The sequence below is a fragment of the Oxyura jamaicensis genome, chromosome 15 (genome assembly GCF_011077185.1).
Source record: "Oxyura jamaicensis isolate SHBP4307 breed ruddy duck chromosome 15, BPBGC_Ojam_1.0, whole genome shotgun sequence".
Lineage (NCBI taxonomy): Eukaryota > Metazoa > Chordata > Aves > Anseriformes > Anatidae > Oxyura > Oxyura jamaicensis.
This window is the reverse complement of record NC_048907.1, coordinates 8,848,145-8,970,040: the sequence shown is the minus strand read 5'-3', so window position 1 is coordinate 8,970,040 and position 121,896 is coordinate 8,848,145. Positions and strand designations below refer to the sequence as shown.

The following is a 121,896-nucleotide window of genomic DNA, read 5'->3' as shown; positions in this document are numbered from 1 at the left end:
TTCTATTGCGTTTACGTTATAGTGTTGTTTTTATCTACAATTGGTTGACAGGAGCAGATTAGCTTGTAAAGTGCCAGTCATTTAAAAACAGCTTTTCCATCACAAAAGCCAGGATTATGTTTTCAGGAATGGAACCTGTTATGTGTGCATTAGTGATTGCCAGGTTAGAGAGGAAAATAATTCTAAGTCATGTATTCATAAGTAGATGAAATCGAGTATTTTCAGTATAATACAGTCATTACACACCTCCATTGTCCTCACTCCAACTCGTCTGTCTAATTGTTCAGATAGCTCAAAGCTGTGGGTTGTCCCTTGGTCTCTCAAGGAACTGTAAACAATGTATTTAAATCATTCAAGTGCCTGATGTTCTTAACAACTTAAAAGCATTTGTCCACTATAGGAGGGCTAATTTTTAATTTATTTTTTTAAACACATCTATCCAAAATGATGCCAGGCTTTTATATTCACAGCAGGGAGCATTGTGAGGTTTAAATATCCCTTTAATCACTAAGGATGTAATAAAAACAAGAAGAGTTCTTTGAGCTGCAGAGTGTTACCCAGGGAAAAATCTACTCTGGAGCTTACAAATGTGAGTTGAAGAGACAAACTGGGCAATAAAATCCACAACTATGGACCAAACCGGCTAAAAGTTGGTCTGTAGCTGCCCATCAGGAGCTGAGACTTGGAGGGGGGGGGGGGAGGGATGGCCATTCGGCACCTCTAGAGCCATAAGAGTCAGGTCATAAATGTTTCACAATCTGCTGGGTAGGGGGAGGGAACTGGGGGGTCTGTGATCCTGCCTGGAGTTTGTACCCTGACCCTTGGCAGCAACAAAGAATGAGTATGAGGAATTTGTTAATACAGTAAGAATGGAGAAAAATTCTAGATGAATTAGGGACTGCAGAAAAATGGCTAAGAGGAAGCTGTGTTTGATCATGTAAAGTAACGTACATTTATGACAGCCTCATCCTGCAGACTTGAGGAATTCGTGAAATCTGACAGGTGCTTTTTTTCTCTTATTGGTGAGGTAGAAGGATTCTTACCTGAATTATTGTGGACACCAGTATCATTCATCCCCAGCTACCAGGGGATGAACAAGTGGGGTGAGAAAAAAATACGGTTTGGATTTTATCCAAGGACTTTCAGCTTAAAATGGGTAGATATTTCCAGCTTTTTGTTACTGGCTTCAGACTTTCCTACAGATCACGTGTCCCATCATAATGCGCTGTATCAGCTTTCAAAAACAGTTTTGCAGGATGCACTGTGTGAATCTCTCTTGGCATTTGTTCTGTTTTTATGGGAGATCCTATAAATAGCTCCGCTCAGGCTCTGCAGGTTGGTTAGCCATCCCGCGGGCTCAGTTCCCCTCTGCCTGTGAGGTGTGGGCAGACTAGTGTGTAACCTCTGGCTATATAAGTAGTTATTGTTTAAGAATTGATAGATAATAATGTAAAAGGAAAAAAATGCAGTCATAAAATACCGTAGTAAAATGAAACATGATTTGTTGTAAAATGCTCTGAATCAAAATCTTCTACAGACAGTTCAATTGTTCTGTTCTCTAATGCTTTCTGGTGCTGTTCATTGCCTTTCTCAAAGTTCTCTACTCAGCTCTGTAGAGCTCACAAGTCTTTATTTTTAAATTCTAAAACCTTTAAATCTTCATTTTCACAAACTCTTTGAAGACAGTCCCTTTGACAGGGAATTGTACTCTGTTTACTGACTTCGTGTTGTGATTAGAACCTTGCTGTGATAAAAAGTGTATGGAAACTTGTGTAGGATTCTCAGCATAAATCTATCTGTTGGCAAACCAAAATGCCTTGCAAACTGCCTTGCATCATTAAGTCTGGCTTTTTATCTGTTAATTTCTTGCCTTGACGAACACTTGCACACCAACAGAAAGAATCCTTTGCAGAGACCGAAGCAGTATCACAGTGTATCTGCAATCTCAGAAGTCCAAAAAGTTTAGATACAAGCTTCTGGGTTTGGCCTGCCGCTTTTTCCTGTAAAGATCAGCTTTTCAGCAGACTGCTGAAGCAGTGTCAGCTGGCCTTCCACTCAGCACAATCCATTCTGCTCGGGATTTTTTCCTGATCTCAGTTCATGGTTAAATTGAACTGCCAGCAATTTTTAAGCTCTGCCTAACGCTTCGCTTTGCGTTTTGCCGTGTGTGCATGTGTATCCGTACAACAGTATTTCCGCATGGGTGTTAACCGGAGCTGTTTGCTGCCTCTTTTCTAAGGCTGATCCTTTATGCTTCCTTGCAGGGCCCCAGGTGTGCAGTGGCAGAGAGCCTTCCCCAGCGCGGGAGAGGACAGGCAGCACTATGCGGCACCGTGCTTTTGGCACTTTCCTCTGCCGTGTGGCAAAGCTGTTCTTGCTGCCTCTGAGCTGTAAAGTCCTTCCAAAAAGGTATCTTTTGTGGATTTGAGCGGGACAGAGTGCTGAGCCGCGTCTGGGAGACACAATGGGTTGACAGGAAAACAGTGCACCTAACATCGGGAGTCTGTGAAAACTTGAAAGAGCTCTAGACAGAAATATTTTGCATTTGACTCTGGACTGTAGCCTTTGAGGCCAAAATCAGCCTTCAGTGTTAAGTGGCTGTTAAGTATTTCCCTTCTTGTCTCAATGCTAACTAACTGCTGGGAGAAGTGGGTGCATATTCCAGGAGGGCTGGGGAGGGCGGATGTGATAAAGGGGAGACAGAAGAGCGTGTGCTTTTTAGTTCAGGAGCCACAGCTTTGTGGTCAGATACCTCAATACACAAACCTGCTAGAAGAAAAGCCTCTGTTAAACTTCTAATGTACTACTTTTCATTTGCATGGGCAACTTTCACATGGTCCCTTCCCCAAAAGGTCCCCGTCCCTGCTAAATGCAGCCCTCCTCAGGGTGGGCGCAGGCATGTGGCCGATCCCCGCGGCACACTGTGCCTCAGTCCAGAGACCCCGTTGTGAATTTAGCATCGAGCTGTTACCAACAGGCCCTCGCCATCCAACTGTTTTGTTTTACCAAATGTGATTTTGCTTGCTGAGGGTGCCAGGAAGATTTTGGGGGTGACACAATTTGGGACTCAGCACGGGGCTTTCAGCCCTACAAAGGGCTGCCTTCGGTGGGGCCTTTGCATGGGTTCCAGTGTAGGAATGGCTGGATGCAAATGCAAGTGCAACACGCCTTGAAGACAGCAGACAGCTTTTACTTAGGAAAAAGCCATCAACCCAGCTGCTTGAAAAAATAATTAAAAAAAAAAAAAAGAGTACCATTTCCCACCATAAGAAAATACTGCAGTATGGGAACTGCTGTAAGGAACCTGGAAGGCACTGTTCCTTATGCCTACCACAACAGGAAATTTTAATTAATACTTTACCAGAGGATCTTAAAATACTTGGCAGGCTTTTACTGTTCCTGTAGCCTCCCCTTAGAGAGACTGGCTTATAAACCTGCCTGATGTCAGGCTGCCCATGCTGCCAGAGCCAGACCTCTCTGTCCTGACGGTCCCTGCTCACTTCTCTTGGTCAACTCAGCATCTAGCTGAAGTTGTACTTGTATTTCCTTCTTTTCTGTATGGGATATTGATCACTAACAAAGACAGGGAGGAGCATGCTTCAAGGCTAACACAGCTGTAGGAGCAATAGTTTCATCATGTTTTTTACTCTGGAATAACATTTCTTTTCCCCACTGCCCTGGATGTGCGCAGGCAGGCCCCGTTTGCTCTGCAGCAGGCTGAGCCTGTAGTTAAGGGACAGGTTGGTGGGCTTTAAAGTTGACTGGAGAATCTGAGGCTGCTTCATGTTTTTATTTAAGTAGGAAAATATGTAACAAACTATTTTTTGATTTTGAGTCCTGTTACTGACACACTGTCTTCCCATATTTTCAGTCTTCATCCTATGCAGATGGCAGAGCATCCTTTGTAAAGAGCTACCAAGATGCTCCGAGACCATGGCCTACATGCACCTGGTAGGAACCTGCTAAATGAGTTCCATTTAAATGTCAGGCGATCTTCATGTTTTAGAGGGGAGTATCTCTTAAACTCAGTTTACACGTCTCTGTGTTACTTTATCTGGCTTTATAAACCCAGGCAGACACCACTGTTACACTTAAGCCCACCTTTGTTAAAGCTGTTGTGATAATGCTTTCTTACAACAATGTACACAGAGGGAAGCAGCGTTGCTGTCTGCCATACCAGGGTGCCAGTACAGATCAGCAAATGACCCGAGGCTAGCTCATTCAAAAGACTCTTATTACTAATCTGGTTTCTGTTGCATTTCTGCAGTCTTCTCCCTGAGAGTAACTTCCATGCCTTGCACTTGAGCTTGTTCTTAGGGCAGAATGGTGTCCTGGAAATGCTGCCTGGATGGAGGTGGTGCGTCCTGTGCAGCCACTTGCAGACTCAAATCCTGATAGCCAAAGCCTCCAGCTGACACACGTTATCTGCTCTTCTGTGGTCTGAGAGCCCTCATCACCAGCCAGAGATGGCGAAGTGATCACCCCATCTCGAAGAGCTCCCAGGTAGGCATGGGGGAGGGTGTGTGTGCTGGCCAGTTCCCTGCCGGGGCTGTTGAGTGTGAAGGGTTAAAGCTTCACGTGCAGGAGAAGTGCCAGAAAACATTTGCCTTACTACAAAACAAAGGGGAATGTTTCTTTCTAATCACCTCCTCAAAGAGATGCAGAGCAAAAAGCTCTTGACTTCTGCTTTTGTCATCACGTGTCCCCTCCCTCCTGTGCTGCCCTAGCTCATCCCCTTCAGCGTAGCAGGAGAGCCTACTGTTAGAGCTAGGCAAAGCAGGATTTTTACCTGCTGCTTGTAAATGAGTTTGGAGCAGAGCTGTGTATGTCACCGACTTACACATATCAGATCCACTCTCTCTCCCTTCCCTTTCCTCCCCCTATCCTCTGATTTGCCAGTGAATTGTTAGACACCAGCATGTTCACCTCTGATTTCCCAGGGAACTGCCCAGGGCGCTCTGTGGGCAGACAGGAGGGTAACCTGCTACATCCCCCTTTGCTAGTGATGAATTTCATGGGGATTGCTCCTATTAGCCGTGCTCCCCAGGAATAGCAACAAATTCACTTTTTTTTTTTTTTCACTTTTAAAATCTCTCCAGTGCAACTGGAATGGCTGGGAGAAAGCTAGTTGTTAACTAGTCACGGGTAATTAATGACTCCACCTTCCCCATCAATCAGCTGGGAAAAGCCAAAAGGATCTGAGTACTTGTAGCAAATGTGTGTTCTCTAGACATGCTGATTCGCAGTGTGCAAATGAAGTGGCAGCAGGAGACCATCTGATCCCCTTTCGTGGAAGAAGCAGTAAGTCATGATACACATCCCACGCTCTTGTCAGGTGAAGAGTCTGAAATTCCCAGTGCTGCTGCTGCTGTTGTGCAGATTCTAACTGTGTGGGATGTTGATCCATCTCACTGCTAGCTTGAATATGACCCAATTTTTGTTCCATTTTCCCTTTTCAGATTCTGATTATGGTCGTCTTTTCTGCTTTCTGCAGTTAAACTACTAGCATTACAAAAGCAGGACACGGGGAGCAGATCTGAGGCTGGTTTCCCTTTTGTAGCAGAGCAGAACAGCGTTTCTGCATCCTGTTCGTTTATGTCTGGTAGTGGCTCTGCAAGTACAAGCAGAGGAGATTTGACCTTGATACCATTTACAGCTGATCTTTTCCCTTCCAATATATTTTTCCACACATGTAATAAATAATCTCCAGCTGTGCTACAAGTTGATGTTACCCCACTACGTGATAAGCCTCCTCCTCAGTGTTACTGAGCTCCTAGTTCTGGATGCCCCCAAGTTAGCTGAAGGTTGTCTGCTGCATTATCCAGTAGTTTTAAAGGGTTGTCAGGAAGGCTGGATGTGGTCCTTCAAAGTTGCCAGGAGCCAGTGGACCATCTCCTACTATAAAATCCTCCTCAGGACTTACCAAACTCCCTAACCCCTGTCTTTCAAATGTTCTTCCTTGCTACAATAAACACTGGCCTTTCTTGCCCCTATCCCCCACAGTACCAGAATGCCTAAAATTCAAAGTAATAGTGAAAAAGAGACGGTGCCTCCTCTGATTAAATTCCTTTGTCCTCTTTGCATGTTGTTGCATTGCCTGCTCCAAAAGGCAGTAAAAGTAGAACTAAAGGCATGTTCTTCCATAGGAACTGACAGTAAATAAATTCAGAATGTTTTGCCTGTCAGAGTGAAAATTCATGTCCCAATAATGTCACTGACAAAATGAAAAGTGTTTGTTTTACTGGGAGGAAAACTAGACCATGAGTCAGCTGCAGCCTTCCAGCAATGCTCTTTGAAACGAAGAACTCCTAAATTTGTTGGGCAGGATCCACCTCTGGCGCATCGAGACTGATGTCCTGCTGTTGACCTCCTGTTTTTGGCCACCATCTCTGACCTGTAAATGTTAGTATAGCTGTTTCTGTACATGCATGCATAGAACTCCCTTCTTCACTGAGGTGTAGCCACTGGTTTGTGACCTGAAGCATGAGGCTTGATTGCTGTCTCTTAGCACTTGTAAGCACTTGTAAGTACAAAAGCTAATGGTCACACTTGCAGAATAAACTAATTAAGGGAAAACACTGAAGTCCTTCAGCTTGTGCACAGCCTTTCCTTCAGTAAGAGCAGGCCTAAATAAAACCAGCGCCTGGTCCATGCCTGAGACTTTTAGATCACTTGCACTAGTGCTGGAAGGTGCCAGCTGAAGAAGGAGTTTGCTGCCAGGAAAACGATGTGCTAGCATAGCTGGGTCATTAAAGCAACCACAGCTTTCAGTCACGAAGCTCAGCTGAAAAGGCATCATGTGCAGAGCAGCCTCAGCTATGAGCTTGAGAACGCCTGATGCAGCGGTGAGGACCATGGCAAAAAAAAATAAATAAACAAAAAACCAACACAGTACAAGAGGAAAATGAACTGTGCAGTTAAAGTCTGTGAATGGAGAGGTTGGTTAGGTAGGTAACGTTGTACCATCACCTGCATTTCTGCGAGTGGAAAAGACATATTTTGGTAAACATATATGTTACCTCAGTATCCCAGATTTGAGCCGGGATAAAACTCTCAAAACTCAAGTTTTCCATGGACTGTTAAATCACTCACGTGGGGAATAAACAGCTCAATACAGCCCTGATTCTGATACCAGAAATCAACAGTAAAGTGATTCTGTGTTTGGAGATGAAAATTATATCAAGTCCTTGGAATGGCCAGGAAAATATCAAATCCTTGGAATAGCCTTAAAATATTTAAGGTTTTATTTTGTAGGTAAGTCTTTAATTAATGTTTTTGGTTTTGTCTCTATTTGTTTAAAAGTGCGTTAGCAGTAAATCAAGGTGCATTTCCCCTGTAGGGTTTCCTGTATGTCAAAGCCATGTTAATTCTCTTTGATTTTCTTCCCTTAGCCCCAGCCATTGCTGCAGATCCTTCCTCTCTTTGTCCCTTTGGACATCAAAGGATTGCAAGGGGACAGCCCTGGCGAGAAGCTCCTCCCTGCTCATTAGCCTCCATAAAACAGGAACTCACCTTGGCTAGCTGTGCTTGGAGTCCCATCCTCATCTCAGTCACTCTTGACACTGGATCTCAGATGGAACGGCTTTTGCTTGCTGCAGGAAATCAGACCTGCTTTTGAACTGGACTATTTGGGCTCCCTTTTTAAGGACTCTGGTGGCTGAGCAACTTCCGAGACTCCACAGTACATGGAAAAATGCAAGTTTTATCAGGTAGGTAAAGGACTCCCTCCTATTCCCGATTGCGCGGAAAGATCCTAGAGATAAGCCAAGAATACACAATAATTTTAGAAAGAGAACAAGCCATCGTGAAGGGATACTAGCATCTATAGTATGTGTGTGGCCAGAGATCATTTCTAAATTTTGTTGTAGGAGAGATGAGCAATTGCAGTTCTGAGTGCTCTTTGTGAGCCGTGGAAGATCTTTTGCAAATGTAGCAGAGGTTCACTCACTGTTGTGCCCCAGACTCGCCAGCCTTGTGCAACGTGATCATTCACTGAAGGACAGAGGTGTTATTTGCATATCGTCTGAAAAGTAACACAATGGGTTCCGTTGGGTTTGAAGGCCATAGAAGGTTTGGAAATATTGTATATATTGCTAATAGTTCAGATGCAAACTGTCTGTTGTCTAACCCTCTTTATTCTGCCCTTTGAAAATATAAACTCCAAGCAGACATACCCCCCAACTCCTACCAGCGTTTTATGCCCAGACACAATGGTGGCTTTTTTGTTTGTTTGTTTTTCATTTCCGTAGGGTTTTATTTATGGTTTTCTTCATCAGTCCTTCTTACAGCAAGCTATTAACCTCTTTATTAACCTCTGTGTGGGGCATGCTCAGGTTGGGCACAATGGCAGATATGCATTGGGAAACTAAGGACCAGTGCAGGGGCACTGCATGTGTCAGTATACCTGAATTTAGTCCCGTGTTTTAGTCCCAGATTTAGTCCCGTGTTTTCCTCTGCGTTGGAAGGAAACGGCTATTCACCTAGTTTAGGTGTGCAGTTCACCTACCCGTTAGAGGTGGCTGGGTGTTCTCACCTTCTTTTCTCTACTGCTGTAATGTGTTGTTTCATGAGCAAAATACACCTACCATGTCTTCCCCCTTCGTCATTGTTTTGGGGTTTTTATAAGGCCATCGGTAGGGTGCTGATCCGATTCATACCGATTTCTGCCACACCAAGAGAACTTTGACTTAAGCAAAAGCGCGACCATGAAAATCACACATTTCAGTATTTTGTTATGGTAAGGATTCCATCTCTTTCAGAAGTCATCTTATTTTCTTATTGTGTTGTTTATGGTGTATGACTACACAGCAGAAATAGGACTGCATGCATTCTAGAGGAGAAGCCATTGCACTTGTGGAAGCACAGTCCTTTCGTTGGTGCCAAAAAGCTTTTTGGCTCCAAGAAGTGAGGCTTCTTCCAAGTGTTCCTTCTGGCATGTATAAGGTCAGAAAACATGGGGTTCATTGGTTATTGGCAAAATTAATTTATCAGATAGCTTTTTATACTGATGTGTGTTTGTGGACGCTAGGTAGCTGTTAGCATGAGACTTCGCTGAGAATAAAACAGAAACAAATGTCGTAGTGACCAGTTCTGATACAGATAAGAAACGCGCCGTTTGCCTTGGTGGAGTTTCCCACTATTGCAAACCCTCGCCTATATTTATGGGAAGTCTGCAACAGATTTTCTGACATCATATAATTGTCTCAGTAGTTGACAATTAATTGAGGGACTGCTTTTGGGGAGTGGATTAATCTCCAGCATCTTCTATCCAAAGATCTTTGTGTGTTTTTTTTTCCCCAAGCATTACTGAATTTACTCTCATTTCCCTTTCTCTCCTTTCCATCTCCAAGATAGGAAAAAGATACGTACGGACTAATCTAGACACAAACCAAAGTACAGACTGGTCTTGTTTGTGTAAGGGCTTTAAAATCAAGCATGGAATAGAATGAAGATCTCTTAATTTTCAGTGCTGGCCTTTATCATAGCAGCTCTACACCTTCATCGTGGCATATGTGTCAAAATGTGCCGTGTGTGGTAATAATATGGTAATAGTGATGAACAGCTTTAAAGTAGCTTGCAACTAAAATTCTTGGAAGACGCTTAAGTCTCTTTCAAATAATCCGTAAAACCTACGTTACGCAGAAGAGGAAACAGAAGTGCAGGCTTAACAAATGCAGTTCAGTGCTTGGACGCCTGCCACAACCCTCTCTGGTGTAGTTCCAACACACGGGCATCCTTGTGGGAAAGACGTGAGCGTGAGTCTTGACACTAGTTGGATGGGCACAAACTGGGGGTGAATTTGCAAGCCAGCCTTTGGCTCTGCAAAGCACATCTGAAATAGATCCTACACATGGATCCACCGTTGCAGAATCCCCTCGAAGCCGATTGCACACGACTTTGTTGTCAGCAGTGAGGGTCTATCAGAAGGCTCACTGGTTGCTGTGCTCCAGATCCACATGCGAACTGTAAATATCCTGTTTCTCAGCCTCTGGCTGGGCACACAAAAGCTGTGACAAGAAGGGCGTTAGCGACGTTTTAAAGTCTTTGCTGTAGTGTTGATTGTACGCGCAGCTCTTTCTCCCTGTCACTCATACAGGTGTGGAATGGAATCATTTTGGTAAAAACAGCTGATAACATCTGCCTTTGATTTTTAATTCAGTACGGAACTCCTTTTACTTTCATTCTGTTTGATTTCACTGTTGGAAGTCTCTCAGTAAGGACTCCTGAGATCTCCCTTGTTGTAGTCTCATTTAATGGCATTGAAATTTGCTTACAAAAACGTTAATTGTGAAATTCATTTGGGGGAAGGAGAGAGCATCTGTCGAGCTAATCAAAATCTGTTTGCATGTATTTGTGACTGGATGACTCCTGTGGGAAATCAGCCCAATTTTATTGTAACTCCTTTTGATACATGTGCTGCACTGAGCTACCGAATGCTCCGTCTCATGGCAGCTTTCATGTCTCTGCGAGAGGATATGAGGGAAGCTTTAGTAGGAAGATGTTAACAGGCTAATCTTAGTGAGCAAACTAGGTGTCACTTCTTAGCCAGTTCATTAATGTTGGATCAAAGCAGAAAAAAGGGTAAAGGGCTTGTGTTTTTTTTTTTAATTGTCTAAAGACCTTTAGAATTATGTTTAAACGTTCCTTAATTCCTAATACAGTGGGAAGAAGCCCTTAGGTTTGTGTTGGGTTGTTTTTGTGGAAACATGTCACTTTGTGAAAGAAGCTGTTTTCTCGGAAGGTAGTTGCCAAATTTTCATGTTTATTCTTTTAAAGGTATTACCCAGGAAAACTGTAACAAGGTGATAAAATCCCTTATTTCTGATATGCTCTGAATAAAATCCAATCTAGGTTCAGAGGCAGAAAAATCTCCCCTTTAAACAAATAGCCATGGGTGGTAACACAACAGCCAGCAGAGGTGGCTTGCCGTCATTAAACTGAGGACAGTGCTGCGGCTGTGAGCACCCTCCGAGCCGAGCAGACTTACCGATACGTCCTTCCTACACAGAGCAGTGTTAGCAAAGCCTTGCTGGCTTTGAAATCAGTCCACCAGCAGCTACACCAGGGCACACGAACTAAAGCTTTTTCTGCCCAAGCTTCTCAGTATGGCAGCAGCGATCTTGTGTGTGTTACAGTAGCTTTATGGTAAGAGCTCCTGTGGAAGGTTTTCAATCCAAGCAGCATTGCAGAAGAGCACTGGAGTTTCTCCGGGGTAGTTTTCCCTTCCCCAGGAGCGTGATTAGTCCTCTGCCTGTAAAAGAAAGTGCAGCTGTGTTGCCAACAGCTCTCCTGACACGCTGGGGTGCACTACTGAAGCTACCTTCTGCTGCCGTCACAGGCATCGCAGTGGTCTCCATCTCCAAGTCCAGTTCAGACCAGCCATCCTTTTTTTTGGAATATTCCCTGGCCCAGCTCTGTCTCCTCCCTTTCTTGTCTCCACTTACATCTTAGTCTCTTGTCTATCCCTTTCTAGTCCTCTGGAATGCCTTTTCACCTCTGCTACTGAATATCTGTTGTTTTCTCCCACTGCTGCAGTTAAAATATTTCCAATCCTTTTTTATTCTCTTGGTAAAGTGTTTTGTGTAACCCTGATCATACCAGAACAGGAATAAAAGCGGATTGTGGCTACCTAGCAGCCTGAGTTGTGCAATAAAGGAAATCAAGTTCAATTTGTCCAACACACAGATCTTTACAAAAGGACTTATCAGCTAAAACCAAACCCATTGAATGCCTTCTGAGTCTACGAAGTAACAAAAAACCTTGGAAGGAAGAGAATGGATTAGCTTTGAGGCTTATTGTGGCGCAGACTACCTAGCTCTTGGCAGCACCTGGGCCCTTCCTGGGTAAAATCATAACATTCACCTACCTGAGCTAAACCAGGGCTGTGCGCTGATTTGGGGCTGAGAAGTCCTGGGGCCAGGCAGGAGGAGTGAATGGCCAGAGCCCATCTGTTACAACAGCATGTGAAATTTGGTAGCTGTGAGTACAGGTACTGGGAGGGCTGACTTGGGTGCTGCTGCTCAGAGCCCTGCCACGGAGCAGGAGAGGCTGCTCCATGCCAGCTCCCCTCCTGCCCATCTGAAGTTATGTTTTCTCTCCCTCCTAGACGTGAAAGCGCCGTGTGATGCACTTCCTTCCCCCAGCCTGGAGCCCTACCCGCAGAGCTCCATTGTGGTCACCCTGGAGGACATGGGGCTCTGGATGAAGTTTCATCAGATAGGAACTGAGATGATCATCACCAAATCCGGCAGGTGAGGGGAGCAGGACAGCTGCCCGCACCACACCCTTCCAATCTGTTTGCAAACTCCAAGCACTCTTCTTGCATGGTGCCCTGTTAGCCAGTTATGCGCATCTCCCTGCCTCTGGCAGAAGAGTTGCGTTTTCAGGATGTCCTAGAGGTCCAAGCTGCAAAGTGCAAAAGGTCACAGTGGGGCTGTTGTGTTGTGAAATCTTCTCTGCTCTTATCTCAGTACTTAACACTGATGTTCTTCCTGTTGCTGGGAGGTTGCTCTGGAAAGTGCTCTGAACTTCCTCTGCCTCCGTTTTGGGCAGGAGCAGATGAGCAGTAAATACCTGGGTTTGATTCTGCAAGTGCAGATGAGAACGTGGCATAGAATGGTAATGATCTGTGCAGGCAGGCTACTCGAAAATTCAAATTTGAGTCATGTGTTGGGGAGCTTGCAGTGAAGGAATATGAAATTGTAATGCGTTATGTCAGCTGCTGTGAGCTAAAGCAATCCCTTTGGGTAGGGAGGTAGGTGTTGAAGCTTTTTTGCGAAGGCAGAAGATAAAAGTGGTGGTGAGGAATACTGGAACGGAAAGCTAGATCTGTTCTCAGATGAGCACAACCCACGCTAGAAAATCGTTTAATCTGTGCTCCAGGTCTGTGCTAGCTGCATGAAGCTAGGAACTACATGCGAAGTCCAGATGCTTTCTTTAAGTTGTCCACTGTTGCATTAGAGGAGTCAGAAGAACAAAAGCAATAACCATGTCAGGCCATCAGAGACTGCTGCCCTCTTAGTGCCTATTCCACCTAAACCCATAGGATTAGACAATCAATACATCAATAAGGTAGTAAAAATGTTCAGTAGCTGGCCTGTAGAAGTACTGCCACCAGAACCTTGCACAGCAGTGAGTAAACGTGACCTGCTGCTCGAGTAGATCATGAACCACTATTCGCATTATACAGAAATCCTTATGCTATATATTTAATTTCTCCTTCAGACGCATGTTTCCACAATGCAAGATCAAAGTCTCTGGCTTAATCCCATATGCCAAGTACCTCATGCTGGTAGATTTTGTGCCAGTGGACAACTTCAGGTACAAGGTAAGTACTTTAAATGATAGAAGTTATGCTTTCCTTCCATCTTTGTTTGAAACAGATTAATCTTTATGTTTCACTGTCCAGGCTGGTAAATAAATTGTCTTGGACAAAGTTCAGAAGTAATTGGTGGATTTTATGCCTCTCTGTAGTTATTTGTCACTTTTGCTTGGGGAGCAGCTGGAAAGGTAACTAATCTTCATTGTAAGCAGTGCTATTTTGATCATGATTAATGTCAGACTTCTCTGAAAACCACTGGGAGAAAGGGAGGAAAAATGAGGCCTAAACTTGGAGCTGTTTTGGTAACATGATCATGGCTCATGAGAGAAAATCTGCTACTTGTCAGGACTGCGTGCCTCAGAGGAATTCACTAAATCATACAGTGAAGCAAAGTTGCTGGGGCTCCTTATAACAAAAGTAGTTTTTTAAGCTCTAGATTTCCATCTTTCCCTTCACAGTGGAATAAAGATCAGTGGGAAGTTGCTGGAAAAGCAGAGCCCCAGCTCCCTTGTCGCACCTATGTCCACCCAGATTCCCCAGCTCCTGGCAGTCACTGGATGAAAGAACCTGTCTCCTTCCAAAAACTGAAGCTCACCAACAACACTCTGGATCAACATGGACACGTAGGTTGCAGCTGGCCTTTGTGCTGTGCTCTCTTGGAATTCATTGCAGATAGATGTTAAGGGAAATGAGATGGGCAAGAAATTGTATCGTGTGGAAACTAAAAGATATCCAAGGGCCCTCTCTTCCTTCCTCAGCCTGGCCCATATGCTCTCTTAACTACCCACTAAGGAGGGTTTTAGTCTGTGCTGTCTAGGTGAAGACACCAGTCCCAGGCAGGTATCCCTGTTTTGAAAGGGATGTCCTGGGAGTCTCCACAGAAGACTTTGCACAGTGTGTTAGCAGTGATTGCACATGGAAACCTTCTCCTTTTGTCTCTGTGCCAGATCATCCTCCACTCCATGCACCGTTACAAGCCTCGCTTCCACATTGTGCAGGCAGATGACCTCTTCAGTGTCCGCTGGAGCATCTTCCAAGTCTTCAGCTTCCCTGAGACTGTCTTCACTTCTGTTACTGCCTACCAGAATGAGCAGGTACAGTGTGCAAGTCCTTTGACACATTGCTAAATATTCTGTCCTTAGAAATCATGTAGAGTCAGATGCCTCCTTCAGAGCTAGTTACCCTGGGTGCCTGTGATGGGCAGGGGAAAGAAATCGGCATGTTATTGTTCTTGTAGAAAACATCTACTCAGGGATTAGATGAATCATGCACACTAATTGTATGAAGTGCCCTGACAGTGATTAACAGAATCCCAAATGCAGCAAGAAGTACAGGCAAAAGTCCAGATACAGGTACTGGCCCTCTGTATTTGTCTGGCCAGATGAATACCACTCAAATTCCCACTGATCCTGTGAAAGTCACTTCTCTCTATATCTCACTTCCTAATTAATAGAGGGAACTGCTGGGAGAGCTCAGATGCTGTGGCAGGGGCATCCCCCAAACACCCACCCCTGCCCTTCTTTCCCCCAAAACCTGTTGTGATAAATACTGAGGTGAAGATCTTGAAATAATAATGAGCCCAACCAGTTACCACAATACCGAATCTTGGTCCTTTATTTTAAGATCACAAAGCTGAAGATTGACAACAATCCATTTGCTAAAGGTTTCCGGGAGCATGGGAAGAACACTCGAAGGTAAGCTGTTTTTTCCATCTCAATTTATGTATGATCAGAGTTTACTTTTGAATTCTACCCAAGTTCACTGAGCAAAGTATACCAGATAGTTCTGCAGAGTATTTGGCTCTGGACATTGCATTTATCTGTATCTGGGAATAATGCTGTGTAGAAGACACCCAAAAGACTTAGGGAATGGGAAGAAATATAGGATTTCCTACAAAAATGTGTGAAATGTAACAGATTTGATACATACATTGTAGTTTGGATCTAGACTGGAATCTGACACGGAAATAGCAGTGATAAGGGTAAAGGAGTCCACAGTAGATTGTGCTGTCCCTGATCCTGTGAGATCAGTTTGCTTCTGACATTTGAAGGCTCTCACATCTTCCCTCCTTTGTGGAAAAGTTTCTCTTCCAGCAGGGAGTTTTGTCTGCAAGAGGGAAGTCGAATACCAATACAAGTGAGGTCTTCTCTCTGGAACGAGGGCAGCCAGTGGATGAGAGTTTAAATAAATAAGTCATCTTGAATGCAACCCGTAAGCTGGTAAAAGAGAGGGAAAAAATGGTTTGTTTGTTTGTTTTTCCCCAAGCAGAAAATAGTATGAAAAGATCTGAGATTTAGATTTATTTTATGCCTGAAAAAAAAAAATCCTGAAGGAAAAAGTCCCAACCTGACTCTTGTTATTTACCCTTCAAAACTGTCAGAGATGTTCTTTCTCCTCATAATAGGACCATTTCTGACTAAGCTTAGATTCATTTTCCATTTAGGAAAAAGGCTGCTTTTAAACGAAACACCCACCCTACTATACGCATACGTATCTGTATCCAACGCTGGAGTACTGTTACTAACTCAGTGCAAAAACCTGCTGAGGTTTCCACTTTGATTTTGCTTTTTGCACAAGCATGAAGGGAGCAGCAACCCCTTCACTTATTGATCCCCAGTATCCTGTGGGACAAGAGCTCATGCATAACTCTAATTCAACTGTGGCAAACATTCCCCTTGGATCTGTCAGGTTGCTTTGTGAGGAGAAATGTAACACGCAGAACATCAGAGAGGTTCATCCCATCTTTTTGTCTTCCCAGGCCTTTGTCCAGCATCCCTTGTGTATTTATCTAGGTAGAAAGCTAACTACAAACTATACCCATGCACTGTTTCTTTCCCAGGGAAGGACGAGCCAAATCCCAGAAGCCCAGTCCAGCCAAGGGCCAGAAGAGGAAGCTGCCTGAGGAAAAGGAGTCCGGTGCTGAGGAACGTGGTAATCTCGATAACAACAAACCCAGAGTCAGACCCAAACATTGCCTAGGCCACAGGAAGGAAACCAGGCAGTGACAGAGCTCTGCTGTGTCTGTTGTCTGGGGAGAGTGGCCTGGGCATGGCCCCTGAAGGGTGTTGCATACGGCTTTGCAAAGCTGGAAAGTGGTGTTAATTCCCTAGTGGAGGTTGGCCAGGAATAAGGAATGACCGAGGGGGCAGCTTGAATGAGTAGGGAGATGTGTGAGACAGGACCGGTGCATCCCTGTTTAAAGAAGGCTTTGCTGTAAGCAGGCAGGAGGGAAGCGGTGCAGCTCACTCTTCCAGCACTGCATTTTCTGACGTGATGCTTCCAGCATGCTGAGCGCACTGCTTGCCCCTGCCCATGGCTGGCAGCACTGGAGGGAAGCCCCAGCACAGAAGCTTGGCCAGACAGAGCAGGGGACTCGGATGGGGAGCCAGAGAACATGCACAGTGAGATGGGTTCAGCTGCTTAAAATTTCTGATGCTTGCTTACGCTTTTCAGTCATAATCCTTGAAGGGCACCCACTTTGCATCCACGACAGCAGCCAGGAAAGCAGCTCAGAGGGATGTCTTTTAGTAGAATGAGCCAACAAATTATGACTGGCAATCCTTTGTGGGGCCTTTCCCTCTCTTAATTTCTGCCTGATATCCCCCCCACACACATTCAGTTTGTGTCAGGATGAGGAAGGGGTTAGGAAGCCTTCTCTGTGTATGGTCCACAGGAGCCTGCTCACAAGTCACTTGTCATTAGTGACTGCTCATCAGCTCGCCATGCAGCAGCCTCCCAGCCATGCTTTGTGACCGCATGTGATCAAAGGCTCTGCTTTCAAAACATTTTCTTTTCAACAGTGATGCCAGCTTGCAGTGTTGCCCATGGCTTTCTTCTGCCCATCTGCCTTGGTTCTCGTCTGTGCAGTTGTGCCAGCACTGGTGCTTGTACAGCTGGGTTGTGATGCAGATGGGGGAACTGATACCATTTAAACATAATCTTTACTCTTTTTGTTAGGTTATTTTTAAGCTTGATCATTCTATATTCCAGTTCAGGGTGCTGCTTGCAGTGGCACAGCTAGGGAGACGGGACAGGGAAGGACTGAACACCACAGTGTAAGGACAGAAAAAAGCAGCAAAGGGTTAGTTCCTTAAGGCAGTATGACTGCAGAAGAGGTAACAGTGTGTTTCCTTCCACCATTCTGCAATTAATTCCGCTGCTATTAAACCGTTGAGAGCTCTGGCTTTCTCTTCCCCCTTCTCATTTTTCCCCATTTTTTCTTTCCCCACTGTGAGTCAGATTTTGAGAAAGATGAGAATGTGGATGTGAAGGAAGAGAGTAACCCCATCGCAGTTAGCAGCGGCTACCCCTTCTGGATCTCAGAGCAGAACGGCAGCCATGCCTTTACTGCAGCATCGCCGGTGCCGGCCGACCAGAGGGAGGGTCCGGCCAGAGAGCAGCAAGTGCCTACACCATCATACCAGACATACCGGTAAGTCCCATCTCTCAGTGCTCGTGTCCAAAGCCACCCTTAAATTGATGGGGGGAGTCCTCTTCTACAGGGTATTTCCTAAGAAAAACAGCCAGAGTGAGGGAGGAAGGATATCTTTCTTTTACATGCCATATTTGGGTGATAGGTACTCGATGGGCATGGAGATAGCCCTGTAATAACGCCTTTGTGTTGTTTCCAACCCACTGCTTCTGGGCATACTCATGTCTTAGTAGTGCTCTTTATTTCCCTGTCCTGAAATGCTTTCCCAGCCTACTTCGTGTACCACGGAACCTGCCTGTCCTTTGGTGGGAGTGCATTGGAGCAGTGGCAGGACTCCAGGGATGTTTCCCTCCTTACAATGGCAAATTCAGACACGAGTTACAGTAATCCAGGCTAGAAGTCAGCCAGAGCTAGTGCAGGCTGAGCTTACCTTCTCTGGCACTTAGTCCTTCTGTGTGAGTGACAGCAGGGCTTGGGCTAAAATCCACGTTAACAATAAGACAAAGCGGTAGGTGAGGCTGTGTCTGCGTGGGAGAGTTAACGTGCAGTCAGCAACACGTGAAGGTGGAGAGTGACTGCACTGGCACTCCTCTGCCCCCTTCTGATACGCAGTGTGTCCGAGTGCCCTGGAGAACAAGATGACTCGCTTTGCTTTCATGCAAGTATCTTCAAGTGGGAAATCATTGTGAAATAGCTGGCATATTGCACATTCCCACTCCAGGTCAAGGCTTCTGGATGCAGGGCACACTGAGGGAATAAGAAGCCTGTACAGAGCTAAATGATCCTTGTAGACATGCTTGTTTTGAATGGACAGCGGATGTTTGAAACGGCGAGGAGAAGAGGGCATGCTAAGGGCTTGCTCTGCCTTTCCCTGGGGAATCTCTGTGGGTTTTCAGTGGTTTTCCGCTGCGGTAGGTTTGACTTGCTCTTCTCTCTGCTCTCGGGGCTCAGGTTCCATGAAGCTGGGGACAGCCAGCAGCTTCCCGCCCGTGACGTCGCCGCCTTGAATGACTTCCGAGCAAGGTGCCACCCCTTGGATCTTGCCACGGTGCCTGAGCACGACTCCAAACAGCTCCCAGAGGGCTTCAGCAACCTGCCTCCGCTCCCCCCACCTCTGCCCCCTCCCCAGGACTATACAGGAGTGGTGAACATGGCTCTGGACTCGGTGGGGAAACCTGGAGCCCGAGCGCCCATGTACAGTCCGTACGGCACTGAGCAAAGCCTCGGCCAGTGGATGGTGCCCTCCCACAGCCAGTACAGGGCAATGAGCTACTCGGCCTTCTCCACAGATTACAACACACAGGGGGCTTCAGGACATGCCCACGGGACCATGGCAGAGTGGAGCCAGTACCCGCTGTTCCCCTATGCCTGCTGGTGAGCAGGGAAGAACCTTGCCCATGAAAAGACAAAAAGAAAATTGTAAATGAGGACAAATTTGCTCTGGGGTGTTAACCTTGAAGCCTTGTCTACACTAAGCAAAGAGGCATTGCTGCACACGGGCGCATGGGACACCTTCAATTCCTCGTCTCCTTGCACAACAGTCCTCGTGGTATTTCACAAGCAGCAGCAAAACTGCTGGCTGCCCCAGCTATGTCTGTGCACGTCTGGCTGAATCAGTGTGTTCTGCGTTGTTTTTTTCCAACAGGAGTAGCACACAAACTGTAAGAGCAGTAGTTAAAGAGCTGCCAAACCCTGTCCCAGTCTGCGTTTGCATCTTGCATGTGGCAGTTTCCAAAATCCCTTCCTCCCAGGAAATGCGTGCAAGGAGATAGGGGCTGAGGAGTTTCAGTAAGCCTGCCAGGTGGCCAAGAAGCTGTAGAGGATTTTTGCGAAGACGACGAAAAAACACAATCCCAGTGACCCCTTGAGCAGTTTCCTCACTTAGTATAGTCAAATTAAAGCTAGAGTCTTGCCTTTTTTTCCAGGAGCATGTGACGGTAAAATATGCAGTGAAACACGTGTTTGCAGGTCATGCAGGCAGGGAAGAGTTTGTCCCCTGCAAGAGAACCGGCAGTGTGTTGTGCCTGCGTGTCCCTCATGCCCACCCCTCTTCTGTCACACCTAGGTTCGAGGTTAGTGAAATACTTTTCCTTCTGCTGGTGGTGGAGGGAGGTTGTTCACAGAATTTGGAGCTGCTCCGGGGGCCTCCAAAGGCCTGTGGTTGGCAGGAACAGGGCCCTGAGCAGCGGTGCTGGCCGTGTCACTCTGACCTCTTCCTTTCGAGGGAGAGGAAGTCTTTCGCTGTGAACTTCTTCCTTCCTCCACCCCCTGCCACCTCTGGGGAATATAATTTATAGCTGTTGTTACTGTGCTGTGCTACGAGAAAGCTTTGTCAGAAGACACTCCTGGCCAGCCTGGCGCTGTTCATCGCCCACGTCCTTCAGCACAGTGACTGCGCCGGAGGCACGGAGCCGCGTGCCGCGCTGCTCTCTGCCCCGCTGGTGAGCTCAGCACCTCCCAGGCTGGTCAGTGCTGTCCTCTTGCTACTGCTCCGGTGCCTGTAAGGATCTGCTTCCATGTCTAGTCAGTCATCAGCGCTTTCACCTTCCTTACTTCTGGTCCCCTCTCCTGAATGAGCCGTTCTGTCCGTGAGCAGCCCGTGTGCTGCCCTGCACAGAGGATTTATTTTTGTCCTCGTGTTAGAAGCGGGAAGTGTCCCCGTTTGCCCAACGGGCAGTGAGCAGGGTCTTGTTTGAGACAGGCTCTATGCTTCTCAGAGAGGACAGGTGTGTTCCTTGTTGTGCAGGGAACGTTTTCTTGTAACACTTCAAATAAACTGCTTTGTGGTCCGTAGCCATCAGCAGGCAGAGGTGTGTCCTGCAGTCTGTTTGCCAGATGGCGTTGTGTGTGTGTGCGTAGCGAGATGTTGTCTCTGAGCAGACCAGGGCAGCTTTGTGACCAGTGGTGCATCAGGCCCGGTGTGTGCCTTCCCTGGGAAGGGCTGTGTGCTGCTCGGCCCAGGCACCAGGCCAGCGCTGTGCCTGTGCATAGTGTAGAGGTGTTAAACTGTGTTTATTGTTGTTAAAATGACTTGGAAAAGTAGCCCTACGTATTTGTGAAACTCAGCTCCAATGACTACTTCCTTATTTAAATAGTATATTGCTAACTGGCTTTGCACCACAATTAGATGTACAGAGCAGCCAAATACTTCCCCTCGGCTTCACAGGATGGGCGTGAGATGTGTAGCACACAAATAAAGGTCAGGCTTCGCCACAGTGCGTGTAACGATGTCGGCTCGCTTCCCCGACAGCACCCTCGCCAGCATTGATTTATGCCCGCTGTGAACCACACGCGTGCGAGTGATTCACTGCGAAGAATCACTTGGGGAAAAAATGTGGAGGAGCTTGTTTTTAACCCCTGAACACTGCTTTCCTGCTGCCCACGTGCGGGCTGTGTGAAGGCAGGGCAGGTGTAAGAGCCTGTCCTCTTCGGATGAGGAAAAGCCGCGTCTCTGTTAGTAGCTCGCTTTGCCACTGCTGGTTTCTGTGGCTTGGAGAGCAGCTGAGAAGCCTGCCCGAGGAGTTTGGTGCCTTGAGCACGGCGTGTGGGGACCCTGGGGACAGGGCCGTGGGGTTCCCTGGGGCAATCGCTGCAAGAAAGCATGAAGTGCTACAGCCGGGCTAGTTCCCTAGGTCTGCTCCTTTGTCCTAGAAGTCGGGCTGTACTTCCCTCTGCCACCGGGTGCTAAGGAGGATGGAACCGTGCTGTGCTGAGTATGATGAACTGAAGAGAACCAGGCAGCACAGGGAAACTCCTGTGCAAACACGAGCGTAGACACTTCAGAACAGCTCTGGGAGCGCTGCTGCCCAACAGGGCCTGTTGGTAGAGCTGCTTTGGCAGGCAGCCGCTGCGCCCAGGTGGAAGACCCAGCCGTGTGCATAGGAGGAGCCATTAATTACTCATCAGCCTTCTGCTGCAGCAGGACTCCTTGCCCTTCCGTGAATCATCCCGCTCGTTAGCGAGGTACCTTTACTTGCCTCCCGCCCGTCTCTGGTTAGAGACTGCAAAGCTGTTCTGTGAAGCCTTGGAAAATGTTGCCCGTAGGTGTGTGCGCTCTGGACTCTGCTGCCGCCTCCTCCCCTTGCAGTTTCCACTCTCTTGTTTTCTTCAGCTGTGGCATTTAAAATCTGTACGAGCTTGACTGAAATCCTGTTTTTGCACACATGTGAGATAATGTAATGCCTCCCTGACAGCTTCAATAAAAGGAAATGAGACATGCGGAAGGCAGGCCATTAAGAGCAATAAAATAAACTCTGAAATGTGGTTTTTGTGCATCTCTTTCCAGCACGCCAGTGGCTCCACTGTAGTCATGTTACCTGGGGCCAGTTCCTACATGGCACATGCTGTTGATCTCCGCGCTCATTGTTCTCTGCAGCTTATTCAGCGAGCCCCAGGTTATCTGCTTGCAGTGCTCGATATGACTCAGCCTTGTACTCACTCTGCAGCAAGTTGTTTATTTTCTCTGTGCTTTCTGCTCCTCTCCTGCAGTGGAGTTACATAAGGATGAGGACAAACAGACTCGAAGTGGGAGCTAGGTACATTTCCTATGGGAAACAAAGATCCTGATTTATTTTGGTTTCTCCTACTGAGGCTGCTTCAATGCAGGTGGGAATGGCAGAAGAACACCTTCTTGCCAGCACTGCTGCTCTCCTACCGCAGACAGTGGCAGGGCCTGGGGAAAGCACTCGTGGTGCTGCTGCCGTGAACCCCACGGGGTGCTCGCCTCTCCCCAGGCCCTCACAAGGCACTGCGGTTCCTCCCAGAGGCGCGGTCCCTTCTCGCCTGGCCCAGGATGTGGCCTCCACACACTGAGCCACCCTCTGGCCCTACAGAAGCACCCCGCTGAGGGCGGTGGGGGTGGCTGTCATGGGGGGAGCATCCTGCTGTGCCCTTCCTGCCTTAGCGCATATCCTGGGTCACCTCCGCAGGAGCCAAGCGAGCAGCAGCAACCCCCTCCCAGGAATAACAACCTTCTTCGAGTCAAATGGTTTTTTTATTGCAGGGCTTGAAAGCCACTTAAATCGCGAGCCCCACGTCGGGGTCCCATACGGAGCCTCTTAGCAGGGGGCACGCAGCATTTGGCTGAGGCCGACACACAGCAGCAGGCACCTGCTGCCACCCGCTGCGCGGGGCTGTGCCGGTGCTGAGCCCAACGCCTCCTGCATGCCTGGGTCTGGCTGGAGCTTCAGCAGTGCTGCCGGCCCCTCTGTGCCCGCTCCTCAGCCCCCGGGTGTGCAGGGCGCAGGGGTCTCCACTTACCTGCATCCCGCCCTCGCCCTGGGGAGTGAGGGAGCGGCACTGAATTTAAACACCCAAGAGGAGGCAGAGAGAGGTGGAGGACTGTGCAGGGAGACAGGAGGACGAGGGATTTTCCTTGAAGCGTGGGGAGGGGAGGATTTGCTGCACTTTTCCCCTCTGCTCTGGGTGGTGCGTGCCCCACAGCCCCCCTGCGGGCCGTCTGGGCTCAGCGGTGCGGTTTTGTTGTGGCGGTACGGGTGGGTGCCTGTTTCTGCCTGTCGCTCCAGGGCTCAGCTCTCGGTTCCCCCAGCTGCGAGGTGCAGGCGTGCTCCTGGCCAGGCTCCCAGCCGCTGCAGGTAAGCTGGTTTTGCTGCTGTGCTCTGTAGAGGTGTAATGAGGTGTAAATGTGGTTTCTGGAGGTTACGGCCAGCGAATCTGAGCAAAGAAACCCAGGCAGAGCCAACATCGTTGCTCGCAGGCTCCCAGGCCAGGGTAAAGCAAACCAGGGAAGTGTTTCTCCTCCGCAGCCGGCGTTCCCTGCGGCACGCAGCGTGTGCTGCCCCGAGCAAACGCTGAAGCACTGCTGAGATCTGGGCCCGAGCAGCAGCTTTAGACAAAATTTCAAACAAGTGTGAAGGAATCCTTTAATGCCGCGGTAACGAGAGGCCCTGCGGCCATGACAAACAGCCAGTGTTTGCCGCTGTGCTTGGTTTAGTGTTGTTCCTTTTTTGTTTTTCCAAGTCATGTGAGTTTGTTTTATGGCACAAAGTACTTTGCTGTAGGGCGCTGAATTGCCCCTGACACTTCTGTAATACTCCATTATTTTTCCTTTGAATGTGCAGGTGTACGACCAGCATTCCTGCCCGGACAGTGCCCTGCTCGGTGAGTGCAGTGGGTGGATTTAATTTCCATCCCCTACAGTTCTTTGGAGGCATGCCAAGATTTTCTTCTTCCTCTCTGATTTTTACTGAAGAGGGAAAGCTTTGAGCCTCTGTAAAGGAGAGTCGGAGAAGGTAGCTAGTGATACAGGCGGGCGCCGCCTCAGCCACCCAGCTAGGCGTAAAACAGGGCTCAGTTTTGTTCTCTTTCCCTCTTGTTGAAAAATGAGGCCGTACAGGTAAACCACAGCAGCTCTTTGCAGGAGAACCCCCTGCCCGCTGGCACTGCGGCTCCTCCGGCTCCGATCTGTGGGCCTCGCAAAGCCGCGGCACGGGAGCTGTTATATCCTCCCTGTGCTAAGGGGAGGGCTGCGTGGAAATGCGGATGCGGAGCAGAAGGGGGTGACCAGGCCTGATTGCTGTTATGCTGTGGGGTTCATCCCCGTGCTGGCTCTGGTCTCGCTGGGCAGCCAGCCTCTGCACGCCCACGGCCTGGTTTTAGCTCTAATTTACCACCTCGAAGGGGCTCTGTGGAGAGCGAGTTTGTCCAGAGCAGCTCAGACATCAGCCAGCACGAGGCACGGGGGTGTTTTGAAAATTGTGGGTGAGAACACCAGACCAGTACAGCCCATTTTCTAACCCATCTCCCTCTCCCCAGGAGACTCCTGATGCTGTGTGCTTTGTGCTGAAGGAAACTTCACACTGTTGCAGCGTGAGGTTGCATCTGCATTGCCAGGGATGCTTACAGAAAAGATTTGCTTTATGGTTGGAAAAAAAAAACCAAACAACAAAGCAGATGCAGGATAAATGACATTATGTTGCTAAAAGAAATGAGCCTGGAGCCCCAGTGCCCAGACTGTCTGGGAGCCCTGCAGACGCCCTTCTTTGCCCTCCTGAGGTTGGTGGGTAGATGTACTGCCCCGCAGAAAAGCGGCTGTCTCCTACCACATGTGGCCGGCTTGGCTGCTGCTTTGGGAATTCAATGGAGTAAACGGAGGGGAGCCTCTGGCCCAAAGGCTGCCAGTGTGGAGCCATGCCCCAGGTCTCTCATCCTGCGCTTCATCCTGCCCGTATGTCTGTTAATGGTCCTGCCCTGCCTCCATCCTCAGGGACTAATTGCCTCACACTTGAGCAAATGTGCTCGGTGTTTAAAAGGAGTCTATCGATCTGTGAGTATTCCTGAAAGCCTCACAGGGCCCCGTTTCCTTTGAAGTGTAAAAGCATCTGTCTGTCTCTCTGCTTTTCCAGCAGGCTCCTGCTCCATTTGCATCCCCAGCTACAGGGAGCATCCTGGGGACCTGCCCCCAGCCCCGTGCCGTGCTCGGGGCTCCCTGCCGCAGGAAGATGGGACTTGAACACGAAGGTGCAAAGCCCGGTCTAGATGGGGGCGCTGAGCTCAGGAGCTTTCTGAAGGCCAATTTCCAGTACCCCAAACTTTGGGAATGCCCTTGCTCGGGGCAGAAGCTGATCGTGCGTCCATCTGCAGTGACTAGAAAGAAGAGACAGCCCCAGCATTGTCCCGCCGTGGTGCTTAGCTTCTCATGCCAGCCAGCACCGGTCGGTAAGGAAATACGGTAAGGCCTGGGCTGCTTTGGGTAATCCACCATGCTGACACGCACCAGGCTGACCAGCACGGTTCTCTGACGTGTGTTGAGAAAAATCCTGTTGAAATGCAACTGCCTTCCCACCCTGTGTGGGAACTGGGCCTGTAATTCTCCCAGTTCCCGGCTGCTGGAGCTGGCCCTGAACAGCCTGCTTGTCCCCACCGGGACATTTTAATTCAGGCACCACCGTACAGGAGTGACCGTACTTCTGGAGCTGGTACCGAAAGCTGTGTTACTGTCCCCAGGGCCATGGAGGGAGGAGAGCACAGCTAAATCCGGGCCTGAATTCCAGGGGCTGTGAGTAGCCGTGGCCGCCCTGCACCTCCCAGATGGTGCCGTGGGTTTCCTATTTCAATGGGGCTTCGGCAGCACAGCGGTGGCACCTCACTGTTGGAGGCAGTAAATGGGCTCCCATCTGGTTTTAATGATCAGTAGCACTTTGGTGCTTGTTTATTCCCATGTTTTATGCTTCAGCAATAAAATACTGCTGCGGTTTGTTCAATCCATCTTGGTGCTGGATGGAGATGAGTTCACAGTCTCTGACAAAGAGGTCCCAGAGGTACGCAGGATGTTGCTTTTTTAGACAGCTGGGCAGGATCAGATGATAGAGCGACAATTAGTTTGAGATACAAATGTCAGCAGGCAGTGGAGAAGGTAGGGAGGGCAGCTCACCGTGTGCCTAAAGGAATCGTATCCTTGGATTAAAGGGGGAGACTCAGCAGGGAGCTGGTTATGGAGCTGGGGCTGTGCTCGCTCCCTCCCGTCCCCCCCAGGACAGCACCGAGCTCTGATCCGGGGCTGGGATGAACCTGAAAGCCAGGCAGTGGAGAGCCTCTGTTAGCAGCCACAGTGCTGCTGAGCCGCTCGTCCCTCAGAAGGAGCAAGCAGTAACACTTTGTGTGCTTGTGGCACTTCTTATCTGGGGATCTTGGGTCATTTTTGCAAATACCAGGTATTTCAACACAGCAAAATGGGACTCTGTCCTACGGGGTAGGTGGGGACAGTGAGGAGGAGAGAGATTACAGACAGTTAAACCACAGAGGGGAGAAGCAGGCTCTTTGCCTCCCTTCTGACTCTTATGGAGACCTGGAAACCTTTTGCTTTCCCATCTCCAATTTGTCTTCTGCCCTCATGGTAGAGGAGCTTGGTCTCTTCCACTTTATTTCCCCACGGGAAGGATGCTCCTTGGAGGATCTTTAGCTTTTGTCTTTCTAAAAACCAAACCAAACCAAACCAACCACCACCCTAACAAACAACAAAACCGTTTATTTTGAGCTGAGATCCTTTTTCCCATCTGTTTGCCGGGGCTTGGAGCCGGAGCAGGTAGCTAAAAGCATTTCAGCAAACTAATTAAATCCCCCTCTGAGTTGTTGGGGGTCCATCCCCTTGGTGCCACCGCTGGCGCACTTGTGCTAATTTTCTCTGGAAGGTCTAATGGAGACTGAGCAAAGAAGGGAAGCTTCTTGGGCTGCTTTCACGTGCCAGGAAGAAGCACGCTGGGCAGCCACCACTCCGGTCGCTCACCGCTTTGCCCAGGGTGGTGCTGGGGCCGCGGCCAGAGGCAGGGTTGGGCTTCTGCTTTAGGTTTCAGGCCGATGTGGATTTGGAGTACAGCGTCGGGATCTGAGAGTCCTGGCAATGCGTGAAGCAAAACCCATCCCTTACTCTCTGGGCCGTGCCCCCTGCGACGGGGCTCCTCCAGCACCCAGTGTGCTGCCTCCCGCCAGCTTCCCAAGCACGGGGCTGTCAGCGTGGAGGGAAGCGGCCTCTCTAGAGCGGTTTTACTCTAGTGAGGCCAGGAATGGCTGCTTTCTGCTCAGAGACCAGCCCGGCCTCCATCTTTCAATTGCAGCTGAAGCAGGGGGCTGCCCCCGCAATCCCTGTGCCCAGAGCGGGGCTGTGGCTGCGCTGGCAGCCCCCGGAGCTGGGATGAGGCCGTGCCGGGCTGTCCTGCAAAGCAGAAATCCTGATCCCCGAGGGGAAAAGGAGCTCCCCTGGGGTGCTCTTGCTCAGCCCTTGTGGGGCTCCAGGTCACGGCGCCAGGCCTCACAGGCAGGGTGCTCCGGGAAGGCTCGTCCTGGTGCTCCCGGCCTGAAGGGGGAGGCTGGGGGGGAAATTCCTGGGACTGGGAGGGCCTCTGAGCTGCGGGGCTCACTCCTAGTGTCCAGACCATAAAGTGCTTCACAGAGCCCTACCAATTGCCTGGCCTATTAGTTTTATGGAGGGGGGATATTGTGAGGATGCAGTTGATCTCGTTTCACCACGGTAATGAAAATGGAGGCGCAGTGGGGAAAGCCAGCCTCGCCGGCAGCCGGCGCCCTTTAGGCTCTTGGGATGGCTCCGTCACCTCCCTGCGGGCTGCCAGCCATCACGGGGCCTCCGTCCCCTGCTGCCACAACTGCGGCCGAGCCCCTGGCTGCCCTGCATGGGCGCGCTTTAGCCAGGAAAGTTGTCGCCCCTTGGCCTCGGCTGTGGGCTCCCCAAGGAGCCCCGGGCGCAGCGGGTGGCTGCGCAAGGCGGGGGCACAGTGCCACCCAGTGACTGCGGGGGGACGGCTGGGCCAGGACCCGGGGCAGCACGCACAGGGTTTCTGTGAAAGGTTTTGGGGCCTGGGTGTCTCAGGGCAAGAGAGAACACGGGGAAAGCCAAGCAGCCGGCCGCAGCGGTGCTTTGTAATCAGAGCACACGGTGGGCGAAGCTCCCGCGCTGTCGCGACGCGTCTGCGGCGGGCGTTGGACGTGACCGGTCTTGCTCAGATGCTGCCAGCGATGGAGCCGAGGGCAAGTCGGGGCTGAGGCAGCTCGCCTGCGGGAGGGACCCTGGCAGCAAGGCGAGTGGAGGAGGAGGAGGGCGTGCTGTGCTCCGCAGGGAAGGTGTCTGTGCATCGGAAAGCGCGGGCGAGCTCCCAGGGCAGCGTGGCTCCGGCAGGCTGTCAGAGCTGAACCCAGCACCGGCCTGGGAGCAGCTCCCCGGCTCTGCTGGGGTGCTCCAGGCAGCCCTGAGTGGGCAGGGATTTGTGCTGCCGTTAGTGAGAGGGATGGAGGAGCCGTGTGGCTTTGCAAACTGTCTTGTTCGATGGATCACCGGTGTCATCTGTCTGTTACAAATGTCTCTGAAGCTCTCCTTTCTCCAGCTAGCCTGGCTGGCCTCTCACCTCGCTGCTGGGCTGCGGTCCAGGAGCGCTCTGGGGGCCTCGCTGTCTGCCCAGCATGCAGCACCCACCCGAGGGGTGATGCCGTGGCTCTGGCATGCAGGCAGGACCTGGTCCCCAGCTCTGTCCGGGTGAAGGAGCTCAGCCCTGGGGCTGGCTCTGCCCCAGCAGCTCTGTGCCGTCCCAGCCCGCTCCGCACTCTCACCTTTGGTTTCCTTTCTGTCCAGGAGGAGCGAGCGAGGCTGTGCGGAGCTGGAGAGCTGCTGATGGCCTGGAGGAGCCCCAGACATCCACGCTGCAGGCACCTGCACCTCTCACACCCTGGGACTCCTCATGCAGCAGCCAGAGAGGGTGAGGAGGAGCAGCACCGTGGAAGCTGTGCTGTGGCTGTTCCCTCGCACACCGGAGACACGGGCTTGGCAATCTGCTGGCTGAGGAAGGAGCTGCATCCCTGCCTCCTGCCCTCTGGGCAAGTACCCTGCCTGCTGAAACAGCCCCTAAAAGGTGGCCCAGCACTGCTGCTGCCATCTGCCCCCTGGGGAGGGTCCCAGCTGCAGCGTAAAGTCTGTGCTGGGAGAGCCGGAGAGCGTGGCCAGTCCTGGCAAGTCCAGGCTACTGCAGGGACTGCCTCAGAGCTGCTCAGCCTCCTCCAAAAGCCCCCCCTCGGGTTGAGGTGGCCCTGGCTTCAGATGACAGCCACGTGTGGTGGCTTTCTGACCTACACCTAAGGTCACTGCAGGACCTTTCTTCCTTTCTGCCCAAACCCTGCCTACATTCCTTGCTGGGTCGAGCCCTGTGTCAGGTTCCCAGGCTAGCAAGCATCAACAGGCGGCTTTAATGCTGGGGGAAAGGGAAAGCAGCCAGGTACAGTGGGGTGCGGTGTCAGCAGCTCCCAAAGTGGCTCCCTGTGCTGTAAATCGCTGCCCCAGCAATGCCCTGACATGTTTCCAGCAGGGACTGTCTCTTGGAGGAGACACAGACTATGGCTCTATTTTGGGTGATGACTGCAGAGCCCACAGAGCATTTGGCAGCAGGGAGGGGCATTTAATCAGCCTGTCCTCCTCCAGGTGCATCGTCTCCTTCCTCCGCTGCCCTCCGTTTTCCAAAGCTGTTTCAGTGTCACGCTGCCTGAGGGCTGCAGGACTGAAACCAGGCCACTGCAGCGAGGGAGGCACGAGTCCCGCACGTTTGATGGATGAAGTCCTACATCCTCACTGCCCTGTCAAGGACTGTGAAAGCTTTCTGTTCCTAGGCTAACGTCTCTTTATTTTTATCTGTTTAAATTTAGGCCAGCGTCGATAACGCAAACGTCACGGTGGAGGTCTGTGGGCTACCACTGCCGAGCAGCACAAAGCCTTGCTCAAACCCCACACGCTGTCCCACCGCTCGGAGAGCTCCTTCCATCCCATCTGCTACCTCACCCAAATGATGCCTCGTGCCTATTCTGGTGCAGGTGGGTTACTCAGCCCCGTGCAGGCAGGAGCTGTTACCGAGTACTGGAAGTAACCCTTACGTTGCTACCGGGGACATCCTGTGGTCTGGGATGACTTCAACCAGAAGTTTCTGACGGTGCCAATACACTGCGTGCGTTGCTCAGCCCTGTGTTACCCTGTTCAGCAGAATCCCAGACCTGAGCCGATTTGAGCCTTTCAGCGGCCAGCCCCCCAGCCCGAGGTGTCCCATGTCCAAGGTGTTATTTCATGCAGGGAAATTCTCTTTTTAATTTTGGAGCTGCTGCTCTGAAGTGCTGAGTACTCACAGCTATTGCAGCTAGTCAGGGCGGAGGGAGGTGTTCCTTCTTTGAAGGATATGGCTCGTCTTTCCCTTACGAAGGCCTGGTGAGATGAATGACGTTGCCTTTGTGCCGTGCCTGCGTTAGGCCGGAGGCCCGGCAGGAAGCCAGCCCCGTGTGCCGTGCGCGTACCCGTCGGCGCTGCCAACGAGGAGCCAGCTCCCACTGTTCGTCAGCTGCCTCACCCGGGAAGAAGAAAGCTGTTCCTCTGCAAGGTCAGTCGCTTAATGATAACACTGGTCACAAGATGAGGGCAAAAAAGAGACAATCCAAGATTTCAGAAATAGATTCAGCAAATAAAGTCCCAGTGAGAGTCCCCTGAACTACCTCCGAATTCAGATCAAATCAGGACAGTGACATATAGTTAAAAAAAAAAAAAAAAAAAGCTCAAAAGCTCTGGGGTTGGAGTCGAGGCACACAAAGGCTTGTAAATGACCAGGGGTGCTTCACCGTAATGGGCAAGTCTGGTTGGTATGTTTTTAATGACAGGTTAGGGACGGTGACAGTGCACTCTAGGACCTGGCTGGGATTGCCACTTCTTGTCAGGAGCGTGCCGGGGGTCTCATGGCCAGCTTGGCTGCTGCAGGGCAGCGGGCAGAAGGAGGAAGAGGAGTGCCAAGAGTTTCCAACCAGCTCCTGATGTTCACTTGTGTCAGTCCCTTCTGTCTTTTCAAAGTAGCACCTCCAACTCACCGCTCCCCTGTCTCTGGTGCCAGGGCAGGTGGCAGAGGCAGCCAGGGGCAGGCAAAGCAGCCCCCAGCCAGCCCCCACTGCCCCCTCATCTGAGCAAGAGCCCTTCCTGCCCCAGGGCCTGGAGGGGATTCCTTAGAGAGCCAGCCTGGGAAACAGAGCACACGGGAGGGCTGTTGACAGTCACTGAGATCCACGCTTCCTCATGTGCTGTAGTGCTTAAGTTCTAGAGCAAATGCAAGATTGCAAGTGATGGATTTTTCAGTGCTGACTTTGAGCTGCCCTTGTTGGACCAGGCAGGACGAGCAAAGCAGGAGCTGGGTCCCTGCGGACAGCCTGGATTTAGCCCTGCTCCCGATTGTCTGGTGTGCCAGCGGCAGGCTAGACTAATAACTTGTGCTGGGAGGGCTCTGGTTACAAAATGCCCGGAATGAAGCGAGCAGGTGCTGGGAAGGTTATCTGAGGAGAGCCCTGCGTTAAGTCCCTGCCGCCTCTCACTCACCCCAGCCCGCCTCAGGAGCAGCGCGGCTGGCACCTTCTGCAGGTGAGGCTGCGTCCAGCGCGAGGGGCCACTGGCTTCCCGGGGAGCAGTCACCACGCCGCTGAGCAGCGGCAGGAGCTCAGCTGCTGGCTCCTGCAGGTGGTGCCCATCTGGGGACCCCACGAAGCAGAACTGGGCCTGAGTCACAGCGCAGGGGTCCCCAGCTGCTGCCGTGGAGGGTGGCCCAGCTGGAGCAGCGCGGTGCTGACTGGATTCAGGGTGGGCACGCAATGGTTCCGTTAACAAGTTACAATAATTGATGCAACTTCTGCTTGCAGGCAAGCTCGTAGGGCTCAGATTTCGGAGCAGGAGGCTCACTCTGGGACAGCTGTGATGGTTTATTTCCCTGCTGCCTGCCTGACCCTCGTGGGCTCGCAGTCCTACTGCACGAGGGCTCAGCTGTTTGCGCAGTGACTGTCACCGTTTGCAGCTCGCGGTATTAAGGTAACCTGAAATTGGAACTGCTTTACCTTAATACACTGAGCTGTGGCTTGTGGTCCAACAGCTGCTACAAGAGCAGCTGATACGCTCTCTAAAAAAGCACAGAGGACACAAGGGCAGAAACCACTACAGCTGCTCTAAGGTGAGCCATCCCTGTTGGCAGAGACCCGAAGAGCTTTCCTGCGTGCACAAGTTGCACTGGTTATTGTAAATGGTGTAAAAAAAAAGTTACAAGGAAACTTGTTTATCTGTTTTGACAGCATTTTAGTGTATTTAGGCATACGTGCTACTGGTGTAAGTTCAACCAGCTGTATGCCTGCTTGAAACTAAAAGAGTGTTTTCTATTGCACTGGTTTAGAAAGAAAACCTTGTATTTAAATGCAGGTGACAAACCAGCTCCTTCCACCTCGCTTGCACCTAGGCTCATGCTGCCTGCTGTTTGCCCTGACCTAGCCAGACTAGCTCAGATTTAAATAAGTGACGGTCTGCATGCAGGTAAGCCACAACTAAACCCAGTTTGAGTTGTTGCTCGTTTCATGTTACCTTTGATGTTCCGCTGAGTAACCCTGGCTGTTCCTGGAGCTGGAGGCAGCTGCAGAGTGGGTGCTCCTGGTACAAACCCTGAGCCCTGAGCGCAGGCAGTGAGCGCTGTGGACCCCACTCAGGGTCAGCCCGGTGGCAGGAAGGGAAGGCAGGTGGAGGTGGGGGCAAGCTGGTGCTGCTGGCACTTGGGGCAAGGGCTGCCAGGAAGCAAGCTGCCTTTTAAAATGCAGACAAATGACAGTCCCCTGCACCCTTGTTGCTGCAGCTCGCTCAGACTGCATAATGTGTCCCTTCTGATCATTAACATTACCACGGTAAAGCACCCCCCTCCCAGCTCCAGGGGTAAGAAGAGGTTATTTCTAAGCACACAACGAAACAAAGACATGCAGAGTCCTGTGGCCTCATACCCCTTTGTAGTGCAGCTTTATACCAACACCTGATGCATTTTGAGGCAAATACTAAGTTCTTCTGTTCAGAACATAGGTGTTATTCAACTTCCCAAGCCTTCTGGCTCTGAAAGCACTTCACCTCCCACTGCCCGATAGCAGCATGTGTGGACGCTTCAGGTTAGTGTCAGAGGAGCCTGGTTTTACTGGAACAAAAACCAGGGCAGGCTCTGTCTGGGCTGGTTGATGCGAGCAGCTCGCCCCTTCCTCAGAGGGTGGGCAGCAACTGCCTCCATGTGTGCTGCACATCTCTTACCGTGGCTGGGAACGGTGCTGCTTCTGCACACGCGGTCGTAATTCAGGCTGTAGGAAGCAGGCTGCTGGTAAAGCAGGGGCCTTGGTTTTGCTACATAAATAGTGAGGCAAGAGCTATTTACGATGTCCTGAGAAGCAGCTGCAGTAAGCAGCTAATGACTTCCAGTTCTGGCTAGAAAGGTATACAAAATCATTTGCATGCAGGAAACCGAAGAACTGCTTTACTTTCCTTGTTCTTGCGTGAGTATTTGAGATACTGATTTTTTTCCTGAAGAAAAGTAACTTGCCACATGGATTTGCTACGACACTGTACAGAGCTGGCTACAGCATTTATTAAAATATTACAGAAAGCTGTACTGCAGAGAACACACCCACTAGACTTCATTGCAATGAGGACATACCCACAGAGGCCAGGGAAACGACGCACGCTTTTAAGACTTCTCCCTTATAGCATTTACGTGTTTGAAGTCCTGCTTTTTAAATCCCATGTAAGCTCACTTCAAGTTTCAACACATTGTGAGTGATTTACCTGAATGATCCCAAACATTAAAAAGAAGTTATTGTCCTCTATTCTTGATCTGGATTGACTGTAAAAAGGCAAAAAGCTGACCTCCTGTTCTTGCTTTACAAAAGCAGGTATCTGTAACACCTTATGCTGACAGCTTCAGGAGGGGCTACAATGGCACCTGCGTCACTTGTCCCTACCTGCACCCGTCAGGCCTTGGTTACTAAAAAAATAACCTAAATTCAAAGCAAATGCCTAAATCATTCTTACAGGCACAGTCAAGATAATTGTCACAGTGCAAGAAGGTCGTAGTTCCTACACAAACTTTTAAAAGCCTCTACAAAAGAAGAGTTAAATGTAGTGACAGGAAGAGCGCTGCTGTCAGGTGCGAGGGGGAAGGAAACGGCGATAACGGGCGTTACTGGAGCCACATCTTTGTCAGTTGAGCCTCCAGAGCACAGCAGAACAGTTGGAGAACACGCACAAGGATGGAACATGACGGCATCATTCACTCAGCATCAGTATTTTCTCCTGCTTACCTCTTGCTTTGACTCGGGAAAACTTCAGCTGGCACAGATTTACCCACGGAACAAGCCATAGTACTGACAGAGTAAGGACTTAAATACTCTGCCAATATCACCAAGGGTTTAAGACTAAAGACAACAAGTGATACTGTAAGTTGAGGCAAGTTTTATTTAGACTGTACAAACAGGGCACTGGAAAAAAAAAAAAACAACACAATGGCTTGATGTTGGGACCAGTTCTATGAAATAAGTGGAGTAAGAAATTAAAAGGCACTAATCTTAAGAAAAGACACTCCATATATTCTAAGAATATAATTCATTTAATACTGTTAATTTTATAGCACAAAAAATAAAACAAGCTATGATCCCCAAAATAAACTTTAAAAGCTTACACTTTAATATTATTGCCTGAAGTTCATGGTCTTTAAATTACATATTGGGTTTTAAAGTTTACACAGTGAAGACTGTCTCGAATACAAGGCCACCTTTCCCACTGCAATAATTGTATCCTTGTCTCAAAAAACATTTTCATTTAACAGAACAGAAAATGACAGCTTTACAAGAATGCTTTCACTGGTCCCAAAAGGCAGTCTTTTAGGCAGGTCTCACTTTCAAATGCAGGTATTGAGAAAATATGCTTGAAAACTTGACTAGAAAACAAAAGGCAGCCCACTCGTTCCCAGGATGTTAATATAATATTAAAAAATTACTTTACAGGCACATGAAATGGCACAAAGAATGCTGTATTTCCCTTTACAAAAATAATGCTCAGGCTCTTCAGAGCCCCAACCCAGACAGGATATTCCCTTTTGTTTATTCTTTCCAATTTGTAAACAATCATGAATTAAATTAGCGCTTATCCAGTGATGGACACTGATTACAACAGTTTTCATTTAAACTTTCAGACTGGTCGGAGGCTCCAATGTCTATATACACACGTACACAACAGGAGGACGTCAAACAGTAAGCCTGTCATGATAGTTAACTAGTGTGGCACCTGGTGATTAAACCGGCTGCTAGTTCAAAAGCATGAACGATTTTAATGGTGCATAGATCGAAGCCGTCACTTGCAGACTCTCATGCTTCATAGTACGAATACCTGGCGCCCCCAGGGAACATCTACACGGATGGGTTAGCACTCCAGTTCAGGAGGCTTCATAAAGCAACAGACAGCACACATGTAAGCAAGCAACAAGCGACTGAGAAGTGAGAGAGTCCTTCAAAGAAAACCACAAACTGATCAAATGCAGTCTTTATATGAAAATAGTCATCTTATAGTAAAATGGCAAAGACATTTTGAAGTGAGTTTACAATCAGCTTAGGCTGGTCAGTATGCTACATTTAAACCGCATCGAACATCACCGATCCACACCGCTGCTACTGTGAGAAATGCTGTTCGGCTGGGGCCCAAAGCCAGGTTCACAGAAATGTACGAACTCGTCTTTGCATCAGATGGCACTGCACACACATTTTGCATAGTTTTGAAGGAAAATAGTTTGCTTTTCTGCAGTATCAGAACATAATTGAACCTAAAACAATGCTTGTGTTCGAAGTGTATACCTTATTCAATGAGGAGATGAGTCAAGACACTTATTTTAGTGACAAAATCCAGGTTAAAAGCTGTGTTCAAGATCTCAAATCTCACAGTATTTATTTATGGACTTTAACATGCAAAGGAAGAATTCTACAACCAGTTTTCTGAAGAGCTACCTGCAACTAGGTCAGGTCTGAAATAAGCTTTCTCTGCAGCAGACTGAGTTTAGTGCAGTTTCTGTATTCACACGATGACTTTCAGTAGTACAATCTATGTAGTAAACTTCAGGTGGAGTTGGGGCACAGAAAAATCACGACTTCCTTTAGTTAAGAGAGCTGCATGGCTTTTCTTTGCAAGACAACCTGTCAGCGCCTATTGTCAAGAATTATTCTTTCAGCACCAAACACTTCAGTCAATGCTATGCTACTTCACAGTTAATTTGGTAGTAAAATGCTCTACAAGAACTTCTAGACTGTCAGCCACTTGATTAATACTACAGAAAATAACTAACAGATGAACCGAGAGTTTCTTAAAAAGAAAACCCCCACAGCATTTTACATCTCTTGTTGTAAGTGCCATTGTTGCATTTCTTCAGTGCCTTCCATTTAAGGGTCTCGTGGCACTTTCACAGGAGTGAGAACAATGTTCTTTTACTAGGAAAAAGTGACACAAATCAACAAGAAAACATGCTGGAACTTAAGATGACAACTTCCATGTAATTTAACACTTGTAAGAAGTGGTACAGTTCTGCAGGTGTCTGAAGTTTCTCATTTTGCTACAACTGACAGCCTTCACAAGTTGAAAAATGAATGTATTGTAGCACTGCTGTTTTCCTGTCAGATATTCCTGGCTTTCTGCAGCAGGCATTTTTCTTTCTGCAGGCTGTCTGAAAAGGGAGGTTTCATAGCTACGGTCTTTGCAGACATGTTACTCTGTTAATTCGGCGCTATTTTTAAAAGAGCATTCCAGTTCACCTAGAAAACACATAGAAGAAGGTAGAAGATAGCACTGTACCTTAGCTTTCCTATCCTGTAAATGGGCTAAGGACCTACCCTGCATGGCATTAATTATACTTACACAGCTACAGCCACGTAGATCCCTACTTCAGGTACAACAGTACAGCTTATGTACAGAAAAGGGGAAAAAAAACTGTACTGATAAAAGACACTTTGTGGCCTCCTCCAGCCTGAGCACTCACTTATCTGACAGGGAACCCAGGCAGCTGACTCCAATTAACCATTTTCTAGAGGATGCTGGGAGTGGGAGGGATCTGGGGCATATATAAACCAGAGCCAACTCATTTGGAGGGGGTAAAAATTGTAGCATGCAGATCTGTGATACAAGGGAGTGAGGGGGAGAAGAAAAAAAAGGCCCAAAGTAAAGAAGAAAGCAGTTCTGGAAAAGAAGTACGGCAACGCAGAGACACCCTGGAAAAAAGGTACTGTGTTCAAGGAGTCTTAAGCAAGCTGGGGCTGGCTTAGCTAGGGAACTCTGGAGTGATAAGGGAACCTGGGGAGAAATGGGTATAAAAGGTTTATGCTTAAATAAGAGGATTCCATCAGTATTCACCAGGTTCTTCTGTCCTGGTCCTTTTAGTACTTCTCCATGCTGTGGTGATCTGACTTCTCTGTCTACCAAGTGACAGCTTGGTGACAAGCACTGCTGTGGTAGTACACCAAACTTCCAGCATAGCAGAAGAACTGCACGTAGACCAGGCCAAAGTGTTTCCCTTTAAAGCTCACTTACTATAGTTAGTGCTTGCAAAATCAACAGAAATGCGTTAAGTATGTCAAAAATGAGTTACGAGTATTAACCCCTCCTAAATTTCCTTATAAATAAATGCCTCAGCTTCAATGCAGCTCAATCAATGGTTATCTGTATTTAACACACACCGTTTCAAGAAGGTCAACAACAAGCTCAAGAGTTAACAGAAACGAGCAGTTTCTAATACAACTGCTTAGAATACATAGCTTCAATTATTGTCCTTTGAAGAGACCATCATCGTAAATGTACTACCTCAGGACAGGTTCACTTAAGACTAAGTCTTCTCCAGTCCTAAAATTGCATTTTTGTTGTTGCTTTTTGTTGGACAGTAACACATGAGTTGCATGTTTGATCTAAGGTTAGGGCTCTTCCTACTAAGCAGGCCAGAACAAGTCCGTGGAAGTCTTAAGAAAGGTTTTCCTCCCATACTTGTCTGCCGTACACCTTACGGTTCAGTCTTCTCCAGCTTATGGCCCAATACAGTTTTAAAAGTGAAACCAAATTCTGGTTGATGCAACTACGGCATGAAGGTCAGGCAGTGACTTCGGTTGTATGTATTCCAAATGTATATTAAAAGAACTGTCAAACTGCAGCAAGCTGGAAAATGGGCAATGCTAGCAACGTGCCGTTTAGTCATTCCACCTCAAACAATGCTAATGATAGCCAGGAAAATGAAGCAGCAGTGTAAGTCGGGTAGAGGGAATCATTCATTCTCATCTGGGTTTTGAGGGTCAAATATCTTGACATGCGTGAATGGGAAAAGCCCTTTTCGACCGTTGACTTCTCCTTCCCATTGACCGTTTATATTCATCCTTGTAACCTTCACAATATCTCCAACCTGCAGAATTAAAAAAAAAAAAGTTATCACACATGAGAATCTTACCTCAGATACAAATCAAATGAACAATAAATACAACCCTGTCATCTAAAAGGAAATTGACATAAACTTCAAAGGGAAAGAGAAGTTACTTTTACTCAACTAAAACGCAGACAGCCTTGCTAAACATGGTATCTGCATTTGCTTTGAAAATCTTAACTAATGGTAAACTCACGTATTGCAATAAGTTACTGAACCACGCCTTTTCCTGTAGGAAAGCTTACTTCATACAGCCATATATTTAGCTTAGACATAAACTGACATCACTAAAGCTACCGTAACTACTGAGATGCAACATCCATTCAAAACAGCACAGCCCTCACTGGGTTTAGCATTAGCATGCTTATTTCAAAGAAAACTTAGCTTTTCAAAGACTGATTCCTGTGGCAAAGAAACCACTACTTAAGTTCTACTTCTACACAAATTTCTTAGGCTGTGCTAGTCAGTTTTCTAAAACAACGATACACTTCTCAAATGCTTTTTAATAAGCATTAGATACAGATAGTAGCTTTATCTGTTGCTTTCACCTCCACTTCCTTTCAAAGGATTTGGAGCTGGAACAACAACACATCAGGCCTATCCTATCATAACTTCCTTTTATTTGGTAGTGAAAGAAGAGAAAAGCTATGATAACACACAAAAACCACATCAGCCCAAATTATAAGTTACACTTTATCACTGTTCAGTGCCTGCATTTAACCTGAATTAGGATAATATACAAAGCAAAATACCCAACATGACAAACAGCCTTTGAGACTGACAGAACAGTCATTTCTCCCTCAAACACTTCAGAAGAGCTGAACCCGTGGCCTGTTGCAGCAGCTCTTGAACTACACCTCCCTTCCTGTTTACTTAATTGCATCTATGTGGTAACCATAGTAAATATTAGAAAAGTGACATTAGCAGCTAATAACGAACTTCACAAAAGGTAAAACCCGCCTATGACTAATGGCCGGCAGTTCATAAGCTTCCTCCCCAAATGAGGTCCAAGCAATTTGTAGCTGGGTTTCAGATTACCAAACTACTTCTGCAAAATCCACAGGAAGCTAGCTTTGATCTTGAAGGAAAAAATGGATTTTATTCTTGACACAGTGTATATATAACAACTTGTCCACACTATCTAATTAGCGTTAACATTTACAACTGATGCAGATAGTTCAAGGGCCTTGGCAAAGGACCTTGGATTAAAACGTTTCAGATAAGATGTATATGTTTTCCAAAAAAGAAAAAAGCTGAGTTTACGAAATACCTTGCAGAAAACACATCACCAGATGATCCAAAGCATGTTTAAACCAGTTAGCAGTTTAGTTACCAGTTAGATGTTTTTGACAACCATTCTGAAGCATTCAAAAACCTTGAGCGAAGCTTAAGATACAACCACGAACTCTTTGGCAGTCACTCAGTGTTACATCTCTTAAAATAAGATGTCTCAAACATTGAAACTCTTTCCAGCTATTTAAGCTTGATGTGTATTAAATTGGACCTTTACTCAAAATGTGTTCTTTCCCACCCCAAATCCTCCCTCACCCCACTTTTCTCACTACTTGGAGCTTTCCCCCTCCCCTTTCCCATCTGGAAATTCAAGACTCACATGTGAGACAACTTTAATCCTGTGCTTTCAAGAGAGGAGAAAGTCCTCTGATCCCCATGCAGTTTTGGGATATAATTGAGACTCTCTTAAACTGTCAACTTGATGCATGCTGCTCATAAATTCAGACATGAAGCCAACATATCCTACTGAGTGGTTATACGCTGCCCAGGTCATTTAGTGCACACAGATAGCATTAATTTGACTGGCTTTCCTCTCTTGGTGGACTACTGCAGCATGCTTCATGTTTTTTTGATAAAAAGCACAATTTGTCCGACTTCTCGTTATATGGAAAGTCTAGATAAAGCTTTAAATAGTAACAGGATGATTTAAACAGGAACCTAACAAAAGCCTCTTTAGGAAAAGGCTGATAACATCTGCAAATAGTCAGTGTTGCACTGCTAGATTTAAAATAACCCTCGAAGACAGATTCAAGTTCCAGGTTTTAGACTCAAAATCATGAAGGCACATCTGGCACCTCAACAGTTAAAACCCACTAGCAAACTGCATTTGCACCACACCATACAAACAATCCATTTGGAAACGCTTTAATCTTATTCCTGGGGTGGGGAGGGGAATCAGTAGCACACGGGATCAAACACGTGGACTTTTTTTTGTCTGACAACTTAATTCTGGACACATGCTGTAGAGATCAATCCAAAATGAATTCAGAAGCTGTAGAAAAACATCCTTCAGTTTGACTCTGATTTCTACACCTTGAATAGGTTGGAAGTCTTCCATCAGTTGAGCAAAAAAATAACATAAAATGGCAATTTAAGCATCACCTTGCAAAAAAATGCCATGCAGACTAACGATGCAAAGTGTTCTTTAGACTGCTGGGCAGGTAAAGCTGCTACAAATCAGTAGCGGCCGCTAAAGAGCGGTAGGTGAGAAAAGCTTCTCAAAAAACATTCTCATATACCAAGGACTTGAATAGTCGAGTGATTTGCAATAAACTGTTTTTTTAAAGGAAAGCTGCTGAATATCCCCTCGTGTTATAGTATTTACATAAAATGCAGTTGCCTTGAGAAAATTAAATGAAACAGCATGCTGAAACAAGATTTTTTGGGAAGGAATCTTGATATCATGATAGAATCATTCCTGGATTTTATAAAGACTCTTTTTGAGAGCATCTCTAGAATCTGGTCAAGTAGTGTCTCTCTGTGCATCCCTCCCAAGTACTAACTGAAAGCAATATTGGGTAAATTCTCTTTAAAGCCTGTCAGCTGAGGTGTGGTCTCCCACTAAAATTATTTAACATGCTATTGTTTTCAGAGAATATTTTGGGCTAGTCAGAAGGATTGTCTTATGATTAGGCACAGGACAGTCAGGAGACCTGGTTCAATTCTCATTTCTGCCACAAACTTCCTGTATGATTCTGGACAGCTCATGGGCCCTTATCTATAAATTAGGATAATGCTTCCTTAGTCTCAGCATCTCTCAGACAAGTAACTCACTTGCAAAGCATGCCAGCATCACTAGATGGAAGTAGCACCTACTGAAATGAGTAATACTTCTGAAATGCAGCCATTTGGTTCCACCCAAACGATAAAATCAAAGCGTTTTTTAGATAGCATCCTTTCATTACATCCCTGTTACAGCACGAATTCAAAGCCCCAGGGAAATGCAAGTTGTGGAACATGCCAGTCAGAAAGGTTACTTCATTCACCCCAGACTCTTCTGTACCTGTCTCCCACTTGAAGGTGATTCATACGCTGCACAAGGTTCCTGCGTGCCATTTGAGTCACCCAGTCCATTAATTCAGCATGTTCTAGAGATATTCCAACAAAGAAGTTACCTGATATCCCACTGTCCTCCCAGATGTATAAAACTAAACAAAAGAGGCAGAATTCAGTTGCACTCCAAGGAGAACGAAGTGATACTTTGAAGGAGCTGGTGCTCTCAGTATTAGAAGATTCTAGAAACCAAATGGGTGATAGCACGCCTTTATTGCCCTGATCTTGATGCTGCATGTTGGAACAATAACAGTCTTTGCCTCGAGTCATTCTGACCTGAAGAAAGGCCTTTGACCATTCTTGAGATGTGAGAGCAGGTTGAAGAACAGTGTAGAAGTGTTGTAACCCCAGATACAATTAACCTAGCCTCACCTAGGAAGAGTGCCGCAGTTTGTACCTCAAGTAGAGCATGGATGATCCCCAGAGCTGGGGTTGGAGCACCACAACAAGGTGCAGTTTTCATTAAATCATGATAGCCTGTCCCCATCTGTTGAGCATGCTGTCATGACAGTCCAGAATCCAGAGAGCTCCCAAACGCTGTCACTCTTGAGCCACACTAGATCTCATTTTAGCACAGGAACTTGTCTAGATTATCCCCATCACGTTCAGTTTCATCTGAAAATAAACTCTGCAAACAATTCTGAGGGTGAACATATGTTAAATTGCAAGGCACTGACTGTTGTCCTGATGGGAACGATAAAGAATTCTGACTGGAAAAGGAAGCCCCAAAGGCTAAGAATGCACACAGCCTCCAATGTAATTGGCAGTTGTGTTTTCAAAGGTAGCGTACTGAAAAGTTTGTGTGTATCAGCAGATACACAAATCCTGCCACCAACATCACTTTCAATTCAATGGTTCTCAGAGCTAAAGCTCTGTGATCAACACTTCAAACCTAGAACCTATACTTGTGTAGTTAAAGCCAAACATTTAGCTTGTCAGTTAGATGCATTTTAATGTTTAAAACAGCAATAGTGTATTTCCTTGACTTAAGAAAAGCACAATGCTTGTTGCCTAGTGAAAATAGCAACCTAATTTCCTAATTAAGAAAGTTCTACTACTAGCACATCTTGCCCTACTTGTCTCAACTTTACTTTAAAGAGAAGAAAGTTAACAGTAACCTAATTGCAACAAGCTCAAGAGACACATTATGTCAGTTATGTAACTGTGGGGAACAGGTATTTATTTCACCAAAACATCTCAGTGTAGCATTAACTCTGATAGCAAATGGATACATCTGTGTGCTTGATATGTCATGCACAGATAAGCTACTGAACACTATAATGTTGGCACAGGTCTGGGGAAAAAAATATCACTATTATAAAAAAAACTATAAAAATATAATGCAGCTCTGTACATACAAAACCTTAAGATTCCCTAACACTGTCATGTCAGATTTGGGTGTGAACTTAGAACTACCACTGCCTTCAGAATGGTTTATGACTTAACTACAATGCTTGCAATATATTTAAGAACCATTATTTAAACACATGGTGTATTTAAAACATCCTTAAGTCATTCCACACCATTTGGTAAGGGAATTTGTAGTTCATAACCTGAGCCAACCTTCAAACAGCTCACCAGTTTTTAAGGGAATTACCTACCATTAGGATACCTACTGACCAGGCTGGGCACAAAGAACCCTGTTGTGTAGATATTAGCAATCAATCAGCTTCTTTGGATCCAAGCAAAAAGCCCAGATACCAATGGAAAAACTCCCTTTTAAGGTAAAACGCAGCAGGTCTTAGGCTGCTGGGCACTGCATAGGCTGGTTTCTGATGAGGCTTCACTAGCATGCTGTCGTTCGCAGGCTGGCTGTAGTACTCCAAGTTATTAATGCTGAGAAACTCTAAGGTAGACTTTGCCTTTCTGTACCTTGGCAACAGTGCCAACATTCCCTGCTCTTACAAAACGCATCGCTGTGTGGTGCTGGTTTGTGTAACCTTTGAACACGGGGCTGTCCTCCTCATTTTCCCACGGAAAATCAGGGGTGAAGAGGAGCAGTACATAGTCTCATAATGCAGAGTTCTAGTTCCCGTAAATGCAGGACACTGCATCCCTGTCCTTCGTATTTCTTCCTCTAGAGCACCAGAAAGGAAGGAAATTGCCTCTTGGCTGAAAGCACACAACTAGAGGAACAGATCTGGGCTGAAGCTTTTTTTGTGTGTGCAGTATTCTTGAAAACGCTACACACAGTAGTAATCAAATGTAGTAAAGTCGCAGTGGGAAACTGCAGACATCAGTCATCTTGCTAAAAAGCATTAAATGTGAACCACCCGTGTAATTAACTGAACTGACCACAGTAATATGTAAATCTTTGACATACAATGAACTTATCGTAGGCTTTAGTAACTGTACGCTGCTGCAGCAGAATGCAGAGAACTATGCACAGTAACTGTACGTTTGGGGATAACAGCAATACCTAGAATTGGTATTTTAGCTTGTAAAGCAGATTGCTAATTTCTTATTTTAGAGAATAAAAATAGAGCAAATAATGCAACGGGACCAAATCCCCATTTAGATGTTGGTCACTTCAGGAATATAAGTATGAATGCTGAACAACTTCAGCCCAGTAAGGTCCAAGTTGTACTAGATGCCATGCTACCTACCTAGTATCCTTACAGGAAACATCGCAGACACTCAAACTTTCTTGCCCTTAAACTGTCACACTTGAAATACTACTTCAAAGTTAAGCACTCCATCATTATCCAACCAACTAGATCTTGACAAGGCTTTTCACTAGAATATTCATTTTACAAGTTTAAAAAAACATTTATCCCATGAAAAATGTAATTACCTTCCTTAAAACCAGGTTTCTTCTCAGTAACAGTCTATGAGTATTTATCTTCTCATAAACAAAAAACTTCTGACAGCTTAGGTAAACAATAGTGGGCAACAGACAAACCTGAACGCAGACAGCTTGTCCCATTTTCCAGCTGAACCCTGCAAAATGACATCCCTCCACTTAAAAGGAGCTGAGCAGGTTACCACGCAATGGCTGTATTTTCTCCAGATGGTGTTCTGGTTCTTGTAAGTAGTGTCTGCGTGCTGACCACATGAAGCTCAAGCCAGCAGGCAGGTATTTGGCTTTCATACTTTTATCAGTTTAAATGAGATTACACACAATCGGTAGCCGTACAATTATAGGAACAATTGTTAGTACAAGCTGAACTGTGATTGAGAATACACCTGTACTGAGGCAGAACACTGTACAACACTATTACTCTGAAAGAACACCATTAGCTTTCTTCCCTCAAACGACCTCGTAACCCATCCTTTCCCTACCATTAGCTACCTTCTGTGCTCTTACCAAACAGAAGCTTCTAGTCTGAATGAACCCTATTATTTTCAGGAATGTTGAACTATGACCTCAAGTGGTTCAGATTGTTTAGTGACTAGCAGAGCCCTGACAAGGTTGGGATTAATACATCAGAGCTCAGCAGGTGTTAGGCAAGCTGAAGGAAGATCATGAAAAGAAGTTGGAATTTTCTTTAAGGATGGTACACATGACAAAGAATATGTTGCTATAATGAGGTTGTTAATGTTCCCTGTGCATGGAAGGAGAAACTGTAACCACCAATTTTAATGAAAATGTAGATCAATTCCCAGAATTCTACTTCTGAAGCCTCTTGAGAAGCCACAGTGTGACTAAGGTGAACCTGTGAAAAAATGAAGTGCATAGGAAGACAAAATATCCCAGGGGTGGGAGACAAAGACATGAGGCCATAAGCAATTGGAGATCAGTGGAACAGAAGAATCTTTCAAACAGAATTTCAGCAATGTAAAGATCCCAAAGAAGTCTGACCTGTATGTTGGTCAGAGAATTAATCCTACCACTATATTCTGAGAGCTAAAATGACAGAATTAACTAGGTCACTAAACAGCAAGTCAGAAAAATCTATTTGAGAGCCGTCCTTCTAAGCAGTTCTGTTACCCTGCAGCAAAGCAAGCTCCCTGAAGTAATTCCACGACACCCTGATAACAACATCAATTGCTTGCCTTGCTCTGTTTTCAGAAGCATGAATAGTTTTGGCAGGAATCTTCTGTATGGTACAGCTGGCAGTGAATTTACATTTCTTCCTACGATGACTTTCACACCCTGTTCATGAATAACAAGCAACTAGCTTTCCTAAGACCCAAGGAAAATCCAGTGATACATATTTAATTTCTAACCCTCTGAGAGTAATCACCTGTAGAAATTTTACAAGAGGAAAAAGCCTTAAGGTAACTTTTATTAGTAACTTCCAATTATTCACAGAACCTTAGTCTAAGTATCAGCTATAGCTAACAGCTTCAACTTGCAAACTAACTAGGCAAGAGCAACAGGCAAAGTTCAAAAGTATTTTTAAAACCACTATTTTACTTGCTAAGAAGCTGTTGCTTCCTTTGCATTTGCTCCTTGAAGTATTTTACCACATTCAAATTTCATCACTCAGAATAACAACCAATAGCACTGCTTCCAGGTGAGACATTTCTGAAGCGTGAGTTAGCTAGCTTTCAGTAAATCAAAGCATAGAAGAGTGTCTGTATTCTAGATATAGTTTTAAAAATTTCTTTCATTCCATCATTTATGCCAATTTAATTATAACTGTAACATGAATTCTTTACCATTTAAAGAATAAAGCTCTAAAACCTTTAAGACATCCCTAATAAAAAGAAAGTGTTTTGGCAGCACAGGAACTTATTAAAAGCTCAACACAAGGTTAGAGGCTACACTACAGTCTTTCATCTTATAAATAAACACACCCTTCCCCTCCCCTTTTAGGTCTTAAGACCATTTCTCAAATTCCAATTTTCAAAAAAAAGATCTGGAGTCCTTTGGAAGACTCTTCCACTTGTTTGTATTTCTGACGTGCCCAGGCATGAGCTCTCAACACTAGTGTGCTTCACGCTACAGTTGAGGATCAATAAAAATAAAAATCTGTTCATAAGCAATCCTTACCTTTCTCTGAAGGATGCTACTGCCAGTTCTCAATCTGGAATACTGCAACAATTGAACACCCCTTTCCTTCCCCAAGATTAGGTGGAGAAGCAGTCATCCCCCCTAGCACTTACTCCCACAGCAGGATGTATACATTCTGCTACTACCCTTGAGCATATTTGCAGTTGCAGAGGCAAGAAAACAGTAAATTCAGTATAGGCTCTGACATAACTTAGTCACTTTTCTCAAAGGAAGTGGTATAGATGAAGCAATTCTTGTAATCTTCCTTCAGAACCTAACAGAACTTCTCATTCCCTCAGCATGCTGAGCAGGCTCCATATGAAGTCATACATGCCAACTTTGCCACTATCAGTTTTTATTTTCTTATTCTACCAAACCATTGAACAACTGCAGGACTTAAAAGGAAAAAAAAAAAACAAAACAACTTACCTCTAATGCCAGTGCAGTCTTGTCATAAGCACAGGGTACTCTCTTTTGGATAGCTTTGGCATAGACTGGTCCATTCTGTGTTGACGGCAGAGGATTGATCACTGCTCCCGGTGTACTGGATACCGAGGGAAGGGGACTTGTGGTCTGAGGCTGAGCATAAGCATGGGCAGGTTCTGGAATACCGTAGCTGTTGGAATTCCTGTTTCCATGCTTCCCATGAGATCTGACTAGCTTTTCTACATAAGGAACAGGAATCATCCCAATCCGACCATCCTTGTTTCTGGCACTCCACCACTGTTCTTCTGGCTTCTCTACAATTGCCAGTATTTCACCCTTTTTAAATGGAAGATCCTCAGCATCGTTGCCAGGAAAGTCATACAGAGTCCGAACGTATTCCAAATTTTCTTCTGCAGTGGACAGAGGGGCAGATCCAGATCCTGTTGGTGGACTTGGATACCTAAGTTTAAAAAAGTTGGTATTATCAATAGCTATTCCATAGCCATTGTTCTGTATTTCCAGTAACAAAGCCAACCACCACTTTTACGCTCGGAGCACCGCATAAAGGAGAACATCTACGTTCACCTTTATAAGGGAAGTGTTAGCTTGGTAATACTGGGAAGCATTTAACAAGTTTAACTCATGCTGTCAAGCAATTACCAAGGTACCCATGTTATTTTCCCCATAAATCCAATAAAAACTATCAGGAATGCAAAAAAATTGGGAGAAATAGTGCAAAATCTTATCTACTGATTTTTACTGATTTGTTTGGGTTATTTTGAAGATGTTAGGGTAGAATAAAATGATTTCTACAGCTTAAGTTATGAGAGGCCACGATACATAAAAATAAATGAAAAAGATCTGGATGCCTTGAGGAGAAGGGGGGGGGAATGGCTCTCAGAGAGCTAACTAATCCTCTTCAGTTCATCACATTCACATTTTTAACCTCAGCATCCACTTCCCTCAAGAATTCAGTAACTCTAAGTGCCAGACTTGAAGGAGCATAGTGGGAAAAGAGAAAAAAGTAAGAAGAGGATATGGTAAACTCTCAGGTCTTTCTGATTCTATAGGCAGTACAGCATCTTTGTACCAGAAAGCTGCTGTTCATAGGTAGGATTATGGGGACAGTCAGTCACGTTAATACTGAAAACTGCTTTCTTTAAGAAAAGAGAGGCAGATCCTGTCCTTTTAGGAGACAATACTTTTGTTCTCCTTTTTGGAAAGTAATATGGAGTAAGCTCCCTAATCTCATTGTTACAACTTCAGCTCTCAAAGCGTTGTTAGATTATAACAGAAAGCTTATTACTGCTTCAGAGTACTCATCTTTACTGGGTATGTAAACCTAATAACCTACAGTGATATCTTCATAGAAGAAAACATCCACTGCTAAGAACAGAGCAAGAAGCAAAAAAGCTTGCCATCTAGAAGTGTTCCTTTGCCTATTAACCATATACTACCTTTAATTTATTCACATTGCTTATTATTTTGCCCATCATCTGTCCAGTACATTTTATTGTGATAACATACAAGAATGTTCATCAGATGAGACTCTTTTACTGCAGGCTATTTTCACCATAACCTTTATACACCTCCTTTCAAAACAGCTGTCAGAAATCTTACAGTACCGGGCCATAGCAGATACTTGCTACTGACACAAAAACAAATAGCTTAAAACAGGTTTCAACTGTCTTACAAGTTTCAAATACCATCCCCTAGAGCTAGAAGTGGTGGTGTACAGCAATATACAAGAAACTACTTAATCCTACCACAAAAAAAAATCCCGTCATACTATTTGTACTTAATGAAATTAAAAGAATCAACAGCCTTCAACCTGTGATGCTCCTCTGAAAATGCCCACTTCTAAGAAAAATGACAGCTAGCAGACACAAATGCCTGTCCACCCCTATTCTAAATCTAGTCCATTAATTTCAAAATAATAACCTGGGAATGCCACCCCTCATTCTCCCTCTTGCATCAGGAAGTTTCCTTTAAACAGAAATTCAAACCACCAACCACGTAATTGATTTTTCAAAAAGTTTAGAACAAAAATTATGCTAGAAGGAAAACCACCTAGTCAGCCCCACTTGTAGCTTTATATATAAGAAAAGTGTGTCAGCTCAGGGTAAGCTTGGGGTCCCATCTGTCTCTGTCTGCTGAGAGAACAACCAATGGCTGTACGGAATCAAAACCTTGAAAATGAGGTGGCATGTTCATGATGTCATGAAAACATTCACGACATGTTTCACTCAAGATTCTACACAAACACCAAGAGAGCAAGTGTCTAAGTTTAAGTGTCGTGATAAAGCCCAGAACGTCATTGCCATACGTGACTGAGAACAAGCTTTTACTTTCAGGAAGGCACAGCAGTATGCAGGTTAACGAGAACAGAGGCGAGCACAAAAATTGCTGCAGATTTGACTTTTTTCATCCAAACCATCCTTGAGTTTAAACATGCACAAAACCCCAGGCAGGTCCGTTAAAGTGTTCCTGCACCTGTGAAAGGTGAGTTGAGTGATTTTTTTTTCACCTATCCACTTCTTTAGCCACAGCACAACCACTACCCTGAAGATGGCTCAGCAGCTTTAGGAGTTCTTGAAGCTGGTGCTTTGTCACATTCCTCCCACCACCTGAGAGCTTTACAGGAAGACTTCTGATCACGTGCGTGGTCAAAATTCAGTTTGACAACTTACTATCAACCTTTGACAAGTTACTGACAGTGATTAAGAACTGGACTATGCCAAGATTAAAGTGTGGTTATAGAACTCAGGAGTTACTTTTCCATCAAATAACTTGTTAATCTGAAAAAAATAATAATCTTAAACCGCAGAATTTAGAAATGAATCATTTTTTTAACCATTTTTTTCTAGCTTTTATTTTATTTTCTATCCAGGGAGATCCAAAGATAAAAGAAATACGTTCTAGACTTATCAACAAGCTGTTTAGTGATGCAAGCTGCAGGTATGTCCTCTGTTGGGCTCAGGACAAAGAATGATTTCATAGTCAAGTCACATTTTCCCATCCTCCTAGAAGAGCATTTCCCAGCGTAGTATATGCAGATGCACAGAGTGCCATAACCAAAGCAAGACGCGTGTTTTTACATTTTTGGGGGGAAATGTCACTCTAGAAGCTTGGGAAACACTGTCCTAGCATGCATTAAAACAGTTAACAGGGTGAAGCAGTCTAATCACAAAGGTGCGTTGTTGTGGATCCAGGGCCAGAAAGCAACTTAAACTCAGAGGTTGTACTTCAGTCACCAAGGGGGGAGATTCTTGAACCAGCTACACAACCTTCCTGGGAGCAGGACAATACCAGAAGGTTGATACAAAGCAAGACCACGCCCTCTCGCAAGGCGATTGCAGTCAGCGACAGGGATGTACACACTACCTGTGCATCCATCTACACGCCCTGCAAGGCCAGGCCCCACGCACCATCCGGACAACGATGACCAAAGGAGCAACCCATAATGGTCATCGTGATCCAGAGCGCTGAGGACCGCTGTTAGGAAGGGTTCCGAAGGAGGGCCAGAAGGAAAGGCTTCCTTGCTGCGTGCAGCACGGCCCTACCCCCAGCCTTACGGGGCTGGGGCCGAGCCCCCCGCCTCGCAGCACCAGGAGCAGAGCTGGTGGTGGGAGTGGCGAGGGGAGGGTGGCACTCACCTGGGCGCAGGCTCGATGAGGGTGGTGGTGTCCAGGTAGTGGATCTTGTAGAACTCCAGCAGGGCGGGCAGGTGGTCGAACTCCTGGTCGCCGATCTTAAAGCGGCGGTTGGGCAGGGAGTTAATGATGTAGTGGGAAACCCGGGAGTTCTCGGACACCGAGAGCACGTAGTCCCCGGGGCAGGTGGACGAGTCCCGCACCAGGAACATGCCGTGCCGCTGCCCCTGCAACCGCGTCTGCGCCTCCGCCCGGGACACCGGGCCCACGTACCAGCTGGAGCGGTCCGACGAATCGAAACGGGCGGCGGAGGACATGGCTCCGGGCAGGGAAGGGTAAGGGAAAGCGGGAGGAAGGCGACGAGCCCGAAGGCCCGGGAGGAGGAGAGCCGGGGAAGGGAAGGGCCGGGCGGAGAGGCCCGGCAGGCGGAGCGGGGCTGGGGGCTAGGAGGAAGAGGCGAGCGCCCGGCCCAGCAGCGAGGAAGCCCGGGGGGAAAAGAGGGGAGGGACGCGGCAGGAGGAAGCCCCGAGGAGCGGCTGGGCTGGGGCCGGCCGGAGGCGGCGGTCAGGGCCCCCGAGTCTCCCTCAGCGGCGGGGCGTGCGGGGCATCCTTCCCGCCTCTCCCTCAGGCCTGCGGCGGGCCCGGGCGGGCGGGTGGCGAAGAGCAGCGGCGGCCGGCAAGGGATAAAGCGGCGAGGGCGGGCGGCCGGCTGCGGTACCGGCCGGGGGAATGGAAAGGAATGAGGGAGGGAGGGCTCGGCCGGCCGGGAGCGGGGCTTGGGGGGGGCTCCGTGTCCCGGCGCTCGGTCCCGTTCCGTTCCCTCCCCTCGCGGAGCCGAGCACCAAAATGGCGGCGGCGCCGGGCGCTGGGAGCCCGCCGGAGACACCGCCCCGCGCAGGCGCCTCGCGCCAGCCTGAGGGGAGCGCGGCGGGGGAGGGGTGAGCCGCTGAGGGAGGCGGCCCCGCGGCTGGGTCCCCTCCCGGGCTGAGGGCGGTCAAACGAGCCCCCAGCGCAGTAACTGGGGTCCCCACTGCGAGCGTGTGTGGTGGTGGGGGTAATGTGTGTGTGAAGGGGGGGCAGATGTGAGGGAGGGGGCACCGCCCGCCTCCCCCCGCCCGCTGTAGGCGCCCTGTGCCGCAGGTCGCCCGCAAAAGCCCGCCTGGTCGCCTCAGGTGAAGGTGTCTGAGGGGACAGTGGCCCTCCTCTGCCTTCTCCTTGTCCTCTTGGGGCCTCCCTCCTCGGTGCTGCCCGGGCTTTGCCCCCCGCCATGCCTCGGGCTGCCCTGGGGCTTCCCTTCCCTCCCAGCTCCGTGGGGTGCTGGCTGCAGGCAGCTCGTTGGCAGGGCTCTCCTTCCCTGAGGATGTGTTGCCTTATTAATGACCATTTATGAAGGGACAAAATGGAGCACTGTGATAATCTCCACTGAACTAGATATCTATACAACTTCTGCATGCTGAGAGATAATTTCACCCCTTTCCAGCGCCGTTCCCAGACAGACGGGGTCGAAGCCCTTTGGGGCGGGGGCAGGGGAAGATGGTGCCGCAGCCGCTGAAGAGGAAGGAAGCCCCGGAAAGGACTCAGCAGGCCCCGCGGGCAGCGGCCAGGCAAGAGCTTGGCCTGCGGCACGCACGAGCTGCTTGAGGCTGGGAGGGAGGCTGGTTGGCACGCCGTGACCTCAGAGCAGCGCCAGCCTTGGCAGAGGGGCCTGCGTGCTCTGACACAAATTTGGGAGAGCTGGCGGTGGTAAGCAGCACAGCCAGCTGCAATAGGTAAGGGTGCGACAAAATAAACCGCGCTAAGTCCCCAGGCGTGCTTGAAACCTTGGCAAATGCTGTGATTTTAGCTCAGTCTCATGGCTTGGTTTGTGCTTTTGATTTCATTTTTTTTCATTTTGCTTTTGAAGCTGTCAATGTGAAATGAAGCAGTGTTTGAAAGTAAACATTTCAAATGAAGAAACAGATTTAAGATGACTACCTTGACCTGCCTAACGAGGCTGTTGTGCAGACTTAACTCCAGCATTGCCATCCTTCTCCCACGCTGTTTTCCAAAAGATCAGTCACAGCACGGTTACTTTTCACTTTGTTTTTCTTCCTACGTTGGCAGCCAGTGCCAACTGAGGTGTTTGGATTGGAACGTATGGGCTGTGCCTCTGTAGACGTTTAGCAGAGTTCAGATAATCTAAAATGGAAAACCCACCTAGTTCAGATTCTTATATTTTAGAAAAAAATCACTCAGGAAAATCTCGTGATGTAAAGTAGACCCTGAATGCAGGTATCGCTTCACCAGCTGCTAAGTATAGCCATCTCCTGGGTGGAAAACAACAGCTGTTTAATCATGTAAGAGTAATACTAGCAAAACAATAGACCCAGAGATGAATAGTACCAGCCGAAAATTCACATCTATGCAAAAATATTTGTTCTTCTAGGGAAGCTTACTTAGCAGCTGTACCTTTGATCCATTCCTGCTGGTTTAAGTACTTCTGTCTGCCAATGCCAGTCAGTTTTAAACACTGCTAGACAGGCTGCACTAGATTATGAAGGCTATGTTTTTCTGTCATTTGAACAGGTTTGGTTCATTTGCTTTGTGGCTATGGCCAAACTACAGAGATTAAAAGATAGTACTTGCACTTGAAATTACAAGCCAAATAATGTTTAAAAATAATTACAAAAGCCACAAACGAGCAGCAAAATCAGTAATATGTAGTACATAAAGAGGAAATAAAAATTCCTATTGCTGCATTTTACTGAATTATAATTTTTGTTATAGTATAATAAAAATCACATGTAGTAAGTCAAATATGTAATGATCTTGCTTCCATTTCATGTGGATAATACTAATATCTTAAAAGAGTTGACATGTGTCAGGAAAAAATAGTATTTGATCATAAAACAGTCTCAGTGCAGTACTGCACGGGACTGGACCCCCAGCTGGAGAGGCAGTGTACCCACCTTCCCACCCAGAGAAGATGCAAAGGGATGGAGACGTTTTCAGTTTGGAAGGAACTGCCACAATTTTCTGTTCTGACTTGTGTTTATGCAGGCTGTGAGTATCCTTTGAGTAATTCTCTTCTCCCTTCAGTTTCAGTAACTGGTTGAACTAGGCCAGATCTTTTAGGTAAAATATCCCGTTTTATACTTACACAAGGAGAAAAACGGGATTTGCTCAAGATCATTAATGTTATCAGATAAGACAAGGCATCAGCTTCCTAGACTACAGTCATCTCAGACGTGTCGTATCCCTACAACTACATTTTGTTTAGGAAGAGTGGAGAAATATTGAAATATTTAGGACGGTTTAATGACACCACTCTACCTTTTTATTATGTATAAATAAGTTTATGTTCTTTGTCTTAGGTGTTGGCAGCTTCTACCCTCAGAGCAAAGCCAAATATTTGCTGCAGTACAACTGAGGAGGTAAGAATCTCTTAAAGTGCATCAGCTGCTAATTAAATAAAAACTCTGTTGGCAGAATATTCCCTTGAGTAGCTCCTGCCCCTCTTACCTCATGTCCAGCTGCTTCTTCCTCCTTTTGCCAGAAACTTCTGCCCCCATCAGTAGAGCTGAATGCCAAATAAATTGTGCCTATGGCTGGTCTCCAGGTCAGGAGTAACCTTGCATCAAGGGTATAGAATGAGAATCCTTATTTCTTTCTAATCAAGTACTGGGTATGCTCCCAAGGCAAAATTAACAATACTAATTTAAACAAAGAGGAAGTGGGGAAAGATATGTTGGATTTGGAGGTAGACAGCTGGAGAAGAAATAAAGTAGTGAAAGCACTTATGAAACAAAAACTGAAGCAATTACAATCACTTGTACAAATATGGAAGCCTGAAAAACTTCAGGATATCACTTCACTAATTACAAATCTAGCAAATATGCCTCTACAGCTTTACCTCTGTGCTGGCAGGAAATAGGAAAATACATCATCAAGAAATCTTGCTGTTATTCTTCTGGACTTCCTAGTGTATCAGCAGTTTAAACTTTGGTATTTTGATCACTCTGTTCTGGAAGAGTTATTTGGCTACTCTCTTAGAGACCAGAAATAAATTAGTTTTCTTAGTTCACTGTTCATCTGTCTACAATGTCTTGTGCTATACTGTTGCTGAGGAAAATGAATGCTTCTTACCATAAAGTACAAGACTGACATATCTAGGAGAGCAATAAAATAATAATAATAAAAAAACAGAGGCTAAATTCCCTATGAGTGCACGTTTTTCTTGAGATAACACAGAGTTTATGTGGGCTAATGAAGGCTAAGTTCTTGAAGCAATGTTCTCGATAGGAAAACAGATCAGTAATAATCATAGCTAGCATATCAATCTGTAATCTCTCCTGCAATTTCTTTATAACAGTAACTGCAGTAAACAAGCAGAACAAAGCTCTTTATATCTGCTGGTTAGATAAAACTGCCAATTTTAAAGCACAGCAATTTTATTATTGTTAGCCCATGTGTTGGTTTGAAAAAGTACGTGCTAGACTAAAGCAAGCTACTGCTAGATGATTAGGATGGTTTGACCTAAATTAAACGTCCGTGTTTTTTACCTAAACAGAATACATACAAGTAAGATAGTGCATCTGGTAACTTTCAAAGGTCGCATTATGCTCAGATGATTTTTTTAGCGTGAAAGCAAGTGAAGTTTTGTTTTTAACAAATCCAAATACATAATACCTGCCATTAGGGTTAGTTCATGTAATGTAGATGTATCACACCGGTAACTTGGAATAACTAAATAACGCATCACTCCTCTGTAAGATATATAATCAGCTTTAAGGAAAAGTTATTTCCTCATAACTGCTTTCTAAGCTTTATGTTGATTTTATTTGCACAGCATCCAACTGCAACGTTGAATAAATAATGTAATCAAAAATTGCATATACTGAGAAGTGGACAAACTGATTGCCTGACTATCTAAAAATCTGTATGCAAACAGGAGAGGAGTGATATAGGGAAGAATCCGGAAAAAAATAAAAATAATAATAATAAAAAGCAAGACATTTCTTTAGTTTAGTAATTTGTCAAGAATATCTTACATTTTCCTATGTAATCTAAGAATTAGCCTACCGGCTTGGTTGTTTGTAATAGTAAGTAATACCCTCTAGTGGTATACACAGGAAAAGGAAAATAAACCAGACAGAATGATTACATTTTTTCATGTCATGAAATAAGCTAAAAACATTTGGACTTGAAAAACATTAGTTATCACTGGTCTGTAGAGATGTGCCAATTAAAACGTAGAATGCACTGCAGGCAACCCAGTTAGACTTGAGCTGTGTGCCTGGGTTTAGTTACAACAGCTGGATCTGGAACATGGCCTGGGTCACTACAGGTCTTGAATTGCTTGGTGAGTTTGCGGGAAAAGAGATTGCTACTGCAACATTTGCAGCCTGGAAAGAGCGGTTCTTGTGATGGCCAGAGAGGTCTGCCCTTATATAGGAGAGCTACATTTAAATCCTATGCATTTAAAATAACTCTGTAGGCAAAATATGAGTCCTCAGACTCCAATATGGCAGTGCAACTGCCTGCATTTCCAGACTGCATGTGCAGTTCAGTGTTTGTTATCAAAAAGGATCTTCTGAGGAAGCTCGTGAGGTTTTCTTGCATTTACCAGGTCTTTTGATTTATGTGCCAGTTGGGAAATGTTCAGAGATTGAGGTAAAAACTGACAATGCTGGAGAAAAAAAGTCCAACCCCCACCCCAAGAAAAGGCTGTCTTCTCAGTCTACTCCAGAAGCCCTGTCTATTAATGAAGAGTCAACTAAATCCATTTTGAAATCATCTTTGTTTCCATAAACAAAAATCCCTATGTGATGATAATGTACAGGAATTTTTCCATTTCTCTAAAGTAGCAGGCCAATGCATCTCTCTGTTGGGATGTGATGACAATTGACTAGTATCGTATTGTTCTAGTCATCAGTTTTGTTTCACCCTTCTCCTGCAACTCCATTGCTATAAGATTTAAAAGCTTTTGGAAGTTTGTCATGATTTTCTGGTGGCACTGACTACTCCCTGCCCCTCCAAGAAGAAGGATCCCATATTGTATCACACTGCCTTGGACTTTTAAAGCTTCTAAACTAATGTCAGGCAAGATGGGAGTCAGAAGCCAATTATTTTAAGGTCTCCTGAAGGAAGGCTTTTCTATGCCTTATCTTTCTGAGCTGTAGTGATTCTGTGTTATTTTCCTGTCATTAGTTCAGCTCCCACAGGGTCTCGGATGAGCGGCATCTTCAATACCTCTACCCACCTCCTTATTACTTATTTTCTTTTGCTGAGGAAAACTGTTTTCTGCTCTCTTTATCCTTTTCTAAAGTATAAAGTAAAAGAATGAAAAAAAATTGGCATAGCTCCCAAGGTGGTGTAACTTCACTGACATTAATGTAGTAATATGGGATCTAATTAAACTCACCAACTTTTAGATTCCACGTCATGGCAAATAAAACTGTGACAGTAGTTAAAAAGAAAAAAGTTCTGACAAGGATTTATTAATTTACGCTTGTGAACAAATGTGTCTGACAGTTGAATGATGAGATTGCCATATTCTGTACAGAGAGCTGTTTCTAGAAGTCTTCTTTCCACTGTGTTGACAGAACCTGCAGTATAGAAGTTCAGGAGTGGGTGTCAGTTCACAGAGTCTAACCCAGTTAGGAGGATGGCTGCATGCCCAGATGAAATGGAGGTTCAGACTTTCTTGCTACTGTTCCTGCTTCTGTATGTTCAATCTTGCTGAAAACCCTATCAGGCTGTCTGACACCTGGCACAGGAAGGAGACACTCGGTCTTACCTTCCTGAGTTAAGCTGGCTAGGTTTTATTACCAAAAAATAAAAAAAAAATAAAATAAAAAAAATAAAAAAGCTATTTCAAGCTAAAAGCTGCTAGGAAAGAAGCTAGTCAAGCTGAGCCTTCTGTGCCATTTTTTCTGTCCATGCTGAGGGTTGAGAGAATTCTCCTTCAAAGGAAAAAAACTTCTATACTTTAACTAGGGGAAAATGGCAGTTCTGTGTTCACTTTAAAAATGCTGCTTTCCAGCAGGTGGGCAGACACTGACTGTAAGTGGCATTTTGTGCAAAACACTTGCAGAAGAGCAGATATTGACTGTGAATGGCATTTTGTGCAGAACACTTATTTTTCAAACTTTTAAATATGGATTTACATATATATAAGAAAGACATATAAAATCTTTAAATGTTTTCTCCAAGCCTTAATTTCCTCATCCACCGGCAAAAAAATAAATACTAAAATTTTCTAATCTTCACTTGAATTGTCAAATTCCTCCCAGTCTGATACGCTCATGACTTCTGATGGAAGGTCAAGGTGATACTTCATGCGGTCTGCGTGCCATTCTGAGAACCACTTCTCTGTTTCCATTAAAATAGCCCTGGGCAAAGTGAGGACACAGGCAGCCATCCCAGAAATATCATCCTCCAACTGCGGTCCATCCTCCCAACAGTCTCTCTCTGCATCGTAAATGTGGACATAGTCCATGCGGATTCCTCTGTTGTGGGATCTGCCTCCCAGGACGTAGATCCTGTTGTCTAAGACAGCAATACCTGGCTCTCCGTGTCCCGCAGGAAGTGGACATACATTTGTCCACTGATCAGTGCTTGGCCTATAGCAGGCAACCTGTAAAAAGCAAAAAAAAAAAAAAAAAAAGATTAGTCAAAATTGAACTTGTATCTTAGTGATAGAGCCTGGCCGTATGGCAAACTATTTATGTAGCCATGTGATACCATCAGCCTTTTGACAGGGTGTTGATAATGGAGGGAGCGTATCACCATGCAGCAAAGTACAACGCTCAGTGGAAAACGCTGTGCGTGGCTACCATATAGCTCTGAATCACATCTGACCCTGCTGCTGTGGGAACGGCTGTATGTCATTGAAAAAATGTATACAAAAGTGAGAGATGGGGACGCATGCTAATACAAGCTCAGACATACTGCATCTGTTTGCATTAGGAAAAAATGTGCTGGAACATACAAATGTGACAAGCCTGCTAAACTGTCTCTGCACCATATGTTGGAAAGTTTTAGACTTCATTGGGTACCTCCTTGGCTAACTCCATTTATTTGTAAGCACCTTTTTATCACTCAGATACACTTTTCACTCGATTTAATTCTATCTTCATTGGCACTGTAAGAGCATTTACATTTTTTTTTTTTTTCTTTTAATGTCTCTAGCAGTTCTAGAAGCTGGAATAGGACACAAGAAAATTCTCTCCAGCCATAACTGCCCATCAGGTACTGTCTATTTAATTACATTATACAATTGCCATCCAATCCCATTCATTGCCCTTTCCAACATATCCTTAACAACTTCTGTCCTGCAATTGCATATTGCCAATTCAAAAGTTCTTGACTTGGAAAAAAATGTGCATGGGAAGACAAGGTAAAGGAACTTCAGTTGATGTGCTAATTATGGGCTGTGTGCATGCCAATGAATGATATCCATCAAAGATGTTTTAAAATTGATGGGAATCCTAAGTGCTAGAGCTTTAATGCCGTGTGTTAGACAATGCATTCAAGACTGACAGCAGTGAATAAATCATTGCAAGTTCTGTGGTTAAGTGGAGGAGAGCTGGTGCTATTGCTGGGCAGACAATTTCACTTGTGTACTTAGAAGGAGGAAGACATTACATCGGAGTGCAAACATCTGTAAAAAAAATCCTCTTCCAAGAAAGACATAGGTGTGACACACTCTCACCTGGTGAACGTCCCTTCTGTAGCCAGAGTCATTGTTGCTTCCTCCAATGACGTAGAGTTTTCCCAGCAGTGCAGCCATGCCATGCCAAGCACGTCTCTCTGGACCATCTGCTAAAACGTCCCAGCGGTCAGTCTTTGGATCATAACATTGCAGCTCCTTCAAATAGTCCTCTCCTCTCCTCCCACAGGTAATATACATCTTCCCATCCAGTGCTGCTCCAGCATGTGCATATACCTGCGTCACCACGTGGGAAAGCAAGAAGTTGAGGTCTGCATTTATGTATTTCTTCCAGCTTCAAAGTATGGAATAGACATTAAGGGAGTGACATTCTTCATGACTTATTCTTCATGACTTCACGACTTAACATCTGGAAGGATTTTTTTTTTTCCAGACAATTCCTTTCAAGGTGATTATGCTGAAATTGTGTATTTCTTAATTAATTACACTAGAATTTCCAAGACTTCCAGAACTGCAGTGGGTTGTCATTTTTTATTGTTCCTTAATTAGAAGATCATTCATACAATTACTTCTCTCCCTTGTCTACTTGGAAGCCTTTCCACTGGAGATTATTCTTATACAATCAATGTTTTCAGCAGTGCGATATATCCTACTTAGTAGTACTCAATTGGATCTTTATATTCCCAGCATTGACATATTTATTGGTTGTCACCTTGTGCAAGCTGTTTGTCTTCTGCCTCTGCATCCCCTTTGGAAAGTGGCAGTATTTATGTTTTTAAGGTGTCCTGAGATTCTTAACTGAGAAGCATTATGAAATCACAAATATTTTGTGCTGGTCATTTGCCCCAAAGCTTTTAAAAGGTTTAGTAGAAATCAGTATAGTTTCTTGAAAGATTACCTAGGATCTTAGCTTTCTGCCCTAACCAAGACTGTCAGTTGTTTATCTTCCTCTTTTGCAATCTGAAAATGGAAATTCTTGCCTTTACTAGCTATATTAGACCTTAGAACAAACTTTTCCATTCATAACCCCCATTCCCATGTTACTACATCATTTCCTGGCTCCTGGGGTCACAACTGGCAATTGCTGTTTTAGGAGGATAAATGGTACTGATAACAAAAGATAGCTGTTCACTCACATATTTCAGATGAGTAATAGTTTCACTTTAGCTGATTGAGATGTGATTGTGCATGACATAAGCTATTGTCACCAAAACTTGTTACACAATCTCAGTTCTGTGTCCAAAAATGAAGTAGTCTATAAACACGGAGGTACCTTCCTACTAAAGCATGATTTCTTCTGATCAGGAACAAAGCACGTTGTCAGGGCTGTAAATGAGAAGCTTGTACTACTGTGACTTATAGGTTACCTGTCCCAGGAGGAATGGAAACTTCCTGTTCCCAGTGGTTGTGTGTTCAATTTTAAATTATGTTAAGGACTAATACAGAAGAGGTGCAGGGAAAAACAGAAATAAAGATGGAAAAATAAACATTAAACCTCCAAATGGAAGTTCTATATTGTTATTCTCCTTTCTTGGTATTTGATTATTCTGAATACAGAGGCTACTGCTTCCCATCTGAATATCAGCAAATTGAAAGCTACACAGGAGAAAAGCATCTAAAAAGATGAAGTCAGGAATTGGGGAAGTTTAGTGTCTGTGGCTAATGCACTCCTTACCTCCTTCTTCAGAGGTGTCACATATTCCCAAGTGTTGCTTTTAGGGTCATACCTCTCCACTTCCCTCAGGTCTTCGTGGTAATCTCGGCCTGCGACAGCATATATATAGTTGTCCACAACACAAACGCTGAGGTCAGCATGCTCTTGCTGTAGGGACTGGATCTGGAACCATTTGTTGTGTCGTGGGTCATACCTTTTAAAAGAATGGGATCAAAGGAAATTATTCCTACAGCCAAAGAATCATCGCTGGGATACAAGACAGCACCACACGTGGGTTACTGTACTGTCTTTGGTTGAAATTGAGCTCAGCTGTAAGTGGAGTGAAATCTGGCCTTGTCAGCATTATATTATTAGCAAAGTTCCTTTAGTCTATTTTTAGAAGATGTATTTTAGCTGATACAATCATGCTACAGAAGCCTAGGATTTCTATTATCTTACACCACAGAGCTGTCATGTATATATCAAAATCTCTGCTTGCACAAAGCCATTCTACAAGGTAAAACATTCTAAAAATATCACAAAGACTGAATCTGGATCTTCAAGAGATCAAGAGGGGTATAAGCATTTGGTGGCTTCTTTGATTTTCTTCTCCAAGTATGTGCTGCTTCAAGTGAGCCTCAGGATTATTTTTCAGATAAAAGTATATCTGGTCTGAAAATTTTAGCTACAGCGACAACTGGTTTTGAAGTGAAACAATGTGTGCCATGAAACAAGGGCAATTCAGCTAAACCTAGTAAAAATGACTGTTATAAAGACAAAAAGGTTCATATCTGGTTTTGCAATGTAATGGGCATTAAGATCTAAACTGTTCCTTTCTCTTTTTCCTGGCACAGAACTTAAGAGGACCCTGGAATGCTGCTTCTGTGCACACATTTTCTCAATAATTGACCAAAAATAGCATTTTATTTAAAAACCCTTTTTGATAACTAAGTCCCTTTGTATTGGGATGAGAACTCCACACAGAGGACTTCTGTGAAATCCGAGTTCAAGAGCATCTAGACAATCTAGGATTCTGCAGAATCCTAGTTTACTGCTTTCCACACCTTTAATACTTCCCCCTTCCAACAAGGAAGAGAAGGTTACAGATAAAACACTCTAGAATGAGTAGCTGTTTCTACCCAATCAGGCTTGGCTTTGTTCTGTAAGCACTGCTGGAATCTTTGCCATGATGCTCATTTCTTTATTTCCTGTGATTTCTTTCAATGACAGGCTCCTGTTCAGCTCTTATCTTTTTGCCAGCAAGCATACAGACTGCACTAATGGCTTACTGACTCAGAGATGGGCAACGGGGTGGAAATTAGAATAATAGCAGGATTATCCTTATCTTACCTCCAACACCTTGACTCTGCTCGAAAACCACTTACATTGTTGTCTCCGCCAATTAAATACACAAAATTATTGAGAACAGCAATCCCCTGGTTGGACATTCTGGGAGCTAGTGCAGCTGTAAAATGCCTCCACTCTCCCAACAAGGGGTTCAAATACTTGGCTTGATCACTGAGAACAATGGATGGAGTAGAATGCATCCCTCCAAATCCCACTACACACTTGAACTCTGATCTCAGCTGTGTCTGCGAGCTCTGAAGCATTGGCTGAAGACATTCATTCTTGTGGTACATTAATGCATCTGCGACTGTATCTTTTAAAGGACATGGACTTAATTTGTCATGAAGTCTTTGCAGGATCTGGGGTTCCATCAGAGGAAAACGAACTGTCTCAAGTAGCTTAAGGGGCTCCATCAGGGAGACCTGATCTGTCTCCAGTTGCTCTGGGGAATAATGATAAAAAAGTGCCCCATCATAAACTTCAAATTCATAGTTAACCTCCAAACGGTTGCTACTGAGGAGGGAGTAGACCTTCTGCAAGGGTAGCTGTCGGTACACTTGTGTCCTTGAGAAAGCTGCAAAGTTCTTCAAAATGTAGGAGTCGAGCTGATCGCTCAAATGTCTCAAGTCATAGTGGTCAGCTAGTCTGTATACATCGAGGATGTTCTCTTCATCCACCCATGACATTAGAAAATCACAACAGAACTTAATGACTTCTGGAATCTGCAAAAGAAAGAGAGAAAATCTTTCATTTTAGACACCACTTGCCTTCAAGAGACATGACAAAAGCATGAAGGAGCAAGAAAGCTGCCGATAAGAAGGCTGCTCTTCTCACAGTCTGACCACCATGTTCACTTGTGCCCAATTCACCTTTCTCCAGAGAAAAAGAACAACTCAACATGGGTACGTAGGTAAATATAACACAGATCTAGCCACACTACTTCAAGCCTTTGAGTTTTGTTTCAGGTGCAGCAGCAGCAATCTGTCTTCTGGGGCACATGGGACACTGGACAGACAGGCTGCCTGGTGTGTTAGCACGACACCCAGATACAGGCTGCTCGGGAGGCAGTCATGTAAACAGAAAGCACGAAGGGCACGGTGACAGCCAGGCTTCCAGCCTCTCTGTAAGTTGTTCTCTCAGAGCACTACAGACACGGTGTATCAAAGACTAACTATAACAAATATATCTGCATCACTCAAGAGCACAGGAAGTCATTTGAAAGGAAAATTAGTGTTTCATATTGTCTTCTGAGAACAATCTGAAGTTGTATCTGTCAGGAGGACTACTAACAAATACAGGAATAACTACCTTCCAAGAGCCCTTCTGCTAACAAACCGGTGCTAAGTGTGCAGAAATCAACCAAAGCACCCAGAAAGTTTAAGATTAGTACCAAACCCTGTGCAGCAGTTAGTTGCAAGGGAAATTAGAGAAAAAAAATTGCCTTGAATTCACAAAAACTCTGCACTTCATGCAGAAACCATGGTGGCAGGATTTCCTGTAGTGATGAGGTCAGGGAAGGTTATGCGCCTGTGGACTCAATCTGGGGAAGATCTTGGCAGGCTTGAGCAGCACAACAGTTTCTGAGCTGCAAGCTCTGTCCTTTACCATAGGTCAGAGGTATACTATTCTAGGGAGGCTTTCACATGCTGATCAGAAGTGAGTGCTATATAAACTAATCCTTTAGACCAACTGGTTTGTGAGCGATAAAACCACTAGCACAAATGAGATGTGCAAGCACTCATTCATTGTTCCAACCCTTCCATAGTTAGTTCCAGTAGATACAGCACTCCAAAAAGATCCTTCTTATTGGAACCATGCTTTCTTTCACTTCCTAGACCTCCACCCAACCAGATATGCATGCTTTGTTTCTTTCGGTCTTGCTTTTGTTCCTTACTTCTTTTTTGTCACATCTCCCAGTACCTCACCTGAAGCTGACAGGCTGCAGCTAAGGTTTCCTGTACAGTGTTCACACTGAGTTCCAGCTCAGAAGTATAAATGAAGTTCAAGATTTTACACATTGCATTGTAGGAGATGCCATGAATATGGACTTCTTCTTGTTCCATCTCTCTCAGCCCTCCTGCAAACATTCCTCTGTAAAAAGAGACAATGAGGCGTGCTATGGCAGATCTGCATTGAAGCTATACTCAGTTTGCTTATCTCACGCTGCCTGAGAACATAAAATATTCAGAAAGATCAATCCTAGTCAGACACTTCTATGGAATTACCTCTTCTCTAAGTCAATGGTACAAAAGTACAGGCCTTTAGGACCTAAGAGAGTAATACCCCTCATTCTGTGGGAAAACAGTGGGGGCCATCTGAAAGGTATGGTTCACAGCTGAGGGATCTAAATACAGACCCAGAACACAGGGGTAATCAGGGGGTAAAGGCAGACACTCTAGGGATGGGAGAAGAGAAAAACAGAGGAACTTGGGTCTAGAGGGTTTTTTTTTCTAATCCAGAGCAGTTCTTGCAGTTACAAATTTGTCAGGATTTCTTTGGGATTTATATGTTTACTCTATGAAAATAAAGTTAGTTTAAGAAACTTCTAGTCAAATTGACCGGGGGATTGCTTTGTTTCATGGACTGCAAGGCACGCTATAGGCACGTAACACAGGAATGACATGGTCTGAGGGACTTCTTGTGTATTAGGAACTGATCACCACACTGGGCAAAGTCTTCCAATGCTACAGATATGTTAAAAGCCAGCATTTATGCAGAAGACACATATTAAGATAGCCGCTCCTCTTTATATACTTATAAGCATTATAGGCTGTGATTTTAGTGGAGGTAAGCTCATTGTGCACTAATGAGAGTTTTATTTCTACGGAGAGGAGACATAACAGAGAGATGAATAAAGTTAACCTTAGTATTTTGAAACCCATTCAGCTCCACCTTATGGGTCTAATTTTACATCTGGAAGCAGTATGCTAAGTGAGCTACCACAGAAGATTGGGATATTGCAGTTTTGTGTTGCACTCAGACACATGCTAATTACTGCTATATTGGACGTGTACCTGAAATAGTCACAGGATGCAGCTAGCAGTATCCGATGAGCCTCAATAGGTTTCTCTTCTACCACCAGAACTACATCGAAGAGGATGCTGCTGTCTCGCAGAGATACCAAGCCACTGAGCAAGGCCTGAGAGTGCTCTGCACTGCGGTATGTGTTGCTGGTGCGCTGCTGAAGGGAGGACTCAAGTTGAGCTTTGTGTGGCTGAGTCAGCTCCTGATCCTCCGCCATCCCAGGCAGAAAAGCTCAGCCACCAGCTGTAGCAGAATGAGATCTGTGAGACAAGAGAATCAGCAAAGGTTTGTGCCTTTTGCTTACAAATCGTCCTCTGACCCCTGCCTTTCACAGTAAATAAATCAAATAACTCTTCAGTCAGTGGAGAGCCATCAAACACGGCTCTACCCTGGAGAAATTATTCTGAATGATTTTGGAAATAGAAAGGTATACATCAGCATACCGAACTGACAGGACATGGCTTTGCAAACAAGTTTGCTTATTCTTGGTTTTCCAGTCCAAGAGTATGTAGCATTTGGGGATTTTTTTTTTCTTAGCAAGAGTTTCACTTCCCAGCCCATAGCCAGAACCCCTTGTTTCCTTTGCATTTGCACACCATGTATAACAGAGAACAAATCTGTCAGAATTTTTGCCAAATTCCACATTACCTAATGTCCTCACATAACTTTGCTGCAATGCAAACTGCAGCTTCAATCCTCCTCTTGATATTTTAAGGAGGAATCTGAAAATGCTCATCTCTCCTGTTTTTTGCTATTTTCCTTAGCTGAGCATACTTCTAAAGTACTATATGAAACTATAGGCTTTGAAGAGAGTTTCTTTACTGTGACAACTTCAAGCTAGCATCCACAACTGCTTTTTACTTCACTGTGGATCCCTGCAGAGAGAAGGTATTTCCTTCAGCATAGATATTGTAGAGGGCTATCCTGTACCTCTTTATACTGCTGCCATTGACGCTGCAGCAGGTCCCTATAGCACATGGGGACATGCCTGTAAAAAGCTAGCTGGAAGTCATTGTTTCATATCCATGGTTAAGCTCTCAAAATCTCATGATTTCTCTCTTAGAGAGAAGTCCTGTAATTTACCCTTTCAGGAAACATCCTGTAATTTACCCTTTCCATTGTCTTTGACGAATGTGAGATGTTGTAGCAGTTAGATCTGATAGACTCTATCTAGTTGTCAGACCACTCACACACACAGACACATGTGAAAACACATGAGGAAAAGGAAATACCTTAGCTGATATGGCCACTTAAGGCACAGTTATAATAGCCTCTGCTCAGTAGCTCTGGGAAATAGCTTAGTGGCACGGGGGATAATCACAAGGGTTTATCAGCAGTCAGAGAAGCAAAAGCCGAACAAATCCAAACAATGAAGAAATGAACCCATTGTTTAGTTGTGCCAGCCATGGACAGTGAATGCAGAAATCTCTCAAAGTGCTGCAAAGTATTCTGTGTGTGGTCACCGAGGAAGAAGCTGTCTGGATGACACAAAGAAATACAAAAACATTTATTGTACTGCCTGAAGGAAGTTACCCTACACTGTCCAAAACAAAAGGAAGCTAGGTGGCATTGCATGGTGCGTGGGATGGAAAAAAATATCTATGTTAACGATTGTCTACTTTTTGCTAGTAAAATCAGGACAGCAAGCTCAGAAGTGGAGCTCTGATAAGACTGCCTTCTAGGAAGCACATTCAGGTCGATTATACAGGGAAACTATCCATTATCAGCTGATGAGTAATGGATTCTTTTTCATTACAGGTAGACACTTTTCCTAGAAATAAGATGACTGCTTTTAAAGCAGACAAAACATCACTGTATCACTACATTTGCTCCTGGGGAATATATAAAGTGACAGATTGAGACAAGGGAGATAATACTGTAAGAAAGGCAAGTGAAGGAAGTGAAGTTTATCTGAGTTCCAGTTCTAGATATGGACCTGAGTTATCCCACAGCTACTAGCAATACCTAAACAACCCAGCCCTCCTAACAGATCCGTGGCAAGCCCAGTGTATTAAATTCAGCTGCTGGGAGTACAATTGAACCATCCTCCACAACTGGTTTTTGGCTAGTCAACAGCTGAGCCTACATATTTGCTAGGCTCTTGTTTTCTGAATTTTGGCAGTCCCTACTTCTTGTTCTCAAATTCTGCCCCTGGATTATATCTTGGCTCTCACTGCTGAGCTGGATTGTCCTCGGGGTGCTCACCCATGCAATGCTGTCCACCAGCACAAGATGTACCATGCACATTTGGAGCCACCACAGTATGGAAATTCACCTCTCTGGAGCTACCTGTGAGTACTCTGCCATCCACAGTTATTTGCTGCTAAGTAATTCCAGATGTGTTGGTTGATTACTGAGGCTGCTGCAGAAAAAGGGTGGATTGCTACTGAGCAGGTATAGTGTGTGGCCTAAAACTTGGCAGCACTCAAAAGCTCTTTTTGTATGTGTATACATGACGTTTTTAATTACATTACAGCTACTCAGAAAAGCTATTCTGCTATTTGTAGGTACCTGCTCTCCTAAACCAGGCTTCAAAGCTCAGCAATAATTATTATCATAGTTTTAACCAATGGTAAGAGACTACTCTAGCAAAATTCTCACTGCTCTGATTTTCATGAATTGTTGCCTACTTATAAAATTAAAGATGGACGTTTACGGTATTTAGCTATGGTGTCTGACTGACATAAGTGGTTAAGTCCTATTCTTTGATCCAAAAGCCAAGGAAAGCCAGTAAACAGTGATGGGGGATGGCCAGCAGGATTCATTTAGCTGATTACTGAGTGCCCTCAACTTCATAATAGGTGTACGAGAGGCAGCTGGGCTTGGGTGGGTACAGTTATGAAGGGCAGTTGTTGAAGCAAGGTTAGTGGGAGTGTGTTGTAGGCTCCTTTGGAAGAAAAGTGGGGGTGTTTTAGCAGTCTGCTTTTCTGGATTAAGTGTGGTGTTCTTGGTGAGCAGATAGTTCTGTGTACCTCTTTGAATGCTGTGCTGACTATGAATTTGCTGAGGAGGGGAATTGGTGTTAGCAGTGTCTTGTTTTGCAGGCTGTGTGGTCTAACTGCAGTCTTTCTCCTGTGTGCTTTGTGTCTTTGTTACTGCCTAAAAGTCTGATAGCCCAAACAGTGGAAGTGTGCTATGTTGTGTGTGGTGCACCAGGTAGGTGTGGGGAATCACTACTCATATATCTAGGAATTGTTATGCCTTACAAGTGTCTGTCAATCTTAAAAATAGCCAGAAACTCTACTGAATAATCTCTGTAAGTTTTTAACTATAAACAATTTAACCCTCTCTCCTCAAAACTGTATTTTGTTCAGTCTTTATTTCCCTTAAAAAATATATATATAATACAAGCAGTACAGCTGTGAATGGAGGGACAGAACAGGTTTGTTAGGTCTCCTGCATGCTGCAGAAATCCTTCTATTTACTATTCTTCCTTCCTCACCACTGAGGAGCTCTGCTGCCTTGTAAGGCTAGAGACCCCATTTTTGATGGCTGGTATATCTGCCCCCAGAAGTGAAGGAGCTGCAGGCAGGCCCTTGTAAACGCACAGCCCCTGGAACCACACAGCTGAGTTCCCCCTGGTGTGAGCCTCTCTACCATCAGCTTGTTGCTTGTACACTGCTCTTGTGGCCTCTCTGTTTTACTTCTGTTATTGAGAAATTTGGTCTGTGACTGAGACAAGTTCCTAGAAATCTAATATTTTCTCTTTCCTTTCCTCTTGTGCAAGTTTATCAGTGCTGGGCAGCTGCTAACAGTGGGATTCGGTGGCTGGGTGCTGCAGGACTGACCTGAAGGTGAAAGGGATGAGGAACTCCTGCTGTTCTTCTTTAAAAATTGCAAAGATTTTTTTTTTTTAAATTATCTCATGTGCAGTGGGATGTGTCTCCAGAAAAAAGGGAAGGCAAGTCCCTGTTCCAAGCACTTTGAAACTGCAGAGAAAATAAGCCTAGAGATTTTTCTTATCTGGCTGCACGAAGTGTTTGAGACTGTGATTACGCTGGCTTATGCTCCTCTTTTAGAGGGCAGAGGTTAGTGTGCTGACACTAGTGGGGTATTACAATCAAATATCTAGTGTGTAAAGAGGAAGGAGGAAATGTACGGGGTCAGTAATCACATGTGTGCTTCTATAGGCAATGCTAACGTAGGCAGACCTGCTGTTTGGTCACTTCACATCAAGGAGATGAAAGAACAAAATCTCAATCACCCCCCCAAAAATCTCAAAACCCTCAAAGGCACATAGCAAGACAGGGCTGCTCTTACTCAATAGACTGAAACTTCCTACGTTCTGTGCTTGGATTCCATTTAGAAACCAGGAGAAAGCAGCCCTGCCTTCCGATGGTGGATACAGAAGAAGCATCTGAAGGAAATTAGTGTTTCCTGGTATTTCCTAGACTATTTTCAAAGTTCACTGTGTCACTCGTGGTCTCTAGTAATATGCTGTGGATAGAGGGGAAGCTAAGTATCTTGGTGGCTTGCTGATAGCTCTGTATGATTGCCTTGTGTTCAACTTTCATTACCGCAGCCTGCTTCTGCAGGAAACTTGCATGAAAAAAAAGTATGAGTCCAGTGAGGTTTCAGATTACTCTGCTGAAGTAACTGTTTATCAATGAGAGCTGTGGCTTAATGTTTCAACAAAACTCTGTCTCTGATCAATGACAGATTTGCCTTCACACTAAAGGTATGTGGCTTATGACGGAGGAGGTTGGCACTGCGACAGGAGGAGCTGAGGGAATAGGCTGTGGCTTGAGCATTCCCCTGGCAAAATGGTGAGAGACTGGTGTGCTGGTTTGCTCCTGTGCTCGCTGAAAATCTTCATCTGTTCAACAGCACAGGGTATAGGAATGGAGGAGCTCAACTAGAACGGGGAAAGGAAAAGTTAAAGGCCCAGTAAACTGTAAGTGGTATTGGAGAAGGCAGCATCTGTCCCACCTGGAGTTTTGAATGCAAAGCAATTGTAACACCAAGGTGTTTGTGTGCTGCTCCAGTAAAGAATGTTCTGGGGAGTGGTAATTACAAGGCTCACAAGGTACCCTTCCTGAGCCTGCAAGCGAAGTCCTCCTTCCCTAAGATGTACTGTACCTGGGAGCACATTCTAGTGCTGGGTCTGGGCATGTCCTGGGCACATCCCGATGCCAGTACAGGTATGTTCAGCCATCAGCCCTTGGTGAGATATGCTGTGCACTGATCACGTGCTTTAAGCAGCAGGTAGGTTGATTTATGGTGCTGCGTCTGTTACTGGTATTGCAGGGTCTGACAGATCCCTGGGTATGTATTCACTCCTTCTGTGACTAGCATCCAAGTCAGACAGCGATGCTTACTAGCGTGTGCTGTGGGTGGTGGTTTTGTTGTTGTTGGTTCTGTACAGTTGTGCTGACAGCCCTGAGGCTTTACTGTAGAGAAATGGCTGGGTATGGGGGTAGTAGCCAAGTGAGTTTCTATGGAAACTCAGACATTTTTTGTCTTGAAGAGCTTCTGGCTGTCAAGTTACATCTCTGTACGAGGAGGTGTCTTATGCAGATTGTGATATTTTCCTGTGCATCAGCTGTGCCCAAAATAAAACAGAACTTGCTGGTGTTGGATATCCTAATCCTGTTTAGCTTACTGCCATACACACAGTTGGTTCAAGCCTGGGGGGGGGAATCTAATGCTTTCTTAGAATTGTGGAATAATTCAGGCTGGAGGCCTCTAGTCCTATCTCCTGCTTGAAGCAGGGAAAACTTCAAAATCAGGTCAGGATGCCGAGAGCCTTGTCTAGTCAGTCAACTGTGGAATAGCCATCCCTGGTGATATTTGGAAAACTGAGTGCTTGACCATCAGATTTTTCTTCTTTATTCCTTGTGAATTTCCATTCCTGCTATTTGACACTTGCCTCTCATCCTCACCTGTTCACTACAAATAGGAGTCTGGCTCTGTCTTTCTCTGTAACAACCCATTACATTAAAAAACAGCAACTGACTCTCCCCTTAGCCTGCTATTCTCTGTGTTGAACAAACCCAACCATTTGATGATTTTGAGTCTTGCCTTGCATCCGCTTATATCTCCTTGGACCTGCTCCTGCTCTGCAAGGTGGTCACCTGCTGAACTCACAGGCTTTTCTTTCACTATGGAGCTCAAAACTGGGAATTGTATTCCAGATGTGGGCTCACAAGCTCTGAGCAAAGGGGAAAATAATCATTTTCCACAACCTATGCTGTGCTCTTGCTAACACAGGCCAATGTGAAGCTGGTTCCCTTTGCAGGAAAGAGGCACTGCTGAATCATTCAGCTTGCTGCCCTTCAGGATCCCCCAGCTTCTTTTCTTGCAAAGCTGACTTCTAGCTAGGTTTGTTTCCAACCTGTACTGATGTGTGAAGTTACTCAGGTGCATGACTTTGCTTTTGCTGCTGAAATCCGTGGTTCCTCTCAGTCTATTCTTGCTAAGTCCCTCCCCCCATTTGCAGCTCTGTACTCATTCTTGCAAGCCAGCCTCATGGTTTTCTCTCATGCAGAGCAACCAGTATGGCACGCCGATTGTGATTCCAAGGGTTCACACCCACTGAAGCCTGAGTGCGTTGAAGGGAATGTAAAATCCATTCCCTAAGGCTTCCCACACCTTCATCTCTCCCAAGGGAGTAGGAAGACTTGGGATCTAAGCCAGGCTTTAGCTGACGGCCTGACAAGAAGGCAAGATACAAGACTAGAGCAAAATACTAGTTATGCTGACTATCAGGGATTGCAACTGTAAATAGGCAGAACCTGGCGAGGTACCAGGACTTCAACAGGGCAGAGGGCACACAAACAAATAAATCAGCTAGTCAGGGAGTGTGCAGAGAGGGGAGGCAGCTGGGTGCCTGCCAAAATAGTTCAGAAGACAGATGTAATACCACAAACAATGTAAATTGAAAAGCCAAACTATTGTTCAGTTTAACTGGAGTGCAAATACTGGAATAATTCATCAACTATACAATAATTTGTAATGGGCACTTGTAAGTTAGTTCACTACAAAGACAATTGAGTATGCCATTATGTGTAGAAAAGACAAGCCAATTTCATGCTTTTTCAAGACAATTGGAAGAGGGCAGGGCCGAAAGAAAAACAGCAGCTTTGCTTAGCAATGCTGCTTTCAGAACTATCCCTATGCACGCAAAACTGTGCAAGAAAAAACCTTCCTGAAATACCTTTCCACTTATAGAACCTTCTCCAAGTTGGGGAAATAACCTGAACAATTGCTTTTGATGGAGGTCTCCATAGAAAGAAAGAAGCAAGGACATCTGGTACCATAAAACATCTCAACATCAGTTCAGAACTCTCAGTGATCACAGGTATGCTTTCGCTAGGTCTGTACACGCCATCTCTCTTTAAGTCACCAATGGAAATGTGCAAGCACGTTCGTCTGAGCTGACTTTGAGTCATTTTCAGTTTCTAGCATTGGTAGTACACTTGAGGTGTGGGAGGAAACCTAAAGGCGTGGCTTAGGAAACAGCTTCTGCAAACCATGCTGTCTCGTGAATTTTGGTATTTGTTCCTTTCAGAAGCAAACATCTGTTTGTTTGCAAGCTTATTACAAGGTGTTTCTGAGACACACTGAAAATAAAACATCCCATTTAAAATGGATATAGCAAAACTTCCATAAAATGTATCTCTATTTACATATAAATATGTAAAAAGAGGTGCCCCCACCATAACCTAAAGAGCACGACCTTTCTAACTTGAGTATTTTGCCCTATTCCTGAATTGTTAACTTCTTTCTTTCTTGCACCTTACCCAAATTCATGGAACTGATGAGTGATGTATTACGGGGAGGTGACCTGTGGCCCAAATGCTACCACGGAGAAATAGTAAGGCACATTAAAATGCTTTCTCCTATGGCTTTGTCATCTCTAAGAGTTTGATCTCTTCCATTTTTTTTTTTTCTTGTTACTAATCTCAGAACAAGATTTTCTGGATACATTCATCTTTATCTTTCAGTAGTAATGTTCTGGTTTGGACGGAGCTGCTGCTTGCGTTTGAAGGAAGGAGTTAACCAGCTATGCTCAGGCAGCACGTACCTGTCCAACCTTAAAAGAAGTGGCCTCCCATTAAGGCTCCAGCTTTCTCCAGACTGGGTAGGAAGTGCAGTCCTCAATGTTCCGTTCTATGTCCAGAGAGATCTGGCAGACCTGTAAGGGTATGCTCTTTTGACCAAATTGTTTTTATTTTCCCAAGAACTTTCATGAAAAAGCTCCTAAAACTAAATGCAACTTCTTCCATAAATTGAATGATACATTTTTAAATAAAGCTTCCCTAGGATCAGGCTAAGTACTAACGATGCCAGAACTGCCAGCCTGTAAATTACCCAGGGGTACGCATTCTGTGAATCTTGAGAGCTGGCTAGTTCGCAGGGCTGCGTAGCTGAGCTACTTCAACCACATCATGAACTGTTAATTGTCTAAAATACAGGGAGGGAAAAAAAAAATAAAAAATAAACACACAAGTAATTTTGTGCCAACTGCATCAATTAAGTGACTGGGGGGAGAGGGAGCAGAGGGCTCTTGCAACATGTTTTAGCTCGGCTTTCCACATTAGCAGGAATTAATTTGCACTATTCACCGTGTCAGGTGTTCCTGCGGGGACCTGGGGTCCTCTCCCCCCATGCCTTACATGTTGTCATATCGGGAAAAGACAGCGAGTGGCTGTACCGAGAGGGGACGGCTCCCTGGAGCCTCCCACCGCCGAGAGAAGGGGCTTGGCTCTGGGTTAGCCGTGCGCCGGGGGCTGCAGGAGGCTCGGGCGCACCTCTGCTTTGTTTTTCAGGCCCCCACCGGCCGCGGGGCTGGCCCCAACCCCCGGGGGAAGCCTCGGCGGGGCCTCCCTCGCTGACCTCGGTGGGGCCTCCCCCGGACACCGGTAGCTCGGCTCCGACCGCGGCCTCCCCGGGGGTGCCCCGCAGCCATCGGGACCGTGCCGAGGCCCGGGGCCCCCCGCACCCCCCCCTCTAGTCCCCGCCCCGGGCCGGGCCCCCCGGTGCCACCGCCCCCGTGTCCCCCCTTCCGCCCCCAGCCACCTACCGGGGGACAGCGGCGGCGGCCTCCGCCAGCGGCTTCCGCCTCCGTGCGCCGGAACCCGGCGCGGCCCCGCCCGCCCGCCGAGGGAGGGGCGGCGGCGGGGGCCGGGCCGGGCCGGGCGGGGGGAGCGGCAGCCGGGGCTGCCGGGGCCGTTCCCGCGGAGAGGGGGCGTGCGGCGGGACTACAACTCCCGGCGTGCCCCGCGGCGGGCCGAGAGGCGCAAGTTCTCGCGAGACTCGTGCCGGGACTTCATTTCCCTACAGCCCTCAGGGCGCCGGAAGCGGGGGGAGGGGGACGACAGCCGCTTCCGGGCCTGGCGTGTGGCGGAGCGGCGGCGGCCGAAGGGGAGCGGCGGCGGCGGCGGCCTGGTGGTGGCGGGGATGGACGTGACCGGGCCCGAGACCGACTGGCGCAGCACCAACTTCCGCCAGAAGCTCGTCAGCCAGATGTGAGTGTGGGCCGGCCGCTGGCAGGCTGCGGGGCCGCCGCTCCTGGGGCTCCCCCGTCCTGTGGCTGCGCCACCCCCCCCCGGCCCGGCCTTCCCGGTTCCCCTTGCCCCGGTGCCGGCTCCCCGGCCTGCCCCGCAACCGCTGCTGCCGGGCTTCTGCTCCGGCGGTGCCCGCAGTGCTGCCGCGTTCGGTTCTGTGGAACCCCCGTTATAACTTGACGTCTGACTTCTAGAGCGAAATGAAAGCGTCAGTGACTGAACTCGTTAGTTACCGTGCTTTCCTAGGCCTAGAACAGCGATCGCAGCCGGTATCTGTGTGATGGTGTAAAGGTTGTTTAAAAGAAATAAAGTTCAGCTTGTTGCCTTTTCGGCCATCCTCTGAAACGATCGCTTTGCTCGAGTCACTTTGCAGCTCTCTGTGCCTTCTCTGTGACAGGGAGGCTCTTTTACCCTACAAAAGGTGCTTACTGTAGGGCCGAAGGCACTGCTTGGTGCTTCTGAACTAACGTTAAAATCTTTCTTTATTTCTGTGCGCTTGAAAAGCTTGATTGTGCTTTGTTGCTTATGAGAATCAGAGTTTAAAACAGACTGTTTCTTCGTGATACATGAAGAATATGCTGTTTGCACATGGTTTTGCTGCCTAGGTGCGGGCTTTCCTCGTAGTGATGTTTAAGATTTAAAATCTTAGGGTATTCACCAAAGAAATAGGACGGTGAGTGTTTGTCAAAGCTATGTGAGCTGCTTTGGTGTCAGAGCTGATGCTTTGCTGCCTGAACTCTCAGCAGCACCTCTTGTCAGATTAATCTGTTGCATTTTCCTCTCGTTTCCTGCTTCTTTGTCAAAACAAAGCCCCCCAAACTACCCTCCGATGCTGTGCAACTCTGAGGAAATAAACCTGAGTCAGCTGAAGCAAAGCTCGGTGCTGTAACCTTTTGTTTGTGTGTTTGCTCTGCAAGCGGTCGCTGGCTTTCTGTGAGCACCAAACACCGACGGCAGATGTTTTAGGGGGAAGCGTACAGTAACAGATAAAGGTTGAATAGGTCAGTAGTAAATTTTTTAAAGGTTGGTGGCATATGAAGAGCTGTCAACTATCTCACGCTTTTAATTATTGTAAGAAAGAATTTAAATTTCCTGTGTTTAGTCTTGCATACGTGCACAGATGTATTTTTATCTGTGTGCTTTTTGTTATCAATGTATTAACAGTCCTTCCTCCCTCCTCCCCAGGATTGTGTTCTGTGAGTGATGTGTCTTCCTCGCGCACACTCCTGCTTTGTAGTATCCTACAGCCGTTTCCATTCCCTGTCTTACTTAAACAGCAAGCGTGCTTGGTACTGGGATAAGTGTGCAATGGCTGCAGTGGATGTTTTTTTGATGTGTGTTAGATATGGGAAGATGACTTGGTTCCATGTTGGCGCTTTGAATAAAGGAAGGCTAGCCAGAAGTAGAGTTCATAATAGGTAGCTCCCTGAATTCCAAAATTTTTTTTTTGCCATAGTGACATTATCTGGATAAACATTTCAGGGATACCGTGTGCAGTAGGTATTTTGGTGAACGTGTCTGCGTGTAGCTGGATCACCACTTCAGGGACTGCTGCACTTGGCCTCGGAAGCCCTGCTCCGCACTGGGTCCTTGTCTGCCTGCAGGCCCCAGCAGGACTCACGCCGTTGTGAGACCCAGGGCTGCCACAGCTCAGATGAAGGAGGCCAGGGAGCAGCTTTGGTTCCTGCCGCGTTGTTCCAAGAAAGCAATGATGCGGGAGTGAATGTTTGTGCTTTCAAGGCACCCTTTTATTCTGGCCCTTACAGCGAACAGGCACCGGTGCCTTGGGAGTCTTGCTGTAAATGCCTTTCCTTAATATGCTTTTAAGCATCGGTACTGCCTGAAGGACAAAGCTGAGGTGGGTTGCGTGGTGGTAACCTCAGTGCCTAGCCGTGCAGTTCCTGCGCCAAGCTGCTTCTAGCCTGGGGTAAAAGGGAGTTGTGTAGAACAGGGGGGTAACTTCAGCTGCGTGATGGTCCATAAAAGTGGTCTTCAGCTTTCTGCCTGGTTTTGATATGTATCTTCACACTTAAGATCAAGTAGATTTTAGCTAATGGTTCAGTTAGAGGAGAGGGAAGAGCATACGTGAGCGTAAGTAAGGATGGGGAGGTGGAGAGCACGGGAAAGGAGGCAGAGGTGGGTGCAGGAACAAGCAGGGAGGAGGCGAGCAGATCAGCTCCAGTTTCTCAAGTGTGTGTGTGGGGGGAGATCATTTGCATTGCTGCTCTCTATGAAATATGTCACGAAATCCCTTCATAAAGCAGCCTTATTTTTATATTCCAGCCTGGGCTGTCTGATGAGATTTCAAGGAAAAAAAGAAAAAGGGAGCCAAGAAGACGGGTGTTCCTCCTGTCCTGGTACTACAGAAAGGGAGGAGTTAATTGTGTCAAAATAGACATTTATAAAATTGTGAACTAAGAAGCTTCTGCCTCTGTAGTGCAAGCGTTTGGGTTGCCATGCAATGAACCTGAAGGAGAAATTTGTCGAAGTTAAAAATAGCTCAGGAAAAGTGTTTTTTCTTAAGCTGGGTAGTTCTTCGGTCCTGCTGATTGCACAGCCGCACAAACAGTCGCACTGGCGTAACCTGGCGGGGAGGCTTCTGAAGGAATCACTCCTGCGGGAGGATTTTTTATGCCTTTGAAGCTCTGAGGGGGCGGTCCTGTGTGGCAGGACGGTGTTTTTCCTCACTGCAGAGCTGGAAAGAAAGATAATGCTAGGAGAAGGCCTTAGAGAGGCTGATTGTCCTCAGCTTTCTCCTGTGTGGCTGAAGGCGGTGTAATGTGGGGCTGAGGCTGGTCCTAGGTGTCTGGGGACTCCTGATTTGGATTTTCTGCTGGCCACTCGCGTGGGTTTTCTTGCAGTGAGGGTTGTCATTAAATGTGCTGTGTCCAACCTGGAACTAACAGAAACGTGTAGGGTGCTGTTGTGTACCCAAGATCAAGTAATTAACGTTTAATGTATTTGGTGGTGTTTATCTGGAGGCTTTTAAAGCTTGTGATGTGGATGGCTGTGGTTAACGGCTTACCAGCACACTTTTATTTTTCTTCCTGTTATTTTGAGCAAGAAAGGTTTGTTCTGAGTGACCGGTCTATTTCACAAGGCAGCATCTGGTGATGTTAACTTGGGGCTGGTCCTAGAACTCATCGCCCTTTTGTCTCAATGGAAGTCCTGGTGCAGTTCGTGGTGTGAAGGAGAGGAGAGCTGGTAGAGTGGTGAAGGAGAACGTGTTTTGCAGGATTTTTCTGCTAGACCAGTTGGCCTGAGTGAGAGGTTGCAGTTGTAGGGCTAGAAACGAACTTCTTGGAAAGGGAGGGGGAATTCCTGAAGCTGGTAGTGGTGCCGAATGCTTCACGGCATCAGTTTTGAGTGTTGTGCATGAGCTCAAAAAGGCAGAGCTTTAGTACACGTCTTACGTGTTTAGTAAGTGCTTGTGAGGCAGATACAGGCTGAATTGGCTGGAGCATCTGGTTTTCAAAGTTCTGTTGAATTTCATTTCTGGAAGGATACGATGTGTTATTTGGTACGCTTGACTCAGCATAAAGCTGTCTCTTTTCTCGTGACTTTCCCAGCCTTTTAACTTGTGTTTTTGTGCTGGTGGAAGATAAATATGGGGACAAAGAAACAGACGAGGAGGAAGAAACCACACACAGCTGAACTTGTGGAATACTGAGAGATATGGCGTGGAGTGCTAGGTAGTATCAAAAAGAAATGGTGGCTCCATAGAATAAATAATTTGCTGTGGCTTTTTTCCAAAGTTCCTGCTACGACATGGATCACAGTCTCTGCATCAGCCACTCCAGCATGAGCTGCACGTTACATCCTTTATTCGCATCTGTGTCAGCTTGTCCTGCCCGCTCAGTTTTTGGTGGCCTTGAAACGAGAGGCATTCTCGGTGTACTGTGGGACTAAAGCGGTAAGGAAGATTCAGAGTAGTGTAGGTTTAGAGGCAGCTTTTCTGAAACAGAAAGTATTGGAAAGAGGGAGGTGAAGGACTGGATGCATTTCTTCTGCAGCGGAGTTCTTTTATGAGGAGCTCACTTTAATACTTGCACATGAAAGAATAGTTATTCTGTGTTATGTTTGAATTTGGCTTCACTTTAGGTAACCTTCCTGTGTAACCAGCATTTTTAGTGTCTGTCAGGCCACATGAGCAGGTTACCGCAAGGGAGACGTGCAGGTGGCTGTGCTCTGCTCCCCTATTGCTTTGCAAGTTACACCAGGTAAGCCACATGCTACGAGGCTATGGCTTTGCAAGGTAAGAGTGTGAGTTGGGGCAGCTTCAGCTCCTTTGCCTGAATCTGTTGCATCTGCTCTTGCCTGTCTTGAGTGGGTTACTGAGTTATTTCAGGACCCTGGACTAGCTCACTGCTCAAACAAGCCCCACTCCTGCTCACAAGGGAGATGGTCGGAACTCAGGTGGGCAGAAAGCAGCAGTCCCCCTTCAGGCTGCATGAAGCTTCCATGGATCCCAACCCTACGATACATTTAGGGTAAGGCAGTTGCTCGTTCAACAGCAGGTACTGAGAAATGGGTTGCTGAGATGGTAATTACAAGGTGAAAGTATTTCCTGGTAACTTGCTTGTGGAATGCAGGCTGCAGCTACTAGGCTGCTGTAAAACAGAACAGGTTTTGCAGTGAAGTGAAACGTTTCCAAGAATGAGAATGCCCAGCAGATTTGAATAGGGCTGCTCTCCTGTCTGAGTCCTTGATTTAAGATGTTTTTGTCTCAGTGCTTATGTTACAGTGGAATTGCTTGGTTTTTCATGTGCTGAGGATACACATTGGAGGGAAGGGATGCTATCCAGAGGGAGCAGTGCAGGCTGGAGACCTGGGCCTGTGTGAACCCCATGGAGTTCAACAAGGCCAAGTACAAGGTCCTGCACCTGGGCTGGGGCAATCCCAAGCACAAATCCAGGCTGGGTGGAGCGTGGAATGAGAGCAGCCCTGAGGAGAATGACCTGGGGGTGTTGGTTGATGAGAAGCTTGACATGAGCTGGCAATGGGCACTTGCAGCCCAGAAAGCCACTTGTGCCCTGGGCTGCACCAAAAGCAGACCCCACAGCGGCCTTCCAGAACCTAAGGGGGCTGCAGCAAAGCTGGGGAGGGACTCTGTGTCAGGGGTGTGGTGATAGGACAATAGTTTCTTTAGCAGTGTCTTGATGTGTAGGGTTTATTTCCATTTCATATCACGCTTTCAATTTCTCATCCAGAGGGCAGACGTAGTTCCAGTTTACTGGAGGTGTGATGGCCCTGCAACTCTGGTTGGTAAAAGAAAAGAACACTAAGGGGATTAAAAAGGTTTTTATTACCCACTGTCCATCAGCAGTGCCTTCTTATCTACTGCTTATTGCCTAAAGGAGTTTGTTTTACCAAGCTATTTTTATTATTCCACCTTATATTTAGAGGATTCTTTTGGAAGTGCCTGGCACTATGCATGCTCGAGCCCGTAGTTCACTGAACATGGATTACGTTAATCCAGTCGTTCAGCTTTCCTCAAATCAACAGATCCTAGTATTTTGTCAAACTAACACTTCAAGCAGCAAGGTAATGACTTGCTTAGCCACTATTCTTGAATATCTGCAAAGAACTAATTTCTAAAAGGCAACAAAAAATTTACTTTTTTCCTCAGTTATTTGAAGAAATTTTAAAGAGCTGCAATTGTGAGTAATGGTTGTTTTTTTTTTAATCTATAAATGGATTTATCAATAAGAGAGGGGTAAACAGCTGTTACACAGACATTTCTAACTGCAGAAAGTATTTCCTGATGTCCTCAGCTAACGCCCAGCTTTGTTTTTTTTTTTTCTTTTTCAGTGATGAAGCTATGAGGAAGGCTGGTGTTGCCCATAATAAGTCCAGCAAAGAGATGGAGAGCCACGTGTTTATGAAGGCTAAAACAAGGGTGAAGTATCTGGATTTTTGTGTGTTCCTTTTACCCTGAGGGGAAATGAAATGTTCTGTGTCCAATACGTGCAGGAAACTGGACTTCAGGCCAAGAGAGCTTTGCTGATTCTGCAGCATTTAATGCATACGTGGGACTGTGTTTGATTAAGTCTTATCTAAAGACTTGTATGTAGTGAATGGCGTAGAGTTTGCTTTATCTAGTGTGGCCTTATTCCATCTAACCAGTTTGGTGATCAGGAGAGACTGAGATATCACGAAAAAGGCTGCATTAGGAGTAAGACAAAGGGAATTTCTCTGGTCTCTGTGAAAGTCTGGCTATTATGTACAATTCTAGGCACTACCCAAATGTATAAGCTTCTTTCCTGGGCTGGTGTTGTAAGAAATTGGATACTATTGCTGTCTACAGACAAGACACTTTTGAGATGGAACTTGGTGAAAGTTTTATAACACTTGTTTATGCCTGCTGAGGGCATTCTCACTGGTGAGTAGGTAGTTATAGCGGTGGGGAGACTATCTCAGCACTGTGGCAGATTCTCTTGTGCATTATGATGCACATTAATTAATTGCTGCAAAGACTATTTGTCCTTTCACATCTGGCACTTCTACCAGGTGTTAAGTCTTAAAAACAAAGTTAATAACTTTAATAACTTAGCATACAAAAGTTCTTCTAGTATGAATATGACCTAGTTAAAGGACTAAAGTGAGTCAACGTACCCAGTAAGAAGTTTTGATCATTAAGGAAAGAACTAGAATGGATGAGAAATGGAAAATGGATATATTGGTATATAATCAGGTATACACACTGTGTTCCTGGTAGTGTGACTGTCACAGAGGTTCTTTCCACTGAATTTCGTGGGCTTTTGGGCTTCTTGGACCATCAACCACACTGACCTTCTGGTAAAGAGCATTCCCTTAGTTCATGAACAGACTGGTCCTTGTAAGTGAACTGCTCTGAAAGGCTCACGGGCCTTGTAAAGTAAAATCTGGTACACTGAGGAAGAATACTGAAGGACCAGAAAGTCGTGGTTGCTCTGTTTTTATTTCCTATGCTGAAACACTGTTTTTTACCTTTAGGAGGAGTATCTTTCTCTTGTGGCCAGACTTATTATCCATTTTCGAGATATCCGTAAGTAATTTTTATCCCAGTGACTGCTCATTGTGGAGGGAATGAAAGTAAATCTTCTGGCTTGTATGTGTGGGTCTGCATGTGACTCCTCACAAGTTGCTCCAAACTTTTGCCCAGTAATATACATGCTTAACTTCTAAATATTGTTTCTTTTACAACATCCATCTACAATTGAAGAGTCTTTGAGTGAGAAATAATTTAATGTTACTAATTCTGCACCTTCCCACTTTTTCCTGTATTTGTGTTTTTTTTTGTAGTGTTCTGAGTACAAAAGTGTGTTGTTTAATGTGTTTTATCTGATTACAAAGATAAAACACTCAGCTTGTTACAGCTATGATACAGCTGTCTGGGATTATGGGTCTGGATAAATTGTTTGGAGATGAGTGTAACTACAGTAGACAGTGATTTAAAACTTTCTAAATTATTATGTAACTATATTTCTTGGAGACTATATCTGAAGTGTCAAATCTGTATGACAAGATTAACAAAGATAATTAATGTGGTGTTCTTTTGCAGACAATAAGAAATCTCAAGCCTCAGTAAGCGGTAAGAGGTCTCATTATTTATTTATTTAATTCTTTTCTGACTAGAACAGCTCAAAAACCAGGGCTGTGGTGTACTAAGAAGGCTGTGGATTTCCTAGCTGCAGTATTACTTACTGGTGGAGGAAAGGAAAGGTAGCACAGTAGCCTTGTGAGTTGTTCAGTTCTGAGGGTGACAGGCCTAGATGGTGTTTCGGATGCAGCTCAAGAGAGCTGTTTCCCTGTTTGTGCTCCTGTTAGCTCACAACACTGAGATTCTTGGAAGAACAAGAGCAATTGAAAATAACCTCCTGCTGGGCATCCAGGTTTCTCCCTGTCATCAACTTTGGGTTCCTCACTGTGTTGCATTAGAGGCAAACATTGTGTCTGTGGGATGTGTGCACTGCTCTGCCATTTAATTAGTTAGATCTGATTGTGTCTTCTGCCTCTGTGCTAGTTCTTAAAGCAGTTATACTAGGAAATTAATACGATGTTCCTTGTGATGATGATGAAAATGAATACATCATTGGGATTTATTAACATCCCACCTAGACAGTTAAAAACAGTTTGATAAGTATTCTTAAGGAAGAGGAGGTGTTGCATTCTGTACCCTATGTTCTGTTTTGCCCTTCTGAATTGCCATTCCTTCTTTGATTTCACTTTTCTATATGCCCAGGATTGAGATTGTCACAATTCGCTTGAAAAACACTGAGTTTATCCTCTGTATAAAAACATGATGTTATGGTGGGAACCTGGGGAAACTGCATTGCAAAGGACTTCCTCTGGTTTGGGCACTGCTCCTCCTCAGGAGGAAGAGGCCAATAGAATCCACAGTGGGAACTCTGTTCTTCATATGCTTTTTTTGGGGTTATGAGTGGTATAGCTGCATGGAGTTTTGTTGGCAGCCTGTTTTGACTTGCATATAAATTCAGAGGTTGCTAATGAGTTCCTTTTGTCTGATATATTTAGAATCTATTTGCAACTTTGCAAATCTGAAGCACTTTAAATAATCTTCTCTCTGTTTACAGAGAGGCAAAGACCTGCCAGACGCTTCTTGTGGTCTTGCAGGCAGTGAGTGTTAGGTTCTAAGGGTTTGGATCTAGTTGTGGTCTGAAGCCAGCAGATCAGAGTGGATGCTGGAAAGCAGAAGATTTGGGGGAGGCAATTGCATGGCTGGCTGCATAATGTTAACTGTTTTCTTTGTAGATCCCATGAATGCCCTGCAGAATCTGACTGGGGGTCCCCCAGCAGGGGCACCTGGAATGGGCATGGCTGCCCGAGCTCAAGGAGCACCGATGGCTGGGATGGGTGGCCTTGGCCCAATGGGACAACAGATGAGTCTCCCAGGGCAGCAGCAGCCTCCTGGGACCTCGGGAATGGCCCCTCATGGTATGCCTGGTGTCTCTACAGCTACTCAACAGAGTAAGTGTTCAGTTTGTTTCAGTCACTGAAACTGTTGGATCAGTCTCTTAGTAAATAGCTCTTCCACAAGGAGAGGGTGCTGAAAGATTTTCATATTGCTGGCTAAATCAGCCAAAGGAACTATTGGGAGAGTTGACTTCAGACACTGCTACTTACTGGGATAAATGTCTTCCTTAGCATTGTGAGGAACAGTCTCTCTTCTATGAGCACATGCTTCTCCCATCCTCCAAGATGTCAACTTCAGAACTTTGTTCTGTGAAACCCACATATACTTTCTATGGCTGTTGTGCTTCCTGCTGGTGGCCTCTGTGCATATGTTTTCTTCAGTAGCTTCTATTTCTTAGAGAATTCTGTGGAGACTAAGGTGTGATCCTGTTGTGGTCCTTCCAGGTGACCACAGAGCCATACAATTTCTGCACATTGTTACATTTTTAATTTGGTTGCTGACTAAATACAGGCAGGGGGCTGTAGAGATAGTAGGCAGTGTCACAGTGTCATCAGTTCTGCTGTTAATGTACCTACTCCATTTGAGGATGCAAAAGTATATGCTGTTATTGAGGAGTATTTTATACTTTAGTGATTATCTTCAGTTACTGTGGAGTTATACTATGTAACTGTCTCTTGTACTGTTTGGCTTTCATGTTTTAAGCATAGGCTCCCTTCTTTTTAGCCCAACTTCAGCTTCAGCAGATAGCTCAGCAGCAACAGCAGCAGCAGCAGCAATTCCAGCAGCAACAGGTGGCTTTGCAGCAGCAGCAGTTCCAGGCCCAGCAGTCAGCCATGCAACAACAATTTCAGGTCCAGCAGCAGCAGGCAGCAGCAGCCGCAGCAGCCCAACAGCAGCAGCAGCAACAGCAGCAGTTGCAAGCCGTCCAGCAGCAGCAGCAGCACATGCTGAAACTGCAGATGCAGCAGCAGCAAAACCAACAGCAGGTGATGACAAACAAGAATTACAATGGCAATTGAGCTGATCAGTGATCAGTTACTTGTCAAGTGAAACTTGGCTTGCATGGAAGTACTGAGTATCAGCTCTTCCCGTTGTTAATACACTTCCACTTTGGGATAGAACTTCAGTTTAGACTGGCAACTTTACATTATGAAACCTTCCTTCTGGGTTGTAGTAAAGGTTTTTGGGTGCTTTCTTCTGCCATGGCAATAGAGAATTAAAAACCTTTGTCTCTTTCTCTTTATAAACATCAGGACATTGTTTCATTCTGACAAGAACAGTGGTGTGGTAAAGAACTAAAAGCATGGTATTATTCTAGAAATAGTGGTTATTTTGTCATTGTGTGAATTACAGATTGCTACTTTAAAAAATGTGTACTGAGCACTTACATGCATCATCCTTAAGCACAAGAACAGAAGAGGAGACTTCAGCTGTCATGCTCTTGTGCATTCCTGGTAAATGGCAGTGCTGATGCAGGCTGATTACATTTAAGAAGTGATTCTGAGCCCATTTGTAAAGGAAAAAGTGATGGACTTCATCTTTGCCTTTGAAAACTATTTTAGTATAGTGAGAAAAGCTTGGAATACTGAAACCACAGGACGTGCACTACGTAGAGTTGAGATATCTGGAGAGTGAGTTGATAAGAGGTCTGGGCTTTCTATACAGGCTTGAAAACTCAGCCTGTTATATCAGGGTTCAGTTTGCTTTTGATCTATGCTATAAAAATAAGGCTGCCATTGCATTGCTGGAAGCTTTAGCATCCTGGCTTTTCCTGCTTTTCAGATGCAACAGCAACAGCAGCAACAGCAACTACAGCGAATTGCCCAAATGCAGCAGCTGCAGGCAGCGCAGGCTATGCAGGCACAACAGCAGCAGCAGCAACAACAGCAACAAATCCCACAGCAGCAGCTACAGCAGCAGCCACCTCAACAAGTAATGCAACAGCAGATGCAACAGATACAGCAGCAGCAACAGCAGCAGCAACAACAGCAGCAGCAGCAGGTTGCTCAGGCACAACAGTCTCAGCTTCCACCACAATCCCAGCCTCAACCCCAGCCCATGGTATCTCAGGCACAGGCAATCTCAGGACAAATTCCTGGTCAGGTTATGCCTGTTACTCTCACGCCACAGCAATTAAAAGCAATGCAGGTAAGGGCTGGTGATCATTTCATTGTTGGTTCATTATGATCCTCTGAAGAAATAAAAAGTTTCCTTGACTTGTGCTAATAACAAAATAACAAAAAAGTATAGTTTATTAAGGGATCTATAGTTAGATTGTCTGAGTATGGTGGTTTTAAAGTTTTATGTCTGGACCTGTCAGAAGAGACCGGTTTAGTATCAGCGAAGAACAGGAATTCTATAAACGTGTGAAAACCATTTATAAATCTAAAAAAATCACTGCCTTGATTATTGTTGTTCTGGAACATTAGCAAGTGCTTTGAGGTACCTAGTGCATGTGGCTGGAGCCGCTGTTGGCTCTTTAGCACACAGGCTTTGCTTCTGCGGCCATGTTTAGAGGCTTTGGACAAAATTTTAAGATACTAGTAGTTCCTGACTTGAGAATGTGGACAAGATGATGGTTTTACTGTGAATGTCTTACTGCTTCATCTTAGAAGCTGAGTCATCCTGTTAATGTTGCAGCTTTTCAAACTGCCGCATTAGTCATGAGTGCTATGTGCTGTTGAGCAAAAAGCTCAGCTGTCATTCTGAAGCCTGCTTTTCTCTGAGCGTTGCTGGGGAGTAGTGGAGTGTCAGCCACTCTTGAGAAATTCTTACCTCCCCACAGAATAGATGGAGTATCCACTATGTGCTCCCACCAGTTAAGCTAGTAGTTAGATGTCACGTACATCCCTCTGACTTGTCCTAATGAATGTATAGATATTTGAAGTGCTGGTCATTAGTATGTGTTTAAAATATTATGCTTGAGAGAAATCATCACATGTAGTTAACTGTGTTTGTCAGAAAGCTAAAATACCTTAGTATTGTCGTAAGAAGACCTTACAGTACAGAGAAGTTGCAGGAATTCATCACATCTTGGGTGCAGTCTGTGAGAAGACTGTTCCAAATGTTAGAAGCCTGGGAACATGCTTTCATAAGGAAAGTTCATGAAAGGCTTCTAGAGATGGATATGTGAAGCTGATCTTACAGTCTTGTCTCCAAAACACCCCTTTTTAAGAGCATAGTCAAAGCAATTGAAAGAGAAGTGTTATACACTGCTCAGGTACACGTGTTTACTTTGTTCTTTTTATACTCAAGGTAAGAGCTCAGCTGGTCCAGCAGCAGCAGCAGGCAGCAGCAGCAGTGCAAGCAGCTCAGGCTCAAGCTGCTCAGATGGGAGCTTCAGGGCAGGTAAGAGCCCTGGAGGCAGTGTCCTTAGGTACAGGCCTGTAGCAAGTGCATGCTAAAGATGAGCATGGAAATGGGTCTCTGGTGGCTTTCTGATGAGGTCTGATCAGTCATCGCTATACAGAGGGGATATGGGCTCTTATGCTGCTTCCCCTTTGCCCGGACTCAGAGGCAGGATTTCATGGACAACCTCTTTGTGCATGCTCTCTGTCCTGAGTAGGTCAGATTGTTGCCTGAAGTGATACACAAATGCACAACAGTAAGAGGTCCTTCTGTGGAAACACTGCAAGTTTGACTGTTGGTTCCTGGAGTGTATTGCCTCTCTTTTTGTTACGTTCTCCTAGGTGACTGCTTTGTTGTCAACTGATTTCCATGCTGTGAATCTTTGCCTGCTATCTTAACTCACGTGTGATCTACCTTCCATCTCCACGTACCAAGCATAAAAACCAATATAGATAGTGAAATCTCTCAGCACTCCCCTTTCATTCCTTTCATCTTTCATTCTTTTTCTGAGTGAAATGAGCTGTAGATTTAGAATGCTCTTGTTCTGGATGTGAATTGTCAAGAAAAAATGGCATGTGTCACAAGTGCAGAGTTACGTTTTAAAAAAAAAGGCTGGTTGAAAGCTTATTGTCTAATACACTGTTCTTAACCTGCAATACAGTTGTAGCCCTAGTGATTGTTCCTTGATGTGTGTCTGGTGTGAAGGAGACACTGGGAGAAAAACTGGGGATGGCTTGAGCTGAACCTCTCCCATTTTCCACAAGAATATGAAATAGTCTTTCATGGTTTGCCTCTGTAGTCTTTCATGCTGAGACATTTTACAGACATGGGTAAGTACAATTATCACCACTTTGTATATGGAGAGACTGAGGCAGATAGATAAAAAGAGGTTGACCAGGATTCATGTCTGGCAATACAGAAAGATCTCTGCCATTTCAGGTATTGCACCATTTCACCTTCATCACCCAAGAAATGCTTTAGATTCAGTAAGACCATTAGAAGTTTTTGCATGGACAAAGGGATAACAATTGGTTCTTCAACATTCATCTCACAGACCGCTATCAGGAATAGTGTCTTGCACCCTCTTAACTCTCATGTGGTCCACGTACTTGGTGGTGGCTAAGTTCTGTTTCTGGTCCTTTTGCTTGAGTCAATGTAACACAGGATGTAAAAGCTGAGGAGTGGTAAGTACAGTTGGTGCAGTACTGGCAGTAATGTAGAATTCTTCTTCTACAGCTGAAATGCAAATTAAAGCTTTTCTTTGTTTCTTAAATAATTTCCAGGTGAGAGCTACAGGGACTTAGGCTGCCTAAAAGGAGACTTTGACTTTTCTTCTTTTTACTAACTTAATGGTGCTCTTTCCAACCTCTAAACAGCTGGATTTTGTTTGCATAGTCACATTAATTCTTGTCCCGTGTAGGGAATTCATATGCCAGTGGCTTAACAGCACAGTGCATTTGAAACATTTTGGGTAATAAGATGGTTGACAGCTGTTTTTGCATTGCAACTTTATTTATGATGAGCAGGGATTGCTCATTATCTGTTGCACATGGAGTTTTGAAAACTACACAGCCAGACTTCCATTTACATTTGTGCTGTTACAATGTAAATCTACTAAAATTCGCTTGATGCTGTCAAGTCCAATGATTAAACTGGTTTCTTATACTTGTATAACAATTTTCTGTATATAATGTTTAGTTTTAAGTTTGTGGTTGTGTACGATATTACAATGCAGCTCTGGCGTTGAGTACATGGTTACATTTTCTTTGATTTAGAAGAAGCTTGAGAGTAGATTTCTCTTTGCACTTAGTCCATCTTCCACTAGCACTGGATTTTATTTTAATAAATCTGTCTTGATTTCTGTATTGGTTTTGGGAAGCTTTTGTTATAAACAAACCCTGTCCTAATACTTGCTTGTTAAACTTAAGCTTGGTCTCTAGCGGCTTTCAGTCTGGGAATTTGGGTTGATGTGCCTGTGTTTTTCCTTTTCCATAAAGTTTCTGTTCATCATTCCTACATAAGAGTAAAAGCAATCCTAAATTCAAACATGGATACATACAAGTTTTGAAGTTCTCTGAAGGCATAAAGACACAGGTGAATGTTATTGTGCTTGGATGTCTAGTCCTTACAACTATGTAAGTCTCAGGTGGAAGTGATAAATAAGCCAAATAGTGTCCTAGTGACCACAGAGTGCTACAGAAGTGCTTGGAGCACTAGGAGGAACTCTGTAATCAACTGAAGTTAAGTATTAATAATGTTTAAATTACTGTTCGGCTGCAATTCGTTCAGTTGCTCAGAATGCAGAAGATTGGCTGTTGCTCTTTGAAAAGCAGAGCTGGCCTGCCTTTAGTGGAGTGGTAGTGTCATGGTACTTGTGTATTCCTACCAGAAGCTGTGTATTGAAGGAATTCTGAATCCTTGGATTTTAGATGCAAGAAAATTACAGGTTCAGGATTCTAGTTGTTACATTGCACTTCATTTTTTATCAGATAATGAGGTTTGTATCTTACAGTGGAGAGAGACTCAATTTCTCTGCTTGCTCTTTTTTTTTTTGAGTAAAATTCTCAATTCTATAAATCGATTTCTCAATGTCAGTTGTGGAGAAGGATTTGCCTTCAGTTTAAGTCTTTCTCAAAAGTACCTGAACGCTTCTAGCTGTCTTCCATTTTTAGACTAACTGATGAACTCCTTTATAGATGCATTGCTTTGCATAAAACAGATGCAGTCTTTGGAATCCACTTTCCCTACTGCTTTGTTGAAGGGCGACTGGTATTATAAATGTAAATAGGCTGGAAGAAGGGAAAAATAAATTACTTTCATCAAGACAGTGGGATTGGTGTCATTTTATGTGTACACTTCCTTTCCAAAGCATACATTTAAAAAAATATGTGAATAAAACTCAGAATTATGTACACATGCACACACATTCATCCAGCTACGATACAACAGCTGAAAGCCTTTGAATTGGCGTTTGTCCTGCTGGTGTTCAGTGGTTTGCCAGACAGTGAACGTACTTCTAATTTCCGTGACCTTGGAGGAAGTAATCTAAATCTGCACACTTTGGTGGTGTGGCGTGAAAAACGGGACCAAGATGGGACATGTGAGTCACCGTAACATCCCTGGGATTTCACACGCTCCAGAGATCCATGTGCATTCACGAGGGTCTGAGATGGGGTGATTGTGCCTGGAAGGATTATTTTTATTTTATTTTTGCCAGCATTTTTTTTTTTTTTGTTAGGGTTGTGTTGCTTCACCAGCTCTCATGTTGAAAAAGTAGCTCTTCACTGCACTTCGTAGCATCCACCTGTGCTTTGTGCCAGTGCTGGGTTGTTGTGTTTGCTTGTGGTGGCTGTTGCATGCTGTGTGTGTACATGTGCATGTGTGTGTGATGTCTGAAGCACTCTCATTTTGTTTTCCTTTTGAAATCCTGTCTCTGACCATCCCTCTTTGCCTGGATGGAAAGTGACTGCATTGCTCTGATGTTGTGAACTAACAGTTGTGCTGAATTTGACACTTATTTTCTTTATCAGTTATTGCTTTCTGTTTTCAGTCTTGCTATGTTGTATTTAATTTTATTTATTTTTAACAACTGTAAGCACATGCATTCTCTGACTCTCTAGAGACATGTTGCTGGCTGCTTCAATCCATTTGCACAGAACACTAAGCAAGAATGCCCCAAGTCATGTACTGAAAGGAGACTTCTTTTAACTCCTAGGTTTGTTAGAGCCTGCATAGGTTCCTTGGAGATATTTACACTGGGGAAAAAAATAAAGTGGTCCGGAGAACTTTACTGTAGATCTTTGAAGTATCAAACAGAAGCTCTTTTGCTGATAAGTGAATTATTAAAGTTACCTGAGTGCTACCTCAAAAATATGCTATTTTTCCCACAAACCTATATTCCACTCTAATTGACAACATATGTGGTGTAATATTAAAGCCTACCATTACTTAAAATTCATAGGTATTATATATGATTAAAACTGTGGCTCATGCGGGCTGATGAAAGGCACTTCTAGATGCTGCAGATCAACATCCTAACACTATTTTAGAATAAAAATCCATTCTAATGCTAACCTGCAGTTTTTGTTCTAAATGATTGCACGTTAGGGTGCGCTCAGTCTACACAAGTGAAGAATCAGTAGTGCAAAAATGAGCTTGAAGCAAATTATGGGCTCGTAACAAAAAGTCTTAGTGTAGCTTAGTAATAGAGGAATGGGTATTTGTCAAAAGGACAAATTACAAGGAAATAATTGACTTATTCTGTGGGGTGCAAAAGGAAGGAAATAGCTTTTTCAGAAACAAGTCCTTTTTGTTCTGGTGTTATAGTGTCATAGGTTACTCTGAAATTTTGCTCTCTGTTGGACAGCTCGCTGGAGCATTGCTGGTAGCAGTTGCTGCTGAACTGTCTGCCAGATTTTTTCGGAATGGAAGGTGGCATGTGCAAATACTTCTAAATCCTGGGAGTCCAACAGTGAGGGAAGGTGCATCAGAAACCTATGGCATTATAGAGGCGAAGAAGCTTTTTATATGGAGAATTCTTGACAGCTGTGTTGGAGAACTTATCTCCAAGAATTCTAGAAATTCAAGATGTCAGGCAAAATGAGGACCAACCCTTCCTGCAAATGATAGCTTTCTCAGCCCTCGACCTACAAATCTGAATCTACCTATCAGCACTATCAAGATATATAGAATTCCTATCAAGATGTCTAGAATTCATTAGGTGCTTTCTAAAAAATGGATAGAAAAGGTTTAAAAAAGAGTTTGGTTTATAAGCTAGCATGTTAGGTTAACCTTTAGAGAAAAGCTCACTAACCTTCCCTTCATGCTCCCCCTCCCCCTAATTCCTGGAGGTTGCATGTGCTTCTCATCCTGCCAGTGCACTGCATTTCTTGTTTTGCGATTACTTTTGTCTGTTGTCCCTCTGTCCTCAAAGATGATCACCGCACCTATGGCCCGAGGTGGGATGCAAATAAGACCACGGTTCCCGCCTACCACCGCAGTGTCTGCTACACCGCCAAGCTCCATTCCTTTGGGCGGACAGCAAATGCCACAGGTATTTACTGAGTCAAAGCACATTGTGTCAGGTATTGCACAGAGCATTCGATGCGTGATTATGTAGCGCTTGCTTTCAGGCAAGGGGAAGTTCACTTTTTCATGGAACAACTAACTTGCTGGTGTTAGGGTGTTGGGCTCTTCAGGTTTTTCATGGATCCTTTTTTGTTTTAAACAACACGTTTTCTGATGGCATGGGATATCAAATAAAGCGTTTCTAAAATGGTGTAGATCTTTATTTTAGCATGTAGAACGTTTACATGTTTATAACTGATTCAAGTCACAACTTAGAACTTCCAGGTTTCTGTTTAGTCTTTGTTGAAATTCCACAAGTGTGCGTTTAGGAGAGTCTCCAGAGTGTTGTAAGTCAGTACTGCAGTATAGCGCTTGAGTTTATCTTGGATGTAACTTATCATGTACTCCTGCTCTTTGGTTGAGCACTGCTGTTTCCAACCAATTAAAAAAAAAAAAAAGCTTCTTTTGTTAATCATAAACTTGTCTTGTTTCAGTTTGAGTAGTATCTTGGCATGTAAATCAGAGACCAAGAGAAATGGAACTGTTGTCTTCCTTCGCACCTGTGAACTTCCAAAAGGGCTCCACTTGTACCTGTACCAGAGAAGAAGCTGTGTAGGCAGGCTGTCAGCACCTAGCCAGCTGTTGCTGGAAGATCCTTGAGATCAGCGTACTGCATCTGCATGGCGTGGGTCCTGATGTAAAGACCTCACAGCCACGTTTATCAAGCAAAATCTTTCATTTGAGGGACAGGAGGAGGAGAGCAGGAGTGGGGAGAACTGGACTGAAATAGAACTGAGCTCTTACCTGTTTTACTTCTTAACACTGCTGCCTTTTGCTCATAGGTTTAGTGAAGGTTTATTTACTTTTGCATGTTTGCTTATTTCGAGTTTAGTAGGCACAGCCTTTTCTTGTCAGGTGTTTGCTAGGTAGATACTGTGATTGGAAAGATTCCGCAGGCCTAGGCAAGCGCATCCGTCATTTCTGGCTTCAGATGGTCAGTCATTTCTGTCCAGGTAACTATGTTAACTGAAATCAAACCCAGACATTGCTGTTGAATCACAGGAGAATTGAGCTTTGTTTGCTGTAGCAGTTTATGTACACTGAGACAACCACCTCCAGTACGAAGTATTCACAGTCTTATTTGGACTGACAGTGAGGCCTTCTGATGGATATTTAAGTATGAGATTGGCTTACGTTTAAGTCACAACAGAAGGGCGCTAGTAAAGCGTTCAGTGCTGTAGGCTGACCTTTTAGTGCTGCCATGTCGGTGGTTGTTGAGGAGCTTTGATTTCTGACACCAAGAGAGTCAGAAAATAAGGAGAGTTCTTAACATGCCAAGGACTGTGAAAATGTTGTAGAAAATTGAACAATTAAAGAAGGCAGAAGAAGAAAAAAATATTTATGGAAATGGCTCCTAAACATGTGGTAGGACAAGTGAGTAAGTCATTGTTTTCTGTTAGTAGGAAGCATTGTTCTAAAGACAGCCTGACGTGCCATGCAATTGATAGCTCTGGGTCAGTGTGAATCTCTAGTGCTCTGTGCCAAAACATTTAGTCAGGTTCTAGGTGAATTGGAATTTAGAAATGTTATTTATGCCTCTTTAGTTTTGTAAATGCTTAAATAACATTGTCTGTTGGATATGTTTAATTACCTTGTCATCAGAGCTCTTGAAGCTGTTCACAATAGGAGACAAATGGTTGTAGCATACATCTGGTTATTATTCATCTAAGAGTCTGTCATCTCTTTGACTACGGTATTAAAAAGTCTTTAGACTTCATGATAGATGGTTCTGAATGTCCTTTCACCTCAGAGGAGAGTCTTGGTATTACACTGAAGAATCACTTTCACCAGAAGAACTAGATGTTATGTCAGTATTGTGTGGCTATTTGTTTTTATCCCACATTGACACACTTCTTGTCTGTCCTTTTAACATGTGGCTCAGTTAATTCTGCAGTGGTTTCTTCTTGTTCAGTTGGTTGTTGATTTCTTTTGCTATTAGTTTTTTTTTCCAACAATATTAGTTCTTGAACACTAAAAAAAAAAAAATTCAGCACTTCTTGAATAGATGAGGAAAGTTTCCTACAATATTTGTATTGGTCCAAGAAACCCACTGATAGGAATTTTGAAAGGTTAATCTAATAGTTAGCTTTTGTTTTAGCAATTAAATGACTAATGTATTAATCCCAATCTCTCTGTTGTATTTCTAGCATCAAAACCTCCATGTTCTACCGACAAATCTATTGCAGTCTGCATTAGTATGGACTTCCAGTTTATGGTTGGTGCGGGAATCTTCAGCAAACTGAAAATCTAGGGGAAAAAGTCAGACTGATTTAAATATTTAAATAAAGCAAGGGATATTGTCCTGGCTGGGAATATGGAAACCTGTATCTGAATTCTTTTGGAGCTCTGCAGAGGTTTTGCTTTGTCCCACAGAGCAACATAATGGTGAACTTTAACCCCAGTTTACTACAGAGTAGGCAAGGCTGTGCTTACTGGCTTAACATTGAAACTGTAAGTACAGTAGTTAAAATGCTTTCTAGATTTTTACTTTAGCCTAAAAGTTTGTTCTTCCTCATCATTACCCATTACTTCCTTGTTGCAGTCTCCTTTTCCTTGCTTTTGGATTCTGCATATTGTACTGGCTTGCTACTGAGAGTCTCTGAAAGACTCACTAGCGCTTTGTACTGAGTGCTGTTCTTTGCCTGACACTCAGTTAAGTGGAGGTAGGGCTCATAGCAAAGTTTATCTTCCAGCATGTTATACTCTAAACACTAAGAATAGCTTTGATTTAGTGAATATTATTGAGCGCAAAACTTCATCATGCAAGCCTAAATAAGTTTAGGGCAGGACTTCAAAGCTAGGCTTTGGTGTTGTGATCAGGTCACTGCAGGGTTGCCTCATGTTCAGTGGGCTGTGGTAGCTGTTCATGAATGTGCGTTTAGATGCATAAAACCCCATCCTTCAGTGGAAAAAATACCAAGGTGTTACCTTATATATGTTGAAGATGAAGGATACACAAATGGTCCAGTAACCATGGTTTAACTTTGGAGTTAAATGAGGACCTAAATTAATTTATTGAGGCTAAACTTCCCTCGTTCTCCCTCCTTGTTAGTGGGAGTCAGTTGTAAAGAGCATTCCCTAGAAGTTGAAATTTCATTACATTTTTATATTCTCAACGTGTATCCTGAAAACAATGTGGAAATCTGAAGCTGAAGGTGTCTTTAGATCTAAACCATACAAAGACATCTGAAATGATTGTGTAGCAAATTAACTGCTTTCAAAGAAAAATAAGGCAGGTTTGGATCTGCATACTTCTGAGTACAAGTTCTTGAAAATAGCACAGTTTTGTGTTATATTCGATGTTAGATTTTAGAGTTCTGAAATGAAACCGGCAGAGACGTGTTGCAAGAAGGAAAGCTGTTTGCCTCTGCATGTACTCAATGAGAAGAGGTAATGCTGTTAAAAAGATGACAGCACTAATGTATTTTATGCTTATGTATGCGTCAGGTGCTGCTTTTCTTTGCTTTTCTGCAATATTTGTAAACGAATGTGAAGAGACCTTGGTGTTGAAGGAGATACAGAGGCTTGAATCTGGGCAAAAACCTTAATGCAATCTTTCTCCTTCCTTCCTTCCTAAAACACAAGGATTTAAGTTTTCAGAAGTAATTTTATGTAACCAACTTGAGACACTTTAAAGGGGCCTGGTTTTCCGGAAGTACTAAAACACTCAAAAGTGATCTTAGTTTGACTTAATGGAAATGGGTACAGCATCTCTATGGGTAAGTTCTAAATCACTTGCTGTTTAGAAGAATGTTAAATAGAATTGCTAAAAATAAAGGGAGTGCTCTTTGGAGTGTTCATCCTAGCTTCTATATGGTGCTGACGTGGTTGGTTTCTGTAGGAAGCAGATGATGCGTTTCAGTCTCAGAAATGTTTTTCCAACTGCTGAGGAAACGCAGGTTGTTAACGAATCTTGTTCTGGATGTTAGTTTTGTAGAAGAGGCTGGGAAGATAACGGAGCTAATGAAGTTTTTTGAAAATAAAAAAAGATAGGTAATGAACCAAGGAAGGACAGCACTAAACTTGCAGTGCCCATGAAGTGCATGGGGCTGGTAGGGGACCTCTGCTTAAAAATCATTTATACTGATGGAAACAGTTGTTGATTCATAAAGGTGCTAATCAAGGACTTACAGAATGGATGCATCAGTTACTGAGTCACAATACATGGCCTTGTAGGCTAACGTAACTTATGACCTAAGGCTACATACATAAAAATGTAAGAATTATTTGTGCCTTAAACAAACATGCTTACGTAACATCTGCATCACTATACCGTGTTTCTGGCTGGTATAGGATTTTTTGTTTGTTTCTAATTGATGAAGGGAAAAAATGACCATGAAATGAACATATGTGAGTGGTTGCTCTAATCTGAGTGTCATCTGTCTCTTGCACTTTATAGTGTGCAGCTTAAACTTCATGGTTGCCTGGAGTTTGGTGCTGTTCTGAAAATCCCTTATTTGTCTTTTTGTTCTTTAGGCATACCTTGTCATTCTCCAAAGGTCAGAAAGCTGCTTCACACTTTTCCATCCAGACATTCCACCCAGATTTGCAAAGCTGTATATTTAAACAACATGGTAGTGGTTTGGTTTACTTAATTGTTTTTCTTTCCTCTTGAAGAAAACCAGTTGAGAAGCTATGGACAAGTCTGACAGACCTTTGAAGGCTGTAATCAAAATACCAAAAAAATAAGATTTTTTTTTTTTTAATGGCTGTTAATTCTCAAGTTAGCACTGTCTTTTTTTCCCTGCTTTTCTTTACCCTATTTCTAATAAAGCACAAGTTTTTTGGATGGCACTTCTAATGCTTTAACTGCAACATGTTCGTTTGGGAAATGTGAAACAGTTATCCCATTGCATGCAGTTTTAATGTTTATTTCTAGTGAAGTTGTTATAAAGTACTGCCATAATATCCTCAAGAGAGATACAGGTGAGACTGTTTCATTGTGGAGGAGAACAGGAAACTAACACTTTCATTTCTTATAGGGCTGAGGATATGCTTCTCTCCATAGATAAACTTTTAATTTAGGTTCCCATCATCAGCTCCCTTTTGTTGTTGTTGATCTTACTCTTTTTCCTTGTTTCAGGTGAGCCAGAACAATATTACCATGATGTCATCCCCATCTCCTGTCCAGCAAGCTCAGACGCCCCAATCAATGCCTCCACCACCACAGCCACAACCATCTCCTCAGCCAGGCCAACCGACTTCTCAGCCAAACTCAAATGTGAGGTGAGCTAGACTGTAACTTTTGAAGACCTATGTCAAAACCATAAAGGTGAAGAGGTGAAGTTTTCAGAAGCATCCAACGTGTCATAGCAGTGCTTACTAAAAGCATATCTGTTTGCAGGCTGATCATGCTTCCTTGTTAGGCTCTCGCAGGTTTTATTTTATTTTTCACTTTTAAAATTTACTCTTATGTTTCAGCTCTGGTCCAGCTCCGTCACCCAGCAGCTTTCTTCCCAGTCCATCTCCACAACCATCCCAGAGCCCAGCAGCTGCACGAACACCTCAGAACTTTAGCGTCCCATCCCCAGGTCCTTTAAACACTCCAGGTAAATGACGTGAGGTCTGTAATGCAGACCAGGAATTGGGGTATGTTTTGATAACAGGTTTTTAGGAACTATTACAGTTACTATTTGGCATGACTGAAGCTTTAAAGAGCTTTGATGAACAGCCAGCATTGCAAGTAGTGAGCATGTTGTATGTATGATACTACACAACATGATTATCTCCTATTTAAATCAATTGAAACCTGTTTTCTCATCACTGAACCTATATAGTAGTTTTTTCCAACTTCCCCGTTGTTCTGAAAGAAAGGATGGTACGTTCTTTAATTGAGCAAGTGTTTAGAACTGTAGCGATTCCTTGGTTCCATGCAAAAAGGGGCCCTTAGTAATGGCCTGAAGTTGTAAAGAATACAAGCGCTTCATCACTGCTTTCCTCTAAAACACCTTCCTAGGTGTACTGTGACACTTGTGCACTTCTCTACCCTGGTTGTAATAAATACTTTTTGATACTGTGAACTGAAGTAACATACCGGCTCCTTCTCATACCAGTGTTATGTGCTCTGCAGATTAGAAAGCATGGACTTAAGGAAACTGCAGCAAATTCAGTGTTGATGTAGTGCTTAATGCAACAGAGTGAGGCAAAATGAGGACCTAGGAAATACATATATGAAAATGTGGACCTTTTCAGGAAAAAAATACAAATGTAATAAGAGTAAGTTGCTGTTCTGCCTGTAACATCTGCTGTCCGACATTATTTCTACAAAAAGATGAGAGGACTGGACAAGCACTTAAATATTGACACATTGTAGGTGTATTTATTGGACATGAGCTATGCTTTTGAGTTTCTGCATTTCAAATCTAGAGTCTGAACCGTGAGAACGCTGTTCTGCACTATCTGTTATCATCCATGTGACATGCAGTCTTTGCTTCTTGGCAGGAAATCCAAATTCTGTCATGAGTCCAGCCAGTTCTAGCCAGTCAGAGGAGCAACAGTATCTGGAGAAACTCAAACAGTTATCAAAATACATTGAGCCACTCCGTAGGATGATCAATAAAATAGATAAAAACGAAGGTGAGGTTCCTTGTATTTAGTCCTGTGTTTCTCTGTCAACTCTCTCTTCTGATGGAAGAGGCAGTGCATTGCCTTTTTGTGATGGTTTCTATTCCAGGGATTAAAAACGACAGTGACAGTTACTCTTTCTTCCCCAGGACTGTAAAGATTTTACTGTGAAGAGTGGGTAAAATCCTCATCCTTAAATTCCCACCAGTTTTCCTTCACTTCTGATGTTTTTGGGACACATTCTGTTAGAGCTTATGCAATGGGTATACTTATGGTGAGATGAAAGATCTTTGATCCTCACTACTTTCTTCAGTGTTGGCTAATGTTTTCACTTTTAACAGCATCCTGTATTTCTGTCTGCAAGTGTGGAAGCTGTTCTTGTAGTCAATGTTTGTCTCTCTGATATTATTTCAGATAGGAAGAAAGACCTGAGTAAAATGAAGAGTCTCTTAGATATCCTGACTGACCCTTCAAAACGGTAACTTTTTTTCATTTTGTCTGGACATCAGGATCCCTAGCTCTTCCAGAAATTTATTGTTCAGCATCCAGCCATGTTGGCAGTAAAGTTGTTTGGGGGGCTCAGGCACTAGAAACACTTAAGTTTGTGGTGATGGACTTTCTCCTCTTCTGCAGATGCCCTCTGAAGACACTGCAGAAATGCGAAATTGCTCTGGAGAAGCTGAAGAATGATATGGCTGTGGTACGTAATGCTTTGCTTTAGCAAAAGATAAGTGATTCATTCTTATGTTGCTTATGCTGTTACAACTGCAGGTAGGGTTGGACAGAATAAGAAAATGGGGAGGAAAAATGGGCAAGCTTCATATAAATCACCATGTAGGTGAGCTTTCAAATTCCTGTGTTTTGTGCAAATATTTGAGTAATTCTTTCCATGAATTTTTGCAGCTGATTTCAGAATAGACTTCTGAAAGTGGAAAATGCAGTCTTTAATTTTACTGCATGCAGTTCTGAGAATTGTTTGCATTTTATGCATTGGGAGTTTACTGCTGTAAAGTTGTAGAGATGTTTTTATTTTTGGTGACTATTAAAAGAAAGGGTGATGCTTTTGTGTTTTAGCCTACTCCACCTCCTCCCCCGGTGCCCCCCACCAAACAGCAGTACTTGTGTCAGCCACTTCTGGACGCTGTCCTGGCCAACATCCGTTCACCAGTCTTCAACCATTCCCTTTACCGTACGTTTATGCCAGCTATGACTGCAATTCATGGCCCACCGATCACGTATGTATCATTAACCAGATGTCTGTCTTAAATGTTCCTTTTTAAGAAAAAAAAAATATTTATTCAAACTATTGAGAGAATGGATGGGTTTATGGCAAGGTGTGAGTTGTACCTTTTTCCTTTTTACACCTGTAAAATATTTGACAAACGTGTTGGTATAATGTTTAGAACCTAATTCTTTTGTGTACTGTGTTTTACATAGGGCCCCAGTTATCTCCCCTCGAAAGCGGAAATACGAAGAGGATGAAAGACAGACCATACCAAATGTCTTACAAGGGGAAGTTGCAAGGTTAAATCCTAAATTCCTGGTGAACCTGGACCCCTCCCATTGCAGTAATAATGGCACAGTTCATCTTATATGCAAACTAGGTAAGCAAGAAGACACAAAGGGCTGAATTCAGAAAGAACTGTTGATCTTGATTCTAGAAATTTGAAGGGCTTTTTTATGCCTAGTCTCGAATCTTGCTGACCTGCGACTTCTGCATGAAGTCTGTACTTATCAGTATTATAGAGCAGCTTAATCATGAAATTCCGTACAGTCTGCTTCAGGGAATGCCTGGAAATTTTATTCATGCTAAACAATCCTTTCCTCATAGTAAGGGTTGAAATCAGTAAACTCGTTTAATGTCTAGAAAATTACTTATTGCTAGCAACAGTCTTGATTCCTGACTTGATTTGTGTTGATATGTGAGAATTGTTCTATCTCCAATGAGCTGGAGAAATGGTGAGTTAATCTTTGGAAGGGTCTACCTCAGTTTGTACCAATGATGACTGACAACGTTATATGTTTGAAAAAGGAATTCAGATTACAGCTTTGTTGTTTCTATCTCAGCTGAGTATGAAGAAAGCGTTACAGTCTGTGAACTTGTTTTCCCCATTGGAATCCAAAAGCAAAACAGATCCTTTTTCCTCCCATTGTATGAGAAATCTGAACTGTTCTCAACTTAATGTTAGTACAGAAGGCACCTAATTCTCAAAAATGAGGTGTCTAATTTAGTGAAGGTCTGCTAATGAAATGTATGGCAATGTGCAGAAATGCTTAAGAGATGGAGCTGTGTTTTGCCAGGCTTTCCTTCCAAGAAATTAAGTGTTGTTAAAGTGAGCAATTGCTGTACAGCAGAAATGGAAAAGTACACCTTGGTTCCTTTTTGGGGCTCAGAGGCTAGAAACCATGCTGAATGATGTATGAAAAAAATGTCCATACAGAAAAACATGCTTTATTCTGATGGGAAGTGTGCTTACATTCTAGATGACAAGAATCTTCCAAACGTCCCACCACTACAGCTCAGCGTTCCAGCAGACTATCCTGATCAGAGCCCTCTGTGGATAAAAAACCCTAGACAGTATGGTATGAGGATGCTAGCATTACATTTGGGGGGGCATGTGTATGCAGTAGTGTTGGGGAAATGTGAGGACTGTGTGTGTATATATTTATAATTCTATCCATTATCTTCTTTTCCAGCAGCCAATCCCTTCTTGCAGTCGGTGTATCGGTACATGACTTCAAAACTATTGCAACTTCCAGACAAGCATTCAGTCACAGCACTCTTAAACACCTGGGCACAAAGTATTCGTCAAGCCTGCCTCTCTGCTGCATAACATCTCACTTGCTAAGTCATGAATCAAGAAATAAGGTCTTGAAAGCTGGCCTTTTCCATGTGCCTTTGGAAAACCACAGGCATTTTGGGGAGGTAACTTCAGAAGAAAGAAGCCTTATGTTGTTTTGTTTCTAGGTGTCAGGTTCAGTAGAGAACCTGGTGTTAGATTTAGCTTTCATGCTTTTTCTCTTCTGCCTCTGTGGACTTTTGCCAGCATTTTCAAATATACAAAATGTGTATATATGGTTCTTGAGACTGTATTAGGAGGAGTTTTTATTGTCTTCTTAGAGAAGAAATTATTTGTGGACTTCCGTCAGGGAGTCTGATTGATAAAAGAGGAAGCAGGGAGAGAATGCCCTAATTTACTTCAGTTTGCAGAGTGCCAGTATTCCTTTCGCATTGTATGTTTTGTGACCTGATGCCACCCCAGAAATAAATAAGCTGCAGCTAGACCGTGCTTGCAAACTTCCAGTGTTGGAAGGAATCTTTTGCCTATTAGCTTTGCCCAGGGATGAGATAAATTATAGCCTTTTAAGGGCATCCCTCAAATATGTGAGATAAATCTGGGAAATTATACTGGGGGAGAGGGGAGACCAAATAGAAGAAAAAATATTTTATGGCTTGTTTTAAATGCTACTTTGTATAAATGGTTTTTGGTTAGCATGGACCACATTTCTCTTGCTCCAAAAATGAGGTGATCAGAAAGAGGAGATACTAGTATGCACAATGACTTCCCCTGTAAGTATGTGTGTGTAAAGGCGGTGGTGGTGGGGAAACAACAGTTTAAAGCTCTAGTACCAGAAATCAATCCAACAGGCTTGTAGCTACATGTTGTCTTTTACTGATGGAATAGGATCAATCTCTAAGGCATCTGGCTTACTGGGGGGGGTTGATGCAGTTTAGTGGAAATGCTTCCATTCTACATGGTGTTATGGTGTTTTTTTTTCTTTTGAGAGTGAAGGAAGAAACAGGAGCAGAACTGACAGCTAATATTTTGTGCCTTGAACAATGATGGGCACTCAAGCTGGTCACCAGCTGCTATACGGTTGGGCACTACTAATGAAAACACTTGCCATGAGTAACTATAAATTCATGCATAGTCTGATTGTTCATCAGACATTCTTGTAATTTGTTCACTCTTCCTAGTGCATAAAAAAATTCAAATTTCAGATTTTCCCATTACATCCTGCTCCACCTCCCTGTACTGTGCAGCAAACCTTAAAGAGTAGCTGGACTCTCTTACCGTAGTGTCATGAAACTGCAATGACCTTTGTAAATCTGTGTGATGTCATCACTTCTAGGATGTTTTTTAAATGTGGGTACTTAGTAAGCACTGACTGAGGCAGCAGAATGCTATCAGTATTTTGTACATGAACTAATGCGTTACCTGTTTGTTTCTATTATAATAAATTTATTATTATTCCTGTGTTGGATGCTAACATTATACTGCTCTTCCCATGTTGATCCTCAGATACCAGTTGTGTTGCATCCATTGGATGATGGTTACTTTGTTCTATGGTAAGGGAAAACAAACACTTTGAAGGTCAGGAGAAGAAATCAAAAATGGCTCTTTGTTCCATGCAACACTATCTTTACTGTCCTCATGGTGAATTGGAAGACCTGGTCAAGAGATTAGTAATGGTGTCTACAAAGGATGTAGCTTTTTAACAGGTACTGGTACATAACTGCAGCAAAAGAAGCAGTGGCATCAATCCAGTTCTTGTGGAGAGGTGTTCACGTCACAAAAGCTTTGTCTGGTTATTGTAATACATAATCCTCATAACCTAAGAAATGAGGATGGAGACTTTTAAAGCTATTGCTACAGTCCAAAACAGACATTTATAGAATTTTTCTTAATTTGGTTAAAACATATCTAGAAATGGATGCAAAACATATGATAAATGTCCATCAGGTTTACAATACTTCTTTTAGTGCAGTTTTCAAAGCTGTCATTGTGGTTTTCCTTCAAACAAGACATAACAAGGTGTTACACTGAGAGATCAATGAGGGGTGGGCATCCTACCATAGTGCAACATTTCACTTGGGAAATAAATATTGAAAGTTGGGAAATAAATATTGAAACTTGGGAAATAAATATTGAAACTTGGGAAACAAATATTGAAAACTGGAAGTTGGTCATGTGGCTGCAGCAGATCAGGTTAATAGCTTGGTATCAACATAGATGGGTTTCTTTTCTGTTGATGGACAAACTGTCATAAGCTGGTATAGATCTGCAATAAATAAATACAATGTTATTCCCAAATCCTTGGAAAGGATCCCACCAAATTGGGAATAAAGTATCATTAATGTTTGGGTACTTTATCAGCTGTCAGGGGCACTGTGATTTCAAAATTCAATTCAGAAAATGCATGTTACAAACAACTCAGGGATTCGTAGCTTTCAGAAATAGACAAGTATGTTGTGAAATCAAAAATATGGAAGCCTGATCCTTTCATTTCTTGAACAAAGGGTGTACAAAATGAAGTCATAATCAGACTTTACTTGAAATTAAGTGGTAATAGCAGCTGAAACATTTGTTGTAAAAGTACAGTGTAAAAGGTCAAAGCAGTCATAAGGAATCAAGATGAAGAATAAAAGTGTTGAATTCAAGAATGGGTTGAAGGTGACTACTTCGAATAGCCTTAGTTCTCTGTTTCTCAACAAGGTTATTCACTAGTTTCTTTCATTGGTGGCAAAATTGCCTTTTTTATAACTTGGTGGCTATCGATCTGATTGTTAAATAAATGTTCTTGTGATTGCCTGAAACCATTTCCTTTTCAGTTAGAAAAGTAGTAAGTTAGAGTTCTTGTCCTGCTGGTGAGCTCATTTGCTCATGTGGTAGTGTCCTACCTGGCTGACTAGACTTTCAGCTTCAGTGAGAACTTTTTACCCCACAAAGTTTTGTTGGTTTGAGTGAATTAGAGTTTTTCTTCCTGGAACCAAGGATACTGTGGTGTTGGCTGTTCCTGTTCTTCCAGATTTGTTAACTAAAGCACACCTCTTTTATGTGTGCAACAGCTTTTCTGACCTAGTTTATTTTGCACAAAGGAAATAGTGTTATTGCTTGTAGACCCTTTTTACAGGCAAAATTTGATCATAAAAAGCACTATCTTGTTAGGTCCCTTCCACTTGAATGGTAACGTGAATCTTTGAGGAAGGGGGACTGGTAATAAATAAGCAAAGGTAATTTTTGTAATGAGTATAGTTTCCTCGTATGGATTCCTGTTGGGTAGCGACAGGACATTAATTTTCTTTTTTCAGTTATTCTGAAATTACTTTCTCTTAATTCTCCTTAACCCTCTGAAGTTACCTGGCTCATTCTTTAAGCAGTCCTGCTTTTAAAGGAAGAGTGGGGGACTGAAAGGAGTTGACCTATTTATAACTTTGATAGGGTTTCTCAAACTAGTGTAAACTTGGTGATAAACAACTGATTGTATTACGTAGGTGTGACTTTTCTGTTTTTTCAAGTTCTCATGCTTTTCTAGGAGTGTTGCTGAGTGACAGTTTAGACAAGCATGTAACTTCTGGATTACTGAATAAAAATATTTGCAGCTGTATACTTGTTACTTTGCTAAAGAAACAAAGCAGTGGTTATGTGGTCTCCCTAACCCAGTTGGAGGGCAACCTCAATGAATGGTACTTTTGAGGGAGCTGAATATGCATGCAGGTTAAGCTGAAGGATGGAGTCCTGTAGATGCTTTAAAATGGCATGGAATAAGGTGAGTCACATCTGGACAACCTACTAAATACATGGAGTTCTGTGCAGTGCAGCCAAATAAATGCTGTCCTTCAGACCAATAGACTTTAGGCCATGTCTCTAGACTAGGGATTACATTAATAGATGATGTATCATAGATAACAATGACTTTAAAATGTCTAGCATTCATAATGAAATAGGAACTGGACCTTTGTTTCCAGGGTGATGGCTCATTCTTCCCACCCTCAAAAAAAAGTCATTCACTTAATTGCATAGGAAAGCTTTTATAAAAATAACATTTACATTGCTTACTCCAGACAACCAAACTTGTTTAAAAACTCAACTGACTTTAATATTAAAAAATACTTTTAAGAAGATCTGATAATTCAAACGTTTTACTCATTGAATATCCCAGCATGGTTATCCTTAGAACACTTATTTTACAAGAATAAGCCGAGAGAAGGAAATTAGTGTTCATGTGGTTTCCATCCTTCATAGAAGAAAGTCATTATTACGGCATAAAGAAAAGAACCCAACAGGATAATGAGTGTGCAACCCACTGGTCCGATGTAAAACCAGGATGCGATGAAGTACATCAGTAGCAAGGAAATGAGAGTCCTATAGCTAGCCAGAAATCTCAGACTGATTCTTGGTCCCCAGTTCTGGTTTGTCCTGTCCTTCAGCACAGGACTATACCTGATTTTCTGTATGATGTGGGGGTTGGTAAGATGATAGCGACAAAATCTGCCAACAAAATCTTCCCTGGAGCAAAGCACATCCATCTGATCAGCAAACTGAGGTAAGAAAAGTTTAAGCATTAGTATTCTACTGCAACAAACATTATAAAATAAGTCTAACTTATTTTTACAATTTGCTTTTATAGGATGGGGATAGGAGTACTATAAGAGATTTTTAAAAAGTATTTCAAATACCATAAAGCAGCTCTTTATAAGTGTGGAATGCCATCCTGTATCACACTGATAGGAAGAAAAAGATTGCTTTTTCTTTTTTAGAAATATTTATTCTGAACAATACTCCCCTTGCTCATCAAGCATAAGGAATACACTTAAAATACTCTGTGTAGGAAAAAGCAGAAATAGAGGTAGAGAAGCAGGCCTAATGCTACTAGGAAATATTTATACACCTATCTGTTATTAGTATATGCCTTTATATACCCATAATAATGGAGTGCGAGAATAAACCAGATGTCATATATGCAGTTGCAATAAAGAACAGGAATTTGCAATGAAAAATATAAGTAGTCAGTACTGTACTTACCCTTTCATTAAGTGCTGAGGATAAACGGAATAAGAGGCGGACAAGAGTGGCATTTTCGTAGCTCCGGATGGGCTGAAGTTCTGTATCTCCTTGATACTGTACCTCAAATCTACGTAAGCCGTTTATCATCTAGAAACAGGAAAATAAATCCTGTATCTTTTAGCTCCCGCTTGAAATGCCTTTATACTGGTACCTCTCTTAGCCCCAGAAAAAAAATGCATTTCTCTTGCTGTAGAAGGTAACTTGTTTTCTCAAAAACAATCTAGGGAAGCAATATGGAAACTTTCTTCTCTTACCTGGTACCTGCCAAGGGGTGTAAGAATGAGGCCATCCTCACTTTCAATGCAGTCTGGAAGCTGCTTTTTGCCATTTTCATCTTGAGCTGTCCCACACTTCATCATCATCTGGGTCAGCTGGGCTTCATTCAGCTACTCAAGAATAACACACTTCTAAAGCATATGTTTGATCTACTTTCTTCTATTTCATTTACCTTCACAAACTCCTTACTGACAGCCAGATCAAGAAAGCCGTAACATCACCTCCATTAGAAATAAAAAGGAGAAAATCTCCACATTTGTGTTTATCAAATCCCAGAGAGGTGTTTTGGTGTCTCCTTACTCCTGGAGAGCTGTAAAATAGCTGTCTTCTCAGTCAGTTCTGTACGAGCGAGTGTGGCAAACAAATTAATCTGTACTAAGTTTAACTAAAGAAACAGGCAACATCTAGTTCATCCATTCATCTATAGCTACAACTGTGTGTTGTATTTTGTAGTTCTTTATGTTTTTAGAGTTTGAGTCATGCATTGCCTGTTTATAAGCATGACAGTAGGCATAATTTAAGACTCAACTTTGGTATAAACTACTGCAGAGTCCAATAGAGTGGTCACTTAAAGTGTGCTTGACATTTAGAAGTTCAGAGCATCTAGTTCCATTTATATCAAAATGGGTTTTGGAAGTATTTGGGTGAAGTAAAGCCTAGACGATGTTTAAAACAAAGCTTTCTAGCTGGATCACTGGGTGGCTTTGTGATCCCACAAAGTACAAGAGAGAACTAGAAGTATCTTTGAGGAATCCTGATTCTTATTCATGTTGCCACATTGGAAGTTCTTAGAAAAATGTTACATACCTTAAAGATTTGGCATAAGTATTCCAGTGCTTTCTCTAAATATTCATCTGTTTTTTTGATGCTGTCTTGCCCAATTTCATCAAGGTCATTGCCTGTGTAGGAACCATTCATCTCAGATGGTGTAAATTTAAACCATGAAAAGAAGGAGTGACTAGCACTTGTCTCTGCAGAATGGTCTGATATGGATTTTGCTGTCTGCTGTGCCTGACAAATTAACTGAGCCAGTTTTAACACCTAAAACAAAAAGTAAATTAATATGAGGCATAAAGGACAACTAAGCATCAGTAGAGGGATAAAGCTGCATTGACACTTGGCAGAGAGAGCAAATCCAGCAAACTTGCTTTTTAAGCTTACATGGAATTGTGCTAGGACTGTTTGTTGCGTTTCCCATTGCTGTTTAAGTATTTAAGAAACAAGAACTCTGCTTATTTTTTTAGCTGCTTTTTTTCTAATGCTAACTTCATCTGAATGGCTGATGGATACTGATCAATACACTGAATCAGAAGTTCATAGTAAACATACATGAAATAAAGTACTAGCAATATATTACTCTAAGGTAGTAAGCACTTAAATTAACTTCTTATTTGGCAAAGAGCAAATAGATTTTTACAGCTGTGCTGAATCGAGATGTCTCAGATTCCAGAAGTCAGCATCAGCAATCTTTTAACTATATGGTACTGCAGAATGTAGTTTTCTATTCCTACCTTATCATATGGATGCTCAGCATTAGGAGAACACCTGTTAAAATAGAAAGACTTTAAGGAATTTGCTTACCAGATTCCTGACTTCTGTGCCAAACATCTGTTTATACTGGAAGTCCTGTCCTTCCAGGCTGTAAACATGACTCTTCACCTTAAATGAGGCATCGGTAATAGTTGGAGGCCATGATGAGAAGAAGCTTCCAGAGAGTGTGGGGGTCATAAAAAGTCGGTGTTGACGATGAGGCATAACAAGTTCTGGCTCCAGGAATAATTGTTCTCCTAGTTTGGAAAGAGTAGTGAAGATGCTTATGTAATATTCTAGCTTTTGCCTGGGGCAATTGTAGCTGCCAAGCATCTTAAGGCTGTTTGGCAACTTGCTTTTAGGTAGGATAGGTAGTTTTTCCATTTTAATCTTCTCCATACAGAGCGGAAAATGTTTTGCATTTTAAATCAAAGTGCATTTAAATGCAGACCACATAGCATTTTAAGCCTGTAATTGGTTTCCAACAAGGGCATTGGGGAATCATGACACTTAAGACTTTGATACTTGTCAAACCTTGACTCTCCTAAACTTGCTAGTTATCCTGAAGTGCATCCATGACTAGCTGACTAGCTCTTTCGTTAAATATAGACACATTTAGCAATATAAGAAACTCTAATCTAAATAACCAAGTAAAACCATTGTAAGAAATGCCAACTTTATTGTAAAGACCCAGTACTATGTTCTTCATTCTTCAAAGAAAAAATGTTGAATGAAATTCAAGTGATGGTGACCACAAGTGAACTGTAGACATATTAAACCAAAAAAGTGAAGACATGCAAATATTTGAATAGCTAAATGGCATGTAAAATGAGACAGTAAATCTATTCAGTGCTTCTGAGATAAGGTGTAGCTATTGAGAACAGCATGAGACAGGACAGCATAAGATACCAAAATATCCATTTACCTTTCAGAATCATTTCAGCTAAGTTGGGCTGAGCAAAGACCTTGGCTACTCGGAACACCATGAGCGCATTTTTTGGACTGACCAAGTCTGTTCGAAGAGCTCTGTTCAGAAATCCTACAAACAGCTTAGTGTACATAAGTAGGTTTTCCTGAATGAAGGCAGCCCTAAAAAAGTGAGTACAGGATTTGTGAGTAGAGTTATGTAAACAGTCACGATTTTGTCTTCTGGGAAGCGATTAAGGGAATGTTTTTATACTATCTCTGGAAAGATCTATTTGCACTGAGACAAAAGAATACTCTCAAAACAAAAGCTTGTATTGTGAGACATCAACTCTTTTCCTGTACAGGAAGCTAATTCAGGTTGGTGGATGCTTCCTGAAATCCTGCTGTTATACTCAGGATCTGCATAAACTTGAGGCTTGTTTCAGATTACCCACAGCTGCTTTCCTACTTACCATTTCTCAGACACACTGCGAGGTAAGAGCTCTGCAGTTTGAGGTGGCTTTTCAGGAGCATACCTCCAAGGCTGCAAGTAACTTAGCCACATCTCAAGAACCTAAGCAAAAGTCACAGAAAAACATGTGAGGAGTGATAGTTCTTGAAAAGGAAGATGGAAAGGTATTTTTGGTTAGCTCCTGTAAGTCCCGGTCTGTTATTTTTTTTTCCTGCTTGCAGGAAGTAGTATTTACAGTATCTTGCTACAGTAATACCTTGTTACTTCTGTTTATGACATTGTGTTAGATAAGGCCTCTAATTAGGTTAGAACTTCTAAGAATGTATCTACTTTAAGAGTAACACCTGCTTCTTTTCAATCAAAAACTGTTTTCAGTGTCAGAAAAATAAGCCAATGCCATGTAGTAACTCTCACCAAAATATATTTGTCATTTTATGTCTAACTGGTACACTTTCCATAACATTAAAATAGTTTATAACACTTTCCATGTGTTATAAACTATTTCACTGCTTTAGGAAGAAAAGATTTGAAGACCAATAGAGAGCTGCTGAGCAGCAAAAAATAAGTACTAGTTTTGTTGATTATATGCTCAGGAAGATACGCAGATACATACTGCTCTGAAAGAGGCATCCAGGGGCCAGTGGCCAAAGCAATGCTGCAGAAAGATATAAAGTTTCTGCTGGACAAACCGAGGAATCACAACCCTGCAAAAAGATTCAAACATCGTCAAATTAGCAGCAAATCTTAAAAACTACCCAGTCTCCTTCCACAAATGCAAATACCGAAAGGACTGACCCAAACTTGTTCTTTCTTAACTGAAGCTATTTCTGGCCATTGAATTTCAGTTCAACTGCATCTGTAAAAATCCCCCATTAATCTTAACCAGAATCCTCTGGTAGCATTTTTTTTCCTTTTACTTGTACCAGAATAGTTTAACAGCAGGACAGCTGTATTCTGAAGCTGACCTCCCATCTAATGGATGTGCTAAACATTGTTTGTTAGTTGTCACATACCCTGAATAACATACTTCTGTACTTCAACATCTCACTGAAAGCAGTTTGTCAGGGAGAAGCTCTATATGTTCCATAGACAGGCTGCTCATCTGCTTACTTACCTTTTAAACTCCTCCAGTGGGCTGGCTGTGTGGGAGTGGGCTGAAGGCGAGAGAGGCTCTGGTTTCAGGCTGTTGCTGAAAGCATGCAAATGCTTTACGAGAAGTCTTACCACTAGCACATGCTCTTCAGTGGGTTTAAATGATTCCTAGATTTGAAGCAGAAGACAGGAAGATAGTATTATATGCTAATTCTCCAGGAGATAATTCAGGAAAATTAAATTTTCAGATCAAAAATTCAAACACAAGAAATTCTCTCTTGCAGGCTCTTCAGTGTAGTTTGGTGCCAGGTTACTTAAGACAGACTTGCTCCCTAGGACAAACTGCAATCTTCTGCCTTCAGTGGTTCACTAAGAAACAACCAAGTATTTTTGATGTGATTGGAAGAAGTATCTACAGTATCTTTGACATTGAATTTCAAGCCAGCATTCTCTAAGGGTGAGCATAACAGAACAGAATGCATAGATTTCAACTTACCCCATCTGAAAAAAGGGTTCAGCTGTTCGTTATGGTTATAAGTTCACTGCTGCAAACAGCACAACAAATCCTTTGTTATGCTCTTGGCTGACTTTCCTAAGAGCTCTCTTTTCTATGCTATTACTCATCTGTCTTATAAGAAAGGATAATCATAGAAAGAGTTACAGTAAGAATATGAACTGCTTCAAGTCCTGCATGATTCTGCTACTTCTAGCATTGTTATAGGTAGAAGTAGCCCAGGCGGAAATAGCACAAAGAGTGATGGTGAACCACAGTGATGTTGCTAACATGACTGAGTGTATGATACAGCAGCAAGATGAATGAGGTTTTAAAAAAAAGGAACTAGTTCTTCTGGGTGGGTGCTCAACACTAGAGCTCGTCTGCTGCACAGCCTAGGGACAAAGCACTGACTCCTTTGCTACTGTAATCTGCTTTAGGAGTACTGAACTAACCTCAATCCGCTACTGAAGGTGGTTTATAAGATACCATTTGTATTCTAAGTCTCACAGCTCTCATTTATACAAAGTCAAGAGGAGTGTAGATGAAACTACAGCTGCAAATAAAATGGATGATGCTGGAAGAGTGTATTAGATGGTAGCTGCGAGGTATTTCCAGGATGCCACAACGAAGCTATGCTGAGGTAAGATTTTGAATATGACTGTAGGGGACTGGCAGGTGTTTTATACTAAAAGCCTCTGCTTCTTGTATTCAATAGTAACTTCACTGCTATGGTTCTATAGACACACATATATATAAACTGTATTGTATAGGGGTCCATGTCCTTTTTGTCTGCAATGCCTGAGGCAAAGCAGATGTCTTTATACGTTCCCCAGCAGGTCGGACTTTTTTCTGAAGGTTTTACTACACTGTAACGTTTACTCCAGGAAGAGATTCAAGGCATGATGGCAGACCTCTTAATATGGTAGATCTGAGTCTCCTCTAAGGGAGCAGATAACATGTTACCAGTTCTAATGAAGGTCTTGTACTTACCAGCTCCTGGTAAGTAAGCGTATTTTCTAGTCCTACTGAGCTTAGATAAAGATCTCTAAAAGTAATTAGATTTAGTACCCTGCTGTAGGCCTTGATTGGTTGTCACTTTCTAAAAATTCTAGACTCCCCTTGAAGGTGCCTTTGGAACTTGCAAAACCACCATTTCAATACATGGTTTCAGATCACACTAGTAGTTTCTCCACGTAGGAGTTCTTACTTCCTCCTAGCCAGAACCAGCAGCATGACGAATGTCACTGTTTTAAAAGTATTTTTCCTCACAACTGTTTTTGTTGTCAAACCTTAGCTTACAGGATGTATATATGCTTTTCTTAACGCATTAATTAGATAAATATAATAGTAAAAAAAGAAGAGACTTAAAGCCAAGTATTAGTTCCTGTTTTCCTTTTTAAATAGTACCTTAAGATTTCATAGTACTTAATACAAAAATAAAGGATTTAACAGAAGGACAATTCAATATAGTGCTAAAGAGCTTTATAGTATACTAAGAGCTTTATACTGTATATGATTAACCCTCCCCTTTCCCAAAATGAAAACCCAATGAGTAAAGAGCTGGAGTAAGGAAAGAAGAATCAACAATCCGTTCCAACAGGAATGTTTTTACATGCACATTTCCTGAACAATCTGCAAGTGTACCACTTGTGTCATTTTGCAAACGCTACTACAAATTTAGCACTATCCAATGGCATTTCACTGGCCAAAAAGAAACTAGATCTTTCCTGCCTTCATTTTAGCTAACAGCCATGCAAATTCTGAACTTCTCTTCCACACAAAATTTGATTAAATGATTACGCTTGTGAGGGACAGAAATCTGCCATCAGTGAGGCCAGTTTGGGCATTAAAAGATGTTAGCATAGCTGATAACAAACCTCCTTCTACCATGCATTACAAGAATGTATCTCTAAAAATTGAGTTTCCAATTAGTCCTAATAATATACTAGACTATAACTTTTCTCTATGACCTTTGCTAGTACCCGTTGCTACCTGCTTTCACTAAAAATTTAGTAAATCTCAGTGTAGCGTACTCAAGTTGTAAAGCCACATTTTATCTGTGTAGCAGCTTTTTCTGCCAGCACCAATACACTTTGCAGATCATAAGATGGAACAAGATTTTAAAAAAGGAAACAAAATGAAAAGATGATAATACTTGGTATGCGTGGAGGGCCTGGTAGCTGGATTGGGCAGGACTACCGTGGTGTTTACTGGAGATACTGAGTCGGTAGTGGAGAACCTCCAGCTGAGACAACAGAAACAAAAAAGGAAGGGGGGAGGGAAAAAAAGGAGAGAAGAGAGCAAGAGAAAAAAAAAAAGTGAGAATGAGCCCAAGGAAGAAGGGTGGGGGAAAAAATGAACATCACAAATACAGTCAGGGACAACATATCACAGTAACAACTGCAGCCACAGTATCCTCTTCTTTTTGGTGTTCATTAGCATGATTTCACAATGTTTCATGCCCTTTATCAACTTGCAAATACAAGTGGGAGCAGGGGTCAAAGAATATGCAGCTGCAGGCTGTTTTTTGCACAAAGAGCCTCAGAGCAAATAGTGGTAGGGGATATGGAGCTTTTGCCAAATAAACTATGGACAGATCTACATCAGGTCTGTAGGAACAACTGATCCAAACTGAGTTTGAAAGCTTTGTCATCATTGGAGAAGCAGGGTTTGTATACTGGGAAGAAACTGAAATTAATATTTTCTTCTTCCCAAAGATCAAGAAGAGGAAAAGGTTGGCTTTTTATAATCACTGGGAGCCTGTCCAGTAAGTTTCCAGTTCAGAGAAATGGTCAGTCCTCTGCTTCTACTTAGAGGCTATCTGTGAGGGCTGCAGGCCTTGCGAATTTCCGTAATTGCTTTTACTGTTAGGGAAACGTTAGGTGTCTGAAAAGATAAATGGCAAACCCAGCATACAGTGCATTGTATACTGATGCAAAGGCATCTAGCTTTAACACTGAAATCCCTGCAAGCCTCTGCCAGACCCCTTCTTAGTAATGTAAAGAGTATTTTTTGGACAATGTGATGGTGAACAGGATACTGTAGCGACAGTGACACACATGTATGAAATTAATGAAAAAAACATAAAATGTCCACTACACAGGTCCCAATGACTACTGTTAGGCAGCTAAACTAACTCTCCAGATCACACCTCTGCTATCATTGATCAGCCTCTATTCAATTTCCTCTAGTGTCAGTTTGATATCTCTGTTTTATACTTTTCTAGGAGTTGTAGAATTGTTACTGTAAGCTCTTTGACAGCTCAAACACATCATCCACTGCATAATCAACAGCAGGAACCTGTTGTCTAACGGATGTTCCACATGCAGTGCTGGGGTCTGTGGCACTTGGCATTTCATAGGAAGGTCAGGAAGCATTACATTAAATGTCAATCTCTTTTTAAGAGTTGAGTATGATTACAGCAGAACAGAATAGGAAAAGAGATGCTGCACGCTTGGGCTCTGGAACATCTGAGGAGAAAGTGAATGGAGAATGTAAAAGAACAGGGAAACAGTTGAAATAATGGAGAAAGCAGTGAAACTCAGCATAACAAATAGTGACAGCCTACGTTCCCACCAGACACAGAAAGAATTCAAAGCAGGAAAGTAGAAAAAGAAAGTGTATCTTCTCAAATGGAATTCTTTACTATTTGTTCCCTCCCTTCTACTTATAAAGGGACATCTGTGATGAGACAAGTTCTAAGAAGAACCTATCATTCCTTGAGGCACTTCACAGGAAGAAGTTGGATATCTAGGATTTGACTTGGCCCACTGATACAAACAAGTCTGGCTGCTGGACAAAGAAAGAGCAAGTTCTGTGGAACCCCACACCACCCTCCAATACAGGTGTGTAACCGTTCCAAGTCACTAATAGTGAAACAGGTCCCAGATCCAGGGATCAGTGGTCACTGATTGCCCCTCCCAACCACAAAGAAGGCTAAGTGGCATCCAGTGAGTCTGCATAATTATTAATCATATTAAGAACAAGGTTTAGGGTGTTCTTGGATTTCCAGTCAAATCCTTTAACCCTTATGTTAAAACACAGCTTGTATTTCTGTGTATTTTCCTTCCTCATTTGAGGAACTACAAAGCTATTATTCTGAATCCAACGTACAAAGCTTCTTTTAAGTAACACTGACTTGTGAACAGTCCTGTCCACTACTCAACTGAAACTTTTCCTCCGTCCTGCAAGAGGGGTCCTTTGTCTATTTTTTGGATGTAAGGGGGAATTCCAGTCCCTTATTCAGGCGTTTAAAGCCCTAAAGACTGAAGGCCCTGCTTTTTTGTTTATTTATTTTTTTTTAATTCATGTCCACAACTGCTTCCCAGAAGGGATCAAAGTAAAATATCGTGTAGTTGTGGCCTCCAGTTGTGGTTTAAACACACCTTGCAGAGGAGCACAAAGTGACGATTTTTAGAAAACTTTAAGCTCCTCCAAGTCCCTACTCCGCCATCAGAGTTGCTGTCTAAATTGTTGCTTCCTAATAAGGAGAACATCTGAAATACAGAGGGTGAACAGAGGAGAGAAGTTTATAGCAATCATCATTTCTGGCTTAAGCACAGCGCTTGATGCACAGAGACTAGACAGACAGACGACAGGTACTTCAAGCAAAGCCTTCCCATCACCGGTGCATAGCCATGCTGCTGGGGGTCTCAAGTGGAGACTTTGCAACATTAACAAGAGTTTGCAGTTTGACCTTAACTTTCAAAATAAAAGACAGAACCCACTGCGCTTCAGCTCTTCCCCAGCAAAACGTGTGTGTTATTTTATTGCCTGGTGAAGTGGAGGATTAGAATTTCTCAGTTGATCAACCTGCGTGCTTCACAGGAGTAAATCCTGTGTCGCTTTTACATTTTTCCCCCTTCTATAGAAGTCCCACTACATCTCAAGAGGGAAATCTTGAGGATCAAAATTTCCTCCTTCAAATTCCCATCGCATTTATAGTGCCTGATGTTAGCCTCCCCAGCACTTAGTTTTCACATGCAATAGCTTTACTGGACAGGCCACAACCAACTGTTTAAAACAGTGCACTGTAAGAGAACTTGCAAGATGTTCTGAACTCTGTAGCTACAGAGCTGCTTCTGACACCATTTTATGGTGAAAAGCCTGTTTTGGAATACAAAATAACAAAAACCGTTTATTCACTTATTACTAAACTGTCATTCAGTTTTATTTCCCTTTTGCAGTTGGCTTTATGCTATAAAATGGTTACAGATTTTGGAAGTAACTCATGGGTATTTCAGGAACACTGAAGTGCTATTACTGCTGGACATCAATTTTGAATTATTTTAGTAGCTTTGTTGCCCCAGTGGGATTTAATATGGTATTATCATGGGATATTTCCACTCATTTAGTGCTTTAATTGCTGTGACCATCCCACAAACTCATATTTAAAACAAAAAAAATCAACAGCAGCACAAATTCTGCAATGAAGGCAAGTCTGGATGACACACTTATTCACAACATTTTCCGTAACTGGAGACTAGCAGTTCTGACACACTGACACAGATGCTTTGACAAGTTCTTTCTTTCCTTTGAACAATATACCAAAAAAAAAAAAAAGGACAAAAAAAACACAAACAAGCAAAAAAAACCTCTCCATAGAACAGGAGATTTTACCCCAAGATAAGAAGTCAACCACCAGGTGATGTTCATGAATGAAGTACAAGCTGTTACCTTGACATGAGGGGACTGCATTTTCTGATACATTTCCAGTGAATAATGATGGAGCCACATTTCAACAAATATCTGCAAAAGAAATATTTTCTGAGCTAAGCGAAAAAAAAGAAATAATCCAGGTCGTGTCAGTTACAAACTACATAAAGAAAACCACAGTATTTAATGTGACAACTAAGCTGTACTTGTAAATAGACAGGCACCTATTCAGAGATGTTTCAGGTTATCATATCAACGCAAATCACTGAGTTGGCACAGTTTAGAGGTGCTAACACATCAGTAATTCAGTTCAGCAAAACAGTAGGAACTTGTTTGAGAATAACTGTTAAGTCTGGATTCTCCTTTCCACCCTGATCATGAACAGAAGCAACTTTTCTGCTTTTACCCTTTGTTTAGGGCATAGAATTGATGTATTTTTATATATATTTTTAAAAAAGTTTGCATAACTTTTTCCAGAGAATTTTCTAAACAGTAGAGACTGGTCGTTAGGTATTCAGTCTAACAAAAAGATATGACGTGCCTTTCTATATTACAAAGTCACAGTTTAACAGTACTACTTTGTTTCACTAACAGAAAAGAACAGCTGCACTGCTCAAATCCACAAACAAGCTAAAGCAAAAACAGAATAACTGTATCTGTTTTAAAATGAAGACATGCCTCAGCAACAAGAAATGTGTTTTTTCCTCCTGCCCTAAATCCAACTTACCTGAAGCAGTGTTTCTGACCTCCAGATCTCCTGGGAAGCTGGGTCAGCATTGACAGAAGGCTGATGGGCAATGTGCCGTTTCAGCAAGCTGGTGTGATGCATGCCATAGGAAGTGAAAGGCACTGCTGGAGACCTTTAATGACAAATTAATAAAAACACTGAAGTCATTATCCTCAGTCAGTACAGGGAATTGCTTTTGATCACTGGTTTGTAAACTGGGAAAGAGTTGTTAAGAAGTAAAACTGCACAGATGATAATACAGCATCTTGCAGAATTTCAAAATGTAATTATTAGTCATTTCAATTTAAAAAACAAAGCACATCATTATTCATACTGCATTGAACCAGCTTGACACAGACCTTATGTCATGTTCAGTAACGCTTTTTTTTTTAAACTTTCTCCAATTCTGTTGTTTTTTCCCTCTTTTTTATGAACTGTATTCAAAATGCAATTATATATAAAAGATATTACTACTCTATATATTTTTGTTAGTATAAAATTGCTAACTTGATAATACCCCAAATGCAGTGATCTCATTATATGATTTTATAATTAATATTTCCTGGCTTTTTATATCAGGAAGTTATAGATACAACTGGAATTGATCAACTGATTTTCTGTTGCTTGTATGTACCTTTTCTGTTCCAATGATAGATACATTTCAGACTTTCAAATGAAACCTCTATGTTAAAATAGAGTGAATGTACCACAGAATCATAGAACGGCTTGGGTTGGAAGGGACCTTAAAGACCATCTAGTTCCTATCCCCTTGCCATAGGCAGGGATGCCACCCATAAGATCAGGCTGCCTAGGGTCTCACCCAACCTTGGTCTTGAACACCTCCAGGGATGTGGTATCCACAACCTCTCTGGGCAGCCTGTTCCAGTGCCTCACTGCCCTCTGAGTGAAGCATTCCTCTAATCTAAATTTCCCCTCTTTCAGTTTAAAACCATTTCCCCTTGTCCTGTCATTATCTGCTCGAGCAAAAAGTTGCTCTCCATCTTTTTTCAAAAGTCCTCTTTAAATATTGAAGATCTGCAATGAGGTCTCCCTGGAACAAATATGTAAATAAATAATCTATTACAGAATTAGAGAAATAAATATATATGAGACGATAAAGAGGAGAGGTGTTCTCTTCCTGATAGAAATTTAGTTTCAGCAAGCCATATTTTATAAGCAGTGCTCTCCAAATTTGCCTCTGGCACTGTAGTCATTACCTGGGAGTCGGGGAAGGGATGGCTCCACCAGGATTTGAAGAAAGTGGAGGAAGGACGCTTCCTTCTGTGGGTAGGAAACACTTCAGGTACGTGTCCACCAAGATGAAATAAGCACTGTTGGAAGGGCTGATATGATGGGTAATGGGTGAGTTCTGAAATAGATGCACAGGTTATGCTTGGAGTTATACACTGTTCTTAGCTGTGACTTTAAGCATCTGCTACACAACATTATCCATTTAGCATAAATAAGCAGAAGCTCAAAGATGCTTTGGAGCAAAGTTAAAGCAACTAGTTGTATAGGAACCGCTGCTGTGAATGTAATGAAGCATGAGAAGAGTCCATTGCAAGTGGCTCAGCTAACAACAGGAAAAGGAACCAAATAACCAAACACCACAGCACACTGCTGTGATTTTAACTGTATAAATGGTGTTAGTGGAGGAAGGAATAGGAAACCCACTGGGAGGCCGCTGCATGCTCCCTGGTTGTACGTTGTTGGACAGACTGCTTGCTGGTGCATGTAAGTATTTTGTCTGTCACCCAATCTTACATCATCTCCTCAGAGAACTGAACCAAAGCAGTAACAACAGTTCTATCTGTACTTTTAGGATTTAATTCAGCTGGACAGCACCTCAGAAGGCTCTTAAAGCACTGTGAAGACAGGCTCATGCTATTTTAAGGGAAAAATTGTGACAGGTACTTACCTTCTGTGTAATTAAACTAATTGCAAAATAAAACATGTAATATTCAAATGGATCTGGAAGAATACAGTCAAGGATTAGATAAAAAACAGATACAGCTAACAGGTACAGTTGTTAGATAGCTGGAGATGCTGACTGGATGATAAGTTTATTTTGTCAGGGGTAAATTAAATTTTTTAGGGACTTAACAGCAAATTCAGCTTTGACTTCTTGTTTTCCAACTGACTTCAACATACAAGTAAGTTAAGTTTTCTCTACGCAGCAAAATGTGTTTGCATTACTCTTTGTAGTACGTTAGACTAACTGAAACCAGTGCAGCTGCAGCTAGAAGGCTTCTAACAAGCACACAAGCTGCAAATTTAACGTGCCTTTTGGCTTTTTCTGTGCTATTACATAAAGTAATAATAGTTACAAAAATGAAAATAGTGAAATACAGGCCCTAGTAAAGTCACTGGACTTTTGTTTTTGACTTGAATAAGGCCAGAATTTCCCTAAAGGTTTATACAAAGAGGACAAATTTATTTTTGATTGGCTTCTAAACATGTCTGACTTGTCCAAACATGTTCTGCATGACAGCAATTTACCACAGACATTTAATAAGCACATAATTACTTTGTAACATTCCAATTTTAGAAAATTAAAAGGAATTAAATGTCCAACTGCTGGAAGGATACTAAGAGCCAAATTCAAACCTAAGCCACCAGACGAAGGAAACTGGACTTTATTGTGGTACAGAGAGCATTCTGGTAGGACTTGCTCTTGTATTGAAGCCTTCACAGGACCCTGAAAGACAGAGTAATGAAATATCACTCAGGCTACTCAGCATACTCACAGCGTATGTTTCCAGATTGTGAAGCTCTGCTGCATTCCAGGAGCACGTCAATATTCAGCTCAGTGGGATTTTACTGCATTGCAGTATTTCCTTGTGCAAATCCATGCTCTTTAGATAACTACATTTTTTTTTTTCCACAGAAAATGAGTATTTCAATGCAGGAAAAAAAAAAAGTCTTCACAAAGATGCTTCCAGTTGTAACTGGAGCAGGAGGGGACCTTTGTTAGGGTAACTGAGCTGTTTCTAGATAGCACATAAGTGGTTAAAATAGAAGAAATACAGTGAAAGAACTCTGCAGATAAACATGTCTGTATAGTTGTTAAGTGTTATACTTCATATCCAGGACAGTAGTAGGCCCTCAAACACATGGGCTAAAGTGCCGCCAGAGAACTCACTGTTCCCTGATGAGCTTGGAAAACTATTTTCAATTCCACAACTACTGGTATACCACTTTCTCTGGGGACAGGCTTAGAATCACAATGCACCTTTCCTGGCTAAACAGCACAAACATCTAGCTGCAGACAGCCATCATCTCCTACAGTTTATGGTTGGGAATCTTCCTCCCCAGGCAACCATTTAAGGATGCTCTAAAACAGGAGCACTAAGGCTATCAACATGACCTATATCAAATGCTACATATAAAGCGTGTGCAATGTTCCATCCAATAGCTGCAAAAGCAACTGCATTCTCTTCTTACAATTTTTTTAGTTACTCACTGGAAGATATGAGACTGGGAAATCGTATCTGTACTCTTCTGCTTGGAGTTTGTATACCAGCTTCATCATTGGACCACTGCAAACAAGCATTGGAAAGAAAAATCCACAGTAAGTACCCTCTTCTGTCTCACTATTTTAATTAGGTTTGCAGTAATGGAGAAAAGTTAAGCACTGGTTATTCGTTCACCAGACCTTTTTCTGTGTTGAAATGCATGAGTTTACCTGGGATCCAGGAAATCCAAAGCCACAGAATATTCAGTAGGATTTGTTCTTCCTTGCAAACAGCGAAGATTCCAGCCTACAATAATACCATCCAGGCTACCAAAAATGTTCTCCACCAACCACGGGAAGATGCTGTGTAATTCCTTTGGGGAAAACAGACACCAACAGTTAAGGCGCATGAACAAT

At 43.8% G+C, this 121,896-nt stretch overlaps 6 protein-coding genes and 2 long non-coding RNA genes across 15 annotated transcripts in view; 5 read left to right on the top strand and 3 right to left on the bottom strand.

Moving 5' to 3' along the window:
* Nucleotides 1-7,214: 7,214 nt before the first annotated feature.
* On the top strand, nt 7,215-20,135 carry LOC118175156 (T-box-containing protein TBX6L). The gene is made up of 9 exons (XM_035341127.1): nt 7,215-7,709; nt 12,107-12,251; nt 13,225-13,327; nt 13,780-13,944; nt 14,269-14,415; nt 14,945-15,015; nt 16,161-16,252; nt 17,561-17,753; nt 18,705-20,135. The coding sequence occupies exons 1-9, from the start codon at nt 7,694-7,696 to the stop codon at nt 19,129-19,131; spliced, it is 1,359 nt and encodes a 452-aa protein (XP_035197018.1). The 5' UTR covers nt 7,215-7,693; the 3' UTR covers nt 19,132-20,135.
* A 3,025-nt stretch (nt 20,136-23,160) lies between these two features.
* Nucleotides 23,161-29,089, top strand: LOC118175075. 3 transcript variants are annotated; one of them, XM_035340958.1, is made up of 4 exons: nt 23,161-23,736; nt 23,834-23,873; nt 25,121-25,443; nt 28,852-29,089. In XM_035340958.1, coding segments are annotated over exons 1-4 (405 nt in total). In that variant the 5' UTR covers nt 23,161-23,734; the 3' UTR covers nt 28,892-29,089. The 3 variants fall into 3 exon arrangements, with proteins under 3 accessions (XP_035196849.1, XP_035196848.1, XP_035196847.1); XM_035340957.1 differs by lacking the exons at nt 23,161-23,736; nt 23,834-23,873 and adding an exon at nt 24,039-25,038; XM_035340956.1 differs by lacking the exons at nt 23,161-23,736; nt 23,834-23,873 and adding an exon at nt 24,039-25,038 and having other exon boundaries at nt 25,118-25,443.
* An 828-nt stretch (nt 29,090-29,917) lies between these two features.
* Nucleotides 29,918-36,848, top strand: LOC118175077. 2 transcript variants are annotated; one of them, XR_004754865.1, is made up of 2 exons: nt 29,918-30,631; nt 34,110-36,848. It is a non-coding gene; the product is annotated as an uncharacterized LOC118175077 (long non-coding RNA). The 2 variants fall into 2 exon arrangements; XR_004754864.1 differs by having other exon boundaries at nt 32,447-35,259.
* CRKL (CRK like proto-oncogene, adaptor protein) lies at nt 34,736-51,716 on the bottom strand. The gene is made up of 3 exons (XM_035340955.1): nt 50,882-51,716; nt 47,229-47,685; nt 34,736-38,497 (listed from the first exon to the last, which is right to left on the bottom strand). Exons 1-3 carry the CDS (start codon nt 51,193-51,195, stop codon nt 38,363-38,365), a joined length of 906 nt encoding a protein of 301 aa, XP_035196846.1. The 5' UTR covers nt 51,196-51,716; the 3' UTR covers nt 34,736-38,362.
* A 117-nt stretch (nt 51,717-51,833) lies between these two features.
* Nucleotides 51,834-59,951, top strand: LOC118175078. The gene is made up of 4 exons (XR_004754866.1): nt 51,834-52,647; nt 54,232-54,291; nt 59,051-59,110; nt 59,866-59,951. It is a non-coding gene; the product is annotated as an uncharacterized LOC118175078 (long non-coding RNA).
* KLHL22 (kelch like family member 22) lies at nt 57,327-74,685 on the bottom strand. Of its 2 annotated transcripts, none has more exons than XM_035340954.1 (8): nt 74,582-74,685; nt 73,583-73,693; nt 65,547-65,799; nt 64,458-64,623; nt 62,536-63,254; nt 61,207-61,399; nt 59,574-59,807; nt 57,327-58,496 (listed from the first exon to the last, which is right to left on the bottom strand). In XM_035340954.1, exons 3-8 carry the CDS (start codon nt 65,771-65,773, stop codon nt 58,119-58,121), a joined length of 1,917 nt encoding a protein of 638 aa, XP_035196845.1. In that variant the 5' UTR covers nt 65,774-65,799; nt 73,583-73,693; nt 74,582-74,685; the 3' UTR covers nt 57,327-58,118. The 2 variants fall into 2 exon arrangements, with proteins under 2 accessions (XP_035196845.1, XP_035196844.1); XM_035340953.1 differs by having other exon boundaries at nt 65,547-65,816; nt 74,582-74,684.
* A 186-nt stretch (nt 74,686-74,871) lies between these two features.
* MED15 (mediator complex subunit 15) lies at nt 74,872-103,298 on the top strand. Its single transcript, XM_035340959.1, has 18 exons — nt 74,872-75,026; nt 80,877-80,964; nt 82,041-82,092; nt 82,609-82,638; nt 83,820-84,035; nt 84,706-84,968; nt 85,780-86,130; nt 87,238-87,330; nt 92,264-92,383; nt 97,541-97,683; nt 97,879-98,006; nt 98,899-99,033; nt 99,436-99,499; nt 99,655-99,721; nt 100,096-100,256; nt 100,459-100,625; nt 101,506-101,604; nt 101,719-103,298. The coding sequence occupies exons 1-18, from the start codon at nt 74,959-74,961 to the stop codon at nt 101,853-101,855; spliced, it is 2,382 nt and encodes a 793-aa protein (XP_035196850.1). The 5' UTR covers nt 74,872-74,958; the 3' UTR covers nt 101,856-103,298.
* A 2,521-nt stretch (nt 103,299-105,819) lies between these two features.
* Nucleotides 105,820-121,896, bottom strand: part of SMPD4 (sphingomyelin phosphodiesterase 4) — a 16,916-nt gene continuing 839 nt past the window's right edge. Inside the window, exons 3-19 of one of the 4 annotated variants that reach the window (XM_035340948.1) lie at nt 121,711-121,853; nt 121,489-121,564; nt 120,615-120,723; nt 119,944-119,996; nt 119,243-119,394; nt 118,026-118,158; nt 117,263-117,391; nt 113,799-113,888; nt 111,170-111,315; nt 110,669-110,759; nt 110,057-110,157; nt 109,603-109,766; nt 108,729-108,934; nt 107,955-108,188; nt 107,126-107,257; nt 106,830-106,958; nt 105,820-106,345 (exon numbers count right to left, since the gene is read on the bottom strand). In XM_035340948.1, coding sequence (XP_035196839.1) covers nt 106,019-106,345; nt 106,830-106,958; nt 107,126-107,257; nt 107,955-108,188; nt 108,729-108,934; nt 109,603-109,766; nt 110,057-110,157; nt 110,669-110,759; nt 111,170-111,315; nt 113,799-113,888; nt 117,263-117,391; nt 118,026-118,158; nt 119,243-119,394; nt 119,944-119,996; nt 120,615-120,723; nt 121,489-121,564; nt 121,711-121,853 — 2,415 coding nt within the window. In that variant the 3' untranslated portion in view covers nt 105,820-106,018. Of the gene's footprint in view, nt 106,346-106,508; nt 106,565-106,771; nt 106,959-107,125; nt 107,258-107,954; nt 108,189-108,728; nt 108,935-109,602; nt 109,767-110,056; nt 110,158-110,668; nt 110,760-111,169; nt 111,316-113,798; nt 113,889-117,262; nt 117,392-118,025; nt 118,159-119,242; nt 119,395-119,943; nt 119,997-120,614; nt 120,724-121,488; nt 121,565-121,710; nt 121,854-121,896 lie in introns of those variants that run through there. The other 3 variants (XM_035340949.1, XM_035340951.1, XM_035340950.1) reach the window with 3 other exon arrangements.

What these genes read in the sequence shown, in the direction of transcription:
- LOC118175156 (XM_035341127.1), top strand. An exon ending in TGGACAACTTCAGGTACAAG is followed by an intron (nt 13,328 to 13,779) that starts GTAAGTACTTTA and finishes TTCCCTTCACAG; the next exon opens with TGGAATAAAGATCAGTGGGA. An exon ending in CATGGGAAGAACACTCGAAG is followed by an intron (nt 15,016 to 16,160) that starts GTAAGCTGTTTT and finishes TTTCTTTCCCAG; the next exon opens with GGAAGGACGAGCCAAATCCC.
- LOC118175075 (XM_035340956.1), top strand. Translation starts at nt 24,685, where the DNA reads ATGTTGCTAAAAGAAATGAGCCTGGAGCCCCAGTGCCCAGACTGTCTG. An exon ending in TAAAAGGAGTCTATCGATCT is followed by an intron (nt 25,039 to 25,117) that starts GTGAGTATTCCT and finishes CTGCTTTTCCAG; the next exon opens with CAGGCTCCTGCTCCATTTGC. An exon ending in CCGGTCGGTAAGGAAATACG is followed by an intron (nt 25,444 to 28,851) that starts GTAAGGCCTGGG and finishes CTTTCTGTCCAG; the next exon opens with GAGGAGCGAGCGAGGCTGTG.
- CRKL (XM_035340955.1), bottom strand. Translation starts at nt 51,195, where the DNA reads ATGTCCTCCGCCGCCCGTTTCGATTCGTCGGACCGCTCCAGCTGGTAC. An exon ending in CTCATCGAGCCTGCGCCCAG is followed by an intron (nt 47,686 to 50,881) that starts GTGAGTGCCACC and finishes TTTTAAACTTAG; the next exon opens with GTATCCAAGTCCACCAACAG. An exon ending in AGACTGCACTGGCATTAGAG is followed by an intron (nt 38,498 to 47,228) that starts GTAAGTTGTTTT and finishes TTAATTCTGCAG; the next exon opens with GTTGGAGATATTGTGAAGGT.
- KLHL22 (XM_035340954.1), bottom strand. Translation starts at nt 65,773, where the DNA reads ATGGCGGAGGATCAGGAGCTGACTCAGCCACACAAAGCTCAACTTGAG. An exon ending in GCATCCTGTGACTATTTCAG is followed by an intron (nt 64,624 to 65,546) that starts GTACACGTCCAA and finishes CTCTTTTTACAG; the next exon opens with AGGAATGTTTGCAGGAGGGC. An exon ending in TGACACCTCTGAAGAAGGAG is followed by an intron (nt 59,808 to 61,206) that starts GTAAGGAGTGCA and finishes GTGGTGACGCAG; the next exon opens with GTATATGCACATGCTGGAGC.
- MED15 (XM_035340959.1), top strand. Translation starts at nt 74,959, where the DNA reads ATGGACGTGACCGGGCCCGAGACCGACTGGCGCAGCACCAACTTCCGC. An exon ending in AGGTCCTTTAAACACTCCAG is followed by an intron (nt 98,007 to 98,898) that starts GTAAATGACGTG and finishes GCTTCTTGGCAG; the next exon opens with GAAATCCAAATTCTGTCATG. An exon ending in TCATCTTATATGCAAACTAG is followed by an intron (nt 100,626 to 101,505) that starts GTAAGCAAGAAG and finishes CTTACATTCTAG; the next exon opens with ATGACAAGAATCTTCCAAAC.